We start from the raw sequence: 106,709 nt of genomic DNA on the forward strand, positions 1-106,709 counted from the left end.
CATATAGAACTTCCGCGTCAGGGGTTTCAACAGAGCTGTAACTGGCAGACTGTGCCACAGCCATAGATAGCAACGCTGGATCTGAGCTGCATCTGTGACCTACGCCAAAGCTTGTGGCAATGCCAGATCCTTAACCCGCATTCTCACATACACCATGTTGGGTTCTTAACCCACTGAGCCACAATGGGAAATCCACTGTCAGTCTTTTTCATATTAGCCATTCTCTTGGGTGTTACACACACCTAGTTGTGGCTTAATTTTGTGTTTCCCTTATCGCTAATGATGTGACACTTTTCCAGATTTTGTCATTTGCCATAGCATAACGTTGGCAAATATCTATCTAAATCTTCTGCCTATTTTTTTTTGTTCTCTGATTATTGACTTGTAAGAGTTATTATTATTTAGGAGTTCCCGTCGTGGCGCAGTGGTTAATGAATCCAACTAGGAACCATGAGGTTGTGGGTTCGATCCCTGCCCTTGCTCAGTGGGTTAACAATCCGGTGTTGCCGTGAGCTGTGGTGTAGGTGGCAGACTTGGCTCAGATCCCACGTTGCTGTGGCTCTGGCATAGGCCAGTGGCTACAGCTCCGATTCAACCCCTAGCCTGGGAACCTCCATATGCCGCAGGAACGGCCCAAAGAAATAGCAAAGAGACAAAAAAAAAAAGAGTTGTTATTATTTAGCTCTTAAGAATTCATATATATTCTATAAACAAATCTTTTATCAGATTTATGATTTGTAAATATTTTCCTGGTCAATGACCTGCCTTTTTATTTTCTTAGTTACATCCTTTGAAGAGGTAAAATCTTGAGGAAATCCAATTTATTGGGGTTTTTTCCATTATGGATCATGTTTTTGGTTACATATTTTCGCCTACACTTTCTTCTAGAAGTTTATAGTTTTAGGTCATACATCTTGGCCATTTCAAGTTAAATTTTGTGCACAGTGTGAAGTAAGGATCACAGTTTTTCTTTTTTTTCTCTCATACAGGTATTCTACACTCTCTGCCATTGAATTATCCTGGCACTTTCACTGAAAATTAATTGAACATACATTTGTGAGTGTATTTCTGGACTCTGTTCTGTTCCATTCATCTATTTGTCCATCCTGACACCAATTTCACACTGTCTTCATTACTGCAGCTTTATAACAAGTATGGAAATCAATTGGTATAAGCCACTCAGTTTTGTTCTTCTCTTTCAAAATTGTTGGTTACTCTAAGATCTGGGTTGGTGCTTGTTTTTATAAATAAAGTTTTATTGATATATTCCCAAGTCTGTTTGTTATGTATTTCCTATGACTGTTTTTGAACTACATTGGTAGAGATTAATAGATGCAACAGGGACTGCAGAGACTGCAAAGCTTAAAACACCATCTGCCCATTTGGAGAAAAATTTTACTGACCCCTGGCCTAAGTCCTTTGCATTACCGTATAGATTTTGGAATTAGCTTGTGTACAATGTGTACAAAACAAGCCTACTAAGATTTTGATAGGAACGGGGTTGAATCTATAAAGCAACTTCAAGAGAAGTGTCATCTTAACAACATTAAGTCTTCCAATTGATGTTTATGTCCTCCCCCATTTATTTAGATCGTTAGTTTGTCTCGGCATTATTTTATATATTTCAGTGAACAGGTCTTTCATTTATTAAAATTTATTCTTCAATGTTTTATTCTTTTTCATACCACTGTGAATAAAATTTTCTTAATTCTATTTTCAGACCATTCATTGCTAGTATATAAAAATACAACTGGTTTATATTGATCTTGTATTCTGTGACCTTCTTAAACTCAGTATTCTTTTCATTTTTTGGAGGTTTATTAGTACTTTTTACATGCAAGATCATGTCATCTACAAATAAAGACAATTTTTGTTCTGCCTTTCCAATCTGTAAACCTTTATTTTTCTTGCCTTATTGCATTGGCTAGAACCACCAGGAAAATGTTGAATAAAAGTGATGACAGCAGGAATCCTTACCTTGGTTCTAATCCTAGGGGAAATCATTCAGCTAGGTGTGACATTATTTAGACTTCTTATGGTCACCTTTTGTCAGGTTGAGCAAATTCTCTTATATTTCTAGTTTTCTGAGAGCTTTTATCATGAACGGGTGTTGGATTTTGTCAATGTCTTTTCTGTGTCTATTGTCATGATCATTTGCTTTTTCCCTTTATTTTTTAATTTTTTTTTTAAATGTGAGTTAAATTCTTAACAGGTTTTGTTGTCTTTTTGCCATTTCTTGGGCCGCTCCTGCGGCATATGGAGGTTCCCAGGCTAGGGGTCTAATCGGAGCTGTAGCCTCTGGCCTACGCCAGAGCCACAGCAACATAGGATCCGAGCCGCATCTGCAACCTACACCACAGCTCATGGCAACACTGGATCGTTAACCCACTGAGTGAGGCCAGGGACCAAACCCACAACCTCACGGTTCCTAGTCGGATTCGTTAACCACTGTGCCACGACAGGAACACCTCCCTTTATTTTATTAATATGATGTTTTACAATGAGTCTCAATTGGGGTGGAGGGGTTTGCTCCCTGAGTGACATTTTATAACAGCTGGAGACATTTTTGATTGTCAAACTGGAGGTGGTGGAGAGGATGCTACCGGTATCTGGTAAATAGAAGCTGAGAATTCTGTTATATATACATCCTGCAATGCACAACAAAGAATTAGATCTAGCCCAGAATGTCAACAGTGCTGAGGCTGAAAAACTAGTATGTTAACGTTAATTATTTTGTTAAACCAAACTTGCATTCCTGGGATAAACACCACTGGGTTATGTTCTGAAATCCTTTTTGGATATTGTTGAATTTTATTTGCTAATATTTTGCTAGGGATTTTGTATCTCTGTTCATTAGTCTGAAGTTTCCTTTTTTTACCTCTTCATGTGGCTTTCAATCAGAGTATTAATGTCCTTATAGAATGAGTAAGGAAGCATTTTTCCTCCTATATTTTCTGAATTTGTGTAGACTTTGTATTATTTCTTTAAAACTATTTTGCTAGAATTCACTAGTAAAGCTTTCTGGGTCAAGACTTTTTTATGTGTGCAGACTTAATTACAAACTCAATTTCTTTACTTGATTAAGATTTTTTTTTTAGTCTTTTTTTTTCTTTTTAGGGCTGCACCCAGGGCACATGGAGGTCCCCAGACTAGGGGGTCTAATTGGAGCTGTAGCCATTGGCCTACACCACAGCCACAGCAATGCAGGATCCAAGCCACGTCTGCAACCTACGCCACATTATGGCAACACCAGATCCTTAACCCAGTGAGTGAAGTCAGGGATCAAACACAGATCCTCATGGATACTAGCCGGGTTCATTAACGGCTGATTCACAACAGGAATTTCGATTCAGGTTTTTTTCTTTTTGAGATAGTTTTAGTAATAATTTGTCCATTTTATAAACATTTATACTTTTTTTGGCATAAAGTGTTCATAATATTCCTTTACAAATACTTTTAATTTCTTTATGTAGTGAAGATCCATCTTCCAGTCTAGATTTAATAATTTACACAATTTTTTTCCTGATCCAACAAATCTTCTATCTAACAAATCTTCTATTTTGTAGATCTTTTCAAGAAGCAACTGCTGGTTTCAGGGATTTTTCTCTATTGTTTTTCTGGTATCTGTTTCATTTAACGATGATCTTTATCTCCTCTCTTGTGTTTATGTTGGATTTACCCTTTTCTTTCTAGCTTTTGAAGAAGAAAGCCTAGATGACTGATTTTATCTTCCTATGTCATATAAATATTTAAAGCTATAAACTTCCTTCTTGTCACAACTTTGCTGTAGCCAATGATTTTTACATACTGTTTTTATTTACATTCAGTTCAAGATATTTTCTAATTTCTCTTTTAACTTATTTTTTGACCCACAGCTTATTTAGAAATCTGTTGCTTAATTTCCAAATATTTGAGAATCTTCCAATTACTTTTGCTGATTTCTAGTTTCATTCTATTTGGAGAACATATTTTGGATAATCTGAACCCTTTTCCATTGATTAAAATTTGTTTGTGGCACCAGAATACGGTCTATTCTTGTAAATATTTTATGTGCACATGGAAAAAAATGTTTATTCTGCTATTGTTGGGTGGAACAATCTATAAATTTCAATTAGGTAAATGTGGTAAATAATGTTCAAGTCTTCTATATTTTTACTCATTTTTGGTTTTCATGTTCAATCAACTACTAAGAAATGGGTATTGAAATTACTGACTTTCATAGCAGATTTGCCTCTTTCTTTTTGCAGTTCCGTTAAGGAACCTCTTGATGAACTGGCGCCTTTATCATTATTCAACGACCATCTCTATCTTTGACAATAATCTTTGCTTTGAAATCTTCGTCCAACATTAATATAGTCACCCCAACTTTCTATTAATCTTTAAATTGGTATATATTTATCCATTGTATTAGTTTCTATTGCGGCATAACTACCCCAAAACTTAGCTCAAAACAACACTCCTTAATTCACAGTTTCTGTGGTTTTAAGAAATCTGGGAACAGACAGCTGAGTTCTCTGATTCAAAGTCTCTCACAGTCTGCAATCAAAGTGTTAGCTGAGCTCTAGTCATCTCAAGGCCCAAACAGGGGCTGGATCTACTTCCAAGCATATACAGTTGTTAGCATGATTCAGTTCCTGGCAGGTAATTATTCTGAGGGCCTGAGTGTTTTGCTGGTTGTTGGCAGGGGACTTGCCTCAGATACTTGTTCCCTGGGCCTCTCCAATATGGCAGCCTGCTTCACCAAAGCATGCAGAGCATTCCACTATCAGGACAGAAATCCCAGTCTTTTAGCCTAACCACAGAAGTGACATTCCATCACTTTTGCTGTATTTGATTGGTCAGAAGCAAGGCACCAAGTCCAGTCCACACTAAGTCCAGCCCATACACAGTGGCATGAATACCAGGAAGATCTCTGCCTTGAATTCAGCATTATTTTGGGATCCCTTTGAAATGTCAATGTCTTCCTGCTCTTTCACCTTTGCGGAGTGGGGAGGTTCTTTAATTCTGTGAACTTTTTGTTATGAATCTGTCTCTATCTGCTGGTGGCAGCTTCTCTGGCTTTACAGCACTGCTAAGCATTATTTTCATTTTTGTACTTCTCGTCATTTCGCTAAGGTTTGGAGAGGGAAGAAAAATAAATAAACAGAGGTACAGAGAGGTGAAGTAACTTGTCCAGTGGAGCTGGAAGAGTCACAATGGTAGAGAGAGAACTCTTCTGCCAAGTGACAAGCCCTTCAATGCTTTTGTTTTAAAATTCTCTTTTGGAAAAGGCATAGCATGTGAACAAAAATGGTCTTGGGAATAAAGGCTCTTTGAAGCCAAATCCCGAAAATTATGAAAGCTGCTTTGGGCAGTAAGCTAGATACCTCAAGAGACACCTTGTGCTGTGGTCTTTTTCGGACTCTTCTTAGTTATCAGTAACTGTACCTCATACATTTACATAAGATTCAGTCATATAGAACAAAAAAATTAACCTTTCTTAAAATAATCCAGAGAAAAAGATGTTCTAGAAAGCGCACAGGAAGACTACCCTCTACGCCATTTGCAGGGTGAGGGCTGTTCTTGGACGGCTCCAGTCCGCTTCCCAGCCCCTCTCCCTGAGACTGCTCTCCCCAGTTCCAGCTTTGGGACTCTATAGAGTTCACGTCACCACACTGCAGAGAGCTACTCCTTATCAGGTCTACTTTAAACGTGGTAACGACAATTTGCAAACATCTCAATCCCACCGTAATTTCTGCTCTTCACTGTTTCTCAAATGTTCTGAGAGCAGAAAAAGGGAAGATAAAGCCTTGGCCTTTTAGACACAAAGTCACGCATCTAGGAGCATTCGTCTGATGTTTTACTCCCAAACTTCACTAAGGCAGTTGATAAAGATTTAAGTTGGGTGGAGTCAGATGTGATCTAATTTTTCCTAAGAGAAAACAGTTTATGCGCCCCACAAACACATCAAAAAATGAGGGAGTTTCTTGTAGATATTTTATAACTTAGCACTGTTCCGCAAACTTGATTCCTGGATTCTTTCTGTGTATTTATTTACATGGTAATCTTATGAATGATGCACCTAAAATGACTGTAGCTTGAAAAACTAATACACATTATTGTATTTCCTATAATCAGAATGTATTCATTTGTTTTGGGAAACCATGAAAAGATAGACCCTGTTTTGAGTTCTAAGTCAGATTATTCTTTTTTGAGGAGACCCTGACACTCCAGTATTAAGTAATCAGCAGTTATTAATATTCTTTTCATAGCAGGAAGAAACATTAAGAATATAACATATTTAATAACTAAACTTGGTACTTACAAACTACTCAACAACATTCTTTTTTTTGCTTTTTAGGGCCACACCCGTGGCATGTGGAGGTTCCAGACTAGGGGTCGAATTGGAGCTGCAGCTGCTGGCCTGTGTCACAGCCACAGCAAGGCAGGATCCAAGCTGCATCTGCAACCTACACCACAGCTCACAGCAATGACAGATCCTTAACCCACAGAGCGAGGCCAGGGATTGAGCCCCCAACCTCATGGTTCCTAGTCGGATTCATTTCCACTGCGCCACGACGGCAACTCCGCAACATTCTTAATGTAGGTGAAAAGCAAGACTGCCAGTGTTTCTACTTGTTCTCTACATCTATTCCTGAAAAGAATGTAGGCCTATATTAAGACAGAATTTGACATTCTTTCAAGTTTATTTTACATTATATTTTACTCAACCGTAAGACTATTAAGAAAAAGCTTTTATCATAACCTATCCTTATCTACATCCATATCACACTGGAATTAAATCATATAGAAATTTTTTTTTCCATTAATACTACCAGGTGTATCAAAAGTGTGATTTACTTTTAGCTTATATAATGAAAAAAATACTTGGGTGTAGATTTTTAAAAATGATAAAACTTGAAATTAATGAAATGGCCATTAAAAGGTTTTTAGGTTTTGCTTTTCTTTTTTTTATAAAAATCAGTATTTAGAATTCACAGTGAAGAGGTCCTAAATTTTTCATACAACATGAAATTATATGAAAATAGAAGACATAGACATCTTTAACTCTTTAATCCTTTGATTAAGCAGCAAGCATATCACTCTTCCAGGCCAAACACTGCTTAAACAAAAAAGAAAAATAATGACGTGCAAAATATTTACAAAATATGCAAAGCACACAATAAGGACATCTCACTATATACATGTGTCATATTACTAATGAAGCTAAGATTTTTCTACTGTGTGCTCTAGTGTACGTAAATCAAATTATAGCACATCCCTCAGATACAGCACCTCTGCCCACGGTTGGGATAGAACAGATTGTAAATGAATCACAACATACTTACAGCAGCTGGACAGATGCTCGTTCTGACCAGCTTGCCTCACATATCCCACCTACTGTATACTGAAGGTCTACTGACAAGAGACAAGACAATCAAAGCTGTAGAGTAAGCACATAGGCAAGACAATCTCAATACTTTAAAACGCTTTAGATATTTTCCTTTAAGATATAGAACTGTCCCCCGTGGCTTTTAAAGTAAAAATGAGTACAAATTCTAGAATATCAAGACTTTTAAGTCGTTAAGATGATCCAGTGAGACAAAACACATCTTGGAAAAAGTTTTAGATTACGCCAGAACTTAATTAAGGTCCGAAATAGAAAGACATGAGCTAAACTTCTAAGTTAAAACCAATCAAGGGATTTAGGTCTATAGCAGCTCTTTAATGCTTTAGAACCAAAAGGAGGGACTATTTTTTCCAATATCTGGGGAATATAGGACATCTCAAAATACAAATTAGGGCCTGAGATGCTGACCATTTCGTGAAGGAGTTCTAAATGTGAGGAGAATGTGAATGTGCAAACATTTAGCTTAAGTTCCACTAGTATAGCAATCAAAGTGATCTGTCTTTGCACAGGTCATGATTCCAATATGAAATCATTGTATCAAAAATATTAGCAATACACTGTTGAAATACTATCGCTTGTAAAATATTCTTTTAGGTGCTTAATGATTATGTGTTAAACTAAAAGACTTGAAATATTTTTTGTTTCTTTATAAAAAGGGGGTCTTGGCATTTTAACAGCACAACTCTGACAATATACTGATACATCTTTAGATAGTACAGAACAAATTCTTCAATTTATTTTTTGAAATAATGTTGATGATTTAACCCTAAACCAAACCCATGAGTACAGGTCGGCTGCAAGGAATACACAAATGTATCCAAATAATACAATAGAGATTTATCCAGAAAACATCCTTTATATTAAATGCAGACCATTATTAATAAGGATGAGGGCAATTTAAAGTTCAGAACCTAAACACAAAAAGGGTATTGTAAATAAATGCTTCCATAATCACTATCTCCACATAACCAACAAAATATAATTCTCTTCTAAGCCCCCAAATGCAGCAACTACTAGTTAAAAGCAGATAGCTCTAGAAACATTAAAAAAACCAAAATTACTCTGTTTTCAAGGAACTTAAAGACATTGTACTTCAACAAGTTAAGTCCTCATTTATATGTAAAATTATTTTTCTGATCCTCTTATTCCTGACAGATGGCAAGTCAGTGACCTTTAAGCAAGGACTCTGCACTAGGACCCTAAACTGTATGTGAGAGGGTTAGTAGGTTCAGTACATTCTTTGTGGTTTCATATAATTGCTTTGCAATTGATTAAATTGCTTTCTTTTAAAGGAATATATTTTAATTCCTTTAGAAAAAAAAGCAAGATTTTTTGGAAAAAGGGATATGCAACTATAATTTCTTAAATATGCATTAAATGAACATATGTCAAAATCTGAAATGCAGGCTATTTATTCTTGCTCTCCTAACATAGGAAAATGTTAAAAATTAAAGAAAAAAGAGAAAAAGTTCAACATCCTTAACTTACAAAACTTAAGGAGTTTCACAATTCCTAAGTCAATATTCCTGTACTAAGAGCCTTGACTATGGAGAGGCAGGAATATAAAGATCCTCAATAAAATAAATACAGTAAAGACAAAACCAAAAACCCTTGGTATATAGAATACTTAATCCTTTTTCTCCTTTAATGAAATCATGTCACTGACTGTATACTCTAGAAAGGAGGCTAACCCTAGGCTTTCTGTTGTATAACATTTCAGTGCGTGAGCTAAAACATTTCCTAGACATCCACTTACGCTAGCCCCCTGCCACAGAACTAGTTTGCAGCCTCAGTATCTAGGAAGGATTATGCTTTCCTCTTTTGCATCAGTCAGATGAGCATTGGTATAATGATGGGGTAAAAAGTTACTGCAGCTCTGTCCACTTTAATTTTAGTGCAGTGAGGAGGACTGTGAATCTGTCTGAATTCCGATAAGTGATGGCGGCTGTTGACCACCAACCGTGGACAACACTGGTCTTGGGTTTAGACGGGGTGGCATTGAATTAGCAGGGCGAATGAGAGGTGGTGGAGGCTGATTTAAAGTTGGCCGGGGCTGGATGAACCGAGCCTGCTGCTGGAGTGGAGGAGGCTGCCGGTGAAGAGCAGGGGCAGCAGGCAGTGTTGGACGAAGAAGTGGTGGAGGCTGGTTCAGAGTGGCAATGGGGGCTGTTGGTGTTGGAGTGGATGATGGGGCAGGAGGTGATGGACCCAGAGTCCGAGGAGCCTGTGGGGTCTGTGCCTAGAGGTGAAGAAACAAAAATACATGTATGAGATGATAGTTCCTAATGAACTTGATACAATATAGTTTGGGCTGTCACAGGAAAAACAAAACAAATCAAAACAAAACAAAAACATAACACCAGTGTTTTTTTTGGGAAGCACAAGCTTCTTTTATTTTAAACAAAACAAAAAAACCAAAAACCAAAAAAGCAACGAAGCTACCAAACAGGCATCTTTATTAGTAAACAGCTTAACACTGGAAATAAAAATAAGACTATGAAAGAACAATACACTCTCCATTCTTCTAGAATCAGAACTTAGCATGTCATTATGACTTAAGAGTCACGAGAGATGCACCACTGAGTAAGTGTATTGTCCACCTTTCATGCTCATTTAGCTAGTCCTCTGAAAAATTCTTACAGGACACACAAAATGGTGATTCCTCAACTCATATTAGCTCAAATTCCATACACAAACACACCTCCTCTTCTTCATCAGTGCTCTTCCCTGATGGCACATTAGAAGCACTTTTTGTCTCCTCCCCTAAAGTAGAAGCATCACCATTAGAAGCCTGGGTTCCTTGTTCTGCTTCCCACTCCTGCAATACCTCCTCTAAGTTAAACCGACGCCTGTAGTTTACAAAGAAGTTCTTCACTTGGCCAACAGTCTTGTTGCCAATTACATCTGCAATAGCTTGAAAATCTTTACCATATTTGCGGACACCTGGAAGGCAAAGTAAATAATACACCTGTGAAGGATCAATAAGGAGAGCTGTGTGTACTACACATCATGCACACACACAAGATACCAGCAATGAAAATCCTTTCTGATAAACTCTGCTCATTTCTCAATGCTGAGATAGAGGCTCAGATAGTAGGGTCATAGATGGAAACTATCAATTACGTCATTTCATTGAACCAGCCATTTGCCTTCAACTGAACGATCGGAAACTTACCATTTTTTACATACTCAGTTATTCTCTCCAATCCTCTCTTGAACTCTCAAATACAGTCCATTTATTGTAAAGCATTCAATTCTTTGTTCCATCCTCAATTCCACATTCATTTATTTCCCTAGTAGCCAGTCACCTAAATTTGAGCAACACCGTTTGTAAACAAAACTGGATGGGAACGAACCATTCCTTTTATCCCCTCAATGGATTGAGTGAGTAGCCACAGGGTGCCCCAGTTAAGAAAAGCATTGAAATTTTGGTCTTAACACCAACTTTGACATAATTACCTGCCTATCTTATCAAGGACCAAGGAATACAAAGAAATAAGAATTTAAACATTAAAAGCAGGAGAATTATCACAATCTGAGGGGACCAAAAAAAGGGAAGCTATTTTTCAGCGTTTGCTGGGTTTTAACTCATCTAATGGTTCTAAAGACTGTATACACGAAGGATTCCTAGCTGTGCTCTGGAGCCTAAAGAATCTGGTTGTGGTAGTGACCACTTGCAGGCACGTGCTGTGCTTGTTATCACTACCTTAAATGTAAGAAGGACTGTACATTCAGTTGGTAAAAAAACTAACTTTTCATCATGGGAATTTTATAATGAAGGATAAGATCTGATTTATGAGCTTGAGAGAGTCAACTATGCTACAGAATTTAACATGACTTTATATAACTAGATGGGTAATAATTTGCTCTGAGGGAAAAAGAAGTTCACTGACCTATGCTAGAAAGCGATGCACTTCGCTCAAAACACAAAAGCCGTCGAAATTTTGGTTTTACAATTTGATAACTGCTTTTTAAAATACCAAAAAACCCCCAAGTAACTCATTAATTAGAGATGAGTAAAGTGGGAAAAATACTGATGTTTATGATATTAAAGTCTATAGTTTAATCCAAGCTGCCAGAAATACGGGGATTTAAGTAAACTCAGCATGCATATTGTCACAGACAAGAGATAAGGATATATTAATATCCCAGCAGAAATGCCAGATATATTCTTACTGATACCCGCTTGGATGATATACCTATTACCTTAAAGCACCAGCATAATGACGTAATTCTTCTTTTTTAATTCTGCGTTTCTTTCAAATTGAAATTGAAAGAATAAGTATTTCAAATTGGGAATAAGTATCTCTTGCTACATTCAACTTGCTAGGCTTAATGCTATGGGGAGTTCCTTTATCTCAGAGCATTTTGGGTACGAGGTCTGGCATTACTAAGCTATAACCACATCCTATTGTTAACACAAGGTTTTGGGTTTGTAAACTATGCTCATTTGCTCTTTTCTCAAGGGGAAAGACATGCGTAACAACAAAGTAATAATGATACATAAACATTATTACAATATTTTACCAATATAAATGAACTTATATTCTCTTAAATCCATGAGCTGATTTCCAGTTTGAACTTCATAACTGAATATAAATTTTAATGGTCACTAGGTTAGTTTTTTTCTTCTTCCAACTATTGAGGTTCTATTGAGGGTTTGTTTGGCAATAAAAATCCAAGGTCATTTCATATTAAGAATCATTGCTATATACTCAAGTCCTTCTCTATTATACTTTGGAAAACAGCAACTCAATTGGAGATGGCTGCACTGAAAAGCAAGCGCTAACTGGAAATCACACAGTGGTCCTGTCCGTGTGCTGATTTTCATAAGAGAGATTTAATTTACATTCTGGAAATGGCCAAACCTACTGAAAACATGAGTTTAGAAATGAAAACCTTAAGTGAATCTGGGATTAGATCTTTTACATTCTTAGCAAGAGTAAGTCTGACTCCAAGTCTGACAATATTATAATCTTCCAAACACCTATTCGTTGAGCTAAATATATTCCAAAACTTACCACTAAGTTGTCCCCACATCTAACTCCATTTTATAACTGTCTCCTCCTCTTCTGACTCTTTTTTTTTTTTCTTTTGGTCTTCCGCTTTGTTGTCTCTTGCTCAGTAGACTGATGGTCCTGTCACTAACACTGCTGCATTTCCAGAATTGCACCCTCCCAAACCAAAACTACTTTCTGTAGAACTTTAGTTTATACAGGTACTTCGGATGTCAAGGATTCTCTTCAGCTCACCAAGGATCTGAGTCACCTAAGTGAGTTTATTATTAACTCGGGTGTGGCAGTCTTGTATCAGCTACTCTGTAAAATCTTAAGGCACAGACCACAGCGTAGACTTCTGCTGTCTAGCTGAGGATCCCCATCATGCCCTGAGACTCCGTGGGCCCACGTGTTTATGCCCTTATCCTGCAGGAGGTGCAGGATGGCTGAGCCAGGACTGGAGCAGCTAGAGCTCTCCGGCAGTCTCCTCTAGATCAACAGTAGCCTCATCTGTCTGCCTCAATGTGCTATGAAAGATTTCCTAATTTTCTCTGTGAAGAAGGTTAGAAAGTACTATCCTATAGAATATGAATTACTACCAGCATTGCTGCAATGCTGAGTACATAAGAAGTACGATGGATTTTTCTCCTCTATAGGGCTTCTATTTTTCTTCCCCAAGCCACAAGAGTCACATATGGCTGACTTCTTTACCACTTTCACACTTCCAGTGATGACACGCAGCAGCATTATTTTGGCTAGAAGGTAGAATTCCTAAGCTCTGCACTATGGTTGAGAACTAAGTGAAACACCAACTGAAGACTTAACAAGACTGACTCCTTCTTCAGAAGAGTCCCCAGCTAGGCTTCTGGAGGACACCCTAGCGGAAGCAGTGTTGAGCAGCCAATTCTAACAACCTATGGTATCAGAGCTACTTTAGTTCCAACTTGCGCCAGGCGGAAGGGTGGTCCATACTTTTTTCACAGTTTATAAAAAACAAAGTCCCTCATTATCTCCAAGAACTGGTGCTGGAATGACTTAGGAAGTTCTTACTATAAAACTTGACATTTTTCCTCCTTCATTTTCATCATAGAGTACTGCAGATATCAGAATTTTGCTATGCTTTAAAAAAATGTTTGCCATGATAAAAATTCTAGGCATAAGAAACACAAAAATGGGAATGCTAATATTAATGACCCTGAAAACCCTAATTTGTATTCTAATGATGGGTCAACTTCCCATGGATTTCTTCATAAATGTAACTTTATGTTCTGCATTATATCTCATATCACAGAGTAATATTACGAGACAATAAGATAGCACAGCTATTTCTTATTAGTCATCCTATTTCCTTATGTGGAATATACTCGTGCTTTTGATGAAGTGACGTTTCACAAAAGTTATTGAAGAGTAAACAAGTCAAAATCATCTAATCACGCATTATTTCATTATGAGATAAATGTACGATACTTTTTTTTTTTTTTTTGGTCTTTTTAGGGCTGCACCCGTGGAATATGGTAGTGTCCAGGTTAGGGATCGAATTGGAGCTACAGCTGCTGGCCTACACCACAGCCACAGAAAAGAGGGATCCAAGCCACATCTGTGACCTATTCCTCTGCTTGTGGCAAGGCTGGATCCTGAACTCATTGAGCAAGCCCAGGGATTGAGCCTGCATCCTCACAGATACTAGCTGGGTTCATAACCCTCTGAGCTACAGTGGGAACTCCATGGAGGACATTTTTAAAATCTCTTAACAAACAAACAAAACCCCAAAGTCATCTGACTGACTTATCAACAAGGGAGTTAAATACAGTGATTAAATCTCTCTCTGTTTTCGTGAAGATTTATAAAAGGCTTAGGTCCATCTGAATCATGGTTTTCAATTACACTTCCGACCTTTAGGACAAGAGGTCAATTTTCAAAGTTTAGTAGAAAAAATGTTTGAGAGAACCCTGGAAGAGGGAAATTAGATATTTCCCAGGGAGAGGCAAAAATTATTTTCAAAATTTTGAATATCAATTGAAAGTTATAATGAAACAACATGGCTTCTACACTGGCAGATGACACCCTATAATCTTTACGATATACACTTTTAAAAGTTTTATTTGGGAATTTACATAAAAATATAACTCATTAGGATATGGTATCACGTTACCATTACATTTTATGAAAGCCCACATTTTGCAACCAGTATTCTGTACTACCCAACAACAACAAAATCAAATATTTAGAGCTTTGGCTAGAAAGACAGGAGCTTTTTGGTGGGGGGCAAGAAATAGATTTATTAAGACAGAACAGAGAGATGCAAGCGGGCAGGCAAGGCTTTGCTGACAGGAGCATTTCTAATACCGTGTTTCCTGGATGTGGAGCTTAGACTTTTTTTTTTTTTTTTAGATAGAAGGGATATCATAAATCTGTATTTGGTATGTTTAAAAAGTTATTTTTAAAATCTGATTTTGGACCACGAAAAAAACCAAACCCAAACGTTACACTGGCAAGCTATTTCTTGGTCTAGGTAATGAAAATTGGGGGATTTTTTTTTTTTTTTTTTGCCTCTTACAGCAAAATGTCTTAAAGTGGGCATGTTCTTATTAGTATAATTGGAAATATTATTTCTTCAAAACCCTATTTTTGAAATAAGAACATAGTGACATCTTGAAACTCCAGGGATGAGGTTCTTTCCTATCAACATGAGATTAATTTTAAACTCAAACCATTTCGGAACATCCATGTCTTTCCACCTCCTGTAAATCTCTTTAGGAATCCCCATTAAAGAAGGTAAAGAAGATATCAACAGCAGTGGGACAATGATTAGTGCATTTAGGTGAGGGATAAAAATCGTAATCACATAGTCTCTTTCCAATGTCTAGCCTTTCTCTTCTGAACCTTCTATCTTCTTTGCTACAAGTTAAATTCCATCCCCGAAATGTTGGGAATTTTGAATTATTAATTATTTGAAGCAAATGCAGTAGGGGGCTGAAATTATACTTTTGGTCCTCCATTCTTAAGATATCTGTTATAATAGAAGAAACTCTCTAATGCAAACAGGTGTCTTTTATTTATTTATTCTTGCCTTTTGTCCTTTTTTTTTTTTTTTTAGGGCCGCACTCGTGGCATACGGAGATTCCCAGGCTAGGGGTCCAATCAGAGCCGTAGCTGCTGGCCTACTGCCAGAGCCACAGCAACACCAGATTCGAGCCGCGTCTGCAACCTACACCACGGCTCACGGCAACACCGGATCCCCAACCCACTGAACGAGGCCAGGGATAGAACCTGCAACCGAGTGGTTTCTAGTTGGATTCGTTTCCACTGCACCACAACAGGAACTCCCAAACAGGTGTCTTTTAGATGATAAAGTATGAATCTATCTCCACCTCCTTTTGATCATTCATGTACTGGGTTATAAATTCTTATGTCTTAATCAACTACTAAATCTCTTTTTCCCCCTACTTTAAGATCAGTCTAGTTTTTTTAAAAGTCGGAGATAAAATCAAAAAGAAGACAATTTCTAGACTTCAACTTCATTTCTCCTAAAAAGGAATAAATGTATAAACTACAGGGAGAAGAAGGTAACATTTCACTCATACTCAAATATAACTCATTTGAACATAGTTCTGTCATTTCCTGTTTTATATGAGAAGCCAGGCAATATGAAAAAAATAAACTAAAAATTAAAGTTGACATCTTGATAAAACTAGAAAAACTTTTTATTGTTTATCTTAATGTAACACAAATATTCTAGTTGGGAGATATATATACATTTAAGAGGAGATCTAAAATTAAAATGTCACATATTGTACATCATGCTTCTGCTCCTGTAACTTTAAGGAGTAGATGCTGTATATTATAATTAAAATTTTTTTTTTCTTTTTGGGGCTGCACCTGTGGCATATGGAGGTTCCCAGGCAAGGGCTCTAATCAGAGCTACAGCTGCCGGCCTACACTGCAGCCATAGTAATGCTATGGATCCTTAACCCACTGAGCAAGGCCAAGGATCGAACCCACAACCTCATGGTTCCTAGTCAGATTTGTTTCCACTGCACCATGACAGGAACTCCAAAATGTATTGTTATTTTTGGAAAATAGCTAATAATTGTCCCACTTTACATAATACACACACACACACACACACACACACACCCCAGGATCTAATTCCTTTCTTAATTCTTGCTTAATAAGGAATGTTCATCCTATGAATATCAAGACCGACTTTGAGATAATATCTAAAAGCACCATAAATTAGAAAAAAAAATTTACACATATATGACACAAGCTACAAACAGATATTTCATCATTAACACAAGTATGTGATGAATATAATTTGTCTTGCTGTTAACTAGTTTGTTATAATAGAAAATCTGATATTCAAGGCTGGAACAGATTATAGAAATTGTAGAAATACCATTCTTGGCAAGTAAATGAGCCTGGGGACCCTTAAAAGAGTGTGACTGTAGTTAGAACGCAGCTAGAACTAAAACTAATTAAGTGATAGATTACACAGGCAAAAACAGACAGTCTTATTTGGTCTGAGCATGATTTTTCCCCTTCCAAATAAGGGAGAAAGCAGGGAAAATGGCTTCTTTATTTAAATATTTACTTACTATTTAAATGGTTCCTAATTAGCTAACAACAATATGAGGAGATGGTAAGTAAAGTGGGAAATGATCTTAATATATTTGGGCTTTTAAGAGTTACGACAAAAAGTTTATTTAATGATAGTGATAAATCTCACTAGCGATACTAGAGTCAACTTTTCTCTCTCTAGGTCACTGTAACAGTCAACTATAAGCAAGATACAGTAAAGCATTTAACAAAGGAACATCCAATCAGAACATGTATGTACAATGTCTTGAATATAAAGCACTCTATAAATTAAAACATGTTAATATCAAAAACATAAATGATGTATTATTACTTTGTACAACTGAAGTGGCCATAAGAATATCACATAAAGGCTTATCATAAAGATGAAAAAGAAGAAAAAAATAGAAACAATTGCCTGCTAAGATAGGCACTTCTGATAGCAAATGATACATGTTAAAATAAAAACTGCAAGTATGTACCTTAACCACAATGAGACTCAGGCAGAGGTGACACTGCTACATGATTATACTGTTTATAAGATAGACTTCTGAGTAGTATGTAAAAATGGGAGCACATGAGGCAAAACGGAACTTTTTAATTCTCCCTAAAATGACTAGTTTAGACACAAATAGCTGTATATTATTTTATTTTATATGACAAAAACAAAACCAAATAAACCCAAGATAAAAACAAAAAAACCTTAAAAAACCAAACTGAAAATGAAAAATTTCAGAGTCAAAATAAATAAATAAAAACAAAGACATATTAATAAGAGAGTGCTTTCAGAATCCTAAGAACATGAATCTTTCCACACAAATTGCTGCATTAGTGTGATTTACGGATTACTTTTTAAATGCAAAAATATAACACTGAAAATCCTTCAGCAGAGAGCAAAGTTTTTACTATTTCTATAAATATTCTATTTTAAAAATACGTATAAGCTGAAATAATGTCCGCATATCACAGCTCAACTCTACAGGTAAAACTTGCCATTGACCTCCCCTTGAATGCAGCTTTTCATAACATCCAACCCAGCCATAAGAGTCAGTGGATCCTACCACTTAAAGCAGTACTGCAGAACAGTATCAAATCCTGAGTGCTGTACCTATAGAGAAAGATTAACCCAGATTACCTAGGCGATTCTCCTGAGAAAATCCTTTCTCTAGGACAATGTCTTATACAAGAGTACACGATTAGTATACTAACCGTTAAGCAACTAAATACTGGAAAACAGCCTTAAATTCTATAGGCAACTTCCACGGTGAAAAACAGGCTTTCTATCAGTTAAGGCAATACCTCCTCATATAACTATGTTAAAGCTGTAAGTCATAGTTCATCGAAAATACTAATTTTTAATCAAAAATTTAAATTGTCAGTTTCTAGTCTTAAAGCAGCTATTATTGAACATTATGAGCTAATTAAACCTCTTTCTGACGCATTCATTCAGAGACTGAGTTCTATAATTACAGAGGTACTCAATGCACATCCAGCATTCTGCCTCTGATGACTCTGGTATTTCTATTTCCGAAAGGACTGTGTTGTGCTGCACAGGCCAGAGGGAAGGCAGACATTACCCTGTTGGTGCTCTCCTGTGACTTCAAATCACACCGGACGAGTAATTCTCACTCTAATTCAAACCGCAGAGTCATCCCTTAATCAATCTTTAACTACATTATTCTCACAGCTGAATGACACTTGCACAGCATTTCTGAGTTAAACCTGTTCTCTCTGTGTGGATACTGGGAAACACTTTCAAAGGGATGCTTATACGTTTCACTGGAGCTGAACCCTCTTACAGCAGTTAACCTAGATAGAAAAGCTATTAGCACTCAACACGGAGGGCTCGGTCAGGAAGAAACAAACTGCACACCAAACTTAAAGTCGACAATCAGTCTTGCAGAAAGTCCATCTTAAAAGGAAAAAAACCCTACAACACTGAATTAAAATATACAGCTTGCTCTTCTTTAAGTAGGTAAACATAAGAAAATCCAGGTTTAAATGCTTCCAGCTTGCCCATGAATAGTCACATTATAAAAAGTGTCCTGCTATACAATTCAACAAAGCATTCTTACAAATACTGCATTTTAAATTATCATATATACATATACACATATATATTTGTATCTATATATGCATATATTGATGTACCTCTTAAGTCTCTTTTTTGTATAAATATATTTAAAGTCAGGTTTCAAAATATTCAGTGGCATATTCTTTTAAGGTATGGTACACTGAAAGTTAAGCATATCATTAATATTTTCAGAACCTGACATTTATTTAACATAATCAGAGAAACCAGAAACACACAAAAGTTTATACTTTGAATGATAAGTTATCAAAAGATACGGTAAGAATGAACCCAACTGCAGGAATCCTGAAGCAGAGGCACCCAGAGACCATGGAACTTGGTCAAGCTCATCATCACCATCATTTAGTTAGTGCTGAGAAAGCAGTATGTGCGGTTCAGGACCCAAAACGCACAGGCTCAGTATGTCACATCCACAAGTACAAAACAGAAGTCCTGGTCACCAGGACTTTGTGGTGAGCACAAGGCCCCTTTCTTGATCCATTTCTAAAGGAAGGGAAGAACTATGGTAGTCACCTTTCACGACAAGTTAAATTATAATGAACAACAATAACTGCTTATCTTTAATATACCTTGCACTGCTAGAAGCTGCTCCTCTGTGGTCCAACGGGCATTAATTTTCTGATTTGACTACAAAATTAAAGAGAAGTTTCCTAATGAGGATATGAAGACAGACATTTTCCAAAGTGCTTATTTTTTTTAAAAAAACTTTTCACCACATCACAGACATGAGATTACTAAAACTCTGATTTATGAAGATTCCATTTTTTGTAAGACTTAAACAATATATTCTGAGTTATCTTTTACCAACACAAAAAGGTAATGAAAGGGAAATGTACCAATTTGGGAGAATGAACAACATTCACACTGATGCTCTGGTCAGAGACAGTAAAACTGAGAAAATCTGTTAATCACCCATTTTCCAACTAAATGTTCCTATTAGACATTGCAGATGTTCATTTTAGCCTCGTTTTAAACACTGAAGTGACTCTCTTTTCTTCAGAGTGGATCTGTGACTTTCTCTAAAATTTCTTCTCTTCATATTTAGATTAAACCTACCCATACTCCATCAAAAATAGTCCTGTATAAATTAACATAAAACTGTAGATCAGGCTAATGCCCTAAAATATTTCTTTAAATTTCTGACCCAGTAAGTGATCCACGATAAGAATATATTTTCCCAAAAGACCTCTTATAGTCTTTCTAAGATTTTTGTTTAAAATTTCTCTAAGTTCAAGATCTTTACTATGGCAGTATTACAACATGAAACACCTGACCAAATTCCGTTCGCGTGTACCCACTGCTTAGTAATCAAGGTCCTTTGGCAGCAGACGGAGGGACAGAAGTAAGCACACACTCAGCCTAAGAAGGAGTGCAGAAGAACCTGCCCGGATAAAGGTGCCAGTGTAATTCGCACACACGCTGGGCGAAACACAAAGAAAGACTTTCCCTGAGAAGGGATATCGAGGTCTTATCTCACTCAAAGTCTTGGCAATAATTATCACAGTACATAGAGGTTCTGGGTAATACCAACTTTCTCACCATGAGTGAACAGGTATAACTAAGCACTTGGAAGAAAGAACAAAACAAGAATTAAAAAGAAAATTATTAGAGAAGAAAGAAAAAAGTAAAAAGACCTACAGTAAGGGAGGGGAAAACCTGAAACAGAAAGCCCCAGATTCCAGATGATGTATATGTCAGAAATGGACAGCAAGGCAGGCCAAGCAAAGTGGGTAAGCCTCAAGGTTAGGATACTGGGGATGAGGCAAAGGAATAAGGGTAAACAGGTAACAAGAAAGAGGGGAAATGGACAGACAGACACAGTGATAAGGACGAACAAAGGCTAAAATGTGAAAGAAAAGGAGATGATAGAGACAAAACTGGAAATGTTAGACATGCTATTCCAGGAGTAACAGGAATGGAGTAGGAGCAAATATCCGAGTTAATACCCAAGGAATCTGATGCTCCCTTGGTTGTGAAAGGTAGAACAGGTCCTTGGTACCCAAAGATAGTTTGCACTAGAACCTACACCATTTCAGAGGAAACAGTTAAAAAATAAAGGGTTGGGAGTTCCCATTGTGGCGCAGCGGTTAACGAATCCGACTGGGAACCATGAGGTTTCGGGTTCGATCCCTGGCCTTGCTCAGTGGATTAAGGATCCGGCGTTGCCCTGACCCGTGGTGTAGGTTGCAGATGTGGCTCGGATCCCGAGTTGCTGTGGCTCTGGTGTAGGCCAGCGGCTACAGGTCCGATTGGATCCCTAGCCTGGGAACCTCCATATGCCGCAGAAGCGGCCCTAGAAATGGCAAAAAAGACAACAACAACAACAAAAAAATAAAGGGTTGATTATAACTTAATCTGAAATACGAAACTAAAACTTAGGAAAATGAGCTCATTAAAAAATAGTTACTGGAATTCCCATTTGTGGCTCAGAGGTAAAGACCCAAACTAGTATCCATGAGGATGAGCCGTTCGATTCCTGTCCTCGCTCAGTGGATTAAGGATCCGGCGCCGCTGTGAGCTGTGGTGTAAGTCACAGATGCAGCTCGGATCTGGTGTAGGCCGGCAGCTACAGCTCCTAGCCTGGGAACCTCCGTATGCTGAGGCTGCAGCCCTAAAAAAGACAAAAAGAGAAAGAAAAAAAAGTTACTGAAGCCACTTATATGTGTTTTGTTTTGTTTTGTTTTGAGGGCCGTGCCCACAGAGTATGGACATTCCCTCCCAGGCTAGGGGTCGAATCAGAGCTATAGCCACGGGCCTACACCACAGCCACAGCAACTTGGGATGTGAACCAAGTCTGTGACCTACACCACAGTTCACGGCAACGCCGGATCCTTAACTCGCTGAGTGAGGCCAGGCATCAAACCTGCATCCTCAAGGATACTAGTCAGGTTTCTTAACCGCTGAGCCATGACGGGAACTCCCCACTTATATATTTTATTTTTTGGCATATCTTTTCTGACTATACAATGATATAACATTCTCTAGCTTCAAAATTTACAACCTGAGCATAGAATGTAGGTCATTTTTGTTTTGAGGACTTCAATAATTTTCTCAAGGACTCCTCTTCTTTGTTACTCAAATGATCCTGTTTTGAAGTGCCTGTCCAAGTCATCACTTCATTGTCAATTCCATTGTTAATTCTGCTCAAGACCCATCTGTCAGCAATTTTGCAGCTGATTAAAGTCATTCTCCTGTACCTTCATAGACTTCATAAAGTTCCACATCTTTTTCAAAGCTTACAATTTCATTTTGGTTTATGCTGGCTTGCATTGTATTAGCAAGAGGGTAACAGAGAAGGATGTTACTGTGATGAATGAGAAAGAGAAAAGCAAGTTGATAAAGAAGAACTGGTGAGTGGAGCCTAATTTTACAGGTGCTCAAGTTGTTAGAGAATATTTTCTTGTTTGGCAACATTTGCTTCTCCATGTATTCCAGAGATTGATGAGCATTTGAATACTGAGGATCTCTTATAATACCTACCACACTGCAAATGGTTGTGAAGATAAAGTTAAAATATATATAAGGATATATTTGGACTAAATGTAAAAAATATCTAGCACAGTGCCTGAGCAAACAGAAATTAAAGTAGATCAATTAATGTTTGTTAAACCTGAAAGGCAGAAACTGGAGGAAAAAGTATTAATAAAAAGGGAACAAAAAATGAAAGAGAGGGAGTTCCCGTCGTGGCGCAGTGGTTAACGAATCCGACTAGGAACCATGAGGTTGCGGGTTCGGTCCCTGCCCTTGCTCAGTGGGTTAACAATCTGGCGTTGCCGTGAGCTGTGGTGTAGGTTGCAGACGTGGCTCGGATCCCGCGTTGCTGTGGCTCTGGTGTAGGCCGGTGGCTACAGCTCCGATTGGACCCCTAGCCTGGGAACCTCCATATGCCGCGGGAGCGGCCCAAGAAATAGCAAAAAGACAAAAAAAAAAAAGAGAGAAATAATGAGCACTATGAAGGACTGATTTTCAGCTTACAAGCAAATCCGGAGATGGAATGAACACAAATAACTATTATTAAGACTAAAAAGTACAGAGTATACTGGGGATTCAAAGATGAGAGGGGGCAGTCACAATGATCAGAATGGGGAAGAAGGAGAGCTGGAGGGGCAGGAGTCTGAGGTTTAATAATTTTTCTTTTTTTTCTTTTTTTTTTTTGTGTGTTTTTTAGGGCTGCACCTGAAGCAAATGGAGGTTCCCAGGCTAGGGACTGAACAGGAGATACAGCTGCTGGCCTACAGCACAGCCACAGCAACGCTGGATCCTTAACCCACTGAGCAAGGCCAGGGATCGAACCCACAACCTCACGGTTCCTAGTCGGATTCTTTTCTGCTCCGCCACAACGGGAACTCCAAGAACAGAAGTTTTTGAAAGGCAAAAATGAGGAGAAGGCATATCATGGACAGGGAACAAGAGGATTTGTGTCAGGAAGGAATGATAAACCCGGAAGGTTCGTGATGTTCAACTAAACCAAAATACGGTAAAGACAACTTTCGGAAGGGCGGTAAAGACCAAAAGTGATGAGTTCACGCTGGACTTAACAGGCAATTTTTTAGGAGGGAGGGAGCAAGGAGAGACGGGCAGGATTATAAGCAGAGTAAGACTTTAAGCCTAGAAAGCCAGGAGAAGGGTGTTGCTGTTAAGGATTTAAGGCAAGACCGAGATGATGAATTTATCAACATGGGATACGACTGGTGTTTCGGCAGGATTTGTTTCAGGGGCAGTCCTAAAAAGCAAAATAAATAAATAAATAAATAGTCTTCAATGTTCTTAAAAAGGTAGCCATGGAGAAGCAAAGTCTCTCAGGAAGTCCAGCTTTGCAATGGGCAGCTAGTTTCTCAGTTAAATCCCAGATGAAACCTTGCCTTCGAATTTAGGATGGTACTGAATGAAAAATATGAATATGTATTATTTTTTTCCTCTCTTTTCTTTTTTTAAGGGCCGCACCTGCAGCATATGGAAGTTCCCAGGCTCGGGGTCCAATGGGAGCTGTAGCTGACAGCCTACACCAGAGCCACAGCAACTTGGGATCCAAGCTGGATCTGTGACCTAAACCACAGTTTCCATGACAACGCCAGATCCTTAACCCACTGAGGGGGGCCAGGGACTGAACCCACATCCTCATGGACACTAGGTGGATTCTTAACCAGCTGAGCCACAACGGGAACTCCTATAAATATTTATTTAAATACTAGAATCTTGTTCAGTTCAAGGAAATGCTTAGGAGGCATGTGGGAGCTAAACTTGACTAAAGGAACGGTGGATTCACAGTTCCCTACTCACAACTGCTCACTCTGGGGCATACACCCATTAAATAGAGTTTAGGCAGAGCTGCTAGCACTACTGCACTTGTTCTTACTAAAAATACTCTATTTTATTTGGCTGAATATCTGTGGTTGAATTTATGTCATTTAAATGTACGTATCATGTGATTTTAATAAATAGCAAAGTGATGAGACTGTATGGTATTTCCAAATAAAAGACAACTGAATTCTGAGGATAAAAACTTGGGGAATGCCTTTATTTACACATACCAAGAAAAATTATAGCTGGGAAGTCAAACGTTAAAGGAAGAAAGCGGTCATCATCCATATGAAGGACTCAGGGAAAGGCAAAGGGAAAGGAGCTCGAGCTGCGGAATGTGGCCATTAGCACCAACGGTAACCTTCGAGAAGCTGCAGTGGAAACCTACAGCGGGGGAGCTGAAGCTGTCTGGAATTCCATAGTCCATGCGCGACAAAATGGACACAGGGGAAGAGAGGGAGACTGCAGGAGGAGCAGGGTTAACATTTAAAAATGCAGAGGATTCTTTTAAGCTACTGCCTATTCTATTCTCTTGTAGACCCAAGATACACTGGTAGAGATCTGTTTAACTTAAGGCCAACTAGACTGCATCTAAGAAGCTAAAACTCTGGGGTAATTATGGTTATGAGGCACCACTGAAAACTCTTCTTCAGCAAACCCCAGCCTGAAATACTGTTGTTTTAAAAATAAAATGGTAATATAAAGTAATACATATGTGTGTATAATATAAACAATATACAAATGAAGTGATAATAATGTAAATGGCCTCAGAGAACCTTCTAGAACAGTCTATAACATCCTTAGGGAATTCAGCATCTTTATTGCATCTTTTTCTTCATATTGTTCCCACTTTTGTCAGTGGTAGATTCGTTCTACCTCTGACTTGGAAGAGTTGAGAAAAGGCCGCCAGGTGAAACTGACATGATGCTGAAAATTCCACCCAACATCCATAATGAAAGGATGTCACACATAGGTATGCATGAAAACATCCACAGATGGGGTGATCTTTTGCTTCAAAAAGCACTCCTTTTTCAGTTTCTTCCTTCCTGGATTCATTAACCTCTTTTCCCCCACCTACCTCCACCTAAGACAAATCAAAGCATAACCAAATATACCACCATTCCCCACAACACTCTCACATGCTTTCAAGCAAATACGTTAACCTCTACTTTGCAATATTCTCTAGACTTATCACTTGCTGTCCATTTATACAACGAATACCTGACACTACCCAATACCCTTTCTCACTCATATGCTCGTTATTTTCGCAGCTCTAAAGTGTCTAATTTATCTTGTATAAATTGCCAGGACAGCTTACTCAAAATCTTTCATTACCTCCTTGCTAAAGTGAAGAAGTTAGTCTTTCCATCTGACTAAATTTAAAAAGCAAACTTCTCTTCCGAGCTTTCACAAAGGCTTTCTGTTCCCAGAGGCCTTGCCCACTGATCTCCGTCACAGAGTCCCTGTTAACATCTTTCATACACCCCTTCGTTGGTCCTCTGCAACCAAGTTTGCCTTCCCAAGGAGACATGTTGCTTCTTGAGAAAATATTTTTTTATATTTTCACTGAACTCTCAATAATAATTAGCTCGATAATGAGCACGTAACAAGCGTTCAGTGCTTTTATTTTTCCCCACTGGATGTGTATTTTGAGTACAGCTCAACGCCAAATCATTGTTCACATTATTCCCTCCACCTGCCCTTCTCGTACGTGCAAAAATCCTACTTACTCTTCAAACTTCAGTTAAAACGCCCCCCTCTAGGAAGGCTTTCCTGATTGTCCTAGTCAGGATGAATATTTGCCACTTCTCTTCCTAAGCTCTTTACTTATAAATCTATTATGTAACTGTAATCAGTGTGTCTTATAACACATAGACTGTAAGTTCTTCTTTTAAAAAGCTGATGGAAAAATCTACCCTCTCCCCCCTGACCCCCCAGTGCCTATCTAAGTCCTTATATGAAATTGGTGGTCAATAAATACTTACAGAAGTGAATAGACTTTCTTCACCAATTTTTTTTCCCCCTAAATGAAAATAACAAATACAACTACCTGAATAAGTAAAGCATCTTCGTAACTGGTTTTGTTTCGTTTTGTTTTTTCTGTGTGTGTGTGCGTTTTGTCTTTTTAGGGCTGCACCTGTGGCATATGCAATTTCCCAGTCTAGGGGTCGAATCGGCGCTGTGGCTGCCAGCCTACACCACAGTCACAGCAACACAAGATCTGAGCCACATCTGCAACCTACACCACAGCTCACGTCAATGCCAGATTCTTAACCCACTGAGCAGGGCCAGGGATCAAACCCGCGTCCTCATGAATACTAGTTGGATTCATTTCCGCTGTGCCACAACGGGAATTCCCTTTCGTTTACTTCCAGTTGAGTTATACCATTTAGTAGCCTATTGATTAAAAGGTTAATAAAGTTCTTTTATTAGGTATTAGGTTACTAGCTAACCTAAGGTTAAGGGGATAGATTAGATGATTTTTCAAGGTCTTTGGTATGACTGTTAATCTAAGATATTGAAATTTATCTATTCAGGTTGCTCTCTCCTGTAAAACAATAGGAATAATAAGATAAATATAAATATATACTGGGCATTTTCCAGATGATAAAACATATATATATAGTTTTCAAGTCATGTGAGTTCAATAAACCAAGCTCGAAGTAATATACAAATTTCAGTGTACGGATGGTGTGTTACGACTTTGGTCCTTTCGTTTTGATCATTATTTATAAAGCAAGGGTTGTAAGAGATGCTTGATAATTTCTAACCCAGTAACTGCATTTAAATGTGAGAATCTAATACACGTTTTTACTGTTATACGAAAAATGTAAGAGGCAGCATGGTATTAATCCAGGACTCCATTTAGACTCTAAGAATCTAAAACATAGTTTCACTACTTACTAGATGTGTGATCTTCTTGTTTTTGTTTTTTGGTTTTGGTTTTGGTTTTTGCTTTTTATGGCCGAACCCCTGGCATACAGAGGTTCCCAAGCTAGGGACTGAATTGGAGCTGCAGCTTCTGGTCTACACCACAGCCACAGCGACTTAGGATCTGAGCCGCATCTGTGACCTACACCACAGCTCACAGCAATGCTGGATCCATAACCCACTGAATGAGGCCAGGGATCGGACCCGAATCCTCATGGATGCTAGTCAGATTCGCTTTCGTTGAGCCATGACGGGAACTCCCTAGATGTGTGATCTTGATCAAGTCAGTTAACCTCTCTGAGGCCCAGCTTCCCCACGTATAATAAATGAGACTATTCTGCAATTTCCTGGAACATTTGAGATTAGAATTTCATTTCCTTGAAAATTTGGTAGACTTCTGTAAAACTGCCTCAGCCAACTATTTTCTTAGAAAAATGTTAATTGTTCCCTCATTTACTTAATGGTTATAAATTATTCATTTTCTTTCTTTTTAAGACAACTGGTAAGCCATTTTTTCCCTAGGAATTTCTCAGCTTTGTTTAAATTTTCAAACTTATAGCCATAAAGTTCTTCAAGATATTCTCATAATGTTTTCAATATCTGCTATATTTTTAATTTTAAATTACAAACGCAGGCATTTTAAGTTTTTTGCTTTTATGCATTTTAATGTATAATTAAATATTAAATTAATTTCGACACAAAATTTAAAATGATTTTTGTTGCAATAATTTAACATAAAATAAAGCAGCATTCTTTGTATTCTACTGTCTTTACTTAAATGTCACTAGAATGTTTCAGTTTACCTGTGGGTTTGGAATGAGACAGTGGTCTAGGCACATTTCATTCCTTGCCACTACCTAACCTTCTTGAAAGAGACTATTCAAAACAAAACCAACTTCCTTTATGATGATTTTTCCTTTTTCTGAAAGATTCTAATGAGTAAGATGGCATATGGTGTGTTAGTTCTGAAGCACTACTCCTCTGCCTCCCCCCAGCCCCAGACGTATTTCATTTGCAGATATTTCAGTCAACCTGTGACGGGGGTGGAGGGAATCTCATTAGGACCAAATAGAATTATTTGATTATTACATTTATAGAAAAGCAGGATATGAAGCATAACACAGGAGTCTTAATAAAGAAAAAAAGGTCTTATAGTAGAAGCTTCTATAAAAAGACTTGATTGGACTTTGAGCATTGAAGAGCTCCCTTAATTGTCACAAATTCAAACACATAGTAAGTTTTCGCTGAAGTACAAGTAAGACTTGAGAAAACGGTCAATCTAGATCTTGTTTCTCGATTTCACGTTTTCTGATATATGAGTGCAAGAATGTAAGTCCCATATATTAAAATTCTAATTGGAAACCTGAGCCAAAAGTCAAATATCCAAAATAAAAATAAAATTGTGTTAAAATGAGCTCCTTTTCTTGTGACCTTTTTTTTCCTGTTACCAATTTACACAGGTGGGAAATGGCTCTGAATAAACACTGCTATAGACCCCAAAGTACACCTTCTCATCTCACATGAACTGGGCCTATCAGTATAGCTACTTTCCCTAATTACCCTGCTTGATAGGAAGTGCCAAGGACAGGAAGGACATGATTTAACTTACATCATCAGCCAAGTCTCAAAAGACTAACTATCCAAATGACAAAGAGAGACATAATAAATTACCCATATTACGAAACCTTCAACGTATTAACAATACAGATAATCAAAACAGTAGCTGAACACTGGATAACTCGGAGAATGAGGTGTCACCATACTCTGTCACATACACTCTTACAATGACATACCTCGGGAGGTTTGAACTCCTCAATTCCACCTTCCATTTTCTGTTTAAGCGCACTGTTCACTTGCTTAGCATTCTGAACCTTCAACAAAATAACCCAAAATATGAATCAGATCATGTGCTTAGGTGAAGTTTTGAGTACTCAGTAAATGAAAAGGATATGTATCAAAACCCCGTCAAATTTTAGTTCAGGAGGATGGAACACTTACCACACTTAGAGGGTGAAACAACGTTCATTCGACAAACTTACACATCAAGTATATACCCACCTAACAGACTGACACAGTTCACCAAGTACATAGCATCTGAACATCTGTAACAATGGCTCTTGTACTTCAAGACAACAGGTATATGCAAGAATTAAATTTCACCAATATTTCTCATTACCATAATGCTTTGATCAAAAAACAATTATTCCAATAAGAATCACAATGATGAGGGTGGATCATATTTATTGGGTGTTTACAATGTTAAACATCATTGTTGGTGCTTTCTATGTAATTAATCACACGACATTCTGTGAAGTAGTACAACCTGACATGCATTCTCAAAGCCACTGAACTCTACACAAAATTGCACAATAAAGATGACAGGGCTTATAGGGAAAAGGAGCTTGGGATAAAACACTCAAAAACTTCATCAATGACAGAGAAGAAAAGATAGAAACCAAATAAAAATGATAGCACCATTTCTACACACTCTAAATGGTAAAGAAATTCACAGCTGCCACCATAAAGATGGTACTTTACCTTTAAGGGTGGCTTACCTAAGTGAGTATCAAAATAACTACAGCTTGTGAGTTATTGGGAAAGGGCAGAAGGGTTATTTGAAATCAAATGAAAAGTTTTAACACTGGATGTGGATGTAGATGGCACATAACACGCAGTAATCGAGGTAGGTGGTGCACATGTGAACTGTGTGGGTATGTACTCAGCTACAGGCAGGGTTTCCACTAACAAAAATTACATGTAAGCAAATGCAAAATGCACATTATGCTCAAACTGCTCCTTAGAATATCAATTGTGTTGAAACCAATTCATGTTTTCAAAACAAGCATTATAGCAGAACTAACTTTATTCCTATTGTAATCATTTTACAGATGAGGAAGGTAAGGCACAAAGAAGTTAAGAAACTCCCCAGGCTATAAAAATAGAAGGCATGGAGTTCCTCTCATGGCGCAGTGGTTAACAAATCCGACTAGGAACCATGAGGTTGCAGGTTCCATCCCTGGCCTTGCTCAGTGGGTTAAGGATCCAGCATTGCCGTGAGCTGTGGTGTAGGTCGCAGACGTTGCTGTGGCTCTGGTGTAGGCCGGCAGCTACAGCCCCTATTAGACCCCTAGACTCGGAACCTCCATATGCCATGGGAGCGGCCCTAGAAAAGACAAAAAACAAAACAAAACAAAACAAAAAAAAACCTTAATTAAAAAAAAATTAAAAAAAAAAGAAAGAAATAGGAGGCAGATCCTGATTTTGAACGATGCCAAGTTTTTGTTGTTATTGTTGTTGTTGTTTTTTGCTTTTTAGGACCATACCCACAGCATATGGAGGTTCCCAGGCTAGGGGTCAAATCAGAGCTGTAGCTGCCGACCTATGCCACAGCCACAGTAACGTGGGATCCGAGCAGCATCTGTGACCTACACCACAGCTCACAGAAATGCCAGATCCTTAACCCACTGAGTGAGGCCAGGGATCGAACCTGCATCCTCATGGATGCTAGTCAGATTGTTTCCTCTGAGCCACGGCTGGAACTCCTCAAGTATTAAACTACTATTCAACCAGCAACTAGAATATTAAGGGTTACGGATTTTTTTGGTTGTTGCTTTGTTTACTTTTTTTCCTGTTTTTGTTTTTCCAGTATGGCCAATCAGATATTTACAAAGTGATTTGCAATTTTTTTTTCCCCACCCGAGATCTTAAAAACATAGCTAGAATGTATGAATCTAGGTTGGTTCAAATGTCATTAGCTGATCAGTCAGGTTGGATAGATATTCAGAGATAAAGTGTGAAGTCTCAGTTTTTAAACATTTCATAAATTATGTGGGAGATAAATAAATATACAAGTATGCTAAGTGCTAGAACACCTAAGCTAGTCTTGGAGAGAGAAAGTGAGTAAGTGTGTTTGTATGTGTGTTAGTAGGTGTGGGGAGTGCGGAAGATTAGGGAAAGTTTTCCAGAAGAGATGACACTTTAAGAGTTTGAAGGGATGAATAACAATGAAGCAGGGAGACAAGACTGTAGGGAAGAAATGCTTTCCAGGCAGAATAGCATTTAGGAAGACAGGAAAGCCCTAAAGCACAGGCAAGCAGCTAGGATGGCGCCAGATCAAAGAACCTGAATTCTGCCTAAAGGGTGAATGGATTTTTACCTAAAGGATTTTTAAGCAAGGGAGCAACATAACCATATTTGCCTTTTATAGAGATACTTCCAGTAGTAATCTGGAGAACAGAATGGAGTGAAGAGGAAGGAAATTAATTTAACAATTCAAGTGAGAAATACTGAGGCCTTCGGTTGAGATGGTAGGACTGAAGGAATGGTGGTGGTGGTGGCTGCATGCAGAGATGGGCTAAAGAAAGAACCTGGAATCAAAATGGACACATCCCGGAAAACAACTGACTGTCAGAATTAGAGAGAAGAAGGAACCAGGAAGAACTCTTCGGTCCCCAGCTGGAATAACCGAGTGTATGTGGTGCCAGGCGCCCAGATAAGGAAGGCAAAAGGAGGAAGCGATAACTAGGTGGACAGGGAAGGATTCAGTCTGGATACTGTTCAGGAGATGTGTGTGGGATATAAAGGTGGTAGAATTTATAAACCCAAGAGTGCAAACCTTTACTATGTTACACATCAAATGAATATCCAAGAAAGGAGCTTAAAGCTTTCAAAAAGTTCCTTTATAAAAATCAATGAAAACAGTCTACAAGTGAAGCAGTAGTAAAGGAACAGCATTGAGGATTAAGTAAGATTATAGGTGACTGAGTACATTTTATTCCTTCATTATTTAAAAAAATCCTGAGCACTTTTACAATATTGTAGGCAAAGCGTTTCAGAAGTTCTCTAAAGAGAAGGAGAGCTGTGGGTTTGAAGGTGGGAGCCTTGCACACATTCATGGTTCAACTAAAGGCAAAGCATTCAATCGAATGGATTCTATATATAGGGTCCTAACAGTTAAAAGGAAGGAGGAGTTCTTGTTATGGAGCAGTGGAAACAATCTGACTAGTATCCATGGGGATGTGGGTTTGATCCCTGGCCTCGCTCACTGCGTCGGGGATCTGGCATTACCGTGAGCTGTGGTGTAGGTCTGCAGCTGCAGCTCCGATTAGACCACTCGTCTGGGAATTTCCATATGCCAAGGGTTTAGCACTAAAGAAAAAAAAAAAAGTTAAAAGAAAGGAATTCTAAGAAGGGAGAAGTTGCTGTTAAGGAGATAAGAAGCAAGACCTGGCAACTTGTTCATTAACAATCCCCTTTTTTTTTTTTGGCCACACCCCTGCATGCAGAAGTTCCCAGGCTCAGAATTGAACCCATGCCACAGCAGCGACCCAAGCCACAGCAGCGACCCAAGCCACAGCAGTGACAATGCCAGATCCTTAACCTGTTAGGCCACCAGGCAATCTTACGTTGCTTTTTCAGTGGCAGAACTGGGATAGGACGTGGGGCGAAAACTAGATTGGAAGCCTCTGCGAATAAGTGGCGGTAAGAAAGCAGAGGAAGCTAATGTGGTAGATCTTAATTCAGCAAGTTTGCTGGAGAAGAAAAGAGAAATAGAAAGGCAGTTTGGATGAGTAACCAGGGTCAAGGGATACTTGGGATAGAGAAAAACTATCTTGGTTCCACACTGTACTGCTTCGAGGTTCTTACATCATATCTGAAGGGCTATAATACGAACTCTAAGGGTGCATATTGGGATATCTAAGCAAGAAGGATACTGTAAGCCAAGGGTACATATTGTAATCTCTAGAGCCACTACTTAAAAAAAAATGAAGAGATATGGCTAAAAACCACAAATATGCCCATGTTGTATCTTTTTGAAATCCTTCAGTGGTTTCCTAACTCATGATGAATTTTGAATTTCTTAACATGACCTTTCTATAAATTCCTGTCACCTTTGCTGTAACCTACTAAAGGCAGGTAGAAATTAAGAGCTTTAAGAGGAGTGATCTTGATTATACCAGAATTATAAAAAGATAATAATGACAACAATGTGTAACATGGAGCTGAAGAGCGGTGGACAGCAAGGGGAATCAAAAAGACAGTTATGTCAGATAAGAGGTGATAAAGGCCTGAACAAGGGTAGCAGGGATGAGATTAAAAATACAGGGACTGATTTAAACGAAATTTCAGAGATAAAACTCACATAACTTACCACTTGGGTGTGTATGTGTTGGGGGAGTGATAAAGGCAAGGGGTGAGTCAGAGATGATTCTGATGTTTCAACAGACTGGGAACAGAGAAAAAAATCTTTTGGGGGTTAGATGAGATGTCTAGCAGGTAGCTGGAAATGTGGCTACAGAGCCTGAGAAAAGCCACGGCTTGAGAAGTAGACTCAGAAGTCACTGGCAAATGGTGTAAGGTTGGTTAATATAGACCCAAGGAGTACAGACTTAGAAGAGTACCTAAAACAACAACAGAAACAAACAAATAAATAAATAAAGGAAAAGAGGACCGAGAAAGGCCAGAGACACCGATTTAACTGAGTACATACATGCGCTACAGGCACTCATGTTTCAGCACTTGCATACACTACCTTGTTTAATTCCTTCCAACCACCATATGGTCATCCTCATCTCAAGAGGAGGAAACTGAAGTTGAGAGAAGTTAAACAGCTCCCCTAGGGCTACACAGGAAGTAGATGTACACCTAGGGTTAGACTTCAGGATCACTGACTCTAGAACCTAACTCTTTACCTGCCTACCCTAAGGGTACTTTCACGAGGCTGCTGCTGCCACTACTGGTGATAATGGTGACAATGAGGAGGCAGCCATTATTCGCTGAGCATTCAAAATGTGCCAAACACTGCCGAACAACCTGTGTGAATCATCTCAAACAATTCCCTACAACCTACAAGAGAAATATGATTACTATCTCAAATTTTATAGGTAAAAAATGGACGCTTAAGAGAGATTCTATTATATCCCAAGATCACAGAGCTAATGGGAAGAGATACTGGGATTCAAATCTAGAATGAACAGAGGCATCATGTAATTTGGAAACAAGGCAAATAAAAAACAAAGCTTATGTAAATGGGTGGCTGAGAAAACCTCCAAAAAGCCTGAATTTACTGAGGTAAAAGCAGATAAGCAAAACGGATAGAATCATTAAAAATAAAATTGTTATAAAAATACCTGACGTTTTAAAGAGATCAACTCCATGTCCAGTTGCCTCAGGATGGTGTTGGCTGCACTGGGACTACAGGAAACAGCTACCACATCTTCCTGGGTTAAATACATGCCCTTGGGGGGACGGCACTTAGACCGCTGAGAATGATGGCGGTGCTGTAAACTCTGATACTCTCTCCTCCCCAGTCCAATCTTGCTAGTTTGGACAGGCTGATCAGCATTACCCTGGAAGAATATAGATAGAGTAAACACTCATTTGGTTTTTCACCCATGTATAAATTGAAAACAGTCTATTACCAGTAGAAGTATCTGTTACACTAAGGACACCTACGAAATACTTCTAATCAATTTTATCACACATGAGTCCAAACTCACTCACACACACAGAAGCCCATCAGTTAGGGAAAATAAACATATGACATAACCGTATCTTTGATTAAGCCACTCAACACAATGTTTGGTTTCTACACCCAGACGACTACGAACAGAAGAAAAGCTAAAGTGGACTCTAAACTATTTGTTTGCTTTCAAGATTTCAAGATGGGGTATAATATCCCTCAGCAATAAAGGGCAGGGGGAGAAAAAAACCTATAATTCATTAAGAGCAAAGTTTTGAAAGAAAGTAAAAAAAGGGGCAAATAAGGAATCATGACAAGTAGCAGATTAGACAACTGGTAAAGAAATAACATTTCATTACATCACTTTAGAGTTGCTGAAAGAGAACTTATGCCTTTAAAAATTAAAAAAAGGCAGAGCGTTATTCCAAGTCTATCTGTGAATAACATAAAATTCAAATTTGCATTTTGGGAGAGGTTAGAAAAGTTCCAATGATGATCACTGTGCGCTCTTAAGTAGGATTTCACTGTAAGTTGCAATATTCTTCACAGTGTGATGTAAAAATACAACGTTATTCTGTGATTCTGAGAGAGGATCCATTAGAAATTGTGTCCTTTAGGTTGAAGGCTATTTTACTGAAAAGATTTAATAATCCAATTCTTTGGAAAAGGAACTCCAAGTAAAAGTCATAAAATGATTGTATACTGAAATATAATCCACTTTGTTTCTTGAAAATCAACTCAAAGCAACACATGGTAGATTTGAGATTCAGGGAAACTCTTCCAAGTATAGCACTCCTAAAATTGCTGGATCAAGTATTTTTTAAAAAATCTTTTAAAACCATTTCTGAGCTGGCAGAGAAGTAAGGAAATCCTTCAGAGACCAAAAAGGATGAGAGAGCAGGAATCCAGAGGGATAAGTGAGTACGCAGGAGCTGACATTTGCCTAAAGCATAGGCTTCAATGACCAATAGGTACAGGGCACAGGTGTTAAAGCCGGAACTCTGGAAGGGGACTTCATCATCATGCCAAGTAAGAAAAATGCCCCTGCCCTGCAGAGGGAGAGGATAATTAAAGAAAGTCATGCCTACTTCATCTTTGGCTGAATGAAAAGGAAACAAACAAATAATCAACAAAACAAACAAAGAACAAACTCTTCTAAAAATCCCTAACCATAGGCATAGATTTGGGGACTAAATTTGCATGATCTGTCTGGCCTGAAAAACCCCACATCAAAAATTTACTTTAAAGTGTCTCAGGTTTACAGTAGGGCCTTCAGACACTTAGCAGAAATAAACGAAAACTGTCCCTAGAAGAATGCACTATAAACCTAAGTCTCAAACACTTTCCACAAATATGTTCCAAGGAAAATGAGCTCACAACCACAAACTGCCAAACAAACCCCATGAGCGAAACACAGCAGAAAGCAAATAACCTTTATATCTGCAAGGGTTGCAGATTATTAGAATTACTGGATAAAGAGAATACAATAAGTGTGTTACATGTGTATAAAGACGTGAAAGCCAGAATTGAAAATATGAAATATACTCATAAGGAATAAGACCATCAAAACTGACCAAGCAGAATGCAGAAGAACTAAATAGAACATCTAGAAATAAATAAATAAATAAATATATATATATATATATATATACAATTAAGATTAGAAACGCAATGGATGGATTACTTAGCATTTTAGACAGGGCACAAAAGAAAATTAGTGACTTCACTGAGGGGGAGGGAGTGGGAGGGACTGGGAGTTTGGGGTTAGTAGATGCAAACTATTACCTTTAGAATGGATAAGTAATGAGGTTGTTCTGTATAGAACAGGGAACTATATCCAATCTCTAGTGATAGAGCATAATGGAAGGAAATATGAGAAAAAGAATGCATGTATACATACATATGTATGCATATATATATGTATTTTTGTACAGCAATTGACAGAACTTTGTAAATCAACTACACTTTAATTTTAAAAATTAAGAAAAAATACCTTTATCAACTGCAAAAAAATAAAATTAGTGACTTTGAATGTATGTATGAGAAAAATACCCACAACATAGTAGAGAAATACGTAAAGACAAGAGGATAGAAAATACGAGTGGCTAAGAGACACGTGAAAAGTCCATCGCATCTCTAAAAGTATCCCTCAGAGGAAGAACAAAGAGAATGAGGGAGAAGCTATTCAAAGAAGCAACAAATGAGAGTTTTACAGAACTTAAGACCAATTCAGAAAGTACAAATGAATCCAAAGCAAGTTTAAAAAAAGAAATCCATACTCGGATACATCAAAGTGAAACTACAAAACATTAAAGACAAAGAAGAGATCATAAAAGTAAAGCCAAGAGCTGCATTATCTCCAAAGGAAGGACAAGCAAAATTCTCTGAAGCAATGACAGACATCAGAAGCAACAAAATAATATCTTCAAATAATATCTGTTAACCTAGGAGTCTAACCCCAGCAAAACTAAGGCTTTAAGAACAAGGAAGAAAGAGACATCTCAGACATTCCCAAACGGACTGTGCGTATAACCAATAGACTCTCACCAAATTAATCTGTAAAAGATATACTTCAGGAGTTCCCATCATGGTGCAGTGGAAACAACTCTGACTGGGAACCATGAAGTTGCAGGTTCAATCCCTGGCCTTGCTCAGTGGGTTAAGGATCCGGCGTTGCTGTGAGCTGTGGTGTAGGTCACAGACGCAGCTCAGATCTGGCCTTGCTGTGGCTGTGCGTAGGCCAGCAGCTATAACTCTGATTTGACCCCTTGCCTGGGAACCTCCACATGACGTGGAAAATTATTTTCAAAGAAAGAAAGAATGGTGAGCAAAATAAACTAAGCATGTGGGTAAATCTAAATTGACACTAACTATATGTTTAATTTGAGATATTAGAAAAACAAGACGTAACTAAAACTGGACAAATACAGCATATAAGTTAGGAGGGTAGTGGTTGAAGTCAAAGCATTCTAAGGGCTTTACATTAATCAGAAACTCATTAAAAGCACCAATATTAGACTTAAAGTTAAATATGCAGGATAAAATTTCCAGGGTACACAATAAGAACAGAGAGTCAAAAACATTCCAAACTAATAGATAGTAAAAAAAAAAAAAAGTTAAGCAAGAGATGGTTTCTTAATCCAAAAAGAAAGCCATAAAGAAAAAGCAGGTCAAATAGAAAGTAAAAATAAGAAAGATAATACAAATATCAATGATCACGACCAGTATTAAAGAGCTAAACTCTCTAGATAAAACATAAAATCCCACTTACATGCGCCTGTAAGTCACACACTTAAAATGGGAGGACACAGGAAAGTTTAAATAATAAAGATACACCAGACAAACACTTAACAAAAGAAAGATGGTAAAGAAAATCAGACAAGATAATTTGTAAACAGAAGACATTACAATTGATGAAAAGGGAGTTCCCGTCATGGAGCAGTGGTTAACGAATCTGACTAGGAACCATGAGGTTGCAGGTTCGGTCCCTGCCCTTGCTCAGTGGGTTAACGATCCGGCGTTGCCGTGAGCTGTGGTGTAGGTTGCAGACTCGGCTCGGATCCCGAGTTGCTGTGGCTCTGGCGTAGGCCAGTGGCTACAGCTCCGATTCAACCCCTAGCCTGGGAACCTCCATATGCCTCGGGAGCAGTCCAAGAAATAGCAACAACAACAACAACAACAATAACAAAAAAAAAGATGAAAGGGTCATTACATATTGATAGGAAGCTCAATTCTACAAGCTAAAAGAATTTCAGACTTCTATGCACCTAATAACAATAGTTTCAAAATATAAAAAGTATTACCTCTCAATAATTCATCAGATAAGCACATGAAAACTGACATAAAACAACTAGCAAATAGGGAAGCAGTAACAGAATATTGTCACAGAACTGACAGGCTTCAATTAAGACACATAAAAATCCTGTGACCAATAATTAGACTGTGTATTAGGTACATATGTAAAAACATTTATGAAAATTCAACATTCTAGACTTGGAGGTTTGAAAACATGTCTTCAGATTCCTCAAAATTCCAGTCATTCAGAAGTGGGGCTCCTTATCCTGTTCTCCTTCATTTTGGACCAACTTTAGTAATTCACTTATAATCAACAGAATGCAGTACTTGTGACACCGAGTAACTTCTCTTTTTTTTTTTTTTTGCCTTTTCTAGGGCCGCACCCACGGCGTATGGAGGTTCCTAGGCTAGGCGTTGAATTGCAGCTGTAGCCACTGGCCTACACCACAGCCACAGCAACTTGGGACCCGAGCCGCCTCTTTGATCTACACCACAGCTCACGGCAACGCTGGATCCCTAACCCACTGAGCAAGGGCAGGGATCGAACCTGCAACCTCATGGTTCCTAGTCGGATTTGTTAAACACTGAGCCATGGACAGGAACTCCAACACTGACTAACTTCTAGGGCTAGGCCAGAAATGGCTGGGAAGCTTCTACGTGGTGCTTTGGGGATGATTACTGTGGGATAAGAAGAAGATTACTCAGGGACCACCAGGCTACAGAGGAATGCTAGGTGATAGCTAGCATACCAGCTACCAGTCATGTGAGCAAGTCAACAACCTTTAGCGACATTCTTGATGGTGAAACATAAAATTCACTCTAAAATCAGGAATACAATAAAAATATTTGCTATCATAACCTCTCTTCAACATTACACTGGTGATTCTAACCAGTCCAGTAAGGGAAGAAATAAAAGGTATTATAAGGATTGAAAAGAAAGAAAACTGCTATAATTTTCAAATAATATAAATCTCTACACAGGAAATGCAAACTAATCTACACACAGTTAAATAAAGATTTCATTTTTCTCCAGTTTATATGCAGAGTCAATAGAACATCAAGTAAGGCTTTCCTAGGAATCTCAAGTTTGAAGAGCAAAGGTCCAAGAACAGCCAAGGACCTTATCCTTAAGAAGTACTACCAAATAGGAGTTCCCATCGTGCCTCAGTGGTTAACAAATCTGACTAGGAACTATGAGGTTGCGAGTTCAATCCCTGGCATTGCTCAGTGGGTTAAGGATCCGGCATTGCCGTGAGCTGTGGTGTAGGTTGCAGACGCGGCTTGGACCCTGCGTTGCTGTGGCTCCGGCGTAGACCGGTGGCTACAGCTCTGATTGGACCCCTAGCCTGGGAACCTCCATATGCTGCAGGAGCAACCCAAGAAATGGCAAAAAGACAAAAAAAAAAAAAGTAGTACTATCACATAATGGGACTTATTCTAGAGACCACCAAGACTTAGGATGAAATTAGAGTAATTAAGACACTGTGGGAGTTCCCATTGTGGCTAAGTGGTAACAAACCCAACTAGTATCCATGAGGACATGGGTTTGATCCCTGGGCTTGATCAGTGGGTTAAGGATCCAGCATTGCTATGAGCTGTGGTACAGGTCACAGATGCAGCTTGGATCCTGCATTGCTGTGGCTGTGGTGTAGGCAGGCAGCTACAACTCTGATTCGAACCCTAGCTCAGGAACTTCCATATGCCTCGGGGGTGGGGGCCCTAAAAAGGGAAAAAACAAACAAACAAAAAAACCAGACATTGTGGTGCTGGCAAGAGATATTTAACTGACAAGAGGAGCAAATAAGAAAGCCATGCATATACATAGAAACCCGATATATGATAAAGCTGACATGGCAGACCAGTTGAAAGAGATGAACTCATTTGCAAACTAGAAAACAAATAAATAAAAATGAGTCTCTTACAATACGAACGAAACCTAATTACAAAAAGATCAAGGACATAAGTGTAAAACGCAAAACTTTAAAACTTAAAAAGTATAAAAGAATACTGAACTTTGAATATTTACATGCTTTTGATAAAATAGCTATTTGTCAAAAGCATGTAAAGAGATTAAAAAAGATAAATCAGGAACTGCTAAAAGATCTCTGCAACACATTTTTTTTTTTTTTGCTTCTTAGGGCAGGATAGAAGCATTACTTTTTGTTCATTTCCATCTGCTTTTTTTTTTTTTTTTTTTTTTTAAAGGCCCTCACCCACGGCATATGGAAGTTCTCAGGCTAGGGTTGAATTAGAGCTACAGCTGCCGGCCTACACCATAGCCACAGCAATGCAGGATCTGAGCTGCATCTGTGCTACACCACAGCTCCCAGCAATGCCAGATCCCTGACCAAATGAGCGAGGCCAGGGATCAAACCCGAATCCTCATGGATACTAATCAGATTCATTTCTGCTGTGCCACACGGGAACTCTACATTTAACCAAAGAATTAATATCCAAAATATTTAAGAAATTCAGTAAGAAAAAAAATTTTTAATACGTTATGTCTTCTTCTTAAAGGCAAAAACAAACAATTGATTAAAAAAAAGCATTAAAAAAGATACAGTAGACAATAAACAGATGGAAAATAATCAGCATCATTAGTAATTCGATGAATGAACTGAGAATACAATAAGGTATTTAACAGATTTACCAGATTTTTTTTTTTCTTTTTAGGGCTGTACCCATGGCATATGGAGGTACCCAGGCTAGGGGTCTAATTGGAGCTGCAGCTGCTGGCCTACACCACAGCCAGAGTAATTTGGGATCTGAGCTGTGTCTGTGACCTATACCAGAGCTCATGGCAACACTGGATCCTTAACCCACTGAGAAAGGCCAGGGATCAAACCCTCATCCACATGGATACTGGTCAGGTTCGCTACTGCTGAGCCACAACAGGCACTCCAGATTTATCAGATTTCTAACATCTTGAAAGCCTGATCATATAAAGTACTGGCAAGGAAGTAGATAATGAGTACTTTAGAGCCCAACGGAAGTACATCAAATGCAGAAAATAATTTGCCATTACTTAGTAAAGCTAAACACGGTTACACCCTAAAATAGAGTGACTCTACTCCAGGCAATCCTAGGGCGTTACCACGCACTAAGTCACTGCTGGCATTTTGGTGGAACGACCTATGCTGTGTATTTCAGAACAACTGGCATCACTCTCCCACTGTATGGCAGTGGTGCCCTTTAACCAAAAACACGTCCATCATTTTTAAATGCCCCTTCCGTAGGTGACTGAACCTAGCTGAGAAGCACGGTCCCAAAGGAACCCATACATATATATGTATCCAGGATATGTTCTCATCAGTATTAATCATAATAATAAAAAGCTAGAAATGATGTCCACTGATTAGAGAATGGCTAAGCGATGGCACATGCATACAACGGAACAGTATAATAGCAATGGAAATGACTTGTGAAAACAGGTTGGAAAACAACAAAAAAAAAATGGAGGTAGCTGGAGAATACGTACAATATAATCCTATTTAAATAAAGTCTGAAATGGACAAAACTGAATGTGAGTTGCTAAGATACATAACTTTGTGACAAAACTATAAAAAGGGAGTGAATAATCGATTAATTTTCAAATAGAGTCTCTTTCTCAAGACAGAGGTTCCTACTGGAGAGAAGGGGGATGCGGTAAAGAAAATACACAGGACTTCTGTTTCTTAAGCTCAGTGATGGACACACTGGTGTTTGGTTTTGTTTTTTATTATTATTATTCTTTAAACTGTATATAGTCTACGGTATTAATAGTTCATAATATTTAAAAGTTAAAAAAGAGAAAAAAACCTTTTCCATATAATGTGTCAACAACATGCAGAAACAGCTATAAAGACGTGTGTTAAAGGCAATAACATAGTATCATTCCCTGCCTGGTGTCCCTACCACGTGTGAAAGATGGAATGATCCCACTGACATAAGGTGCCAGTCCAGGACCACAACCTTGCAGAGTGTTTTTTTTTTGGTTTTTTTGTTTTGTTTTGTTTTGTTTTTTGTCTTTTGTCTTTTTTGTTGTTGTTGTTGTTGCTATTTCTTGGGCCGCTCCCGTGGCATATGGAGGTTCCCAGGCTAGGGGTTGAATCGGAGCTGTAGCTGCCAGCCTACGCCAGAGCCACAGCAACTCGGGATCCGAGCCGCGTCTGCAACCTACACCACAGCTCACAGCAACGCCGGATCGTTAACCCACTGAGCAAGGGCAGGGACCGAACCCGCAACCTCATGGTTCCTAGTCGGATTCGTTAACCACTGCGCCACGACGGGAACTCCTGCAGAGTGTTTTTAACACTTTGTTGCTGTTTTTTACTTTTTTGGCTGCACCATCAGCATATGGAAGATCCCAAGCCAGGGACCAAATCGAAGCCACAGATAAAGACCTACGCTGGACCCTTAACCCACTGCACCACAGCAGGAACTCCTGTTTTTAACACTTTTTAATTTATACTCCTCACACTGTATTTGCTAATAGGAGGAGATGACAGGCAAACAAAAGACCAAATGTGTAAATATCATCTTCCATAGTTGAGCAAAACAGTATTCCACATACACACATTTTCTAGATAACTAAACCCAAATCCCTAACCTCTCATATTTGTACAGTAATAATCAAGAGTTTATAACATGCTTTCTCATTTGTTACCAATAAGTTTGACTGAATGCCTACTGCATACAAGGCCCTGTAGGTAGGACACAATTCTTGCTCTTTAAGCGCCTACCACCCAGGGACAGGCGGGTGGGTGAGGGGAGACCAGATGTAAATAAGTACCACCCAGCTCAATGAATATTGCGATAGGTTTAAAGAAAAACAGGGAGGTGGTCAATTCAAGATAGGGCACAAGAGAGATCACGGACAAGTAGAGTTACGAGGACTATGCCAGGCAGATTTGGGAAGAAAGGGAATTCTCGAAAAAAATGGGCTGGAGTGCTCTTGTGGCACAGTGAGTCAAGGATCCAGCACTGTCACTACTGCAGCTTGGGTTGCAGCTGTGGCCGGGGTTTGATCCCTGGCTCAGGAACTTCCATATGCTGCAAGTACAGCAAAAACAAAAACAAAGACAAACAAAAAAAAACCAAACACCTGAAACCCTCTTAGTAAACTGAAAATAAGTGGGGTGGGGTAGGGAATGCCTAACTAGAAAGAGTGTTTCATCCTTTGGACAAAGCCATGGGAGGGCTGCAAACAGTGAATCTGGTTTTTAAAAGATTACTTTGGCAATAGGTTAAAGGATGGACTAGAAGGTGTGGTGCACAGTCTGGAAGCATGGAGATAAGGTAGATTAAGGTAAATTAAAATGGAAAATTTCAGCAACTCAGAGAACTGAGAACCTAAAAATAAAGCAGTCACATAGAAGAACAAAGAGAAAAGAACAAAATTTACACTTACTTGAGAGAGAATTAAAAACAGTAATGACAAAATGAATACAGTATTTGAGAAAAAGAAGTCACTAAAATTGAGACACAATGGTTAAAACGGTAGGCAGGGATCAAAGAATGGTGTTACAAAAGTCAAAAAGAGATTTTCAGAAGAAAAACAGCTTGAATTAACAGAGGAGGCACAAGGAGAGTACAGTGAACAGCCAGCCACTGGGCCGTTAGGTCACTGCTGACCTCCACCAGCGGTTTCAGGGAAGCCAAGGGACAGAAGTCTGACGGAAGCAAACTCGAGAGTGAAGCACTAAGGAGGGGAGTTCTTTCTAGACTGGCTGAGAGAAAGTCGTGCTTTCCAGTGAAAGACTGGAGCATACTTCTGGGCTGCAATGAAGAAGCTGCGAGTATGGCGAAGAGAAAGGCTAACTGGTGGGAAAAGTCCTAGAGGCAAAATGAAGGGACAGAGAGGCTCCAACAAGCGGTGGCCTTTCTTACTGTGAGAGGAGCAATCAGCAGGGTAATTCCATGTTACGGGATTTGCAACATCAAGCCTGATCCTATCAAGCACGAGCAAGGACGCGGACAAGGAGCACCGTGTGAAGTGCTAGGGGACACCAGACCTGACATGCTACCGAGCTCCGACCTCAAAGACTTACAGTGATTTTAGTATAACTTTATCAGAATGTTCTAAGTGTGAATATATTCAGACAAAAAGGGTAGTAGGTAGCACAGAGGTCAAGCGAAAGGCCGGAAGTTTAAGGGAGTTCCTGCTTGATATTTTCTCAGTGAAGTAGAAAGTGAAGTTACCTGCTAAATTTTTTAGAGGAGTGGAGAGGTGGTAGGTGATGTGTAGAATGGGATGAATGTGCAAATAGCTGCTTATACAATAACTTTTATTCAAGATTTACTATGTCCTGGGTACTGTAATAAGTGTTTTAATGATAAATATTACCTCTTTGATCATCGGAAAAATCCTGTTATTTAAATATTACTGGAGTTCCCGTTGTGGTGCAATGGAAATGGATCCGACTAGTATCCATGAGGATGTGGGTTTGACCCCTGCCCGCACTCGGTGGGTTAAGGATCCAGGATTGCCGTCAACTGCGGTGTAGGGCGCAGCTCGGAGTCTGCGTTGCTGTGACTGTGGCAGAGTCTGGCAGCTGCAGCTCTGATTCGACATCTAGCCTGGGGACTTCCACATGCTGCGGGTGCGGGCCTAAAAAGCAAAAAAGAAAAAAGAAAAGAAAAACAAATGTTACCAACAGAAAAATAAAAAACAAAAAACCGGAAGTTTATAAATTAAAAACAGAGATCCCAAGGACTACCCTGAGACTGCAAACTGCATTTTGTAAGTAGCAACAATGTACATGACTATGCAATTTTCTCCTGCTACTAGCAACTGATCCACATTGTGGGTTTATAGGCTTAGGGAAGGTGTAGCAGAAGAGTAAGAGAAATGGGGAGTTAAAGATACCAGGAAGAGAGCAATTCAAGCAACTTGGGTCTATGGTTCAGGGCGACAAGGAAACCGGGGGGAAAAAAATGAAGGAATCAAGGGACTTGAGAACACTTAGCAGTTGCAAGAAAATCAGTAAAATATCAGGTTGAGGTAAGAGTAGGATTTTAAAATTTTCATTGATGAAAGATGACAAAGACCAGAATGGGCCATGGCATCGCGTTCCTTAAGAGAAGGAACGGGAATCATTAAATTGGCTGAAGTCACAATTTATCTTCGATTTTTCAATGTTATTTTCACTATTCTGCAGTTGCTTATACATCACAAGCCCTTACCAATCAACCTTGGGTCCATTTTCTACAATTATGTAATTGTAACGTAAATGTATTATCATTCCCTGCCTTAATAAAGGAGCATGTTTATCAATTTGAAATCTCTCTCTCTTTTTTTTTTGTCTTTTTGCCTTTTCTAGGGCCGCTCCTGCGGCATATGGAGGTTCCCAGGCTAGGGGTCTAATCGGAGTTGTAACCACTGGCCTACGCCAGAGCCACAGCAACACCGATCCGAGCCACGTCTGCGACCTACATCACAGCTCACGGCAACATAGGATCCTTAACCCACTGAGCAAGGGCGGGGACCGAACCCGCAACCTCATGGTTCCTAGTCGGATTCGTTAACCGCTGCGCCACAACGGGAACTCCCTGAAATGTCTCTTTTTAATGACTTTAAGTCATCGTTACTATCATCATACTGAAGAATCTGCGTGCTTTGCTAGTTGGGGATTCTTCCATTTCTTCCTCTGAGACAGCTTTAAATTTTCACTGCTGTCAATATACCTGGTACTAATTTCTAATTTGCTCTAACATGGAATAAACAAAATGTTTTCCAAAAATTTATATACCTAATATTGTGTCATCTGAGGGTGGTCTGAGTTGTTTTCTATGGTTTAAAGAATAGGGTTGCAACTGTGGCATGGGTTTGATCCCTGGCCTGGCAACTTCCACGTGCTATGGGTGCAGCCAAAAACAAAGAGAATAGGCCTTGTGGCAGGGCTTTTATACTTCTGAGTAGATGAGATAACCCCCAAATTACTTTAATCACTGGTTAATTGGTGTTCTTGATGTTACCGTTTTTCCAAAAACCTCCAATTACTGTTGAAATTTACTACCTCCTAACCTATTGTACAAAAAATTTTTTTTCACATGTACTATTCATTTTTTTTCAAGAGGACTGTAGGACAATTGCAAGCACTCTAATGATCATCATTACCTCCTTCTTGGCTTCTTTTTTGGGATCATAATCACTATCGTTTCCATCCATTGGGTGTGTTTCTTCCACATCATCATCACTGGAAAGAAACGAAGATTAATAAACTTAAGCCACTTCTTTCTATGCTGGTCCAGTACTCTCATCACAAACTGTAATAAACCTTGCAAATACTTTTGCTAAATATTCCCCAAGAGTTGTCCTGGAGAAGACAAGCTTTTGTAATTTAAATTACTTAATATTCTTCTAGGCACACAGAATCATTTTAGCAAACATTTCTAGCTAAAAAACAGAGACCCAATAGGAAAGATATTTAGAAAGAAGTAACATTTGGGAAAAAGGACACATATATTAATATGATATGTAATACTTATTATTTCATTCTCCAGTTGGGAAAATAAAGACAGACAAAAACCAGGAAGCTAAATGATCTGATACTACTAGAAAGACAGCTACAATAACGTAGATCTTAGTTATTCAGATGATTGTGGAAAAATCACCTTCCAGAGACTATACTTAACATATTCAAAAATACAAGTGTTGAACACATCAATACTGAAAGGAAACAACTGTGATTAGTTAAACACAACCCAAATATAACTCAGTTGCAAGATTTGCCGGCTATGATTAACAGTCAAAGAACTGAAGAGAGTTCTTACTATTAAGAATTCTGATCACTCAGTTCTTCTTGTCAGAGCAGAAACATGAATGTAAGAATAAGAAGCATTTACAATGTGCTGTGATAACTGTTTTGCCTTAGAAAATGTAAACAATACAATACAGTGTGCCTGTAACTATATAAAGGACTCCAACCTACCTGTCACCCTGATTATGTCTATTGGCTAGTTTACGAGCCTGACGATCCATCAAGCTTGTTCTAGATCGAGTTTTTTTCCAGGAATAGTAATATTTTACAAGGCTAGCAATTGTCTTATCTGGAAGCTTGAAAAAAAATCATGTTAATATCAGCAAGTTTATTTCATAAGCTCTGATTAACAGCATGAATACCATTTCTGATATTATTCTTTGATACTTAGCAAACAAAGGCAAATAGATGAAAAATATTTTCCCAGGTACCTTTATGACTTATAAGAGCTAAAAAGTACAGCTATCGTCATAGCACCCCACCACACCTAGGCACTGACATTCTGAATAACTATTCCTATTTATCCTGAGCAGGGAAAGAAAAAAAGGATGTGACAAACGCATGTGGTGAGAGGAGACCCAGAGGTCCCCAGCAGTCAGTGTTAATAGTCCACATGTGTCTTCCTTAAAGAGTTACTTAATTTTTTTCCTCTGTAAATTGGATTTTTAAAAATTGGTTTATAATTCATATACTATGAAAGTCACCAGTTTAAAGTGCACAATTCCGTGGTTTTTAGTGTATTTACTAAGTTGTGCAACCCAAACTACTTATTCCCGACGTTTTTATAACCTTGGAAAGAAACCTTAAGCCCATTAACATTCACTCCCTATTCTCCCCTTAACCCAGTCCTTGGCAACTACTAATCTACTTTCTGTCTCTATGGATTTACCTATTCTGGGCATTTCATACAAATAGAATCATACAATATGTGGCCTTTTATGTCTGGCTTCTGTTGCTTAGCATAATGTGTAAAGAAAATCTATTCAATTCTTAACAATGGATTTTTTGAATCATTTTGTTTTAAATCCAGGTTTTAAAATGATAAATGATAAACAGACTTTAGCTACCAAACAGTCTTGGGTATGAAAATGACTAATGATCATGCACTGCTGTGTCATACTGGCAAACAAGGACACACACTCCCGAATAAAAATGCTCTCGTTGATTAAAGAACACACTTAGATATATTTGCAAACATTATCTTAATTTTCATCTATTCAGGTTAAAAGACTTCAATGCAGCAACTTCTCAGATTTATATTATTTTGACACAATAACTAGAGATTTAAGAACTAAAGAGCAGTTTTCCTTTTTTTTAAAAAAAGCAACAGTACTTGAACAATGTTGAAATAATACAGAATTTCTAAAAACTGCTTTTCATATCCAAAGGAATATAAATATGAAAATAAAATCCTTATGTTAAAAAAGAAAACATTTAACATAAAATTGAAATTGCGATTTTTTCTGAAATGAGAAACATAGTTAATAACTGTATTACACACACACTTAAGTCATGGTAAAAGTTACTGTATTATAACAAAATGGCGCATAACCACCGAGCACTAGAGTAGTTGCAGAAAATAAGGCTGTATGCAAATATATCTATTTCAAAACACTTTTAAAAATCAAAATTAGACTGGAAAACTTTTTTTGTGTTTAATAACTAGGAAGTATTTAACAATGAAGAGAATAGGGTGTCCTTCAGGTACAAATCACAGTAAGAACGAAATTACCATACCATTTGCTGAATCCTGTGAAAGCTCTTCCCATGAAAACTAAAGGCTTGTTCAAAGAGGACTTTATCTTCCACTGTCCACTCATCCGGAAAGGGAGTGAAATTAGGGAGATCAGCAAGGGACTTCTCAATGTTATGTTTATGCCAGAACAACATGCCAAGTGCCTTTGAAGAGAAATCATTCCCCTTTGGTTTTAATGCACTTATGTTCCATCACACTTAAAAGAGTTAAACACAAATTAGGTTAAAACCTTCAGCCTATGACTTCAACTGAAGACACACTCACAGTTTGGGCTTTTAATCAGGGGTGCCCAGGGAGCAGACCTCACTCATTTATTTCTTTTAAATCAGGGCCTCAAAACAGTCAAGTTCTACATACCATATCTGCCGTAGAAGCTACAGGCAAAAGTGAGCTGAGGAGAGTGACTGTAATTACTAAGGCAGGTCTGTAGGGTCATTTCGAGACTTTCCCTCACATTTACTTGTTTGTCAGTGTGGAGAGACAAACATGCTAAAAGGAAAAATAACTTCTAAGTCAATACTTGAATGAAACTATTAATTATAACACAAAGCTACAAGTGCTCAGTTAAGACTTAGTAGAGAGGAGTTCCTGTCGTGGCGCAGTGGTTAACGAATCCGACTAGGAACCATGAGGTTGCAGGTTCGGTCCCTGCCCTTGCTCAGTGGGTTGACGATCCGGTGTTGCTGTGAGCTGTGGTGTAGGTTGCAGACGTGGCTCGGATCCCGTGTTGCTGTGGCTCTGGCATAAGCTGGTGTCTACAGCTCCGATTCAACCCCTAGCCTGGGAACCTCCATATGCCGTGGGAGCAGCCCAAGAAATAGCAAAAAGACAAAAAAAAAAAAAAAGACTTAGTAGAGAAATATTTATGTTTTAACCCATTGAAGTGTATCATGGGCTAAACACTTCCAAGAAGTGAGAATACCTCAACTGCAATATTAACAGTATTTCACCACATAGACTTTTTAATGTTCTTTCTTAACATAATATACACAGAGAATTATTATGGGACATATTAATAACTTCAATGACTTTATTATCAAATCATAGGAAAGCCTGAAATGGACAAAATTCAACAACTTTCTTTTCTACTATACTACAAGGTACTGAGTGTCATTTAGGGAATAAAAATTATTTTTTAAGAAGAGATATAGCATATTTTTAAACAGTGAGTTTTAATTTCTGTACTTTGATAATATCCCTTGAAAATGAACATGAAAATTAACATATGTACAGTCACATTTTAAAGGATTAACCTTCTCAAACAAATTTTAAAAGAAAATTAAGGCTTAAAAACAAATACATAGTCCAAGTCTTCAAAATCCACAGAAAAGTTAACTACAGTGAGACAACCATCCCAACTTCACAGTAATAATTTTCTATTATTTAACCATGTTTAGCTCTTAATAATCCAGGTTACAGAAAAAAAAATCACTTATTTTACTATTAATCCTGATAAAGACTGATCTTATACTCAGTTGAAATGAAATTTAAGAATCTCTATTTTGGAGTTCCTGCTGTGGCACAGTGGGTTAGGAACATCTTGGGGCACTGCAGAAGTGTGGGTTCAATCCCTGGCCCGGCACAGTGGGTTAAAGGATCCGGCATGGCATAGATTGGATTCAATCTCTGGTCCAGAAACTTCCATGTGCCATGGGTGTGGCCATTAAAAAAAAAAAAAAAAAAGGAATTCTATTTCATTCTCATTTTTCCATGTTCTCCATTCCTTTATTACTGGGGCTAATGAACCAAATGCCATATATATCTCCTCTTGAAGTTACCTAATTTTTTGAAAGCCCTTTGTGAGTTATTTCCTTCAAAATTTAAAAATCTTAAGTATTTCTTTAAATAAGAAGTTTAACTTTTAGGTCTCTTAGATTAAGAAGTCAAAGAGAATTACCTGTATTCAAAAAAATTTTCCCTTTTTAGTAAATATTTGCTAGAGCAATCCTGAAGGATTTCAGATACTTTAAGAACGCAAAACAGAGGTATTGAGAGATAAATGCTCAAGCCCTTAAGATAAATGATGTTTATAAAAGCAAAATCCTTAATGTTGAAAGGTCAGACTTTGCTAGTACTTTTGTGATATCTAGAAGTTGGCTGAACTCTTATGTACTTTCTTAGGACAAAAACTATCATGAAATGGTCTCTGGGTTTGATAAATGCTGATGCGAACCTTACTATTAAAATGCTTCTCTACATACCTGTTCCACATTGTAGCCATGTTTCTCCTTTGCAATTGCAATATATTCATCCACTGTAATGAAACAGTTATACAATTAATTATTCTCATTTATTCCATCATCCCCAGTGTACTTTTTTTTAAAACCAAAGCAAAATTTTTTTTAAAAATTGTACTCTAGGGGTTTAAAAAAAAAAAAAAAGCCAAAGGCATTTTCATTAAATGTTATAAAAAAGAAGACTTTCACTTCTATGAACAGGATCAGAAGCTTATTTGGTTTAAAATTTTACCTAGCAGTATTTATCTCTATGACCAGATAGCATATACTTATTAAATTCATAACTACAATTGTTTTTGTACACAGACCAATCTGTGAATAACCAATAGTGCCTAATTACAATGTAAAATATTAGATAATTTCTTGGTTTTTCTGCTGCAGTCTTTATTTGAAGAGACATCACTATTTAAGACTCCATTTCATGTTTAGAGTTTTCCCAAAGCTTTAACCTTTCCATTTCTGATTGAGCTCTGAAGGATGCTTTAGAGTTTGGGTGGATATAGCTAATAACAACAGTTTAAATATGCTGCAGTATCCCTAAAACTTTCTTAAGCTCCTCCTGAGAGCTACACAAAAAGTATAATATTCTATTTTATTATTTAAAATATTTACTAATATTAAAATGTTTTAATATTCTACTTTCATCCATCCTCAATTATTGTAATCAAGCCAATAGAGTAATATATATATATACATATATATGTATATATATACACACACTGCCTTTTTCAAGGCTCCACTGCTTAGTAGTCTGCCATTTCACATTCAGCAAGACAATTTTATGCGAAGTCCATTATGATCCTATGAGACATATATATATGTAAATTCTTTAAGCACATTTTTGAGAAGCAGTGGTTAAGGGGTTAAGAATTCTGATCTTAGAACAGCTAGTCTACCTGGACTTGGTTATCAGGCTTGTCACTTATTTTTGAACTTTAAGCAATTAACTTGACCTTTTTGTACCTTATTCTCATTACTCTAAATGGGAATAAAAACAGTAGCTTCCTCCTAGGATTAAATGAGCTAATATACATAAAGTGTTTGAAATAGCAACTGGCACATTTTAAGCACTTTTTTTTTTTTTTATGAGAGCCTGCTCTTATTAATAGTACTGTACAGTTTAATATATAAGTATGCTATTATATTACTATTATGCATTATTATTACTAACAATAATGCTGTTAGAATAACAACTAATTTTTATGGATATTATCATATCTCCCTAAGACTGTAAACTTTTGATGAAGAAAATTCAAATATTATATTTTGTTTAGAACCTATAGTACTTAAACATAACAGGTCTAAATACATGCTCATTAACAAAAATGTCTTATAGTCCTATAAACAGAAGTCTAAACAATACCAGTCAACCTGTGGTTCTCAACCCCGGCTACGCATTAGAATCAGCAGGGGAGCTGTAAAAAAGTAAGTCCTGGCTCTACCTCTGAAGATTCTGATTTAACTGGTTTGAGCAGAGGCCAGACACCAATAGAGTTTTTAAAGTTCTCCTAAGTGATTCCAAAGCACAGCCAGGGCTGAAAACCACTGCCCCGGCTCTTTAGTTGGATACTCCACATGCAGCACATGTTGGCTTTCTGAATTTTGTTTTTCACTCTGCTAAGAAATGTACCATTATATAAAATGGTGCTAAAATAGCAAAAGCCAATGCACCCTGACACTCAGTTTGTGAATGAAAACCTTTGCTTGTAATGGAGAATGAACCAAAAAACCCAAGAGTCTGTTTCAGGTTTCTCAGTATGTAAAACGTACAATTTCATGTTTTCTGTTAAGAATTCCTCAAGGGCATTATAATCTCTAGACTGCTAACTAGACTTTTTGCTGATATTCTAAAAGCTCTTAGGAGTTCCCGTCGTGGCTCAGTGGTTAACGAACCCAACTAGGAACCATGAGTTTGCGGGTTCGATCCCTGGCCTTGCTCAGTGGGTTAAGGATCTGGTGTTGCCGTGAGCTGTGGTGTAGGCCGGCAGCTGTAGCTCTGATTAGACCCCTAGCCTGGGAACCTCCATATGCCGAGGGATTGGCCCTAGAAACGGCAAAAAGACAAAAAAAAAAATTAATAATAATAATAAATAGAAAGCTCTTAAATAGGAAAAAATATCAGGTATGCAGAATGATACTAAGTTTTCAATTTTCAGTTCTCTTATTGCATCAATTAAGTATGACTAGACTTACTATGCACATGATATACAGCATCATTAATTTTCATGGGACTAAATAAACCACCACGGGACATCTTTTAAGATTTAGTAAATATTTTTAAGAGACAAGTTTATTTTACAGCTGCTAGAATAGCTGTTCAGCGGTTTTTGTTTGTTTCAATAAATCAAATGATAACTGAATGGAGGGTGGGGATCTTAGTTTTGTTACCTGCACGTTTCCTATATCTGATGTGCCGCAAAGGATCAGGTCCGCTACATCACATTGAAGTCTAAAGCCACACCATGATTCAAGAAGTGCATGGTCAATGATCCAGAAGGTCTCCGTCCAGAAATGGAGAGCACAAAGATGACCTGATTGATGGCTGCTGAAGTCAGTTCTTTCCCCTTTCCTCTTTAAAATGGTAATGATAGTGGGCTCTTGGAAGTTTGAAGGCATTTCTTTAGAGCTTCATATACTGAGGAAAAGCCTGTGCAGATGTCTACATAGTAACTCCCTCCCCTGCTTGAGGATTTAAGCAGCAATGCCATCAGATCCTAGGTTTTCTCAGTCTTCCTGGGCCTGACACAAATTGGAATGATCAACCCACTATCTTTCAAAAGGAAAAACATTCTAACATGACAATCTCCATCAAAAAACAAAACGAAACATAGACAAACTGATTTCTTATGAGAATCTAAGAGACTCAAAAACAAATATAAGTTGCATTTTTTTGAGTTGGTTGAGATCCCTATTGACATAAACATTCAACTTCCAAGAAAACTTACATTTGGCATCTGGGATACTGTGATACGGAGACCATACGAGCATTCCTCCATTGTCTTTATCTGTGTACTTCGTAGCACCTAGAGAAAAAAATTATATTTTGAATATGATGAACTTTATTTACATTCAAAATAAGTATAAACAAATTAAGCTTTATTTCTATTTTAGTACAGTACCTGCAAAAGAGGACAAAGAAACAAAGTATGGGAAAACAAGAGATTTACATTAAATACAGTAAATTTACCATTTATGGAAGTGAAGGAAATTTTACAAACACTAAAGCTTATCCTCTTTAAATTAAAATGCCTTTATTAAGTACATTTTATATCTCTACCTCTTGGCAGGTAATAAACCTGACCTAACCTTCAATATATTATTAGGAGTCATTAAAAACTCTGACCTTATGGAGTTCCCCGTGTGGCTCAGTGGTAACAAATCTGACTAGCATCCACTGGGATGCAGGTTTGATCCCTGGCCTTGCTCAGTGGGTTTAGGATCCCGTGTTGCTGTCAGCTGTGGTGTAGGTCACAGATGCAGCTCGGATCTTGGTGTTGCTGTGGCCGTGGCGGAGGCCAGCAACTACAGCTCCAATTCGACCCTTAGCCTGGGAACCTCCAGATGCCATGGGTGCCGCCATAAAAGACAAAAAACAAATAACTCTGACTTTAAAACTAGTGCCAATACCTCAGGTGGTTAATTCTGTTCCTCCCCATATCTAGATGGGCCAAGATTCTATAATTTTTAAATACTTGCCTCTGCTTTTTATAGTTTTTATTTAATCTTATTCCTTGCTAGGAGTCTGCCAGCTATTCCTTTTTAAGAGCTAATGTCATTTATTAATTTTATATTTATAAAAGTTTGTCCTATGTAAAACAAAGTCAAAAATATAAAATAATGCTACTTCTTAACATAATCTGAGAGTCTACTTCTAATCTAGAAGCATACTATTGCTGTTTCTCATTTATTTCTAATCTGTTATAATCTAAAAAGTCAGAAAAATCAAGTTCCATTGAAACTGCATATAAATTAAGAATAGACAGAACGAGAGTTCCTGTTGTGGCACAGTGGTTAATGACTCCAACTAGGAACCATGAGGCTTCAGGTTTGATCCCTGGCCTTGCTCAGTGGGTTAAGGATCGGGCATTACCGTGAGCTGTGGTATAGGTGGAAGACGAGGCTCAGATCCCACGTTGCTGCGGCTCTGGCGTAGGCCAGCATTTACAGCTCGGATCAGACTCCTAACCTGGGAACCTCCATAGGCCACAGGAAGGGCCCTAGAAAAGGCAAAAAGACCAAAAAAATAAAAAATAAAAAATAAAAAAGAATAGACAGAACGAATGAAAGGCCTAACATCACTATTCCAGAGCCAAGTATGTGCTGCTGGTTTCTGTCTTTACTTGGTGGTCTTTTTTCTGGTTTCTTCCTAATTCTTAGACGCATTTAAGTTAATTAAAACTATGAGCTGTTGATAGCCAGCACCAACTAATAGCTATAATTCCAAAATTATGTGCAGAAAACATTAACAGAATTCTGAGGTTAAACTGTAATCATTCATAAAGTTTTAAGATATTCAGAATGAAGACCATTCACTTTCAGGGGTAAAGAAAACTACTACTTCTTTTCTCAATCTAGAAATGTTATCTATTGAGCAATAATTTAATACCATCCAATAGCTTTTTATTTTTGGAGAATCTCACACATCACTACTGTATGAAGATACAATTGTTAAATTATGTATGTTTTATTACAAGGAAAAATTAGAGGCAGAGAAAAAAGAAATGAGACAGTATCATCAAGGTTTTCAAAGCATAATTACAAAATAAGTCTAAAAGCAAAACCTATGCCTTTTTTTTTTTTTTTTTTGGCTGTCCTGTGGCACATAGAGCTCCTGGGCCAGGGATCAGATCTGAGCTGCAGCAGCGAACTAAGCTGGATCCTTAATCCACTGTGCCTGGCCGGGGATCGAACCCATGTCCCAGCGTTGCCAAGAGACTGCCATTCCCATTGCACCACAGCAGGAGCTCCAAAACCTATTGCATTTTGCCATAAATATCTTCAATAAGAGAGGATAAAAACAGGAGCTGGGAATTTATGAAAATGCAAGTTAGAAGTATATTATCTAAAATGTATATTCAACGAAAATAAAATTTGTCTTTTAAAACTTCAATATTAAGGTATATATTTAATTTTTAACCACAGAAAATAAAACACAAGAGCAAAACAGCTGAAGCACTTAGAGGAAATAAGACAGACATCCTATCTAAGTTCGTCAGAAGCCTTTATTTGATTAATATAATCTACTGCTATTTCTAGTGGGTATCCTAAACATCAACCCTTTAACATGGGACTGATTCTTTTTTACAACAGATCGTGACAATAATTTAAATCCTACCTAACAGAACATGGAAGGCAGCAAAGAAAGGTTTCCGTTAAGTTTCAAGTCTTAATAGCACATCATGCTTAATATTTAAACATATTTCCTTGCATCCGATTCTTGTATTACAGAAAGTCTCAATTAAAATATTTTCATTAAACATCTCTTCTTGAACAAATATAAACTATTTTCTTGTATTCTTTTCCAGGAAGAAAACAGTCAAGTTTCTCCCCCAAACTCCTAGCACTGTAATTAAGGGCCCTATCTTCTGACAGAAACTGGCATCCAAGTGTGGGGGCTAACGGAACGCCTAATGAGGCATTTCACAAGGTTCTTTCCCAACCTTGAACTGGGCTCCACACTTCCACCAACTCCATCTCCAGCTAGGTCCAAGAGACGACTGATGTTCACAGGATGAAAGGGATTTTAATCCAGTAGTTAGGAGGATAACCACTATAGAGCCAGATTCCAGGTCTGAATCCTAGCTCTGCCACTTCCTAGCTTTGTCACCTTGGACAAGTCTACTTCATCTGTCAGTGCCTCAGTTTAATCCATCTTTAAAAACAGGGCTAACAATAACCTCCTGCACAGGACTGTAAAAAAACTAAGTGAATTCATACACGTACAGTACCTGGCATAAGGCAAGGACTATGTAAGACCTACTACTATTACTACTATGCGCTTACTGAAGACAGTTCCCTTCTTTCTCTGTGCGGAAAGGCTTCTTCTCACCTTATCAATCCTATGAAAATAGAAATGAATAAAATCTCACGGGGCTCTTATTCAAATGGCTGATGATCTCTTTTATCAACCCCTTGAAAATGAGACAGAATAGCTGAAATGACCTTTCTGTTTTACTGCCAACTCAGACCTGATTCCTCTCCTACAAAAGAGGAGAAAGTAACTTGCATTAAAAACAATTTATCCCTCAGGATGACTTGCACTCAGTAAAGCTTTACCCTTTCTATCATAAAGGTTGAAGTAAACTAAGATATTTAAAGGAAATAAACACAATGTTTTTATTTTGCTTTTATCTAACAATATTTAAGATTATACCTCAAAAATAATACTAAGAATCCATCTTTACTCAGAAACAAAATAACCAAGGGCTTTGAAGTAGCCTGTCTTCTGAACGGATTAAAAAACAAGCAAACCAGATTTCCTGTCATGGCGCAGCAGGAACGAATCCAACTAGGAACCATGTTTTGGGTTCGAACCCTGGCCTCGCTCAGTGGGTTAAGGATCTGACATTGCCATGAGCTGTGGTGCAGGTCGGCTCGGATCCTGAGTTGCTGTGGCTGTGGCGTAGGCCAGCGGCTGTAGCTCTGACTGGACCCCTAGCCTGGGAATCTCCATATGCCACAGGTGTGGCCCTAAAAAGCAAAAACAAACAAACAAAAAACCAAGCAAACCAAAACCTGAACAGCAAGCTACTACAATTTTAAAAGACTACAGGAAGTAATAGTTATGAAAATAAAATGATTGAACAATCAGTTTTTTTAAAGTATTAATGAAGCCCTCAATGAATCCTTCTGAAATCTTGTAGGTCTCCTCGACGGTAACTGGTACACTTATGAGACCAACTGGGGAAAACCAACAACAAAAAAACGAAAGTATAATTTTAATTAGGACTTCTACACCAACAGCTAATCGCAAAGTAAGAACAAAAATACAAACCTTCTATTTCTTTTAAGATTTCCCTTCCGACATCCAAAATAAGAAAGGCCTTTGATGGACATCATGGAAAAAATATTCTATATAAATACTGAGAATAGAAAGACACTCCAAATATTTTTAAAAATTTTGCTATTTATAAACTAGGCTCCGAGTTATATAGTTAATGTGCCAATGTGCTTACAACTGAGGTAAGCAATTTTTCAACTTCATCTCCCCTATGCTTTTTTTTCCCCAAGACAATCTGCCTGAGAACTCACTTCTAGGATATATGCTTATGCTACTTTTGACCTTCTTCCTCACAAATGCCCTTCTCTCCCTTAAAAAAAAGAAAAAAGGCAAGTCTCTCACCCATCCTGAATTTGAAAAACCTCTATGATGCCAAACACAGGGTGTCAGCAAAGCTCTCCTTTACTCAAGGCACCATGACTATTACAATTTTAATCAATTATGCAGTAATTGCAATAACTCAAGCCAGAAAAGATTTAACACTTAGAGCCTTACGTTCACAAGACTACATACTACGATGGTAGAGAAACTGGACAGATGATCAATAAAGCAACTTTCAAGCAAAAAATGTATTATAAAATTCTTTAGGAAAAAGGCATGGAAATGATTTAAAAAAAAAAAGGGAGCAATGTTAGAAGCCTATTTATATTTTATAAAATAGATACTACCATATTACCATGGTATTTATATTTAACTGGATATATTTAAATAAGGATATAACAACTTTATTTCAAAGTATAGATATTTTCAATACAATGGAGATACACTGAAGATTATATTGTTATTTATGTTTATTTTTTTCTATTTTGTCTTTTTAGGGCCGAACCTGCGGCATACGGAGGTTCCCAGGCTAAGGGTCCAACCGGAGCTGTTGCTGCAGGCCTTCGCCAGAGCCACAGCAATGCCAGGTCCAAGCCGAGTCTCTGATCTACACCACAGCTCATGGCAATGCCGGATCCTCAACCCACTGAGAGAGGCCAGGGATCAAACCCACACCTTCACGGCTCCTAGTCAGATTCATTTCCGCTGTGCCTCGACGGGAACACCTATTTTTAAACTAATAAACCCAGTGATAAATAACAGATGTCAACTTAAAAATGTTTTTTTCCAAAATTCTTTTGAGTATGCAAGCAAAATACTTTGAAGAGCACTGTTTTAGATACATTAATTTTCACTTATCATATAGTTAATACTATCTCCCTTTTACGAATGAGAAAACCAAGGCTGGGATACATCCGTCAGGTGTCCAGTTCATTCAAGGTCACTGTGCCATATTAGCTAAAAAGCATATGATAAGAGGTAAGACTCTTAATCATCACACAAATCTGCTCATGATGTAAGCACAGTGAATAGCCACTAAATAAAAGCTGGGAAGGCCTAGCGAAGAATCAAAAGAAAAAGAGGCACCTAAAAAAGAATAAGAAATCCACTTAATAAATGTTTATACAGGCATTCTTAGCGATGGTCCGTTAACATAAAGTTCCCAATCTCCTAACTTCAGTATTTCCAATTTAATCTCAGTTCTTCTCATACTTTCTAAAACACTCATTTTAATAATTCGTTCTTTCTATTCTTATTGCTATCATCATCACTAGCATCTCTTCCAATAAAAATATCCTTCACAAGAAAAATCTTTTAATCTTCCTACATTCTCATCATAACAATATTGACACCTAAAGAATTTTTCTTCCAAGGATCCAGTGTTGCCCTGAGCTGTGGTGTAGGTAGCAGACTCTGCTCAGATCTGGCGTTGTTGTGGCTCTGGCATAGGCTAGTGGCTACAGCTCTGATTAGACCCCTAGCCTGGGAACCTCCATATGCTGCGGGTATGGCCCCAAAGGGACAAAAAAGACAAAAAGAAAAAAATCTTCCAAATGAGTTAAATGGCAATGGGTGAACAATCTCCACAAGATAGTGTTTATGAGACTAAAGATGATAATATGAAAAAAAGAAGAGCTAATCATTTTCCAATTTCTATCATTAGTTAATAAGCATCTTGTCTTCTTTCATCTCTTCCAAAGAAGTATAAGTTCTCACCCAATCATACTGAATTGATGTGAAGTAAAAACTTCAAACAGCACAATACTTAGAATTAGATAGAGCTGTGGTACTATGTTGAATTGCATGAGGCTCAAAATTTCCTTGTTAAAAAGCGTCTAATAATTGATAATCTGCATTTGCTTACATTTGCCTATAACAGCTATAGAAAAAGCCCACCTAAGTAGCTGGTTTTGGTTGTGTCCTTGGGTTCAATATTCTGCAGATTATTAGGCAGAAAATGAATATATGCAGAGCTTCTCTTACTGTGCTTCACAGATGTTGCATGTTTTATATATTGAAGGTTTATGTCAAGCCTGTGTTAATCAAGTCTATCAGCACCATTTTTCCAGTAGCTTTTGCTCATTTCCTGTCTGTGTCAACATTTTGGTAATTCTCGCAATAGCTCAAACTTTTTCATTATTTTACTTTTTACAGTGCTCTGTGATCTTTGATGTCACTACTGCAAAAAGACACCAACTCTCAAGAGGCTCAGATGATGGTTAGTATTTTTTTATCAATAGTTTTTTTTTTGGTCTTTTTTTTCGGGGGGGGGCACACCCTCGGGATATGGAAGTTCTCAGACTAGGGGTCGAATCAGAGCTGCAGCTGCCACCACAGCCAAGCAACAACCACAGCAATGCCAGATCTGAACCACGTCAATGCCGGATCCTTAACCCACCGAGCAGGGCAAGGGGATGAACCCACGTCCTTGTGGATACTAGTCGGGTTTATTACTGCTGAGCCACAACAGGAACTCCTGAAGTATTTTTAAAGTAAGGTAAGTACATTGTTTTTTTAGACCTAATGCTATTGCACAATTTTATATGCACTGGAAAAACAAAAAATTCATGTAACTTGCTTTGTGATATTTGCTTTATTGCAGTAGTCTAGAACCAAACCCACAATTATCTGAGGTATGCCTGAGGATGAATTTAAAGAAATTGACACTTGTCCTTATTCTAATAAAAAGCATAAGTAAATGAATTGAAAATATGACTTTAAAAATTGTAACACTTCGGTGATTTTTCCCCCCTCAAACATTCTACTTAGGCAAAATAAGCAAAGTATATCAAATAAGTTGGATAATCCAAATAATGGCCATGTGAAACCATCTAAAAAGTATTCTGCACGTTTAATGAATTATTTTTCAAACTTTAAAGCTTTTTTGTTTAAAGTTTATTCCAAAAACTGCTACAGTGATCAGGCAGTAGCATGAAGTCTGGCTCTTAAACACAAAACCCCTAATCAACTTGTGAACAGTTGTCTATAAAATATAAATGTGCCTAACAGGGCAAAAAGATAGGTATGTTTATTATGCTGCTGAGTTCTAATCTGGAAATAATTCCCAAAAAGCAGTACATCAAAGAAAGTCCCAAATTAGAAAGGTATAAATGTACACACAATCATTCTTCACAAAATTATGAAATTTAATCCTACTGACTGCTATTTGCCCACTCAAACAATCTTGGCAAGACTTTCACAAAATATTTTTATTTCTATTTTACAGCTAGGGAAACTGAGGCTCAGGGAGGGCCAGTGACTTGCTCAGAGCACAATACCAGCCAAGAAATTAACTGAGTCTATCTTTGGCTAAAGCAAGCTCTTTCCAAATGTCAAGCTAAAACCTGAGGCAGCTCAGTAATGTAAAAGTGCCATTCACCTACTAGCTACGTTAATACAGAAAACTAGTTTCACAACGTTTAAAATTATGTGAAGCCCTCCAGTATACACGGTTAGTTTTTGAATAAAATGTATTAACAGCCAAGTCATTTAGGAGGCAACAGAGTTTTAGTGAGCCATCTTGTATCAATTGTATGTATCCACTGAAAAGTCGTCTGCACTGACAATCCTTTTAACACTCATTATTTTACCCTCTCCCTTGGGACAACAGAAGCTGTCTGAACCCTAATATCTTTAAATGCTTAGTAAATAGCATGTTGCATTGCAGTGTGGGCAGGACAGGAAAATACCCATCTTGATACTCCACGGCCAAATAAACATGCTCTTCCCCCCAATAAAATACAAGTAAACCCTATTAGTATCTAATAGGGAATTTAAGAGTCGATAAAGACATAACATTATTATGAGTGGGCAATAAAAAAAAAAAAAACCTGCCAAGTGCAAGAAGAGAGACAGAGACAGAGAGACACACAGAGAGAAAGCCCCTACAAAGTCTGCCCAAAGGCTGAACTGAAGAGGGGCTGGGGTGGGGTGGGGAGAAGGAACCACGCTCCACTCCGGGAGGCTCCAACAAGGGCGCCTCCATATGCGGAACTCTCGCCCAATCCCCGTCCAGGCTGAAATCCCGTGACCGCCAGGGAGCCTGTTTGGAGAAAAGTAGACAGGGAGCCCGCAAGCTGGGCTGGCAGAGGACGCTGGAACCTGGCTGCTCGGGGAGAAAATGTCTCCTTGGCAGCTGCAGTCACTGTCCTGTGGTCTGACTTCCCAGGGCTGGCTCCGCAGCGAGGTGTGCCTCTGGCTTCCCCCCACCCCCTTCCCCCAATCCCTTTCGCTCCGCGGCTCCTACACTCCGCAGAGCTGTCGCCACCAAAGCTACACCACCTAGCCAAAAAGAAAGAAAAAAGAAAATCCCGGTGCGCGCCGGGCGGGCCGGGCTCGCCCACGGCTTTTGGCCGGTGACAGCAGCCCAGGGATCGTCGCCCCTGCGGAGCGCGGCCCTCCGCCCCTGGGGGCCGGCGGTGTGGCAATTGACATTTGCATGGTTCTTCCCTGCACAGCCCGCACACCCTCGCCTCCCGCTCTCGGCCCCGAAGCCGCTCCACCCCCGGCCTCCGACCCCCGAATCCGCCCAGGACTGGTCTTTCTCTGTTCACCTCGGGCTCAAGGGGCGGAAAGGTGATGCCATCAGCGGGCAAGTGGCCTCCAAAGGAACCATGTTAACCTTGCAATGCACACATCTGCCCACACGCCCTGTGTCACGGCCCTGCCAAGCGTGACAGCCTCCCCGCCAGAGATGCCTGCCCATCCCAGCCCCGCATCTCCTCCCAACCGCACACCCGGACCCCCAACCCCGCCCGCCCGCCACCCCTTCCACCCTAAACCAATCCCAGAAAAGGGGAGACAGGATTTTGCTTAAGCAAACAGATCTACCTGGATCAAATTCAGGGATCCGAGCTTGGTATTCGGCTCCGACTCTCATCCCAACATCTGCAAAGCAATGCCAAAAAAGAAAGGGGGGGGGGGAGAAAGAGAAAAGAAAGAAGAAAAAGAAAAAGGAAGAGACACTTAATAAAATATGAAAATTGCTGGAGGGAGCAAAGAAGCGGCGGGTGGATGGGAAGATATTAACTCCGGGCACTCCGGGAGATGGCAGCGGATGGGGGCGGGGGGCGGGGGGGGGGACGAGGGCGGAGGATTGGTTGAGGGCGGAGGGACGGGGGTCGCGGGGGGTGCTGCTGCACTGCACCGGGAGTTCGAGGCTACCGCAGCGCCCGGGCTCCGAGGGGAGGGAGGGCGGGAGCGCGGCGAGGGGAGGGGAGGAGAGGAGGGGAGGGGGCTGGGGGAGGGGAGGAGGGAGGGGGGCAGGCGGGCTGGCGGGGAGGAGTTCGAGGCTACCACCGTGCTCGTCGTCGCTGCTGCAGCCGCTCTCGGGCTCCGAGAAGTGCAGCCCGCCGTTGGTGGACGAGGCGCCACTGCCACCGCCGCCCGCTGGGCTCTTGGCGCTGCCGTTGGCCGATCGGTTCTTCCCCAGTAACTCAGGCCCTTTCTCCATCATGCCGGGCATGGTAGAAGAGGGGAGGGGGAAAGGTGAGGGGAAGAGGTTGGCGTCAGGGTGAAGGGGGAGACGGCTTACGAGCGCGGGCGGGAGGGAAAGGAGGAGGAGGAGACGGCCGCGGCGGCAGCGGCGGAGGAGGAGGGTGTTAATATGGAGCCGCCATAACCGCTCCGGTCCGGCAGTAGCGCAGACGCCTCACAACAACCCGCCCCGGCCCCGCCTCCCTGCCTCCCCCCGCCCCCCGCCCGCCGCCCGTCCCGCGCAGTCCCCGGCGCCCCTCTCGGCAGCGCCGCGCTCTACGCCGCCGCCGGTATCACTCCGCCCCGCAGGGAGGTTCCGGCCGCCCGGCGGGGGGCAAGGCGGGGGCGGGGGCGGGGGGAGCGCGCCGGGAGGGGGAGGGGCGGGGAAGTCCCGCTCGCCGCCGGGCCGGGCCACCCCCGCCGAGCGCTGAGAGAAGCGCCGCAGAGGCGCGGCCGCCTCCCGGGCTGCCTTCCTAGGGGGCGCTGCGGAGCGCAGGCGGAGGCGAGGGAGCCGGGACTCTTTGCCCTCTCGGGGCGGAAGGAACGCGGCGGGCCTGAGAAAGGGCTGGCGCGGTCTGAAGCGCTAGCGCCGGGGAGCAGCCCCCCTCTTTCCGAGGGAGCTGCGCGGCCGGCGGCCGGCCCGGCCTAGGCGGGAGCGCGGCCCTTTGGCGATGCTGCGGCCGGCCGGCTGCTCGGTTTCGGGCTCCTCCGCTAGCGTCGAGCTGGAGTCGCGCGCCGGCCCGCTGTGGGGTCGGGCCGAGGAAGCCGGCAGCCCTCGGCGTCCGAGGCCCAGCCGGCCCGAGAAGTAGGCTCGGTCCTAGCTGGACGCTGCAGGTTCTGACCTCGAATCGGGGGCCTGATTCCTTCAAGAGCCTGAGGGCGAAGAGACGAGAAGGCGGCTGCATTTTGCTGAATGGTGGTGGTGTTTTGGGTTTTTTTTTTTTAATCCTTTCTCCCCCATTTTCCTTTTTACACTTTTTTTCTTAAAAAAATTTTTTTTTTGGTCTTTGCTCTTTATTCGTTGGAGTGAATGCTGTCAGTGGCGAAATAAAATTAGGAAGGGGTCCTTGCCCGGTTGGCGCCTTCTCTGCGCGCTGACCTGCGGTCGAGGCTTGGGGCAGAGCTCGGTGGAGGGCGGAGGCCGCAAGTAGAGGTGAGGCCGGAGCGGCAGGCTGGCAGGCTTTCCAGCCTGGCAGGAGCTGTGCTCGGCGATGCTTTTGTGAATTACATTAGGCGGAGGAATAGGACCCGCATCTTTCATTCACCAGAGTTGAGGATGTCCGCTCTGTGCCAGCCTGCCTGGCTCTGGGGGCTTCTTAGAGTTTTTTTCATTTTCTGTTTTTGGAGGGTTTCGTTTTTGCTCATCAGTAAGTAGAAGTGAGGACGTCTTGTGAACATCCAATGTGCAGATGTCTGCACAGCGGTATTTGGGGTCCACAGTAAGGTATTCTTCAAACACTTAGAGATTGTTTCTTTTACAGGACCATGCAGATTGGATCAAACCAGAAATAAGGCTCTCTGTCCAGAAAAAGCCTTCACTGAAAGAAATAACGTGCTTAAGGAAGGAACGTATAAGTCAGGAATTGAGCCAAGAAAAGCCTGCGAAGTAAATATTTGGCAGGGTCCCAGTCTGAAGGGGAAAGTCTCCCGAGCAGGTACAAAACCTATCTGGATCTGGTAGTGGAGGTAGTTTCATCTCTATCAAAGCCTGATATGATTCCATTAAATGCTGAATCATACAATTAAACTTTTTAATGATCCCTTTTCTTAACAAATACAATTCTGAACGTTAATTTAATTTCCATATAGGTTTTTGGGTCTTTTTTAACAAGGAGAAAACATCTTAGCCAAATGAAATGAATAGTCATTTCCCTTGATAGTTATATTTTCTTTGTGGATGAATACATCAGTGTTTTGGTTTTTTTACAGAAGTTCTTTTTTGGGCGGGGGGCGGGGCAGGCACCCGCAGCATATGGAGATTCCCAGGCTAGGGGTCGAATCAGAGCCGCCTGCAACCTACACAACAGCTCTGGGCAATGCCAGATCCTTAACCCACAGAGCCAGGCCAGCGATTGAACCCGCAACCTCATGGTCCCTAGTTAGATTCGTTTCTGCTGCACCAGGAAGGGAACTCCTATACAGAAGTTCTAAGGATCATGATTCATGGTTCTGTAACACAAAGACCAGACCTGAACTGAGTGAATTCACAAAGAAAAATATTCCTCTGAGGCCAGTTGATCAGCCAGCTTTTTTTTTTTTTCCATTTTTTAAAGTTTTATTGAAGTACAATTGATTTACATCAGCCAGCTTTTTCACATCCCAACTTTGCAACACCTTCCAGCCACTTATTTACAGAAAGGAATTTCTGCATAATAGATCAAGGACCAAAACACTGTGAAGATCTGGGGACTTCTGTAACTTCTGTTTATTAGTAAAACTTAAAGTGAGACTACTCCACGCTTTGCTTGAGTACAGCATAGAAGGCAGAGCAGGAAAGATTGCATTTCACTTGGGAGAAGAGGTTTGGGGTATGGCATTTTAAAAGAAGAAAGCAAGTTTCTGTTTTGCCCCTGAGGAGAAACATGAAGAATAATAGGCCTTAAAATGGTATCCCACAGTTAGCAAGGACAGTATTGAAAAGGAAAAGGCCTAAGGGGAAGGTCTGTAAGGGGTTAGAGGAAGAAAAGATGAATCTGGACAAGGAAGAAAAAAGTTTTAAAGGGTTAATGTCTAGTGATGCAGAGTCATGAGAAAGGTTTAAGAAAAGGCCTTTGGATTTTTTAACTAGAAAATGTGGATTATTTTGTATGGTTGCTTTTTTTCCTGTATTAAAATGTTTTAATATTATTTTCATTGTATTTTAAATTTGGAGTGGCTAATGTATTTTCATAGTTCCAAAATCAAACAATACAAGAAGATATAGTTCACTATTGTACTGAATATCCCAGTGAACAAAAAGTCAAGAGAAAAATGTATAAAGATTAGGAAAAATATATATATAAATCTGTTATTTGGAGAAAGCATGATAGTTTCTAAATAAAATTGTAGTTTATGAACTATTAGTGTTATAATGAATTTAAAAAGTGGCTGGATACTGTCAGTATATAAAGATCAGTTATTTTTTTACAGCAGCACTTAACAATTAGAAAAGGATTTTTTGTTTTGTTTTGTTTTGAGGGCTGCGCCCTCGGCATATGGAGGTTCCCAGTCTGGGGGTCTAGTTGGAGCTACAGCTGCCGGCCCATGCCACAGCCTCAGCAACATCAGATCTAAGCCTTGCCTGCTACCTACTGACCAAGGCCAGGGATGGAACCCACAACCTCATGGTTCCCAGTCGGATTCGTTTCCGCTGTACCATGACGGGAACTCCAAAAATGAATTTTTAAAGTGATACCAGATACAAATGCACCAAAAATTTGAAATACCTACTGTATTAGTTTCCTATGGCAGCTGTAACAAATTACCACAAACTTTGTAGCTTGAAATAAATTCATTCTCTCACAGTTCTGGAGGCCAGAATCCGAAATCAAAGTGTCAACAGGGCTATGCTCCCAGAAGCTTTAGGAGAGAATCTGTTCTTTGGCTTTTCCAATTTCTGGTTTCTGCTGGCATTCCTGGGCTTGAAGGCACAATCAGTTCATCTTCACGTTGCCTTCTCTGGGTGAGTCTTGAATTTCCTTCTTCCTCTATCATGTAAAGATCTCATGCTGGAGTTCGCTTTGTGACACAACGTAAATGAATCTGACTAGGAACCACGAGGTTTCGGGTTCGATCCCTGGCCTCTCTCTTTGGGGGTACCACCCAGCCCATTGCACTTAGAAATAAATCCTAATGAAAGATGTGGCTCAGGGTAATGAACCCGACTAGGATCCATGAGGATATGGGTTCAATCCCTAGCTTCAGTGGGGTTAAAGGATCCAGCACTGCCGTGAGCTGTGGTGAAGGTCGCGGACATGGGCTCACGTCCTGCGTTGCTGTGGCTCTGGCGTAGGCTGCCAGCCGTAACTCTGATTCAGAGCCTGGCCTGGAAACTTCCATATGCCACAGGTGCAGGATTAAAGAACACAAAAAAACCTCGAAGGGCTGCAAAGAGGAAAAGAAACCCATAAAAGAGACTGGGAAAAAGCAGAGCAATAAGAAGAGAACTAGGGCAGTGAATTTACCATCACCTCTGGGGGTTAGGATTTCAACCTGAATTTGGGGCAGGGGACATAAACATTCAGACCATAGCAGTATGTATGTATTTCCTAACACACACACACACACACACACACACACACGCACGCACGCACGCAGCTGTCTATACATGCTCCGCGCATTTCTCAGTATATAAGAACTGTCTACCCCAGGAGATGAGGTGTCAGACTTTGGGATGAAAGGGGGACTTTATCTCTTGAGTATTCTGTTCATGGTCGGATTCTTTTGCCATATGCATATATTATTGTTTTGAGGAAAAACAATAATGTTTAAAAAATGTTTAAAGAATCACTTAATAGACAAAACACAGATAATTATAGTTTGAAATAATAATATTAAGACAATGTAGAAGTAAAGTTACAGTTAATGGAAGAGGAAAGATGGAAAGAGGATATGGTATTATCCTCATTTTACAAAAGAAAAGAAATATAAGCAAGGGGGTGATTGTAGACTACATGTTAATCCACCACCTACAACAGGCACACAGGAAGGACCTGGTTATTCATATCCAGGCTCATAATGATTGTCTTTAGGACACCAGTTTGCTGAAGAGTTTGTTGATTTGCTCTTTTTCCTCCTTTATTTTTATTTTAGAAGTGCCTGTCTTGAAATAAGTGTCACTCTGAGACAGAGTCGGACAGCATGGCCAGGAGACTGTCCACTACTGAGACACTCCTGTTGGGCTAAATCTGGTGTGTGGGGGGGGACAGTCCAAACTTTTTCAACAGGGAGAAGGAGCCGTGGGTGGTGGTTTTTTTCTTACGCCGCACCTGCAGCATATGGAAGTCCCCAGGCTAGGAGTCTAATCAGAGCTACAGCTGCTGGCCTACACCACAGCCGTAGCAACATGGAATCCAAGCCACATCTGCGACCTACACCACAGCTCACGGCAACACTGGATCCTTAACCCGCTCAGCAAGGCCAGGGATGGAAACTTCATCCTCATGGATCCTAGCTGGGTTCATTTCCACTGAGCCACAATGAGAACTCCTGTTTTTGTTTTTGTTTTTTTTTTTTTAGAGCCACTGATCCCCAGTGGGGAGTGGAAGGAATCATGCACTCTTAAGAGCTGAAAGGAACTTTAAAGGGCTGATAACCCACTTTTCCTTTACCCCCTGGAATATATACCATTTCTGAAGCTAGTCTTAGAGCCTCCATTTAAACATGTACAGAGATAGGTAACTGCAACACAAAGTAGACTATTTTATAAATGTCTAAGGTTTAGAAAATATCTTTTTTGTACCCCCAAATTCAACTACATATAAGAAAACCTCTAAATACCACTCTCTTAAAGTGAAAATGTATTTCTTTTCATGTTAAAGATATCCAGAAGTAGGCAATCCTGGGCTGAAATGACAACTGCCATGAAGGTCTGTCTTTTGTCCCACCCCTCTGCCATTCCTAGAGTGTCACTTTGGCCCTCATGATCCGGAATGGCTGTTAGAGGGCCAGTCATCACAACCACACTGCTCACAGCAGGACAGAGGAAGAAGGGCACACCCATTCTTTTTAAGGAGCTTTTCTAGGAGTACTGCACACTATTTATGCTGGTATATCAATGTTCAGACCTTAGTCATATGGCCCACTACCCTCAAAGGAGGCTGGGAAATGTCCAAGTGCTCTGCTAAAAATCAGGGCCTTGTAGCTAAGGATGAAGGGAAAGAATGAGGACTGAGAGGCAGCTCGCAAGCTCTGTCACACTGCTGACAGCAGTTATGGAAACAGCAATATGTCCACTTCAGCTTCTCTCTTAAGATAAACATTCTCAGGCAAATCCAGTGATACTGTTTTCAGATCCTTCACCTTTTCGACTGTCCTATTAACATGCTCTAGTTTGTACCTAAAATGAGACACCCCCTACACCCAACTCTGAGATCTGATTGGGGCAAAATCTATTGGAAATCTTTTCACCCTTTTTCTTTACACCGTATTTTTTTTTATTAATCCATCCTAAAATTAGCTTTCATGACAACAATGTCACATGGTTCCTGAATCTGGAATCAGCTGCATCCTCTGGGATTTTACATTCGTTATGCTGTATCCTGGTCTCTCCCCATTTAGACTCCCTTAGATTTTTTTTAATTTTCTTCCCCCACACTTCCTCCTCAGTAAATTAATATAAAAGGATTGCCATTTAATTTCACCTGGCTTGTTTTAGCTTCTCTGAACTGTTTCAGAACTTTTTGAATTCTAACTTTCTTACCTAATATAACCATGTGACTTGGCTGTGGGCATTCATACCTGTGATAAATGAAATTTCTCTTTAAGGGCAGAAGTAGTGTCTTAATTTATATTCTCAGCATTGGGTACAGTGCCTGTGCATAATAGATGTTTGTATTTATCTTTCTCTTTCTGGCTTACTTCACTTAGTATGAGACTCTCTAGTTGCATCCATGTTGATGTAAATGGCATTATTTCATTCTTTTCCATGGCTGAGTAGTATTCCATTGTGTGTATGTTTCACATCTTATTAATCCATTCTTCTGTCACTGTCAATGGACATTTAGGTTGAGAAACATCTTTTTTTAAAAATGTATATATATAATATTTCTTTATTTCATGTAGTGTTTATGTTTGTTTGTAACACTTTGTTTTACCTGCAAACGACTCATATTAGACTAATGATTTATATTTAATGTTTAAATTTTCATAATTTTTCATTTTATTTAATATGTTATTTAAAATTTAATGCATTACTTAGTCTTACATTTTACTTTTATGAGTTAAAAACTTCAAAAAAAACTAGTATTTTAGTTGTTATTTGAGTTCAATATCTCAGTTCTACTATTAGTCATATCCTTTGGTATTGAAATGATTTTTTTTTTATCTTTATTTTGCCTTTTCTACGGCTGCTCCCAGGCTAGGGGTCCAGTTGGACCTGTAGCTGCCGGCCTACACCACAGCCACAGCGACGCAGGATCTGAGCTGAGTCTGCAACCTACACCACAGCTCACGGCAATGCCAGGTCGTCAACCCACTGAGCAAGGCCAGGGATTGAACCCGCAACCTCATGGTTGCTAGTCGGATTCATTAGCCACTGCACCACGACGGGAACTCCTGCAATAATTTTTTTTAAAGATGCAGTTCTCTCATAATATCATCTCTGATTACACCCTGAGAAACTATGGGTTTATTCAAGTAGCTTGGGCAGACCTGGTGATAATAACCACAATTAAAATTATGTATTTGACTCCCTCTATTGTGTCACAGCGCCCTTGAATATTTATAAAACAGCAAGTAATTTTCTTTCTTTCTTTTTTTTTTAACGGCTCCTCCTATGGCATATGGGACTTCCCATGTTGGGGGTTGAATAAGAGCTGCAGCTGCAGGCCTACACCACAGCCATGGCAACACAGGGTCTGAGCTGCATCTCTGACCAAAGCAGTTTGTGGCAATGCTGGATCCTTAACCCACCAAGCGAGGCCAGGGATTGAACCTTGCATCCTCACAGAGACAATGTCAGTTCCTTAACCTGCTGAGCCACGGCAGGAACTCAGGAAGTATCTCAATAACTCATTGTCCATGTCGATGTAAGAAATATTCCTTTCAGGTTTGTTGAGTGTTTGTTTAGTATGAGGAAGGACCTTAAAGCTGCTCCAACTCTGGATATTACAACAAAATTGAGTTGTGGACATTCCCAGGGACAGACTATTTTTCCCAAAGGTCCAGCCAGTCAGCTAGCGCTGTCTCATTTTCCATTAACTTCCACCGTGTCTAAAATTGAGAACCATCTGTAGTCCTTCTGCTATAATAATAATTTTGAAATTTAATATAAAGTCTCTACTTATAAAAATCACTTTAAAATTGTTTAAATCTCATTTAAAATGGAAAAACTCCATTTGATTATTTTCTTAGCATCTAACTCAAGCAGCTTACTCATGATCAAAATAAGGTCATGTATATGGAAGCAACATGTAAACTTAAAATGCTACACAAAAGAATCCAAGAGCTACGGTTAAAGACATGAAATATCCTCTTCTTCTCTTCCCCAAAGGGAAGCACCCTAAATCTGCTAACCTGTCTTAGTAGGTTTTCATTTCTAACCACATAAACTTTTGTTGTTGTTGTTTTTGTTTGCTTTGGAGGCCATAGATGTAGCATATGAAAGTTGCCAGGCTAGTGGTTGAATCAGAGCTACAGCTGCTGGCCTATGCCACAGCCACAGCAAACAGCAACACCAGATCTGAGCCTGGTCCATGACCTACACCACAGCTCATGGCCACAGTGGATCCTTAACCCACCGAGTAAGGCCAGGGATCGAAATGGCATCCTCATGGATACTAGTTGGGTTATTAACCTGCTGAGCCGCAGCAGGAGCTCCTGGATACTGTTTTTTGAAACACCATTAAATTGCAGGCAGAAATATAGCCCTACACTGACCCTTTAGATCAAACATGTCCTCATTCCAGGCTGGACACACCTCCTAGGCCTGCCTTACGAGTCTAGTTTTTAGAGAGCGGGTGTATTCTTGGCTCATTTCCTTTTTTCTCATTGTAGCATTAGGTCAGGCATGCGATCTTTCTCTGTAACTTTTCTTTGAAAGCACCAACAGAGTTAGCTTCACAATTATTTTAAATAATAGGGACTACTTAGCCCTCTTCCCTTTCACCACCAAGAAAAATATGCCAACTTTTAATGTTGGGAGAAGCTTCATTTCCTTAGTACTCATGGACAGAAATTATTTACACTTTTCAGAAACCCACTATCTACAGACTTCTAAGTAGCTTATTTGTAGTGAGAACTTTAAGAGGTTATGTTATACTTAGTTACTTCAAAACTCCTTTTCTATAGCAGAGGCTACTAAATTAGCATTATTACAGCATCGAATCTTGGAGCATCCCACTTAACAGTGACTTGTTCTTGATCCACTCACTCTCACTACACCATCTTTGAGCATAAGGCCGTTTATCTGGATAATGAACAGTTGAGGGGAATAGCATTTATGTGACTAATAATTGAAGAAAGAACAGTTGAAGGAAACTTTTTCACCTTGCATCATACTAAGAATTGGGGAGTTTAAGCCAATCGCTTGAGCTCTGCATAAATGACTGGAAAATTCAAGTACATATTGATTAAATCCCTGCTTAAAGTTATCCCATAATAAATATGAATTGTACTATACATTGTTCGCTGAATAGAAAATATTTATTGAATGCATACTGTGTGCCAAGTACCACTCTTAGTAGATATCCCTGTTCTTGTCGAGGTTACATTTTAGAAACGGGAGGACAATGAATAATAAACAAATGTAAAATATATATACACAAAATATTATATATAGTGTATGTATATTTATATGTATACATATTAGGATGCATAATATACATGATGTATTAGAATGTGATTTATGCTGTAGAAAAAAATTTTTTTATTTTTTATTTTTATTTTTTTGCTTTTTTAGGGTCACACCCATGGCCTTTAGAAGTTCCCCTGAGGCTAGGGGTCTAATCAGAGATACAGCTGTCGGCCTACACCACAGCCACAGCAACACAGGATCTGAGCCTCGTCTGTGACCTACTGCACAGCTCACGGCAACACCAGATCCTTAACCCACTGAGTGAGGCCAGGGATCGAACCGGCAACTTCATGGTTCCTAGTGGGATTTGTTTCCACTGCTCCACAACTGGAACTCCAGAAAACAAATTTTAAGTAGGACATGATAAGGGGCTTTGAGAATTCTAAAAGTGTATAGTTTTCAATTTTATATAGGATGTTCAGAGTGAGTCTAGCAAGCTAGTTGAATTTGAGAAGATTCAAAGAAGTGAGTCATGAAGATACCAGGGAAAGAACATTCCTGGCAGAGGAAACGGCTGTGCAAAGGCCTCAAGAGGATCGCAAGACTGGCATTTTCAGGGAAGAGCCAGGAAGCCAGGATGGCTTGAGTGGAGGATGAGAGGAAGAGAGCAGGAGAGGAGCTCAGAGAATAGGGTGGAGGGTGGTTGTGGAACAAGATCCTGGAGAATCATGGGGTTTTTTTCATAAGGACTTTGTCTTTTTTACTCCTAGTGAAATGGGGAAACATTGGAGGGTTTTGATTGGAGGAGTGATGTGATCAGTTTTATGTTTTATTTATTTATTTATTTATTTATTTATTTTTGCTATTTCTTGGGCCGCTTCTGCGGCATATGGAGGTTCCCAGGCTAGGGGTTGAATCGGAGCTGTAGCCACCGGCCTACGCCAGAGCCACAGCAACGCGGGATCCGAGCCACGTCTGCAACCTACACCACAGCTCACGGCAATGCCGGATCGTTAACCCACTGAGCAAGGGCAGGGACCGAACCTGCAACCTCATGGTTCCTAGTCAGATTCGTTACCATTGCGCCACGACGGGAACTCCTATTTTTTTCATTTTAGTGCCATACCCACGGCGTATGGACGTCCCAGGCTAGGGGTGGAATCAGAGCTGTAGCCCCTGGCCTATGCCACATCCAAGCCATGTCTGCAACCTACGCCACAGCTCATGGCCACACCAGATCCCCAACCCACTGGACGAGGCCAGGGATCCAACCTGTGTCCTCATGGATACTAGTCAGGTTTGTTTCTGCTGAACCACAGCAGAACTCTGGTTTTATATTTTTAAGGGGCCACAGTGGCGTCCATGTTGAGAACCCTGTACAGAGCAAGGGTAAACATCACAAGGCTGTAGGAAGCTCCTGCAGAGATCAGGGCAGAGCTGGTGGTACCTCTGACCAGGATGACAGCAGTGGAGTTATCAGTTGGATGCTGAATAAGCTTTTGTTTTGTTTTGTTTTGCGTTTGGTTTGGTTGGGGTTTTTTTGTTTGTTTGTTTTTTAGGGCTGCACCTGTGACATATGGAGGTTCTCATGCTAGGGCTTGAATTAGAGCTGCAGCTGGCCATAACCACAGCAACATGGGATCTGAGCCACATCTGTGACCTATAGATGGCAACACCAGATCTTTAACCCACTGAACGAGGCCAGGGATCGAACCTGCATCCTCATGGATACTGGTTGGGTTCATTACTGCCAAGCCACAGTGGGAACTCCCGAATAAGTTTTGAAGATACAGCCATTGTGATTGTTATGAGACATGATGGAGGCAGTGAATCAAAAATAATTCCAGGAGTTCCCGTCGTGGCGCAGTGGTTAACAAATCCGACTAGGAACCATGAGGTTGCAGGTTCGGTCCCTGCCCTTGCTCAGTGGGTTAACGATCCGGCGTTGCCATGAGCTGTGGTGTAGGTTGCAGACGCGGCTCGGATCCTGCGTTGCTGTGGCTGTGGCGTAGGCCGGTGGCTGCAGCTCCGATTGGACCCCTAGCCTGGGAACCTCCATATGCCGTGGGAGCGGCCCAAGAAAAGGCAAGAAAAGACAAACAAACAAACAAAAAATAATAATAATTCCTAAGTGTTTATCTGAGCAAGTGAAAACATGAAAATGTTATCAACTGAGGTGGGGGAGGCTAGAGGTGGAGTAGGTTTGGGGAAGTTATGGTCTTGTTGAGTTTGAGGTACCTATTAAATACCTGTGAGATATTCAAGTTGAGATGTGGAGCAGACAGGTATACAAGTCTGGAGAGATGCCTAGTCTTAGTCTATAAATTTGAGACATGTAATTTGCAGGGCCCAGTGCAACATGAAAAGGAGAGCCCCTTGTTAAACTATTAAGAATTTTCAAGATTGTGACAGCAGAGCATTAACAAAGTATGGGGTTCTCCTTAGGGAGACGTGCGTTGTGCACCCATGAAACTGACCTTGTTTGGGAGTCATGGACACATGCATGATATTTAAAGCCATGAGATTGGATGAGATCATCAAAGGAATGAGATCATCAAAGGATGGAGAAGAGGACCAGGTACTGACCTCTGGGGCGCCCTGGGATGAAGAGATGGAGGAGAAGGGGAGAACCCAGCCCAATAAAATGAAAGGTGGGAGGAAAACCAGGACATGCCCTGTCCTGGAAGCCAAGAGAGAAGGTGGAGGTGGGGAGGACCACCAGCTTCATCGAATGCTGCTGGGCCGTTAACCTGAGGACAGGGAACCACCAGCTGGCTCTAGCAACGGGTAAGCTTTCAGCAACAATACATTGTAATATGTTAATAAGAAGCTGGGCAAAACTACTGAGAGTATTACGAACCACACAATGTAATTATTGAAAATAATTTTTTGATACTACGTGGCAATAGACATGGCCTATATTCCACATTTATAAAACCTCCCCTGAAATAGAGCCCATTCCAGTAAGTCACCATTATGTGAGTAAATTATTTTGGTAGATTTGGGGCATATAAAGTAATAATACGTTTTAAATGAGGTCAGAAGAGGATTTCCTGAAGCTTTCCCAGTTTTAGGGGGAGAGTAAGTTTCTTGGCCAATATCAGGTATTTATAAGGTCCCCCGAAACCTTATCTGAAAACAACATTTTATTAACATTTTTGAATTCCTCAGATCATGGACATGGAGGACAGACTTGTGTTTGCCAGGGGGAGGGGGAAACAGGGGAACTGACAGGGAGTTTGGGGTTGGTGGATGCAGACTGTTACCTTTGGAATGGGTGGGTGATGGGGTGCTGGTACAGCACAGGGAACTGGACCCTGTCTCAGGTAAGAACCTTATGGGGGAAAAAAACAAAAAAAAGGCATAGGTGGCTGGGTCACTCTGCTGTACAGCAGAAACTGAAGGAACATTGTAACAGAAATCAACTGTACTGTAACAAAAATTTTAAAAGTCAATCAAATATTAAAAAAATTTTAAATACTAATTATCCCCCTTTCTTAGTTTCTGTTGCATTTGTCATCATATTATCTCAAAAAATATTGGTAAGAGGCTGTTTATGGAAGGGCTTTGAAACTATAGTAAAAATTTTTAAATAAAACTTTAAAAAGTCTCCATACAAAAACAATTAAAAAAATACAGAAGTTAACAAAAAAAATGGCAAATCAACTATAATGGAAAAAAATAAAAACCTTAAAAATAAATAAATAAATAAATAAAAACAATAAAAACAAAAAAGGTCTTACTTAACTCTCTGGGTTACAGAATGTTTTTATGAAAAACCCTACAAAAGAGTTTTAATCAAAAGAAGCTTGTTAAAACTTTTTAGTCTTAGCGTACAATGTATTAAATGCATAAGAACCTGTAACAGGTAAAGCTTTGTTCTTGAATAGCTCCCTGGATGCCTGCAGATTTGATACATAAAGTTATCTTAAGTCCAAGGTTGGGAAGACTTTTTTCCTGTCTTTTTGCCATTTCTTGGGCCGCTCCCGTGGCATATGGAGGTTCCCAGGCTAGGGGTCCAATCGGAGCTGTAGCCACTGGCCTACGCCAGAGCCACAGCAACGCAGGATCAGAGCTGTGTCTGTGACCTACACCACAGCTCACGGCAACGCCAGATCCTTAACTGCCTGAGCAAGGCCGGGGATCAAACCCACAACCTCATGGTTCCTCGTCAGATTTGTTAACCACTGCGCCACGACAGGAACTCCAGAACTCTCTCTTCTCTACATTCCCTTCCCGGAAATAGGGCCTGCCCCAGACCCTCTCGGACTCATCTGTAGCTTGCTCATGTGTCCCAGATTGCAGTTCCTCTGCTATTCCATAATCTCGTCTCTGTGCGTTTACCTCTCTATTTAGGTTGACAAGTAAATTCAGTGAGCATCTAAGATTATCCTCTTCCTGTCTTTTTCTAACGTCTTCAGAATTCATTTCCACATTTACTCCAGATTTTTGCCAGCATAAATTCGCAACGTCTTGCGATTATTAGGAGCTAAATTCCTTTTCTTCTTGCTTAAATTTGTAATTATCTCTCAGGGAATTTCTTGCGTTGCCAGGTATTGTCTGATTCTAACTCAGCATCATCCCTGCCCTTCTAAGAGCTCCCTTGTGTTACAATACCCAGAATCTACAAACTACGTTTCCCAGAACTCCTTGCCAGCAGAGTGATGGTTTTGATTCTTCCAATAAGAGTGATTTATGATAGATTTTGGAAAGGTGGAAGACAGCAGGAATCATTATTGTTCAACTTCAGCAAGCAGGCATGTGGTCTTCAGCAGGCCTCAGATGTAAGATTTTGCAGTGGCTTCTAGGCTCTCTGCTGAGCTCCATCTGCTTTGTGCACTAGGCTGTTGAGATCACTGGTAGCAGTTTCCTGTGATTCCTGCAGTTTTCTGATGTCCAGAGGTAACTGATGGCCTTCCCTGTCCACTGCCCTCTTCAGTGCTTTCAAAAGTTTTGTAGGAGTTCCCACTGTGGCACAGTGGGTTAAGAATCTGACCACAGTGGCTCAGATCACTGCAGAGGTGCGGATTCAATCCCCAGTCTGGTTCAGTGGGTTAAAGGATCTGGTGTTTCCGCAGCTGCAGCATAGGTCACAGCTGCAGCTGGAATTCAGTCCCTGGCCTGGGAACTTCCATGTGCTACAGGTGTGCTCCCACCCTTCCAAAAAAAGTTTTGTAAACACTTAATTCCTTTTGTTAATACTTTCCTTAAATGCCTAGAGTGGTTTCTGATTCCTGACTACAGACTGATAGAATATGATCTGACTCTAGCTACTGACAACTGTTGAGGTATGGTCACCAATCAGAGCAGATGCTAAGCTAATCAATATAGATTCCAGGTATGAGCAACCAGTCCAGCTTCACTGGTAGTTCCAGCTGATGGCTTATAAACATTTGGAGACGGGGAGAGCATGGCAGCTCTTGTGCCCCTTCCCACAGATCCTGCCTTTGGCATCTCTTTCATCTGGCTGTTACTGAATTAGATCCTTTTATAACAAACTGGTAATCTGGTAAGTGAAATGGTTCTCTGAGTTCTCTGAGCTGTTCTAATAAATCAGTCAAGCCCAAAGAGGGGGTTGTGGGAAGTGCTGATCTAGAGCTGGTTGGTCAAAAGCACAGGTACAATTTAGACTTTCTATTGGCATTTGAAGTGGGGGCAGTCTTGTGCAACTGAGCTCAACCTGTGGGATCCGATACCATCTCCAGGTAGATAATGTTAAGAATTGAGTTAAATTTGTGGGACACCTGGTTAGTGTCTGCCGAGAATTGGAGACTTGCTTGGTGTTGAGAAAAACAAAACTAAACACATTTCAGCTGATAAAAGAGATGTAGTGGGAGTGGGGATTGAAAGTGTTCCAGATCTTCTAATATAGTTCTCCAATTTCAATTACAGGGTTTCAGTTTTTCTTTTCTCTCTCTCTCTCTTTTTTTTTTTTTTTTTGGCCACCCACATGATATGTGGAGGTTCCCATGCCAGGGAGTGAACCCGCACCACAGCAGTAATCCAAGCCACAGCAGCGACAACACTGGATCCTTAACCTGCTGAGCCACCAGGCAACTCCAGCTTCAGTTTTTCTTGATCAGTGCCCTATTTTGCATACCCGAAAGAGAGCAAGGCCTTAGGCTTACTAGTGTCAGAATTCAGTAAGTTTAGGGGTCTGATTTTGCATTTATTTTCCAGCTTTCTTAATCCCGTGGTTTCAAAAAAGCATGGATTAAGCATGGATTTCACAGTGACAGAAGCCATAAATTTAGGAATCTAAGCAGTCATTCTTCTACTTTAAGCTTTCCAGGACAACTAGAAAAGCTACCCCACGCCACTGTCCTTGAGTTCCTCAGAACCTTCGGAGTGCTCTGTGGCTATAGCCACTTAGTTGCCACTGCCTATAATGGCACTTTATTTCAGGTCAGTCACCACAGGTGGCAATTTAGTTAGCTCTTTGGCGACTAAGTCCCGTGGACTACCAGGTCACATCACTCAATACTAACTGGATTTTCTGTACCTTCAGCTCCAGTTACATCATGTAACTAACCTATGAATCCCCTCTCCATTTCCCTGAGGTTCTTTTGCCTACAACCATGTCTTACCAACGTCCGTATCATCATTCTCAATTGCAAGTTTCAGAAACTGGCAGTTCTCAGAAGAGAAGGAATATATTGAAAGTATGTCACGTGGTTCACGACATCTCTAGGCTAAAAAGACTAGAACAAGGCATCGCCAGGTAGCTGCCTCTAGGATCATACCTGCCATACCTGGTCACAGGGCCCTTGAGCATTATCACTAAACTTCCATGCTGTGGTCCAAGCTGACTCCTCCAGCTCCTTTGATCACATGTGCATTTGGACCAGCAGAAAGGAAGGCGAGGAAGTGGAGGGCTGCCCCTTTTCATGTCCGCACGTTATTTCCATTTACATCCCATTGGTCAGAATGTCCGCTCTAAAAATGGATAGGATAAGTGATTCCTTCCAAGAAACCATTTTAACTTCTGGTTAAAATTTTGAGGTCTTATTATTACAGAAAAAAAGGGGAGAAAGCTATGGAGCTGTGGGGTTTTTTTCTACCACAAGTATCCTTTGTGGAAACAAAAGTATTTAAGAAAGTATTCTAGCGAAATGGAATTTAAATCAGAATAAAACCTCAAGTTGGGGAAGACATAAAACACAAGAAATAAAGTCTAGTATTTAATTCAATAAAACATGTATAAGCCAAAATATGCTAGTTCAAAGTATAACACAATGGGTAAGAAAGAATTCTTTAAATAGGGAAAAAAACTATTCTTGATTATCTTTTACCTAGGTTCATCAATTATTAATATAAAATATGTTTATTTTTATGTTTTTGCTTTTTAAGTTATAGTTTATTTACAACATTGTGCCAATTTCTGCTGTACAGTAAAATTAAACCATAAAGATGTACTGAAGGTGTCATTTCAGCAAACAGATGAATGACTTGAATTTTGGTTAACAGAGAAATGGAAATAAAAACGCTTATAAAAATGTAAACAAAACTATTAGAGAATTCTTTGTGAAGATCCATATCACCAGGAGTAATGAGAACAATGAAAACAGGCAATTCAGCAAAATAAAGGAAAGGGGCAGGGAGGAAAACAATAAGAAAACATGATAAACATAATGAGTTTATTAAGGACTCTGAACTCGGGACAGTCGAATGAGATGGTTAAGCTTGTGGGCTCTGAGATCAGATTTAATGGTTTCACTATTTACTAGCTGAGTGACTAAGTCAAATTGCTCAAATTCCCTGGGCCTCAACTTCTTTTTCTTAAAAAGGGACTATTGCCTCATGTGGGGTATTGTGACATTTAAATGAGTTAATATATGTAAAGTGCTTAGTACAGTGCCTAGCATTTGGAACGTGCAGGACAAATGTTAGTTTTTGTGGCAGACATTTACAGCAGTAGCCCCTCATTAATCATACCTCTGGGTATGTGAGTCCTTCTATAACCTCCTCCCACACTGACCCTGCTTGGCCATGTGACTTGCTTGTGCCAATGAGAAACTTGCAAGCATGTTGCCAACTTGCATCCTTGACTTCTTGGGTTTCCCACAGCTGCTATTCTGTAAGGAAGGTCTTGCTGGAGAGAGAGGCCGCCTGAACAGATGCTGTAGGATGAAACCCCACATGGAGGAAAACTGAGGCACCAAGCAGAGGCCCTGCTGAATGCAACAATATGGGACTTCAGTTGACACTCTGTGGAGTCACCAGCCCAGGTGACCTATAGAAACATGAGAAATAATCATTAATCATTATTATTTTAAGCTACTAAGTCGGGGTGGTTTGTTATGCAATAATAGATAACCAAAATAATTCTTACTCTTTTTTTTTTTTTGGTCTTTTTGCCTTTTCTAGGGCTGCTCCTGAGGTTCCCAGGCTAGGGGTCTAATCGGAGCTGTAGCTGCCAGCCTACGCCAGAGCCACAGCAACGCGGGAGCTGAGCCACGTCTGCGACCTACACCACAGCTCACGGCAACACCGGATCCTTAACCCACTGAGCGAGGCCAGGGATCAAACCCGCAACCTCATGGTTCCTCATCGGATTTGTTAACCACTGCGCCATGACGGGAACTCCAATAGTTCTTATTCTAAAGATGACAATATAATTTTTCCTAGAAATCCCCCAACTGCATTATATAACCTCCCCTTCCTTGGGTAAGGAAGAGGGTTCTCCACTGGGTGAGCCTGCAGCCCTCCCTTTGTTGTTGCTGCTTCCCTTGTGACGTAAACTGGCTGTGCTTCATGCCCTTTCTTTGCGCGGGTGTCCAAAGCTGCCTGTTTCATGGAGCACAAGTGATTTATTCACGGGGCTCAGAGGAAGAGCTCCACACTCCACCCTACTGCATCTTCCCTGGCAGGGAGACCTGGCTCAGTTTGACCTCTCCTTTTCCCTCCCACATCCCTGCAAAGTTGCCCCAGAGACTCCATCTGCTGGATTTCCCTAGTCTAGAGATGGAAAAAGGTGCTGGACAGAAAGCTTAAGCTCAGCCACCTCTGGCTGTTTCCAAGACAATCTTTGTACTTAGGGTATTTTATTCCAGAGTTTTCTAATGCAGAGTTTGTATTTTTCCCTTCCCTCCCTCCCTCCTTCCTACCCTCTCTCCATCCATCCTTCCTTTTTTCTTAACAGTAAGTATTAGAGTCACCAAAATGTTTATTAATGTACTTGCTTCCACTACTTCTTTCTGGGCTCATTTTCAGTTTGCAAAAAAGATCCTTTAGTTTTGTTTTTTTTCGTCAAAAACTTATTTTAATTTTAATTTTTTGGCTGTGTCCATGGCCTGCAGAAGTTCCTGGAGCAGGGAATGAACCCAAGCCAGAGCAGTAACCAAACCCCAGCAGTGACAATGCCTGATCCTTAACCACTGCATCACTAGGGAACTCTTCAAGCACTTATTACTACTAAACTTTCATAATCCTTTTATGGCTGAAAATGCTTTCGCTTTACACTTGTCAAAAGATAGTGTCATAAACTCCATTTCTCCCTCACATCTATTTTTGTCATCAATACCATGTATTTTAATTCTACATATATTTTAACCTCTGCAAGATATTACCATTGTTTAAATTATCAATCTTCATTTAGTTTTAACCATATATCTGCCATTTCATTGGTTTTTGTTTTTTCAATTTATTTATTTATTTGTGTAGTTTTAGGGCTGTACCTGTGGCATGTGGAAGTTCCCAGGCTAGGGGGTCTCGAATCAGAGCTCAGCTCCCAGCCTACACCACAGCCACAGCAGTGCTGGATCCGAGCTGCATCAGCAAACTACGCACCTTGTGGCAACGCGGGATCCTTAACCCACTGAGCAAGGCCAGGGATCGAACCCACATCCTTATGAACACTATGTCAGGTTCTTAACCCACTGAGCCACAATAAGAACTTCTCATTGTTTTTTTTTTTTTTGTCTTTTTGTCACTTCTTGGGCCACTCCCGCAGCACATGGAGGTTCCCAGGCCAGGGGTCCAATCAGAGCTGCAGCCGCCAGCCCACGCCAGAGCCACAGCAACGCGGGATCCGAGCCGCATCCGCAACCCACACCACAGCCCATGGCAACACCAGATCATCAACCCACCAAGCAAGGGCAGGGATCGAACCCGCAACCCCATGGTTCCTAGTTGGACTCGTCAACCACTGCGCCATGACGGGAACTCCCCTCATTGGTTTTTATATCTTGTGTTATTGAGCTTCAGTCAGGGATGATTTTCCTTTGCCTGGGGAACTCTCTTGGTATTTCTTTTGGTGTTGGTCAACTGACATTAAATTCCCGCAAATCTTTGTGTTATGTGAAAATGGCTTGATTTTACCTTCATTTTTAAAGGATATTTTAACTAGATATAACTTTCTAGGTTGCTGTTACTGTCCTTCAGATTATATTCCATTGTTTTCTGACTTCCACATTTTCTTTTGAAGGGTCAGCCATCAATTTTGTTGTTACTCCTTTCAAATTATTCATCTCCTCCTCTCCTTCTTCTTTTAAGACTTTTTTCTTTTTAACTTTTAATAGTTTTACTGTGATGTGTCTAAATTATAACTTTCTTTATATTTGTTTTGCTTGAGGTTTTTAGAGCTTTTCAAGTCTGTGGCACAATGTTTTTCACCAATTTTGGAACATACGCCAAGAGTATTTCTTCAAGAACAATTTTTGCTCTTTCTCTTTCTTCTCTCCCTTTGTTATAAACTACATATATTGATATTTTTATGGCTTAAAAGTCTGTTTTATGATTTTCTTTGTTTTCCATCATTTATCCCTGTTTAAATCTACATGATTTCTTCTTATCTGTTTTCCAATTCACTAATTATCTCTTCTATTGTGTCTAATTTTTTGTTAATCCTATATACTGAAGACTTTATTTTGGAAAAAATCTAAATTTCTTAAATCTTTAATTTCTAGGATTGCGATTTGATTTATTTATTTATTTATTTATTTTTTGTCTTTTTGTTGTTGTTGTTGCTATTTCTTGGGCTGCTCCCGCAGCATATGGAGGTTCCCAGGCTAGGGGTCGAATCGGAGCTGTAGCCACCGGCCTATGCCAGAGCCACAGCAACGTGGGATCCGAGCCGCGTCTGCGACCTACACCACAGCTCACGGCAACGCCGGATCGTTAACCCACAGAGCAAGGGCAGGGACCAAACCCGCAACCTCATGGTTCCTAGTCGGATTGGTTAACCACTGTGCCACGACGGGAACTCCTTGATTTATTTTTATACATTCCAGTTCTCTAATAAAATTCTCCACATTTTCATCTATTTTCTATATTATTCCCTTGATATTCTTGAACATACTGAGCTATTTTAAATTATATGTCTGATAACTCCAGGATGCGGATCTTCTGAGTTATCTATTTCTACTGTCTGTTTTTATTTTGTTTTTTTCAGTCATTCTGCCTAGTACATTTTTGGTTGAATGCCGGACATTGTATATGAAACTATTTAGAGACACTGGATGATGTTATCTTCCTCCAATGAGGATCATATTTTCTTTTTGAGCTCATTTAAGTAGATACTTTAAATTTCTGTTGATTCCCATCAGGCTTTGAAATGGTTGAAGGCTGGGTTTAAAGCTTTTGTAAACTTACCATGGTAAACTTTAACCTAGGAAATAGTCATTCAGAGGTCTTGGCTTGAAAACTGGCATATTGTCCAGAACTCCTTCTCCATTTCAGAGTCTGGACTCCTGATTTTTGTCTGTTGAGCTTCAAGAGACTGCACAAATCTCTGTTTATTCTTCCAACATCTTAACAACTGTTCTTTGTTTTTACTGCGATTGTTCCTTTTTCATCCCCCATTCTCTAGAGACTTAGGATTCAGAATATTCCTTGAGGCAAAATCCTTGCAGAATGTCATATTTGTTTCTCTCTGTGATTACCTTCCCTCTGGGATCCTGGCCACTCAAGTGTTGGCTGCTCTATTTGTCCTACATTCCAACTTTTGTCTTTCTTTCCCTCCATAGCTCTTGGCCACTGCTCTTTGCTGTACCTCTGTCTCCTAGCTATAAGATGGAAAATACCCTCAGAAGAAAAATTGGTGGAGAATTTTCTATTTATTTCAATTTGTTTCCCTTTCCTCTAGTATCTTGCCTTCCTTGGCCTAGCCATTTTCAATACTCTTCAGTATCTTCAAATCACTGACTTATTTTTGTATTTTACCTATGTTTATAATTGTTCTTGATTGGAGTGTTAATTTTATGAGATTCTCTAAAAAGCTTAATTTTAGTCTTAAAACCTAAAACTCTAAAGCCTATGCAGCCTTTTCATGTTAAAAGAACCATACCATTTCCAATTGCTATTTATTAGAGTCTCTTAGATTTTCAGTTTCTTGTTACATTAAGTAGTGATGGCTTTCAAAATTGTTCTCCTCTTGTGAGATAATCATGTGAGTGTTCACTGTGTATCTGTTTCTTCTATGACATCTATCTTAACACAAGAGTCTTCGAGTAGCAGCAAAATAAAAGCTGACCAATCAGTTAGTCGAGAGGGAGAAATACAGTTTCTTCTTAAGTAAATAATGCTGAATCAAATCCTTGCCTTTTGCCCATTTAGAATCAGGGGAGTGGCCTATAGTAGTGCGTTTTTGTTCTTAACTTTCTCTGGCCCTACTTTCTATAGTTCTTAGATAGTGGCTTATTATACTAGTGACTTTTCAAAATGCAATTGATACATCTTTGCATTGGCCACTAGAATAGGGTCATCATGATTTCTAACTTTTCTGTGTTTTGGCATCAGTGTGGTTGTCCATGATTCACTAGTTAAATGCCTGTCTTGTTTCAGGCACTGAGCATGCAATGGTAAACAAACAGACATATGGCTGTTCTAGTCTGTAATAAAAAATGACATGCCTCAGGAGGAGGAGGCAGGTAGAACTTAACCATTCTTTTTCCTAAACACTGCCAGGCTGCCCTGTCCTGATTTATGGTCTTCTCCCTCACTGCTTCTGAAATCATGTGCTTTGTACCGCAGTTTCCACATTGCATGCTGTTATTCTGTTTTAAGTGTTGATAACGTTTTTCCTTTCACGTTACATCTCTCTTCTCCATGGTAACTTCTTGAAGCTGCCAGAATGATGTAACTTTTTTTTTCTCTTCTTTTTTGCTCAGCTACTTCTGCACGGTTGCCAATGGAAACCAGATAAGTAAGTATTAAGTGTAATATTAATTTAAATATTCTGTGTTTGAATAGAGATGAAGTCTATGACTTTTTGACAGGTATTTCAAACTATCTTCAGGCTCTTGCTGCACTCACTTTAGGCCTTTTATTGGGATCCCAGGTTTTCCAGAGTGGGAGTTCCTGGAAGTCTACACGTCCAGAATATCACCAGATAGGGTGACATCCAAGAGGAGAAAGTCCAGGCAATGTTGTTGGCGAGGTTTGGGGGAGGACAAGCACTATGGCATATTTCAGATAGTTCTAATTGAAAAATGTACTGTAAAATGAGTAAGGACAGACCTTTACCTCATTCTTAATGGCTTTTGCTCTTGGTTCCCAGGTGGTAAAGAACTAGTGTTTGTAAAGAAAGGTCACTCACTGGATAAAGTCCGCTAATTCCATCCTGCTCAGCTTTCCCCTTCAATGAGCCAGTCGGTCTATTCTCAGCTTCCTAAATCTTCACTGACTTTAGTTCTTTGGTTTTGATTGGCTCTTTCTTTTTTTCTTTCTTTTGACCCTTAAAAAATTAAGTATTGTTGATTTATAGTGTTTTAGGTATATGCAAAGCAATTCAGTTATACATATATTCTTTTCTCAGATTCTTTGCTGTTATGTTATTACATGATATTGATATAGTTCCCTGTGCTATCCTGTAAGTCCTTATTGTTTGTCTATTGTATATATAGTAGTGTGTATCTGTTAATCCCAAATTCCTAATTTATCTCTCCCCTTCTTTCCCCTTTGATAACCATAAGTTTGTTTTCTATGTCTGTGAGTCTTTCTGCTTTGTAAATAAGTTCATTTGTATCATTTTTTTAGATTATGCATATAAATGATATCACATGATATATATGATATTTGTCTTTCTCAATCTGACTTAATTTACTTATTGTGGTAATCTCTAGGTCCATCCATGCTGCTGCCAATGGCATTATTTCATTCTTTCTAATGGCTGAGTAATATTCCATTATATGTGTCTTCTTTATCCACATCTGTCAATAGACATCCCTTGTCTTGGCTCTTGTAAATAGTGCTGCTATGAACACAGGGGTTCATGTATCTTTTTTTTTGTCTTTTTTTTTTTTTGTTGTTGTTGTTGTTGCTATTTCTTGGGCCGCTCCCACGGCATATGGAGGTTCCCAGGCTAGCGGTTGAGTCGGAGCTGTAGCCACCGGCCTACGCCAGAGCCACAGCAACGCGGGATCCGAGCCGCGTCTGCAACCTACACCACAGCTCACGGCAATGCCGGATCGTTAACCCACTGAGCAAGGGCAGGGATGGAACCCGCAACCTCATGGTTCCTAGTCGGATTCGTTAACCACTGCGCCACGACGGGAACTCCCATGTATCTTTTTTGAATTATAGTTTTCTCAGGATATATGTCAAGGAGTGGAATTACAGGATCATATGGTAACTCTCTTTTATTTTTTAAAGGAACCTACATACTGCTCTCCATAGTGGCTACACCAATTTCTCTCACCACCAACAGTGTAGGAGAGTTCCCTTTTCTCCATACCCTCTCCAGCATGTATTTTTAGACTTTTTGGTGGCAGCCATTCTTTTTTTTTTTTAATTACTAATATATTTAACCAAATATGTAAAAATATTATTTCAACATGTAATCTATATAAAAATTATTAATGAGATAGTGTAGATTCTCTTTGATTTTTATTCTCTTCAAAATATGGTGTGCATTTTACACTTACATCTCAATTCAAACTAGGCACATTTCAGTTGTTAAATAGCCACATGTAGCAGTGACTACTGTATTAGACAGTGCAGTTTTAGATTCTAGAGTGTATCTAGTTCTTTATCTTTTTTCATAAACATCACAAATAAGATCTTTTGTCACCATTAAAAGTCTGAATTTCAAACAGATTCTTGGCCTGGCAGCTCATATCCATCAGTTCATTCAACTTTAGCACCTGTCTCATCCCCAGTAGCTTTGCAAAACTGCTTCCTTCACCAGGAAGTCCAGTTCAAATTTGGGTTTCTTAAACATTTTTATTTTTTTAACAAAGGCATCATGGAATAGATAAATAGATTGACAAGCCTTTTCTTTATCTTTTCCAATGCTACCTGGAATCAATTTTTTGGCCACCTTTTTCAAGTCATATGTCTGCACCTCACAAATCATGTGTTTTTTTTTTTTTTTTTTGGTCTTTTTGCCATTTCTTGGGCCGCTCCCACGGCATATGTAGTTCCCAAGCTAGGGGCTGATTCAGAGCTGTAGCCTCCGACCTACGCCAGAGCCACAGCAACGCAGGATCCGAGCCGTGTCTGCAATCTACACCACAGCTCACAGCAATGCCAGATCATTAGCCCGATGAACAAGGGCAGGGACCGAACCTGCAACCTCATGGTTCCTAGTCAGATTTGTTAACCACTGCGCCACGACAGGAACTCCTCTCAGGTCATGTTTTCCGGGATGATGGCCATTCTTACCAGTGTCCGGTGGTACCTTGCTGTAGTTCTGATTTGCATTTCTCTAATAAATAGCAAATGTTAAGCATCTTTTCATGTGCCTATTGGCCATCTGTCTATCTTCTTTCAGAAGTGTCTATTTGGATCTTCTGCCCATTTTTCTTTATTGAGTTTTATGGTTTTTTTTAACTATTTGAGCTGTGTGAGCTGTTTGTATACTTTGGAAATTAATTCCTTATCAGTCCCTTCACTTGCAAATGTTTTCTCCCCTTCCTTAGGTTGTCTTTTCATCTTGTTTATGGTTTCCCTTGCTGCACAAAATCTTTTACATTTAATTGGATCTTATTTGTTTATTTTTGCTTTTGTTTCCATTACTCTAGGAGATGAATCTGGTTGACTCTTTCACATTGTGACAATTATTAACTAATTTCTTCTCCAGACTCCCCATTCTCTTCTCTGCTTTGCGTTGCTGGACCCCGTAAACCAGTTTTTGCTTTGAAAATAGGGGATGGTAGAGGGAAGCTAGAAGTCCGGAGGAAAAGGGAACTTGCTCCTTCCCGTTTGACCTCGTTGATCATCAAGTCATGATCAACAGTTGATTTGCTGTAGCACCATTTGGTTTCTGTTTGCAGTTTTTCCATATTACCAGTACTAGCCTTACTGCCAAGTCAGAGGTACTAACACCAACTGACAGCGTCCTTCATCAGAGGACTAAGTCCCAGCTCTGTGGAGCTCTTCCTCCAAGCCTCTGGATTTCAGTGTTTTCCATTTTCTCCTCATCCCGAAGAGCAGCCCTTACTTCCCTTAGTTACCATCTCTGTGATACCTTAGCTTCCATGTTTGCCTTTTCACTTCCCTGCAAACAGCTAACTCTTTACGTTAAATTCTCTCTGTTGGATAATTTGTGTGGTTTCTCTCTTTCAAGCTGGACTCTGACTGATGCAGACATGCCACCTTACGTCTTCTATGAGAAGGACCGTAGGTTTCTGGCACAGTCCAAGTGTCCAGAGGATTGTCAACACTCGTATCAATGGGCCCGTAGCTCCTGGATTCCAGCTGAGGAGCATGCGCTCTCGCGTAAGTCTTTGTACAAGGTCGTATGTAATCACTGATTTCTAAGGCATGGAAATTTCTAGTCATAAATAAAGCCCCAATGCAGGAAACTAGTGATAACATGGGGAAGGAGATTTGTTAAACACACTGAGCTTTCTTTTGATTTTTTTTTAATTTTTATTTTTAAGTTTACTGCTTTTTTTTTTTTTTTTGGTCTTTTCTACGGTCACTCCCGAGGCATATGGAGGTTCCCAGGCTAGGGGTTGAATTGGAGCTATAGCCACCAGCCTACGCCAGAGCCACAGCAACATGGAATCCGAGCCGCATCTGCGACCTACACCACAGCTCACGGCAACGCCAGATCCTTAACCCACTGAGCAAGGCCAGGGATCAAACCTGCAACCTCATGGTTCCTAGTCAGATTTGTTAACCACTGCGCCACGACGGGAACTCCCTTTTGATTTTTTTTTTACGGCTACAAATGGAAGTTCCCAGACCAGGGGTTTAATGGGAACTGCAACTGCAGGCCTACACCACAGCCACAGCGACTCAGGATCTGAGCCAGATCTGTGACCTACACCACAGCTCATGGCAATGCTAAATACTTAGCCCACTGATTGAGACCAGGGATCAAATCTGCATCCTCATGGATACTAGTTGGATTCATAACCCACTGAGCCATGACAGGAGCTCCTGATTCTTCAAGATAATAGAATGCTCCAATTGGACAAGGCTTGGAACTCAGTTGAAATCACATGCAGCTCAGGCTTTCATTATAACTAATGCTTAGCACTTGTCATAATGTATTATTAAATAATTACTTGAGTAATTTTAAAGTGTTTGGTTACCCAACCGCAGTGCTTCTTAAGGGCAGAGACTACGTCTGTTTTGTTCCTTTCCGTATTTCAAATTCATAGCACAGTGGCTGGCAGAAAGGTAGTCAAAAAATATTTGTCAAGTGAGAAACAGGAGGAAAAAAGGTAATTTACAGCCTAAAGAGCACAAGGAACGTATTGTATAATATGTCCCTCCTTGAGAGTCATCAGCTGGTCTAGATGCTCAGGACATCATTTTTCTCTACACACCCTCTTCTATTTAAGGCTCTCCACCACCCAGGGATAGAAGTTAGGGGGCAAGTTGGTCTGTATCAACTTCCTAGTAACCTTATATAAAATAGGACATAGTAGGCCCAAAAAGCTTTCTGCCAAAAACACCTAGAAATGCTGGGTAAAAATTAATAAGCATTGTTGTAAATACATTTCTGAGTTGGGCCTTGATTTTTTTAATCTATTTTGATAATTCTTACACCTTCTCCCTTTTTGGAGTGTTTAGCCCATTAACATTAAATGCAGTGATGGATAGTGTTTGATTTAAGTCTGGTGTTTTATTATTTATTTTTCTGTTTGTCTCCTCTGTTTTGTTTGTTTGTTTTGCTATTTCTTCACTTTCAACCCTCTTTGGACTATTTGAAAAAAAAATGTGGGGGGCAGTTCCCGTCGTGGCGCAGTGGTTAACGAATCCGACTAGGAACCATGAGGTTGCGGGTTCGGTCCCTCCCCTTGCTCAGTGGGTTAACGATCCGGCGTTGCTGTGAGCTGTGGTGTAGGTTGCAGACGCGGCTCGGATCCCGCGTTGCTGTGGCTCTGGCGTAGGCCAGTGGCCACAGCTCCGATTCAACCCCTAGCCTGGGAACCTCCATATGCCGTGGGAGCGGCCCAAGAAATAGCAACAACAACAACAAAAAAGACAAAAAGACAAAAAAAAAAAAAAATTGGGGGGGCTGCATGCATGGAATACAGAAGTTCCCAGGCCAGGGATCTAATCCAAGCTGCAGCTGAGACCTATGCAACAGCTGCAGCAATGCTGGATCCCTAACCCACTGTGCCTGGCTGGGGATCAGACCTGCACTCCAGGTCCTTAACCTGCTGTGCCACAGTGGAAACTCCCTGGATTATGTGAATTTTTTTTTTAGTTTTATTTTTATTTATCTCCCAGCTTTTTTCTTTCTTTTCTTTCTTTCTTTCTTTTTATTTCTTTCTTTTTTTTTTTTTTTGTCTTTTTAGGGCCACACTCATGGAGGTTCCCAGGCTAGGGGTTGAATCAAAACTGTAGCTGCCAGCCTATACCACAGGCACAGCAATGCAGAATTCAAGCCATGTCTGTGACCTATCCCACAGCTCACAGCAACTCCGGATCCTTAACCTGCTGAGCAAGGCCAGGGATTGAACCCATGGATATTAGCCAGGTTCGTTAGTGCTGAGCCATGATGGAATCTCCTGGCTTTTTTTTTTTTTTTTTTTGGTCTTTTTGCCATTTCTTGGGCCGCTCCTGCGGCATATGGAGGTTCCCAGGCTAGAGGTCTAATCGGAGCTGTAGCCGCCAGCCTATGCCAGAGCCACGGCAACGCAGGATCCAAGCCATGTCTGCGACCTACACCACAGCTCACAGCAACGCCGGATCGTCAACCCACTGAGCAAGGGCAGGAATTGAACCCGCAACCTCATGGTTCCTAGTCGGATTCGTTAACCACTGTGCCATGATGGGAACTCTGGACTCTCCTGGCTTTTTAAGTATACTTTTTTTTTGCATTAATTACTAGCTGTTCACTCCAAATATTATAATACATATCATTAGCTTTTCACAGTCTGTTTGGATTTAATATGCCATGTCACAAAAAATGTATAAATCTCCATTTGTGTAGTACACATTATAAACTCTGGAAGATGATGTTATAATTTTTGCCCTTTTTTTTGTTTATGCTTTTTTTTTTTTAGGGCCAAACCCGTGGCATATGGAGGTTCCTAGGCTAAGGGTCCAATTGGAGCTACAGCTGCTGGCCTCCACCACAGCCACAGCCAGGCAGGATCCGAGCTGCATCTGTAACCTACACCACAGCTCACCAGATCCTTAACCCACTGAGCAAAGCCAGGGATCGAACCTGCAACCTCGTGGTTCTTAGTCAAATTTGTTTCCGCTGCACCATGGTGGGAACTCCTTGCTTTTTATTTTAAATAGATTATATTTAAAAATAGCCAAATAGGAGTTTCTGTTGTGGCACAGCAGAAACGAATCCGACTAGGAACCATGAGGTTGTGGGTTCCATTCCTGGCCTTGCTCAGTGGGTTAAGGATCCGGTGTTGCTGTGGGCTGTGGTGTAGATCGCAGATGCAGTTTGGATCCTGAGTTGCTGTGGCTCTGGCATAGGCCAGCAGCTACAACTCCAATTAGACCCTTAGCCTGGGAACCTCCATATGCCACGGGTGCGGCCTAAAAGGACAAAAGACAAAAAAATAAAGTGAAATATATATTTATCAGATATTTACCATTCCTGATGGCTCTAATCCATTCCTGAGGATCTAAGCTTCCCTTTGATGTCGTTTCTCTGCAGTTTGATGCTCTCCCTTTACCATTTGTTAATAATGTATGTCCGGTGGTGACGAAATATCCTAATTTAACTTTATTTGAAAACATTTTCAGTTTTCTTTAATTCTCGTAGGAGATTTTGGCTACATCCAGCATGTCACGTTGATAGTGTCATTCTTTAAGCGCTTGAAAAATATTGCTCACTATTTTATGACCCTCATCCTTTCTGGAAAAGTTCGAAGTCATTACATACTCTTTCCTCTAGTATGTGATGTATTCGGGTTTTTTTGTTTTTGTTTTTCTGGCTGCTTTCACAATTTCCCCTTTATTTTTGGTTTCAGTAGTGTATTGGTTATCTTTTGCTGTTTAATACATTATTTCAAAACTTACCAGCTAAAACAAAATGCATTTATTATCTCACAGTTTTTATGGGTCAGGAATCCAGAATTGGGGCACAGCTTTCTGACTTTCTCACACCTTCCAGTCTTCTCAGGTTTGACTGTGAGGAGTCTGCACGGAATTCTGTCCTATGATTGATGCCAACATTCAGTTCCTTGTGGGCTGTTGGCAAGACGTCTGGGTTTCTCATGACCTGTTAGCCAGAGGCTTCCCTCGGTTCCTTGCCACACGGTCCTCTCCACAGAGCATCTCACAGCACAGCAGGTTGTCTCATGAAAGCAAGCAAGGCGCAAGGGTTGAGAGAGAGACAGAGCAGAGAGAGACATCGCACTATGAAAAGTCAGAAGTTTTGTTACCTAATCATAGAAGTTATATCTGTATTTCATTCCTCAAACATAAGTCACAAGATTCAGGTCACACTCAAGGGGAGGGATTACACAAGGGACTAAATCTCTGGAGGTTGCAGTCATTTGGAAACACATCAGAAACTGTCTGTCTCAACCAATTGAGCTATAATATATCTAGACATGATTTTCTTTGTATTATCCTGATTGGGGTTTGATAAGCTTCTTGAATCTGTAAATGTATGTCTTTTACCAAGTTTGGGAAGTTTGTTTGTCATCATTCCCTCACATTTTTTTCACTAGCCCATTCTCACGCTTCTCTCTTTTTGAAATTCCAGTCACCAGAACTTTTGGAATTATCCCTCAGATTCCTAAAGGTCTGTTAATTTTTTTATGATGTTTTTTCTTCTGTTTTCTGATGGGGTAATTTATATTCATTTAACTTGAATTTGACTGACTCTTTCTATTCTCATCTTTGTTGTACTATTAGGTCCACCCAGTGAATTTTTTTATTTCAGATACTGTATTTTTCAGCTCCTTTTGAAAGTATGCAGTGATACTGCAGCCTTTCTTAGGCATTCCTCTTAAATTTTTTTTAATACAGTCATAGGCTGAAAAAATGGAAGTAGTCAGACCTCCCATAACCTCTGGAAAGGCAGCTGCTTAGAAGATATTCAACAAATGTTTGCTGATTTGAATTTAATTGTAACAAAGCAAGTGAAAGCAATACCCAACTATAGGAAGCCCAGGAAGGAAGCAGGAAACACAAGGTGTCATCACTGACTTGTGTTGGGAAGTCAGGAACACTGATAAGTTTGATTGCTGGAGTACGAAATAGGCGTGTATATCTTTTTTTTTCTTTCTTTTTAGGGCCACACCCAAGGCATATGGAGGTTCCCAGGCTAGGGATCGAATCAGAGCTGTTGCTGCCAGCCTACACCACAGCCACAGCAACGCCAAATCCGAGCCACGTCTGCAACCTACACCACAGCTCATGGCAACACCAGATCCTTAACCCACTGAGCAGGGCCATGGATTGAACCTGGAACCACATGGTTCCTAATCGGATTTGTTTCCACTGTGCCACCCCAGGAACTCCAGGAGTGTCTGTCTGAACTCGCAGACCAGGGAGCTTTTAAATCTGTGTGGTAGGCAGACTATAAAGTTGCTCCATGACCTCTGTCTCCTGGTGTTCACACCTTTGTGCAGTCCCCTCCTCTTGAGTGTAGACAGGACTGAAGACTTGCTGGTAACCAATGAAGAATGACAAAAGTCATGGGGTGTTGCTCCCATGACTAAGTTGTGTTAAGTAAGGCTCCATCTCGCCAGCAGGCTCACTTTACAGGTTCTCTTTACCGGCCTGGTGAAGTAAATGACCACACTGGGGAAACCTACATGGCAAGAAACTACAGGTGGCCTCCAGCCTCTTACTGGGCTCTCGGTCTTATGACCACAAAGCACTAAATTCTGCCAACTGTTTGAATGATTTTCCTTCGGTTGAGCTTCCAGATGAGAACATAGCCCAGCTAACACCTTGATTGCAGCCTTGCAGAGGACAAAGCTGAGCCATTCCTAGACTCCTGCCCCACAGAACTCTGAAATAATAATGTGTGTTTTCTTAAACCACTAAATTTGTGGTGATCCTTATGCAGCAATAGAAAAGGAATATCATCTGCATTCTTGCCGAATTTTACTACCTTTTATTTTGTTGAAGTGGAGTTTTGTAACTGATGTTCATATTTAATATCTGCTTGAGTTTTGAAAATGAAATATTTTGAGAGCAGCAATTTTGTAGCATAATTGCAGGAACAATAGGACTCTAGGGAAGCCATAAGAAAAGCATTTTTTTAATGATCTGGTGCCAGAAATTCCACTCTTGGGAATTTGTCTATAGAAATTTTTAATAGCTATTGACAGATTATTCTTCAAAAAGGCTATTATAAGTCACATTTCCACCGAGAACGTATGCGTGCCATTGTTTCCAATGTCCCTGTAATGGATTACTCTTATCCATCTGTTTTAGTTTGCTGGGGCTGCCGTAACAAGGTACCAGAGACTGGATGGCTTAAACAACTGAAATTTATTTTCTCACATTTCTGAAGGCTGGAGGTCCGAGACCAAGTTTTTTTGATAGGCTTGCTCTCTTCTGAGGCCTCTCTCCTTGGCTCGTGGGTGGCTGTCCTCCCCCTGTGTCTTCATAGGGTCTTTACTATGTGTGTTTTATGTCCGAATTTCCTCTTTATATAACAATACCAGCCATCCTGGATAAAGGCCCACAACCAATGACCTCATTTTAACTAAATGACCTCTTGAATAAAGACCTTATCTCCAAATATGGTCATGTTCTGAGGTACTGAGGGTTAGGACTTCAACATATGAATTTTGGGGATGGGACACAGTTCAGCCCATAATACCACCCTCTATGTTTCAGCTTTAATATCACTTTCTCAGGGAAGTAGTTCCTGATCCTGTTACATATATATTCCTGCACTTCTTCATGACATAGTTGTAATATTATCTCATTTTTGTAAAACAAACTGTGATGATCCTCCTTTGTGTAAATGTTTGTATATTTGTGTATAATAAAAAAATGGAGAAGGGCATAAAAAGATACAATCTCAATTGATCACATTGGTTGCATGGGGTTTGGAGGGGAGGGTATAGTAAGAAGAGTGGGAGAGAGACAGTAAACAAGCGAACAGAAAAAAATACCCCAAGGAGTTCCCGTCGTGGCACAGTGGTTAACGAATCTGACTAGGAACCATGAGGTTGCAGGTTCGATCCCTGGCCTTGCTCAGTGGGTTAAGGATCCGGTGTTGCCGTGAGCTGTGGTATAGGTCTCAGACACAGCTCGGATCTGGTGTGGCTGTGGCTGTGGCACAGCTGGTGGCTACAGCTCTGATTCAACTCCTAGCCTGAGAATCTCCATATGCTGTGGGTGTGGCCTTAAAAAGACAACAACAACAAAAAAAGTTTTTTTCATTGCCTACCTATTTTTAAAAAGTTTTTTTCCATTTCCTGCCTATTGCTGTATGGACAAAGAATGACCAACTCTGAGTGACAGTGGGCCATAAACATTTCTTTCTCTTCTATATCTGTGGCTTGGCTGGGCCAGCAGGGAAGGCATCACTCCTCGTGGCTCTTACCCTCCTCCTGGGGTCAGCAGAAAGGCTGGAGCAGCTCTTCTCACTGAAGGGTCAAGAGGTCAAGTGGAGGCGTGAGAAGCATCTTCAGGCCTATGCTTGACACTGGCACATTGTCCCTTGTTGGCCTAAGAGAGTGACAAAGACAAGAAATGGGGAAGTGCACTCTATACATGGACATGGTGATAGGAGAGGGGATTCATAGCTCTGATCTAATCTCTCTCTCTCTACATCTGTGTACATGTACGTATCTACATTTATCCATCTATATCCATCTATCTCTACAGCTACAGGTATATACATTATCTATTTATCTCTACATCTGCCTATCCATCTACATCTATATGCATCTGTCTGTCTCTACATCTACATACAGGCATATATCTACACTTATCTATCTATCCATCTACATATATCTGTCTATCTACATCTATTTATCTGTCTATCTATATATTTAGAGATATTCATTTCTATGTGTATACAAAGAGTTTTAAAAAAGGATAGACCACAAATTAATGGGAGTTTTGTGAACATGGTAGATTTTAAAATCATTTTTATTTTTTGTTCTTTAAATTTTTGCCATGCGTACCCTGCTTGGTGTAATCTTATAACAACAATAAAGACATTTTATTGCGGAATTAAAGTAATTCTTTCAGATGAGGGGCTTCTGGGGAGAAGAAAGAGCTGTCTAAGCAGAGGAAGCCCTCCAGAGTCAGGTCAGCTTTACCCAGAGCCATGAATCTAAAAATAACTTAAGCAAAATATTTTCTGTCGTCGTGCAAAACCGCATAAGTTGAGTCATGTAGGTACTCAGCTATAACTTGCTATGTTATCATCCTCACTTAATTTGATCATCCTAATTTAATAATTATCTTATAATCTATAAGAAAACAAAGCAGTGGATCCCCAGAACCTAATTGATCTCTAATCCCTCAGGGAGCTTTTCAAATTGGGTAGATTTCAAAGCAATAAGTGGAGGTAAACCAAAGCAGACAGAGGCCCTCCAACAAGCTTGTCAAGTTTGTCTCAATGTGGAGAAGCAAAACCAAACTGACAGATTCTTAACAATCTGGACCAATTTTCAAGATCTCTCTCTTACAGCCAAAGGAATTTGAAATTTACACCAATCCAAGGTAAAGTAATTTCCTCCTTGTGTTTCACATGGGTAAAATGGGCTGAGAAAAGTAAACCTAAATCGAAAGTACAAGAGTACATATTTCTTATCCTCTTGCCCTTGTCATGGGCTGGAAAATTCCATCTCCATCCATTGCCTCTTAAAGATCTCACTTGCTCAATTTTGGATGGAGTCTTACACTCCAAGCTATAAAAGATAAACAAAATCCTGTCATGTACATCCCAATTTTTAGCCACAGATTTGACCAATTTGTCCCTTGTGTCAATATTTAGGAGTGCCAAGAAGAAAGTGCAGAACAAATAAAAATGTGATTAGAATTGCAAATGAAAACAGAAGTCACCAAACTCAGACTAGTGTCTGGTTCTATTGAAATGTGCTGACTCTGGTCTGGGGGAGCGCCACTGCACTGCGGCTGGACCCGGGGACTTCATGGCCCTTTCCCTCCCTCAACTTTTCCATCCATTATTCTTTCCTCACGGCTTGCCACTCACCACTATATTAAAGTGGTGATGTCTTTGAAAACAAAACAAAACAAAACTTCCAGTTCTCCCGGAGAGAGTCCATGAAATACTCAAGCTCAAAGCTGCTTTCCCTCTCGAGCAGCAGAAACCTAACCACATGAATTTCACTTCTCTTTAGGTTGTTTTGGAGACTATTTTTGTGGACCAAATTTACTCAGAAGTTTTATGAAAACAGCTACACATTCACTTCCAACTTGAACTAGTGAAGTGCTTTAAAATCCTTTAAATCTGATAAACAATGAGATCCTGCTGTCTAGCCCTGGGAACTATATCTAGTCACTATGACGGAGCGTGACGGAGGACCATGTGAGAAGATGAAGGTATGTGTGTATGTGTGACTAGGTCCCTTTGCTGTGCAGTAGAAAACTGACAGAACACTGTAAACCACCTATAATGGAAAAAATAAAAATTCCTTAGATAAAAAAAAATAAAATCCTTTACATTTATGTGAACCAGGTGGCCAGTTAGCTTAGTTGGTTAGCATGTGGTGCTAGTAAATTTATGTGAAGTGTGGCTAAATGTAGTCTGCTAATTCAGTGAATGTGTGCAATTTGTTTTCAGATTTTGATGGTTTCAGTTTTGTTCCAGTGTCAGGTGAGACTGCCACAATTAACACAGTCCTAGGAATAAAAAGATGAGTCCATTTACGTAAGTATTTTTGTGTTATATTCAGTCTCACTGAAAAAAGAGCTTTTTCTTCTGATAAAGGAAGGGCAGTTTGGGAAGAACCACATCAGTGATGCCTATGGGTTAAAAAGATGTTAACGCGGCCTGTCATCTGAGGCTTTGAAATGTGGGTGGGGGGGAGGAAGCAGAATGCTTTAGGTGATTATTTTAACAATATGTTAAGCCATACTCTTGTTCCAGTTTCCAAGACAGTGACCCAGAAAGGGATAAAAGAAGGAAAAGAAAGATTCAGCCAAAGAGCCATTTTGGAATGTTTGACAGCTGGGTTCCATGGCAGCATCCCTCCCATTGCTCTTCCTAATTCAAGCCCTTGAAAGCATCTTGTTTCTCAAACAAACAAACAAACATACAGACAAAATTTTATTTTGCCTTAAGGAAGTCCAAGGAGTTTATCTTTTAAATGCTGCAGACTTAACCAAAATTCCAGGAAAAGAAGCAGAGCAATTCAGATTACTTTCATTGTTTTAAGGGGACCAATGAGAGTATTGGGGACTGAATGATTCTCCCTCCAAAATACCTCATGTGATGGTATTTGGAGGCGAGGTCTTTGAGAAATAACTGGATACAGATAAAATCATGGAAATGGGACCTGCATGGTGAGATTGGTGTCTTTATTTATTTATTTATTTATTTATTTGTCTTTTTGCCATTTCTTGGGCCGCTCCCGCGGCATATGGGAAGTTCCCAGGCTACGGGTCTAATCGGAGCTGTAGCTGCCAGCCTACGCCAGAGCCACAGCAACGCAGGATCCGAGCCATGTCTGCGACCTACACCACAGCTCACGGCAACGCCGGATCATTAACCCACTGAGCAAGGCCAGGGACCGAACCCTCAACCTCATGGTTCCTAGTCGGATTCGTTAACCACTGTGCCACGACGGGAACTCCTGAGATTGGTGTCTTTATAAGAAGAGAAAGATATAATAGAGTTCTTTTTCTCTCCAGCATAAGAGCAAGAAGATAGCCATTGACGAGCAGCAAGAGGGTCCTCACCAGAAGCTGAATCTACTAGCACCTTGACCTTGGACTTCCTGGCCTACTGAACGCTGAGAAATAAAGGTCTTAAGTCTGTGGTATTTTGTTATGAGTCTGACCTGATTCATACAGATAGGTTTAAGAGAGAAGTAGTCATGGGACGTAATCCTAGAAGGACGTGAGGGAGCATGTAGTCAGAGCCTAACAGAAATAAAGGTAGAATGAGTACAAGTGAATCAGCTGGTCGTGTGAGATCCAAAAGTAAAAGGAATGTATAAGACTTCTACTTCCGGTCATTACTGGAATAATTGAATTTCCTCTCCTACTTACAATAAGAAAATCAGACAAAACATGTTTTTAAGATTTTTCTTTATTTTTGGTTTTCAACAGTTTGACTCTAATATGCTAACTAGCTGTGGTTTTCATTGTATTTATGCTGCTTGGGGTTTGTTGAGCTGACTGGATCTGCAAATTAATATTTTCCACCAAATATGAGAAAATTTCAGCTGTTATTCATAAAATAGTTTTCCTAACCCATCCTCTCTCTTCTTTTATTCTGGGACTCCAATTACATTGGCTCTATAGGTTTTTGAAATGGGTCAATATTTTTTTCTTTGTTCTTCATATTGGATCATTTCTTTTGATCTTTTTAGAGTTCCTTGAGTCTTTCTTCTGCCATCTCAGATGTGAACTGTCCATTTTTATCATTCTGCTCTTCACTTTATTTCTATTTGTTCTCTCTCTCTCTCTTTTTTTTTTTTGTTTTTTTGTCTTTTCTAGGGCCACACCCACAGCATATGGAGGTTCCTAGGCTAGGGGTCTAATCAGAGCTGTTGCTGCCGGCCTACACCAGAGCCACAGCAACATGGGATCTGAGCCATGTCTGCGACCTACACCACAGCTCACAGCAACATTGGATCCTTAACCCACTGAGGGAGGCGAGGGATCGAACCCACAACCTCATGGTTCCCAGTCAGATTCGTTTCCATTGCACCACGACAGTAACTCCTCTATTTGTTCTTAAAAAAATCATTTTCCCATGTCTTTGGGACTTATGTTTCTAAATATATGTTTTTCACGAAATTTAGGGAATTTTTAGCCATTATTTCTTCAAACGTATCTTCTGCTTCATTCACTGTTTTCCTTCTGGGATTCCAATTATATACATTAAACTGCTACTTTCTTTTAAAAAGCATATTATTTAAAGCAAAAAATAGTAACATTGCAAAGTGGGATTTATAACATATTCGACAATAAAATATATCACAAAAATGGCACAAAATCTGGAGGGATAGGAATGGAATCATACTGTATGTTCTCTTACGTTGTATATTATTAACCTAATTACGTTGTAGTGAGTTAAAGGTACACAGTGTAATTCCTAGAACGACCACTGAAAATAATTCAAAGATCTGTAGCTAAAAGCAAACAGAAACAATAGAATTGAAATGTAATAAAAATATTTGAGTAATCCAAAAGAAAAAGGATGAAGATGTGGAATAACAGATGGGGCATATAGAAAACTAAAAGCAAGATGATAAATTCAATCCCAACTATCATATTAATAATTATATTCACTGTAAATGGATTAAACACTTCAATTAAAAGGAAAATATTGCCACAATGGATTAAAAAAAGACCCTATTGTGTACAAGAGGATGTACTTTAAATATAAACACACAGAAAAATTCAAAGTAAAAGGATGAGAAAAGATACACCATGGAAACATTAAATATAAGAAAATAGTTGTTATTATATTGATATCAAAGTAGACAAAGATAAGAAATGTCACCAGAGATAAAAAGAACATTTTCTTTAACTGAAGTATAGTTGATTTACAATATTGTGTTAGCTTCTAGTGCACAGCAAAGTAATTCAGGTATATATATATATATATATTCAGATTCTTTTCCATTATAGGTTATTACAAGATATTTAATATAGCTCCCTATCTATACAGTAGGACCTTACTGTTTATCTATTTTACATATAGTAGTGTGTATCTGCTAATACCAAGATCTTAATTTATCCCTCCTCTACCTACTTTGTGCTTTGGTAACCATAAGTTTGTTTTCTATGCCTGTGACTCTCTTTCTGTTCTGTAAATAATTTCATTTGTATTGTTTTTTAAGATGCTACAAATAAGCGATATCATATGATATTTGTCTTTCTCTGCCTGACTTACTTCACGTCATATGATAAACTCTAGGTCCATCCGTGTTGGTACAGATAGCATTGTTCCATTCTTTTTTATGGCTAATATTCCACTGTGTGTGTGGCTATATACCATGTCATTTTTTTTTTTTTTTTGTCTTTTTGCCATTTCTTGGGCCGCTCCCGCGGCATATGGAGGTTGCCAGGCTAGGGGTTGAATCGGAGCGGTAGCCATCGGCCTACGCCAGAGCCACAGCAACGCAGGATCCGAGCCGCGTCTGTGACCTACACCACAGCTCACGGCAACGCCGGATCCTTAACCCACTGAGCAAGGCCAGGGATCGAACCCGCAACCTCATGGTTCTTAGTCGGATTCGTTAATCACTGCGCCACGATGGGAACTCTTTTTTTTTTTTTTTTTTTTTTCCATGTCATCTTTATCCATTCTTCTGCCAGTGGACACTCAGGTTTCTTCCATGTCTTAGCTACTGAAAATAGTGCTGCTATGAGCATTGGGGTGCATGTATCTGTTTGAATTAGAATTTTCATCTATTAGAGTTTTTAATGGTAAAATGTTCCTCTTTTACCATATGATCCAGCTGAAACATTTTATAATGATAAAATATCAATTAATTAGTAAGACAGAAAAGTCCTAAGCATCTATAAACCTAATAACAGAACTTCAAAATGTGAGAAGCAAAACTGGCAGAGCAGAAGGGAGAAATAAGTGAATCCATAATGTTTAACATCCTTGTCTCAATACTTAAATGGATAAAACAAACAGACAAAAATCAATAAGATGATGAAGACAGGTCAACCAACTTGATTTGATTAAAATTTATAAAGGAGTTCCCTTCGTGGCGCAGTGGTTAACGAATCCGACTAGGAACCATGAGCTTGCGGGTTCGGACCCTGGCCTTGCTCAGTGGGTTAAAGGATCCGGCATTGCTGTGAGCTGTGGTGTAGGTTGCAGACGTGGCTTGGATCCCGAGTTGCTGTGGCTGTGGTGTAGGCCAGCAGCTCCAGCTCTGATTGGACTCCTAGCCTGGGAACCTCCATATGCCATGGGAGCAGCCCCAGAAAAGGAAAAAAAAAATAAATAAATGAATTAATAAATAAAAAGTAAATAAAATTTATAGATTATTTCACCCAATAACTGCAGGATATGAATTATTTTAAAGTGAATATAGAATGGTTGCCAAGTATTCCCATATTCTGGATCACAAAAAAAATAATTATCAATGTATTTCAAAAGGTTGAAACCTTACAGAATATATTCTCAGAATATGATGGAATTAAATTAGAAATTAATTACAAATAAGATGTCTAAATAAACTTCAGATATGTGGAAATTAATAAATTTTTCTATAATCCATACATAAAAAAAAGACAATCATGGGGGAATAAAAACATTTTAAACTGAACGATAATAAAGAATAACACATTAAAGTTATGGAAAATGCTTATTTTTTAATGTTTTTGCTAGAAAATGTCAAAATTCTCAAATCAGTGATCTCAATTTCTACTGTAAGAAGCTGGAAAATCAGGGACAAATTAAAGCCAAAAAAGTGCAAGAAAAAATTATGAGTAGAAATCAATAAAATAGAAAAAAGTATAAGCAATAGAAAATAAGTAACAGTTGAAGTTTCGCTTTTTGAAAGAAGTAATGAAATTGACAAAAAATAAAACAAATTTTTAAAAGCAGGAACAAAAGAGGGCATATCACTAAATAGATTCTACAAATGCTAATGAAATATGTGGGTGATAGAAATATTCTATATCATAATTGTTATTTTGTTACACAGTGTGTACATTTGTTAAAATTCATGGAATTGTACACTACAGATCTATGCATTTCACTGAAAGTGTTTTGCCTTAACTAAAAAAAAACTAGGGAGTTCCCCTTGTGGCTCAATGGAAACAAACCCAACTAGTATCCAGGAGGATGTGGGTTCGATCTCTGGCCCTGCTCAGTGGGTTTAGGATCCAGCATTTCAATGACTTGGCATTGCTGTGGCTGTGGCATAGCAGCTCCAATTTGACCCCTAGCTTGGGAACTTCCATATGCCACACCATCAGCCCTGAAAAAAACAAACAAACAAAAAACAAAACAAAACAAAAACCCCCAAACACTAAACAGAATGTATCATACTCTCAGTTGGCTTCTTTCTTCCTTTTTTGTGTACACTTTTTGTGCAAAACCAGGTTTAGTAAGACTGGAATTTATTCAACATTCTCTAACTTGCAGATGCAGTCATTTTGTAGTTACTGTAATTACATGTTCTTATTTCCTTTCTTCCTAGATTATAAGCTCTTTAAGAAAAGACTACCTCCTCTGTACACCGTGTTCCGAGGACCTCATGTGGTACCATGAACTCTGTGGGTGCTTGACAGTTACCTGGGTTATTTCTTGACTTTCAGCTATTGATCGAAATTAAAGCAAGCAGAGCTAAACCAAGACAGAGTCAAATATCAGGCATTTAAGAGGGCGAATTAGAGCATGGCTATAAGTGTTTATGTGAGTGTTTGTGCATATAGAGCTCTCTGTTCCAAAACAGATGAACAAGAATTTGGTTTCATTTCACATTAGCTATTTCTTTTCTCTTTCTTAGGGGTATGATTGAAACTTCCCATCTTTTCACAGGTCTGCAGAGTCACCTCAGAAATGTTACTTTGTTATGTTATAACAAATCTTTAACAAAGTTAAATATTGCTATGACCTACTTCCTTGTCAGAAGCTTCATGAACAGAAATAAAATCACAAAAAGAAATCACACAGATTCCATAGGAAAAAATTCCCTAATGTCAGTTAAATAGTTCAATATGTATACAAGTATATACAACACTTTCTTGGTAAACATTAATTAAATGAACAAAAGATGGGAGTTCCTGTCGTGGCGCAGTGGAAACGAATGCGACAAGGAACCATAAGGTTGTGTGTTTGATCCCTGGCCTTGCTCAGTGGGTTAAGGATCTGGCATTGCCGTGAGCTGTGGTGTAGGTCGCAGAATCAGCAGTCAAATCTAATAGTGTGGATAAGGTTAACCTCTAAGAGAATGACTTTGGGGGGACAGAATGAATTAAGAGGGCAGATGGGAGAAGGAGAAAGAAGTGGAGGAAAAACCTGGGTGAGAAGGACTTATTTTTAAGGCCTCAGAAGCTGGAACTCCTTTTTTCAGGGGCCATATGCTCCTTTCTTTCATTCTCAGTATTTCTTGCACATTGATTTGTAACCAGGTGCTCTGCAAGGCTCCATGACTGTTGAGACAGCCCCTGCCCTTGGAGCAGCCTGGGATTTGTGGGGATACTGCAGGTGTGTGTGTACAAACTGCCTCATCTTTCTGGACATTCTGCCACTTCTGTCTTACTGAGTTTGCGCAGTTATGGAACTAGTGTTCTGCCCTCCTCAGATTTCACACTCCGATGAAGAAACATACCATGTCTTAGAATTTCATCTTTTACTTTGGACAGCACTGTGACACTGATTCTTTTGTTTGTTTGTTTGTTTAGTTCTGAAGAGTGCAAAATTATGTGTATGTATTTTTTAATTTTTTGATTCTTTTTTTTAAATTGAGGTGTAGTTGATTTACAATGTGTTAATTTCTGCTGTACAGCAAAGTGATTCATACACACACACACACACATACACACACACTTTTTAAAAAATATTCCTTTCCATTATAGTTTATCATAGGAAGATATTGAATTTGTACTATAAGCTTGGATATAAATATTGATTTAAGGGATGGTAAAATATTACCATATAATGAAGTTAAAGTGCTTTGCAATATTTAGCAAGTACAATACTTTGTTATTATACTACTACAAGTTTATTTATATTTATA

At 39.7% G+C, this 106,709-nt stretch overlaps 1 protein-coding gene and 1 long non-coding RNA gene across 10 annotated transcripts; one reads left to right on the forward strand and one right to left on the reverse strand.

Annotated features, from left to right (window-relative positions):
- Positions 1–7,036: 7,036 nt before the first annotated feature.
- RCOR3 (REST corepressor 3) lies at positions 7,037–64,272 on the reverse strand. 9 transcript variants are annotated; one of them, XM_047753971.1, is made up of 12 exons: positions 63,900–64,271; positions 63,432–63,488; positions 54,226–54,303; positions 51,245–51,297; positions 49,025–49,186; positions 47,459–47,583; positions 46,645–46,723; positions 34,420–34,638; positions 29,083–29,160; positions 19,627–19,684; positions 10,092–10,333; positions 7,037–9,629 (listed from the first exon to the last, which is right to left on the reverse strand). In XM_047753971.1, the coding sequence occupies exons 1-12, from the start codon at positions 64,063–64,065 to the stop codon at positions 9,282–9,284; spliced, it is 1,665 nt and encodes a 554-aa protein (XP_047609927.1). In that variant the 5' UTR covers positions 64,066–64,271; the 3' UTR covers positions 7,037–9,281. The 9 variants fall into 9 exon arrangements, 8 of the variants coding, with proteins under 8 accessions (XP_047609927.1, XP_047609926.1, XP_047609928.1 ...); XM_047753970.1 differs by having other exon boundaries at positions 63,897–64,271; XR_007130959.1 differs by lacking the exon at positions 7,037–9,629 and adding an exon at positions 10,566–10,698 and having other exon boundaries at positions 10,193–10,333; positions 63,897–64,271.
- An 11,352-nt stretch (positions 64,273–75,624) lies between these two features.
- LOC125111851 (uncharacterized) lies at positions 75,625–106,395 on the forward strand. Its single transcript, XR_007130960.1, has 9 exons — positions 75,625–76,296; positions 81,577–81,737; positions 86,619–86,653; positions 90,017–90,168; positions 98,330–98,526; positions 99,168–99,369; positions 99,611–99,697; positions 100,681–100,794; positions 105,168–106,395. It is a non-coding gene; the product is annotated as an uncharacterized LOC125111851 (long non-coding RNA).
- Positions 106,396–106,709: the final 314 nt, after the last annotated feature.

Source organism: Phacochoerus africanus, chromosome 11 (assembly GCF_016906955.1).
Source record: "Phacochoerus africanus isolate WHEZ1 chromosome 11, ROS_Pafr_v1, whole genome shotgun sequence".
Lineage (NCBI taxonomy): Eukaryota > Metazoa > Chordata > Mammalia > Artiodactyla > Suidae > Phacochoerus > Phacochoerus africanus.

Excerpts from the sequence above, each read along its gene's own strand:
- RCOR3 (XM_047753970.1), bottom strand. The coding sequence starts at position 64,065 with ATGCCCGGCATGATGGAGAAAGGGCCTGAGTTACTGGGGAAGAACCGA. Across the intron at positions 51,298-54,225 it reads CAGTATCCCAGATGCCAAAT|TGGATGAATATATTGCAATT; the intron begins GTAAGTTTTCTT and ends GTTTCATTACAG. Across the intron at positions 9,630-10,091 it reads GCACTGATGAAGAAGAGGAG|GCACAGACCCCACAGGCTCC; the intron begins GTGTGTTTGTGT and ends CTTCACCTCTAG.